This window comes from Nyctibius grandis, chromosome 24 (genome assembly GCF_013368605.1).
Source record: "Nyctibius grandis isolate bNycGra1 chromosome 24, bNycGra1.pri, whole genome shotgun sequence".
Lineage (NCBI taxonomy): Eukaryota > Metazoa > Chordata > Aves > Nyctibiiformes > Nyctibiidae > Nyctibius > Nyctibius grandis.
Window position 1 is genome coordinate 4,663,234 of NC_090681.1, and position 139,135 is coordinate 4,802,368.

The 139,135-nt window shown below is 54.1% G+C and overlaps 3 protein-coding genes across 7 annotated transcripts; 1 reads left to right on the forward strand and 2 right to left on the reverse strand.

Moving 5' to 3' along the window:
- Positions 1-6,241: 6,241 nt before the first annotated feature.
- SRSF4 (serine and arginine rich splicing factor 4) lies at positions 6,242-18,449 on the reverse strand. Of its 2 annotated transcripts, XM_068417774.1 has the most exons (6): positions 18,269-18,449; positions 11,981-12,123; positions 10,992-11,104; positions 8,968-9,182; positions 7,862-7,945; positions 6,242-7,684 (listed from the first exon to the last, which is right to left on the reverse strand). In XM_068417774.1, the coding sequence occupies exons 1-6, from the start codon at positions 18,373-18,375 to the stop codon at positions 6,901-6,903; spliced, it is 1,446 nt and encodes a 481-aa protein (XP_068273875.1). In that variant the 5' UTR covers positions 18,376-18,449; the 3' UTR covers positions 6,242-6,900. The 2 variants fall into 2 exon arrangements, 1 of the variants encoding a protein (XP_068273875.1); XR_011049697.1 differs by lacking the exons at positions 6,242-7,684; positions 7,862-7,945; positions 8,968-9,182; positions 10,992-11,104; positions 11,981-12,123 and adding an exon at positions 17,070-17,597 and having other exon boundaries at positions 18,269-18,358.
- Positions 18,450-24,380: 5,931 nt separating this feature from the next.
- On the reverse strand, positions 24,381-32,537 carry MECR (mitochondrial trans-2-enoyl-CoA reductase). Of its 2 annotated transcripts, none has more exons than XM_068417907.1 (10): positions 32,386-32,537; positions 29,669-29,766; positions 29,403-29,534; positions 27,748-27,891; positions 27,562-27,664; positions 27,168-27,270; positions 26,797-26,870; positions 26,266-26,326; positions 25,757-25,829; positions 24,381-25,448 (listed from the first exon to the last, which is right to left on the reverse strand). In XM_068417907.1, exons 1-10 carry the CDS (start codon positions 32,514-32,516, stop codon positions 25,180-25,182), a joined length of 1,188 nt encoding a protein of 395 aa, XP_068274008.1. In that variant the 5' UTR covers positions 32,517-32,537; the 3' UTR covers positions 24,381-25,179. The 2 variants fall into 2 exon arrangements, with proteins under 2 accessions (XP_068274008.1, XP_068274009.1); XM_068417908.1 differs by having other exon boundaries at positions 25,205-25,453.
- An 11,289-nt stretch (positions 32,538-43,826) lies between these two features.
- Positions 43,827-118,028, forward strand: PTPRU (protein tyrosine phosphatase receptor type U). 3 transcript variants are annotated; one of them, XM_068417661.1, is made up of 31 exons: positions 43,827-43,913; positions 61,439-61,567; positions 69,333-69,604; positions 69,701-69,782; positions 70,406-70,521; positions 70,737-70,911; positions 71,589-71,882; positions 73,388-73,696; positions 77,792-77,901; positions 78,306-78,507; positions 79,084-79,186; positions 79,317-79,590; positions 81,266-81,302; positions 81,821-81,959; positions 85,341-85,498; positions 88,242-88,432; positions 89,649-89,721; positions 90,770-90,846; positions 91,600-91,617; positions 92,425-92,461; positions 92,806-92,903; positions 92,994-93,110; positions 94,792-94,946; positions 96,401-96,536; positions 96,624-96,773; positions 97,883-98,056; positions 99,857-99,997; positions 107,533-107,658; positions 109,981-110,138; positions 111,246-111,381; positions 114,883-118,028. In XM_068417661.1, the coding sequence occupies exons 1-31, from the start codon at positions 43,841-43,843 to the stop codon at positions 114,943-114,945; spliced, it is 4,323 nt and encodes a 1,440-aa protein (XP_068273762.1). In that variant the 5' UTR covers positions 43,827-43,840; the 3' UTR covers positions 114,946-118,028. The 3 variants fall into 3 exon arrangements, with proteins under 3 accessions (XP_068273762.1, XP_068273763.1, XP_068273761.1); XM_068417662.1 differs by lacking the exon at positions 91,600-91,617; XM_068417660.1 differs by lacking the exon at positions 91,600-91,617 and having other exon boundaries at positions 92,806-93,110.
- Positions 118,029-139,135: the final 21,107 nt, after the last annotated feature.

The following is a 139,135-nucleotide window of genomic DNA, read 5'->3' on the forward strand; positions in this document are numbered from 1 at the left end:
GACAGGCAAGTACTGGGATGGCTGGCACTGGGACAAGGCTTGACACCAGGACAGGCAGACACTGGGATGGGGTTGAACTGGGACAGGGCTGGCACTTGCACACGGAGGCAGTGGGACAGGGCTGGCAGTGGGACAGAGAGGCAGTGGGAGGGGGATGAACTGGAATGGAGCTGGCCCTGGGATGGGCAGGCACTGGGATGGGGATGAACTGGGACAGGGCTGGGCACTGGGACTGGACCACTGGCAGGCAGGGGTCCCTGGGGGCACAGTGGCGGTGAAGCCTGGGCACGTCCGCGGGGCATTGAGGGACTTTCAGGGAGATTTGGGAAATGGAGCTGTAAATCGATGGTGACCGCGACGGACCGCTCCATCGCCCTGCCTCCCTTGCTGGTGATTAATAGAAAACATTTCCCCTCTTCTCTGCATTTGTTAAACTTGTTTTTCTTCTCGTCTGAGAATATTCTTTTCCTTTGAATTTTGAAACAATAAAAGAAGCAGTGGTAGGATTTTTTAATGACGCTTTGGGGTTTTTTTTTTTGCTATGGTAAGCGAGGAAGGAGCACAAGCGGGCCCCAAGCTGTGATGACTTAAATGGAAAGGGATTTCAGGAAAATAATAAATGAGATTTGAAATGGCTCATTTAAAATACACATCATCATATTCTTCATCCCTCGAGTGAGGTGCATAAAATACCCGTCTTTAAAATTAGTCAGAAAACAAATACATTTCTCATCTCATCTATGTCAGCTAGTTCCGGCTAAAACCCTCCCTCTGCAGACATTTCCCAACCGTGTTTAAACACTCACTGGGTCCAGGTTTACGGGGACGATGAGGAGCTAAAAGTTTGCAAATAAGTAAACTATCCACGTTTATTTAGACTTGCATTTTGGTAATCTAATTTTTATTGAGAGATACCTATTTCAGGGCTTCTCACCCTTTTGTCTCACCACTTCAATCATTTCAGTACAGAACCTGCTCTGTCTGCCACAAAAATTTCTGCTTTCCCTCCTCACAGCTCGCCTACGATTTGCATTTCCTCCGTGAGATGCATGTCCCAACCCCAAATCAGATTTTAGGACTCTTTTTCAGTGCATCTGGGTAGATATCTCCATCCTAAAGCTGGCTTCTCTCTTGTATTTAATTATTCAAACAGAAATATTGCTTGGAAATATTGCAGAACGATTGCAGACTTTCCACTGATTCTTCCTCTCCGGCCATGCAATATTATTATCTTTATTTTGTATTATTATTACCATTATTGCTCCAGCTTCACGACTGCTGTCAGTTAAATCCCTGCAGTTGCACGAGCCTGTTGTGCAGCACCGTGATTGCAGCAGCTCTGGGCTGGGACAGGCTGACTGCTAGCACTGGTGAGCTGCGTGAGGCAAAGGTTTTGGTGCAAAACTGACACTTTTATGCAAAATTAGCAGGGGAGACTCACTCCTCAGTGGCATTCAGACACCCGTGAGACAGAACCGAATGTTAAATTATGCTGCAGAGACCTGGCTGAGGCATGTGCCCATCAGTGCTGGTGGCAGAGGTGACCTGCACCGCTGCGGAGACCCAGTGCTGCCCTGGTGTGGGGGCCACTTACGATGCTTCAGCCTAATTATTGGCAATAAGATGCTCCAGAATGTTCTTACCCTGGAAATTCCTGCTCTGACACCCCAGGCCACCCATCTGGTGCTAAAAGGTACCTGGGCTGAAAATTGTGGTACCTGCCAGGGAGGATGAGCCTGCTCACGGGGCGGGTGCCCTTCCCTGGGTCTTTCCCTACACCGGGTAGTAAAGCATCGCAGTGCTCCCGCGAAGGGCCGGTGGGGAAGGGATGATGCCCGTCACCCGAGAGCAGACAGACCCGAGTCAATATTTCCATACACATAGGGAAACTGAGGCACGCTCTGTGCAGGCAGCGAGCTGAGACTTCCCACCATCTCTGCCCCTCCGAGGCACCCGGGATTATGCAGCGAAAGGAGGAGGTAACATGGAAATGTCTGTGTTCCTATTTTTTCCTGCCTTCCAGACATGCCTCAAATAGTTTCCCTTTTCTCTTGGACAAAATATTGAGCAAGGGCGGAATTAGGAAAGAAAAAAAGCCGAGCAAGAGAATCCTGATGCGCTCCCTTCCAGCACCATCCTGCCAGATGCCACCTCCCAAAGGTGCCAAATTCAGATAAGAATTTAGTGGAACGCACCCAAAATACTTGGGAAAGCGGCTCCTCTCCCCCGGATCCCAGCGGGCCGTTTCCTCATGTGGAGGCCAGCTCTGCATGACCCGCAGCATCCGCCGAGCTGGGGGTGGTGGGATAAAAGGCTTTGGATCTCCAGTGCTGCTGTTTTGCCTTTTTAAAACGCTGACTGCTGAGGATTTGGGGATGATGAGTGGATGTGCCACCCCCTGGGCTCGAGACCTCGCGGTGCTCGAGGGCTTTGCAGCCCGAAGCAGCTCTGTCGGGGCAGGGTTGGTGACGGAGGGGCAGTGGGTGCGATGCTGCGCTCTCGGGGTGAAATGTGACCTGGAGCATCGCGGGCATTGGAGCATCTCAGCCATCAGCAGCCTGTGGGAATGTTCTAGGGGGTGTCTCAGTCCTGCAAAAGAAGCAGAGATGCTGGGATCGCAGCCAAGATGGGAACATGGGGACCAGGAGAGGTTTGAGGACCCCCAGGCCACAGAGCCCACCAGCACCCTCAGGCAGAGAGGCTGAAGGCAACAACCATCTTCATCTCAGCCTCCAGCTGGGGACACTGGGCTGTGACAGGGGCCGTGGCTGTTCCCTTGGAGGAGCCTGTTCCGAAGTAGCCCCTGGCCAGACCAGGGCACAGGGGACAAGGAGGCTGCAGGGAACCTGTGGGTGGAGTCACCCACTCCACAGAGGCAGAAGGTGAAGGAAATAATGCCTTTTATTTTTTTTTTTTTAATACAAGCTTCTATACCTTCCGCAAACAGTGGTGGCAACCCCTTTCATGTGCTAAATCCTGCTTTAAAGCCTTCCTTGCTGAAGGCTGCCTTCGCTGCCTGCCTTCACGGCAGGAGAAGAAAGCCCCAGCCGAGATGCAGAGGGAGCGGTGTGACAGCGTTGGAGCTTTCCTTGCTCAGCAGCTCAGCACGTTGGGGGACAGCTCTTGCCTCCCTGCCACATCCACCCCAAGGGAGCATCACCAGGTCCCCCCAGAGCACGACGCATGGGGACACAGCCCCCAACGAGCCACTTGCTGGTCCCACTGCCAACACTGGGACCTTCCTGCAGGAAGGCACAGAGGTATTTGATGCCCAAGGAAGGGGCAAAGCCCAGAGCTGGGGCAAGGGTTTAATTTTTCACCTTCCTGATGGTTGTAGCTGATGAAATCTCCTCTTCAGGAAGTCACTCTCCACCCCATTGCTCCTACCACATCCTTTCCGAGCGGGTGCCCAGCACGAGCTGTAGCTGCATCACGTGTGTGTGGCATCACAGCTGGGTTCCTGCCTTTGCTTGTAACTTCACATGACAGCCAGAGATGTGGCAACCCCAAACCAGCCAAAAAAAGGACTCAGCAGGCTGAGAAAGCAGCTTGTCCTGGGGATGGGGTGACGCTGCTGCTGGGGTCACTCCATCACTGCAGCCCCTGCTTGGATCTGGGTGTGTTGGGGGGTAAAAGAAAGCACGGGAGGGTGTAGAACTGAATCGTCGCAAGGGCTTAAGCACAGGCTTCATGGCAAGCATGAGAAGAGTCCCAGGTGCTCACTGGGGTTACTGGTGTTCAGGGCAAATCCAGCTGGATCACAGCCTCAGAGCAGGGTTTGTTGAGGTGGCAGGAGCCTGGGGTGCAGGTGAGCAACCCTGGGCTTTGCAGAAGACCCCGTCTCTGACAGGTGATCAAATTAGTACTGAAATACAGAAATTAAATTTCTTACTGAAATTAAAATTCTTATTGAAATTCCAGTGCTTCCCAATAGGTGCTCTAGGTGCATCTTTAAACACTCAAGTGATTTGGTTAAGAGCTGCCCCCATAAGGATAAGCCAAAGGCTCCTCCTGATACAGCAGCAGAGACTTGGGCAAACAGGCACTGAGCTCCGGCCTCGATAATTTGCTTGCAACAATCAACCACCTGCTTTGAAAATGGGAAGGAACAAAAGCAGGGAACTCACAATTAATTATATCAAAAAACCCTGAAAATTTACACCTCAGCCAACAGTTTTCCCCTGTACCTCCATCTCCAAAGGCCTGTCTTCAGGTATTCAGGGAAGAAATGTTTCTCCCCAAAGGCTCACTAAAACCACGCTCACTTCATTAGGAGCAGCCTTGGCAGCCAGACAGACTTTTTAAAAACTTAGCCTAGACTTTATCATTTGCAGATTTTTTCTTAAAGGTATTTTTTCAGCTAATTATCCCCTATTAGCAAACATCTTGCCTAGCCTGGTTTGTTTCTGTACTAAGATTAGGCAGCAAAAGGGATTCAAAATATTATTATGGGAACCTAAGATGTTAAAGCACTAAATATATATATCCGAAAAAGGCTTTTATTTCTAAAGAAATTAAATATCACTTCTGCAGAGCTTGCTCATGCTGCTGTAGTATTGTGACATTTGATAAAGTCTGAGCCACTTGCCAAGCCCTGACCCCTCTTAAACTCTATGGAAATATTTTGTGTTGAAAGCAACTCTTACGATCTATCGCCCTTTCATCTTTTTAATATGGCAGCACAAGTTTCAAATGATCAAATTATACGGAATTACTTGCACCTATGAAGTTACCATCCAGCTGCGAGAACTGCTGTCAGAAGTATTGTTTGCAGTTGGAAATTTGCTAAAGAAAAGTCTTTGATAAAGCCATAACTAACCTTTTTTTTTCGCCAGATCAAGTAAAAACTCTCAAAATGTTTTGCCTTTTATTTTTCAGAACACGGCTGGCAGGCAGAGCGGGGTGCTGGGGATGTCGGTTCTTCATTCAAAGCCACTCGTGCAACAGAAGAGCTTGTGGAAAGTTCGGTTTGAGCAATTTGCTAATGGCCCAAGTCTAAAATCAAGATATTATTCAGGAACAGCCATAAAACTCCTGCTAGAAGCTCCTTCCTTCCTGCCCACATCCGTGGGGATGCATCAGCAGAGCAGCCCCCATCCCACTCAGCATTTCCAAGCCCAGAGCTCCTCAGAAGCACGTCCTGCACTTTTTTCCTTTTATAAAGGTTCCCCTCCAAGCACAGGTGTTTTATTAGGAGGAAAAACTCCTGAAAAATATGCTGCAAAGAGGCAAGCTGAGGCTCCAGCCTCAACTCCAAATTGTTGTGGGTGTAACTAAAGAAGCCGGACGGGGACAGCAAGTGTTGGGGAGTTTGTGTTCCTTCTGGGCACTGCAAACTCTGAGCAGAGGGGGTTTCTGTCCAGCAGTTCCCTTCCAGGAAAGGGCCATACACAAACTGAACTTCCAATCCATGACTGAAAATCCCCCACCTACAATTCCCCCTTCATTTTGGGGGGACGTTAAGACAAACACCGGCTGCTGCGCAGTGCCCAGAGCTATCAAGTCTGTACCCTCCTCGTCCCGCCTGGGTCACACCAACACCTTCCTGTTTAGAAAGTCACAGTTCATGGCTGAAATCCCAAACTCACAACCAGGGATCACAAAATCAAAGAAGAACCAGGAGTAAACAGCTGGGACGGCTTCGCATCCTCCTGCTGAGCGTGCTGGACTAGAAAAACACCTGTAAAAGCATCCTGCTGCTTTCCCCTTCCTTTCCCAAAGGTACCGTACGACAGGTCAACGGTGTGAAAAGGGAAATGATTGAACTGATCTACAGAATGAAGCAAAGAGCAGAAAAGCTTTCCGTGCCAGCCACGCTCACCTCCAGCATTAGCTGTACGACGCGCAAAATGTTGTGGGACAAACAATGATTTCAGTTGACTTGAGTCGAGCGAGTTAAGTGGGTGAAAGATTTTCTTCCCTGTATTACGGAAGCTGAAGGTCGCTACGTTTCATTTACACAGACAGCAAACCCACGCTTGTCACCTTCGTTATTGCTTCTGGTTCATTTTCTTGTATTCTCCTTATTGCAATGTTAAAGCTCCAAACAATGCAGTGTTTCTAGAGAAACAAGTCATTTAACCGGATTGTATTCGAGTGTCATGTCTACATTTAACATTAAGTGGCTTTCTAAACCAAGAGCCCATTCTCTGTAAGTAACTCTCCTGCAAAGTCCGGCTTACGCCAATTAATAGAAACCACTGATAATCACAACACAACTTCATGGAACCACCACCAAATGTCATCAAGCAAAAATAGTCTTTATTCAAATTTCATGGAAACAGGAATCACTGTACTCCGCAAGACAGGGAAAAATAAAATAAAAAAATTTAATATAAAACAAGGATATTGTCACAATACCAGAATATGGAACTATACTTCTTTTCCCCATGGATTACTGCAAGTACCTATTTTTTTTTCTTTTTCCTTTTGACTGTGCTATTCACAACTTTGTAAGTCCAAAAAATAGGAAACAAAAGTAGTATGAAACTTAAGACTTAGCACTTCCACTAAACGGCATACATCAAAGGGCACCAACTCAAGGGCAGAGACTGTTGAAACCGCCCTACCTACCTATCGCTCATCACTGCAACCTCATAAACCCACCAAGGTGCAGTGCTCCTTCTCTGCGAGGCTCTTCCCGGAAAACAAGGCAATTTTGGTGCTCTAGGCAGAGTTATATTTAAAGAAAACCTTTCTATAGGAGAGAAAATGAGCCGAACAGCCTTGCACCGAGAGCGTTGCAGGGAGGGAGCGCTGCTGTTAACAATGACGGACGTACCATCAGGGTTGTTAAAAATATACAGCATCGACACGTTTTCTACTTCAATCACTTGCGCTACAACTACTAAACATGTACAAAAGACTTTTCCGATCATTCCGAGGGCGGTTGCAGCAAGGTTAGGATCTGGAGCGAGACCTTGACCGTGATCGGGAGTGTGACCTAGAGGCAGACCTAGATCTAGACTTGGAGCGGGACCTAGGCTTTGAAACAGATTTAGACCTGGAACGAGAATCTGATTTGATGTTTGGTTTGGACTTGGAAATCGACCTAGACCTGGAGCGAGACACGTGACGTGCGGCTGCATCCTCACCCTCGCCTTTTGCCTCCTTTTTGTCAGGATCTGATTTTAGATGCTCCTTTTCTTTGGAGGCTGACCTGGACCGCTCGTGGCTGTCCTTCCTCTTCTTCTTGCTACTTGGTTTGCCGTCTCGCTTGCTGCGCCTCTTGCTTTTCTCACTCTTGCTGCGGCTCCTGCTTCTGCTCCTGCTGTCATCCCTGCTTCTCTTCCTACTTTTCCTTTTATCCTTACTGTGGCTCCTGCTCCTACTCTCATCCCTGCTCTTGCTCCTGCTTCTAGCCTTGCTAATGCTCTTCTCCCTGTCTTTGCTTCTGCTCTTCTCCTTGCTCCTACTCCTCATGCTCTCCCTCATCTCTCCCCTGTCCTTACTCCCACTCCTGCTCCGACTCTTTTCCTTGCTGCAGCTCCTGCTCTTTGCTTTCTCATCATTGTTATGGAGAGCGCCTTCAGATTTATCTTTACTTTTGTTTCGGGATTTCTCCGCACTCCTGCTGCGGCTCCTACTTTTATCCTCTTTACTTGGAGTCCTGCTTTTCTCTTTTTGGCCTCTGCTACGGCTCTTGCTTCGACTACGGCTCTTGCTTCTGGAACGGGACACAGACCTGCAAGCGCAAAGGCAACAGTCAGCTCCACTTTAGTGCGGCTTGGATTTGACTAGCGCTTAAACAGTGTGCATAATATGGTAGGGAGAAGAAAAACCAACTGTTCCTACTGCAAATTTAGGATGATGCTTCTCATTTAAGTGGGTAGCCCCCATTTCTTCCACCACAAAGACATACCTGGATCTTGATCTACTCTTGGAGCGACTACTACTGGCACTGCGGCTCCTGCTCTTATGAGAATGCCTGCTTCGAGAGCGAGACCTGGAACAAAACCAGTCGGGTTAACGTTAGCACGGGCCCACAGAGAGCTTGTGATCCCCTTGTCCCCCGTGGGTAAAACCCCGCAGTATTAAAGCACCTTTCAAGCAGCTGAATGGTGAGAACGTTACACAATAAAGTTACAAATGGAGCACCCTTCTGCTCACTGCTCATCTGGCCTGTGCTCATGCTCGTGTCCGGCAGTGAGCAGGGTCCTAATCTGGAAGAAAATATGCAACCTTATCCAAGACAAGGAAGCGAGAATCACTTTCCCAATCAAGTCAGAGTCTGAATACAGTGAGACACTAGGAGAAAGCTTTGACTTCAGGCTTTGATTTCATAAGCAAGCTCTTCTATGAACAGTAGAAGTTTGCCTGAGTTTTCTTGCAACGAGTTCTACCCCGGAATGGAAAGGGGAAAATTTGTGGTGTGTGTTGAAGCAGTTCTCTCGATCATACAATGAAAGCAGCAAATCTCTACACAACAGGGAATGGGTGGGGGTTTCCAAGCTGGGAAAGAACTGTTCATCCTGGTGCTTACAGCAGAACACAGGGTTCAGAGCTGAAGCATTAAAAGCACCTTCTGTTTCATTCTGCGTGCACAGCTCCACCTGCCATGCAGCCTTCTCCTGCTCGGCACCAAGCACTACGGGCTCCGTGGAGTTGAGGAAGAACAGCAGCATGCTGTCAAGGGTTTAGCTAGCAGATACAGAATCACAGAATCACACAGAATCAACCAGGTTGGAAGAGACCTCAGGGATCATCAAGTCCAACCGTTGCCCTGACACCACCATGTCAACTAGACCATGGCACTAAGTGCCATGTCCAGTCTTTTCTTAAACACACGTGTTCACCACGGACGACACCTCTGAACAGAGGCCTCCTTTCCCTTAGTTACTTGCAAGTAACTGATACATTCTCAAAAACCAGATTGACTGAGAACTCTAAACGCTTCCAAGGTGTTTTGGAACCTGTTCATGTAATTGCAACTAGATTCAGCCGGAGCTACGTTACAAAGAGACATACCTCGAATGGCTTCGGCTTCTGGAATAAGAGCGGCGCCGTCTTGATCCAGGTCTGTCTTCCACTAATCTAATCTTTCTGCCATTTACTTCCGTCCCGTCCAGCTTTTCAAGGGCTCTTTTCATGTCAGAATAGGATTTGAACTCAATCACACCTTCATTTTTCCTTCCTTTGTGTGCATCTGCATATGTCACTTCCCCTGCCTGACGCATATAATCCTAGAGGAAGAGGACAGAATAACCATCGCCTGGAATCCAGAGCCAGGCTTCCAGGCTGTCCCTGTTCATTTCTGCAACGATGCTCACTTGGCCTCTCCTACTCACACAGATGTCAGCAAGGGTTTTAACCAAACAGCATTTGCAGTGTTAATGCCACGGTTTCCGAGCAAGCCAAATAACACGCTACGATTTCACAGAGTTTGTGTCATTAGAACTACGGTGGTGTTGATAGTTTTGAGCCAAATGATAATTTAGGGTCGTCCATGTCCAGTCTAATATCAGATACGCTCTGGACTATGCTAAGTTTCAAATTACAAAAGCTATTAAAGAAGTAAAACGCTTTCTCTCTAAATCATGTTGTCAAAGGCAACTTGGGAAAGGTGATAAACTTAAAGGTCGAATAGGAGGAGGCAAGAAGACTACAGGCAAGTGGACTTCCCTTCATCCTCCACCTAGGTAACATGTCTCATTCTGCTGGAAGAAACCCCCACACCAGTAAAAGCTTGATTCATTTTCCCACTTCATGCTTCCTGGCATCTGTTTCAATTACTAAACGCTTCTCTTTATCAGGGAGTGCCCTTCCTGCCCTGCTTCGAGCAAGCAGTCACACAGGGCCAGCTTCCAGCTGCTGCGGACTTTGGCTGCAATGGAAATGGGGCACAGAACTTCGGATCAGTCTGTTTTCAACCCAGCTACTCCCATCTTAAGTAGCCTGAAATGAAAGCTGCTCAAAAAAAAAAAGCAATGCATCCAGTAAAGGATTAATCATGCCATGCTCCACTTACAAGTTTTAATACCAGAAGCAAAGACAAGCTACTGACGGTGTGAAGCATTAACAACAAAAGACATTTGAGGAATCTCAGTACGTACCTGAACTAGCGTTACATATTCAATTACAGACCAGTTTCTACTACGTCAAAGTTTGTTTAGAACAAATTTTTACACAGCCTTAAAAGAGAACCATAAAAGAAAGCGTTCCTGTAAGAACAAGTGTTTTTAACCGTTGCTGCTAAGTTTGATAAGGAAACACTATCTTTTGGCACCTACTATTGCAATGCTGCTCCCTGTCCTGCCCTCCCATCCATGATGGGGATAATCACAAGTCAGCACTTCACCTCCAGCATACTCGGAGGTACTGTGGGCTACACAGTGCTACCCAACGCTTCCACTGCTGAGAATCACCTTCCACTGCTGAGAATCACCTTCCACTGCTGAGAATCACCTTCCACTGCTTTGGACTTTGAGAAAATATTAGCTTTTGGCAGAGGTTTTGTACGATTGCTCATTCTGGAAGCATCCTTTCCCTTAAACTCTCTTTAAAACAGCTTTACACGGGGTGGAAATTCTTAACAGAGACCATGCAAGAATGATGCTATTGTTTCCAAACAGCTCTAGCACCTTACAAACTGATGAGTAAAATCCCAAGTGACAAGGGTGAACTCCTCCATCTCTAGTGAATCCTACCACTGGCATGATTAAAGTCTGTTTTGACAGGGCTTAAAGATAAGATAAAACACAGCTGTGCGTGATGTTGGTTTGTGTTAAGGAAAACAGTTATTTTCTCAGTGACACCAAGGCTGCAGGTGCAACTGCCAACGTCTCATTAATGATTTCATATATGCAAATACATTTCCATATTGACTTAATGTGTGTATTACTTGCAAAATCTACCCGTATGCATACGAGCACACAGACTTATTAAGCTGGAGTCAAGAACACCAGTGTATACCATTTTTCCTTGCTGAAATGGAAGCTTTTTTACCCTTTGTGCTCTTTAATAGAGAGAGGGTAAAGAAAGGGGCCCCATACCTTCAGATCTTGCCAACTGCAGCGGCTTGACAAATTTTCCACAATCAATCTGTATTCTGTACGGGTAGGAGGACCGTACTTATCTCTTCCGCTTCTTCTATAACCATATCCACCTTTAGGAGGTGACAAGCAGACAGCAGTACTTCAGCTAGGGAAACGGAGCGCTCGCTCTACATCCCCCATAAAAACTGTTCTGCCCCATACGTTCCCAAAGACATTAAAAATGGACCCACCCGCTCGTCTAAATTCGATCCCCCTTTGTGTAAAACGTTACAAAGATCCAAACATTAAGCAAATTTTACTACAAGCACATAATTAAAGCAACGCACGTAATTATAATTATGCTACAATTAACATGCAATTAAATTTAAGTTATTTTTAAGACAGTTTGAAAGAAGAAACCGAATTAAGCCAGTTGACTAATGTTACTTACATTGCTTAAAGGTTTTCTGAATATCTGACACGAATAAAGCTTTTCAGGCACCTATTTCAGATTAATCTCATCTGTCTCTAACCCTTGGGGTCCTCACCACCCAGGTCTAATGGGAAAAGGTTGCGGTCGTCACATGGCTTCCTTTTTTTTTTTGGTCAGCCAAGGGCCACAAAGGTCAAAGAGCCACTCATGGAAAGGTAACCCAAGGTCAGCAAATGGAACGGGCAGTCATCTTAGCCTCAAAGGACTCTTTTAATTAAAACATTGAGGTCTTTGTTAAATCTACGTGAAACATCACATTGCAAATAAACCATTCAAATAGTTAAAACGAAATGATAATAATAAAAATGGTACAAGAAATTGTGTTTATTAATTTATCAATTAAAATAGTTTAATACAACAAAGTTAATAAATATTCAGATCAAGTTACATTTACAGTTACACAACACTATTCACAACTTCGTATCATTCTTTTAAAATTACTTTTTTAAAAAAATGAGCAAAAAAATGTTTTATTTAAAATAAGCCACGGATACAAATGCATGTTAGTGCTTACTGCGTCCAGAACCGTAACTGCTGTCGCGACGTGGGCCTCTGGCATGCTCAACGATCACTCTCTCCCCACAAAGATCTTTCCCGTTTAGCTCATAAACGGCATCATCCGCATCTCGCAGATCATCAAACTCAACGAAGCCGTACCTAGAGAGAGAGGGAGAGAAAAAGAATCACTTGGAAAGAACTGAACCCGAGATATCCGTGCTCAAAACCAACTCGCATCCCAGGGTGGGTTTCTGCAGAGCCTGAGGAATGTGTCTCTCCGCACACTGTCCTTGAGATGAACATGGGCTGCAACCTCCTGAAGGCCACCTAGGGGTTCACGGCCACCTAAGGGTCCAAGGTCATGAGCACTACCCCCACAAACCCACTAAGTACAGTGCTCTGCTGCTTTATTCCACACATTTGCTCAACAGCAGCGAGGCTGAAATGGCATTTGACAGATATTGCGGTATGTATGTTCCATGGATTGGGATTTACCCTGATTTTTGAAGATAAAGATGGGTTAATTTCTGGTTTTATTAGGAAGCTGCCTTAATTCCTACACTTCAAATGGAAATATTCATTCATCTCTGTAAACCCAAGCGGTCTGCACACCCTGCATGAAAGGTCCAACAAGAAAGAAAATACAAAGGCAGGTTAGAAAAAGGGATTTTGTTTTAAACTGACTCATTTGACTCTTGCTTGTGGACACTACTGATGGTTGGGTAAGAAAAGCAACGTGCTCACGCAACAGGACAGATCTTCCACCTGCTGAGATACCTGCAGCTTCCCCTGCACTGCTGAGAAAGTGTTTTATGCCCATTATGTTTCCAATATCCCAGCATTTAAGAGAGCACGGCGAGTTCAAACCTTGTTAAGGGACTTAAGAAAATGCAGCAACAGTAACGAGGAACAAGTTGCCTGGGCAAACGAGGAGTCCACCTGCGGCTAAGAGGTCTTGCAAGGGCAGCAGAGGGTGTAAGTCAGTGGATAAACAGGCTCTGATAAACAGCTCCCTGATGCTTCTTCTACTTGCAGTTGAAATCACTTCTCCTTCAGTTACCTGCCCAGAGCAGATCCAGGCTCGAGTCGCCCGGGCAATGGCTGAGGATGCTGCAGCCCCGTGCGCAACTGGGAGCATCTTTTCGGCTGCAAACACATAATCCTGATCTCGGGTCTCAGCAAGCCACAGGGGGAAATTTTTTGTGAGTGCTGGTGTTTTAAATAACCCAGAAGAACAAACCCCTGATATAAAAATGCTGGCCTCCTCTTTCAGGTCACTTCATTTTTCAGCTTTCTCACTACCTCCCCCAACCACGGCGCTACCAGCAGCTACAGCCTTGCTGTGTAACGGGACCTGTATTAACGAAATACTCCAGAATGACCCCAAACACCACAAATCAGGTGGCTGCTTTCGCATGCAAGTGCTGGAGTTTCATGGAAGAAACAAGCGTGATTGATTTATAACAACTGAAACAATCACAGTCATTATAAAACCATTCAAATTGCAACTTTCTTCCCTTCAATTCCAAAAATAGAGCAACTGAGCTCAAATATTTTGGCAAGTTCTCACCCAAAAAGCAATTACAAGGTGAAGTGCCTGGTATGCACCAGCACTTTCAAGATAATAAATGCACAGATGTTTGAAGCTAGAATAACGGAGGAATATCTGAATTCGATCAGGGCACAGTATTGAACTTGTTCTTCCCAGAAGTTGCTTGGGGGGGCCTTGGTCACCCGTATCATGCACCAGACAAAACACAGCCCCTCCGGCAGCACCTCGCTGCCCAGCACCAGTGGGCTGGCACCAGTTCTTCCACTTGGCCTCCCATGGGAACGTGCCCCAAAATGCTCCCGAGAAGGTCCTACATGGAGAGAACGTGGTCTGGCCAAACTGTGAATCAGACATTCAGCCCTAGAATAAGATACTGCTCTGATGGGAAAGGAAAAGCAAAAGTTACAAGACAAGGCTTCTAATTTCTTTTTTTATGACAAACAAGCAAGCTCATACAAACCTTGAGATTACCTAGATTTAAAGAATACTAAAAATCATACCCCACATGACTCATAAATGAAAGTAATACTGACCCACCTGTTAAATGTGTATAATATTGCACCGTATGATATAAAAACATGAATCAAAACCCTTCAGAAGCACACTTTTACACCACAGAAAGCCACAACCGCTGACACAGCCTTAACTACAGCAATCTGAACCTGCTGTGATATGACAGCAGCACAAGTAAATCTTCTTTTGAATGTCTACTATTACTACTTCATATGTGGCATAAAACTACTTACTAAAAGTGCCAACGCAATTTACTTCAGCTGACGTGAAGCTACACCATTTTCTGTTCATATATCACAAAAAGGAAAAAGCTACAGGAGTATGTCCTTATCCCAAGCAATTCCAACAGACTGAACCTCCCAAAAGGTGGTTTTTGGTTTTTAAATCCAAAGTGAAATGAAAAGGCACCAGGGCCAGCACGAAGCTCACCTCTACGGCATTCCCCAGGTGCCAATTTCTTCCCACTACTCACAAACGGCTGGTGCTGGAGCCCAAAAGCACAAGTCCCACGTGCCGAGAAGGACCTCAGAGCTGCTGTCCCTGCCCTTTGCCACCACAGGCTCGAAATCCATGAACTTTAGATGGGTGACAGTCTACCTGAGCTTGACCTGCAGCTGCAGGGTCGATCCAGCAGCTGCTTTGCGGCTTCCCAACAAAGAGAGCCCCACTCAACTCTCGCCCCGCTCTCCTCTCCACAAATCAAGTTGATGCTTTGGCAGGTTTCTGAATTTCATATTACACAACTGCTTCGTAGGGACAGATGTGCTCGAAACGAGCTCAGTGCACCTCATCGCTCCTCCGACGTCTCTGGATGAGCGAGGTCGGGGCAAGCAGGCATCGACACGAGGAGCCACAGAGGAGGAAACACATGAAGAAGTGATTCCTGGCTTCAGCTTTGTTGGAATAAAGAATGCAATGAGTCCAGCCCTAAAAAACACTCACGGAGGTTGGAGCAGGCAATGCCTGCCAGTCGTGCTGGGACGAGGCTACAGCCACGAGTGGGAAGGTCTGGGCATTACCAAGGAAAAGCATCTTCAGGCCGCTACAAAACACTCATTTAAATGAGTCACTGAAGTTACAACCTCAAAAAATACTTGAATTTCAATATGTAAACTACTTAAATATAAGATTTGGTAGTGATTCTTCTAAGCTGCTGCACTAATGACAAACATCGCTGAGAATCTCTGGTCTTCTAACACAACTGAACACCTTAAAGCAAAAAGATATTAAAATCTCACCTTATTCACCCTAATATTAGTAAAGGAAAAAAAACCAGTCCATAAATCCACTGGAATTAAAAACCAATTCATTAGCAGGTCACCCTACTGTCACCTGGGTGTACTGGGTACCATTATGTGGTGACATTGATTTGATTTTTTTAATACCAATCGCTCTAATTGAAGCTAATGGGCATTAAATATTTTGCTGGGGAAAATACAAGGAAATCAAATCACTTCTCTTTCGGCAACAAATACAGTTTTTGAACCTGGCTATATGAAAGAATTGAAGTTTGAAGCTTTTAGTTTTGATTTGTGTTCCTCAGTCTGTTGGAGAAGTTACATCCCTCTGCCTTGCAGATATTTCATGAGGATGAAGCTGTGAATTCTCAAAAGCTGATCAGGGTGATGCGGGGCAGGTGAGTACCCAGGTAGAGCTGGTTTTTAACCTAGCGAGATTGCAGATTGGTTTCCCCACCAATGAAAGCTTGCAGCTCTTAAGAGTTATTACAGGTAGCTTTTAGTGTGGTTTTAGAAGATAAAATGGAGGCTGAAAAGTCCAATTTTCTGGTCACTTAGTACATACACAGGCACAGCTCCGTCTGTCAATGCAGTTCTGAGTAGGAAAAAAGAATATGAAAACTATGAGCGTACAATTAGATTGCAACTCAGAAACCAGATTTTTATTTTCCCATCCTGCTCTCAGGTCAGCATTGCTTTAAGCCTGTGAATTGCAAGCTTAAATTAAGCTTAAATTACAATTAGCAGCAAGCGAGACCCTTTTAGGACTCCACTGTATCACGTTGCAGTGTCATCCTCTTGCTCAAGTGTTTCAGCTTAACTGCTAAAATACTGAACGGCCAATCTGAGCGTCAAAGGTAGACCACAAATTTCCAGAAGAAACTGAAAGAATCTCTTAAGTCAAACACAGCGTGGTGATTTTTAATCGTTTGCTAAGCACTACTAAAAATAAGTCGTGGAGAAAGGATGAGTGGGCAAACAAAGCAAACCTCAACGCAAGTAGAGAGACGCCAAATCGAACAGCTTAAGTCAAAGTTTTGGTCAAATTGGGATTTAACTCCAAACCACCAGCAGCCTGTTGAAAGAATTTCAGAATACACAACTAAAAAAGGCATTAAATTATTGAGTTAATCCCTGAAATACAGCCTGAGCTCTATTTAACCCACAGCTGAAGCAATCCACAAGGTTAATGATGACTCAGTTAAGTTTCCTGCATTCCTTCCGTCATCTGCAACTTTTGAACTCTGTCTCCCCCAAGTGAAGTGACAAAAATGATTTTACCTCTGGAATAAAGCGTATCGCATAGGAGCACCTGAATTTAGACACAGGCAGGCTGTGCCCTCCTCCCCTCTCTACCTGTGACTCTTCATACTTAAGATGCCACAAGTTTGGGCTGCTCAAGTGCAAGTCGACTCCTGCACCTGCACCATCTCCCCACAGACGACTTCTAAATGATGAGCTGGGATCGCAGAGCTGGTCCTTGGTAGATATTTTTCAATAAAGCAAGAAGCCAAGCCTGTTAGCCATGTAACTTGGGAGTTCTACGTCTGCCAAGAAAGTCTGGGGTTTTTTTTCCAACATCTGTCTATGAAACAGAAATATTTAATTTGGAGGCTTTAAACAGCAACAGGAAAACTGAGCCCGCCTAAAAAAACCCACTTTCAAGGATACACAGTGGGACTGGAACACAGAGCACTCAAATATTTCAGGTATGGGCAATCTTCAACATCACCTGAGGCTATGCCGGTGAAAACGCTGACACGTGCACACTTGTTTGGTTTAATAATAGATTTTATTCATCTTATAAACCTGTTTTATGTCCACTTACCCATACAACCAGTGTTTAAACTTAATGAGCCTTTTTTTTTTTTATGCTCAAGGACTAACTTTTACAAGACATTCCTCTTCTCCACTTCTAAAGTGAAATTAATAATTGTCTCTCCTAGCTAATAATAAAAATAATAAAATCCATATTCCACTCAGTTTTCCGAAGCAAGACTTCAAGTTGGGTTTGTTGTAAAAAATAAAGGCGCCAACACTCATGAGGCTTTAAGTGTTGGGGAAAAAAAAAACACCAAAAAAAGAGCAATTTTGGAAAAATCCCCACTTGAATGTCTTGGGCAAGTCCTGGTGGAGCAGGATCCAAACCCTCCGGACGCAGCAGGGGCTCAGCTGCCGGCACAGCACACAGGTACGACACCCACGGGACGTCGGGCCTTCAGCGGGGCTTTGGGGGGGACAGGACCCCCCCGCCGCACGCCTCCACCCTGGGGGGCTCCGAGAACAGACCTCTGGTGTTGCAACGGTGCCTGCAAAGAGCGGGGGGGTCTCTGCCCCCCCCCAAACAGGGTTTTGTGGGTGGGGGGTGTTGCCCTGAGCCACAGCTTGGTTCACCCTTGGGTGCTCACAGGCCTGGGGGCACAGGGGACACTCCCTCCCCACAAAGGGGGTCAAGAACTCAGTGGCCTGCCCCCCCCCACCCCAGCACCCCAATAACCGAAGCAGGGGTCCAGGCATCATGTACCCCCCGTTGCCATGGGAACCCAGGCGTCCTGACCCCCCCGGGACCCAGGCCTAGGACCTCTTGCCATAAAGGCCCAGGCCTCCTCCCTCCCCCCACCCCCGTTGCCTTGGGAACCCAGACGTCCTGACCCACCCCCCCCCACCCCGGGACCCAGGCCCAGGCCCAGGCCTAGGCCCAGGCCCCCTTGCCATAGAGGCCCAGGCCTCCTGCTCCCCACCCCCCCCCGTTGCCACGGGAACCCGGGCGTCCTCCCCCTCCCCGGCCCCCCCCGAGGGCCCAGGCGCCCCCCCATTGCCACAGAGACCCAGGCCTCCTGCCCGCCTCCCCCCCCAAGGGGGCTCAGGTGCCGGGCGGGCCCCACCCGCCCTGCCCGCCCTCCCCCCGGGGCCCCCAGCCGCCCTGTCCGCCCTCACGGCCCCGGGCCGGGCCGCGCTCCGCCGCCGGGCGACAGGATGGGCCGGGCCGGGCCGCGCTCACCCGTTCTTGAGATCCACCTCCAGGATCTTGCCGTAGCCCTTGAAGAACCGCTCCACGTCCCGCTCCCGCGCCTGGTAGCTGAGGCGGCCGATGTAGACCCGCGGCATCGCGCCCGGCGGGGCCGGGAAGGGGCGGGGGGGGCGGCCCGCGGGGGCGGGGCTGCAGCGGAGCGAGGCGGTGGCGCGACGTCACAGCGCCGCGCGGGGCGGGGAGTGGGGGGGATAAGGGAGAGGACGTCACGGCAGGCCACGCCCCCCTCACCGCCTCCCGGCTCTTAAAGGGGCCACGCCGCTGTCTGGCATCCGCTATGGGACAGCGGGCTGGTGGGGCCCACTGCCCCATATAGAGGGCCGCGGTGGGGGTCCTCCTTCCCCATATGGAGAGGACGTACCGGCCCCCCCTTTCCCCATATCCAGGTCACTGATGGGGGTTCCCCATGTGTCAGGGGGCTTGTGGGGTCCCCACTTGCCTGATATGCAGGGCATGGGTGGGGTCCACCCTCCCATGGGTCTGGGGGCTCATGGGGTCCCTCCTCCCCATATACAGGGTGTTGTTGGGGTCTGCCTTCCCATGGGTCAGGGGTCTTGTGGGGGTCTCCCTTCTCCACCTACACGGCAATGATGGGGGTTCCCCTTCCCATGTGCCAGGGTGTTCATGGGGTCCCCTATATGTCAGGGGTTTGCGAGGTCTCCCCCATGGGTCTGGGGGCTTCTGGGATCCCCCCTCCTCATATATAGGGTGTTTTTTGGGTCTGCCTTCCCATGGGTCACAGGTCTTGTGGGGTGCCCCCTTCCCCATGTACATGGCAATGACGGGGGTTCCCCTTCCCATGTGCCAGGGTGTTCATGGGGTCCCATATATGGCAGGGGCTTGTGGGGGTCCCCCTTCCCCATGGGTCTGTGGGTTTATGAGGTCCACCCTCCCATATATGGGGTGTTGTTGGGGTCTGCCTTCCCATGGGTCGGGGGTCTTGTGGGGGTCTCCCTTCCCCATGTACATGGCAATGATGGGGGTTCCCCTTCCCATATACCAGGATGTTTACAGGGTCCGCTATATAGCAGGGGCTTGTGGGGTGCCCCTTTCCCAACATATCGGCTACTGATGGGCTCCTCCTTCCCCAAACGCAGGCAGGGATGGGGATCCCCCATCCCCACACCCTGGGGTGCTCAGGGGTATCCCCATAGCATCCCCCCTCTCTGGGGACACCCCTCATCCTGGCCACACTCAGCCATCCCCCATTCCCACTGACGAGCGACAACATCCCTCTAGATCCCTAAATACCATTTTGGGGGACTTATTTTTATCATTTCAATCGACACATGAGATGCCTCAATCACACCAAACCCCAGCAGAGGCTCTTGGGAACATTTCAGCTTTAGGAGTCAGCACTCCCCTAAAAAAACCCCACCATCAACCCCCCAAAATATTAATACCGTGTATCTGCAAAGCCAGCAGCTGGATTTCCAACCCTGATCCCGCTTGTCTGACAAGTAGAGTTAAATTTAATTATTTATTCCTTCGTGCCCTGGTGTAGGAGTAAGCGCTTGGGAACATTTTGTGAAAGCGAGTTCTTTAAAGCTTGCGAGGTTTTATTGCCGAGTCAAATAAAAAGCTTTGCAATAATTTTTCTGGTTTATGTCATGCTTAATAGTGCTCTTAACGATCTCAAAGTTATTTTCCTGCTTTTTTTTTTCCCCCACTTTATTTGTCAATCAGGAAAGCGCAGGGGCAGGTGATGCTGCTTCGCCTTCGAAGCTGGTGGTTTTGAAAATGCAAAATGCAAAATATTGGGGGGTTTAATAGCGATGGGAGAGCAGAAGGGAGATGCTGGCAAGGAGTTTATCGTGGGTTACATCTAGGGGGCTTCTTGGTTTGCTCTTGCCCAAGGGAGGTCTCAGTGCAAGGGGTTATGGGGGGATAAAATGGCTTTAATAGGGCTCGGCAAATTTAGGTACAAACACGGGCTGTGAGTTTTGATTTCAAAGTGGTTTGCTGAATTTTTGAAGCGTGACACCCCCCCCCCCCGCAGCACTAATTTTACGTATCGGTGTTTCCCATCGCACGACACCCTCCGGGGAGGTGAATGTGCTGCTGGTGGCTCTCCCCTGCCCTCAGCAAAAGGCAGCGGTGGAGCAGAGCGGCCTTCACCGCTCCACCGGCGATACTCAAACAGTCCTTGTGGGAAAGGAAAAAATATGGCACTGCCCAACCCGCACCGGCGGAGCAAACACCGCAGCTGCCGGCGACGGGGCTGGACTAGAAACAGCAGAGTTCTTAGGTAGCACGTAAGCGTCGTAGAGGCAGAAGTATATTAGTACAGGAATAATAGTACTTGGCTTGTTGTTCTCATTAATAAATCTTTTCAAGTTGCCTTGTCGTGTCTCTACAGTCTCACAGTCACTGTCTCCACACCCGGGGCAGGGGGGGACCTTCAGGGACACGAAGGGTCTGGCTCCAGCCCGCGAAAGCCAAAGGCCCCAGGCACTAGTGCTGCATTGATACAAACACTGAACAGAACCAGCCCTAGGGCTGAGCCCTGAGGAACACAACTGGTCCCTTACAATTTCACTGTCCGCAAATGGAAAGTCACTCTTCCCACGGTCGTGGTCCTCCAACTCAGACGACTCGGTTGATAGCTTGGCAGAAGCTTGAGAGAACATCATTGAGCTCCCTGGTTTGGGTTCTAAAGGCTCTAGGGCAAAGAAAAGCAGAGGAAACCAACCCAAGAAAGGGGTGGGAGTGCAGAGCACCAGTTTATTTCAGTTGCAAAACAGATGTAGGTGGTGTTTCACTTCTACTTCATTCTAGGGAGCAGCATGGAGAGCCTGCTGACAGCTGGGAGCATCACCCAGGTACGTGGCCAGCCACGACAGAAGCAGCGCTCCTGAAATCCCACAGCGGGGGATATCCACAGAAGAGGCTACGGCCATTTCTGCACGGGGGGAAGGGGCCCAAGGGAAAAACTCCAGGTCTGGGGCACTTTGATGCCCAGCGCTGCAGCCTTCCCCATCCCTCCCTGGGGACCAGCTCCCAGGGGCAGCGGGACGCAGCGCTGCCCCAGCACCACACGCCAAATGCAAACTCCGTTTGATTCACTTTGGGGCTCAAACCAGCTCTCTCCAGGAAAAGAAAACTGGGCTTTCTAGCAATTTCTTCTGACTGCCACACCCTGTCACCACGAGGTGGGCGCCACGCTGTGATGTCACCGTGATGCAGAGGCGTCACCTTGACGCTGGAGAACTTCCAGGCAGCTGGTGCCACAGCCCTTCATTCTGCTGACCGGCAGCACCAAGCCTGGCTGGTCACAGGAAGGTCCACGGCTGGAAGTTGCAGCCAAGCTGTGAAGGGAGAAGATAAAATGGAGATGCCTTCACCAGAGACATCCTGGGATTCCAGTACGGACGATTCAGACTGGTGGGCAGCTTCAACCTCTCCTGACCGTCAAGGACGTTACACGGGAGCATCTTGGGATGCTGCCAGTGGACTTTTCGCAGACAAAAATGCTCTTCAGGGTTTCCCTGAAGAATCCTGCGCCCCCGCCACACGCTACCATTTCTACGAGGAGATCTATGCCGGCAGCAGCCAGTCCTCAGCCTGCTCCTTCCTCAAGAAGCTCCGGAGGATCGTCGGCAGCCCTCACTTCCAGTCAATCTGGTGGGGCGACGATGGTTACTGCGTCGTGATCGCAAAGAAACGCTTCAGAAAGGAGGTGCTGGCGAGGAGGGGACACCTCAAGATCTTTCAAACCGAGTCCATGAGAGGCTTCATCCAACAACTCAAGCTCCATGGATTCTGCAAAATGGAAGGGGATTCCTCCGTATCCATCTCCATCAAGGAGCTGCAGGCCCTAGCAGCAGCAGGGTCTACTCTGGGCAAGGTACGTTGGTTCCTCTGCACACAAAAGAGCCCTCGGGACATTTGGGGGAAGAGGTTCACGTTCAGAGAAAATAAGGCTTTCCAAGGTGGGAGATGGGGATGGGAGCAAACGGCCTGATTTCGTCTCACGGGTCATTTCCAGGAATTCTCGACACAGGATTTCAGAGGAGCAGAAATGCTGATAAAATAGATTTTGGTTATTTCTGCTTGCTTGGAATCTGTGAAATGCAAACACAGTCCCATCGTATCGTGCTTTTTTTGTGCTTGCTCTGTACCTGGCTGCACCAAAAGTTTACATCTTCTTGTGGCATCTGCTTAATGCTCACAAGATACACGTCAGCACCAGCATTATTCCTGACATGTCCATTCCACGCTGAGGTGCCTGAAAACTAGTGGTGTTTGGGTTTCTCCATCGGTTTTTAGGCTTTTGAAACACCTACACTTCTCTGCTCCCAACTACCAGAAACACAAGGGTGGTGATTATTTCACAAAACTCTGTCCTAACATTTTATTCAGCCTAAACTTGAGGTTTAAAATGCCCCGGAGAGTCCTTTTTAATACCCATGTTTGTCTTTGCTGATGCAGATGCTCAGTGATCAGATCTCTGTCCTTCTCCTTCTTCAAATGACGGCAACTAACTCCTCTCCTTTGCATTTTGTAGCTGCTCTTCTACCACAACCCCTGTTTTAAGAGGGATTGCCCCACCCTCCTCGGGACGTGCCTGCGAAGCGCTGGTGGCAGGATGAACGAAGAGCACCCAAGGAGACGGCGGCGATCTCATGGTCAGGTGGCAGCAGGAGCTGCAGAGGAGGAGACCACCCAGACGTCTGCAACCACCAGCTCCTCCTTGACCCAGCCATGGGATGACACAACCGCCCAGATGGGTGATGATGGTCCATCCCCACCCAAACGGCACCGCAGCCACAGCCCCGGCGGCAACCAGGAGGCGGCTGCTGCTCCATCATCTGCCTCACCACGCCGTCTCACACCAGCCATGGACGCCCCACAGTTCCACCTGGGCAGCCAAATTTAGCTGCTGTGCAGGTCCCCGGGGCTGGCCTGACTCTACTCCGCAAACACCGCAGCTGCCGGCGCCGGGGCTGGACTAGAAACAGCAGAGTTCTTAGGGAGTAAGGGAGCATCGTAGAGGCAGAAATACATTAGTATGGGAATAAGTAATAGTACATTGTTTGTTGTTCTCATTAATCACAGAATGTCAGGGATTGGAAGGGACCTCGAAAGATCATCTAGTCCAATCCCCCTGCCGGAGCAGGATTACCTAGACCATATCACACAGGAACGCGTCCAGGCAGGTTTTGAATGTCTCCAGAGAAGGAGACTCCACAACCTCTCTGGGCAGCCTGTTCCAGTGTTCGGTCACCCTCACTGTAAAGAAGTTTTTCCTCATATTTATGTGGAACCTAATAAATCTTTTCAAGTTGCCTTGTGTCTCTACAGTCTCACAGTCACTGTCTCCACACCCGGGGCAGGGGGGGACCTTCAGGGACACAAAGGGTCTGGCTCCAGCGCGCGAAAGCCAAAGGCCCCAGGCACTAGTGCTGCACTCAGCAAAACCCAGCAAGAGGCCAGCCTGGGGCTAACCCAGGAGCTGCCCCAGCACCCAAGGCCACTCAAACCAAATCAACCCCTCACAGCTCCTGGGGAGACCATGCCCCTTCCTCCCCCAGCTCAGACCAGGGGCGAGGGGCAGCAGGGCCGCAGGGAGCAGACTTGGGCTTCTCCTGCCCACCCTACATCCCAGCTGGGGACAACTACAGCATTGCAGCTGGCAAAGCCACACAGCTGTCCTACGGGAGCCACAACCTGGGCTTACCAGGAGGAAGAACCTCTCTTACCCCAAGGAAGAGCCTCATCCTTCCCATTGCAATCACTGGGTGTCTTTGCCTGCCTCGGGGCACAGATTTGGGTAAGAAATGCTGGTTTTGGTGCCCATCAGGCACTACGGGGGCAGAGCCAGCCCCATCTTCCCTCCAGCAGCTGGCTGCCCAAACCCACATCCGTCCTGCAGCCGCTTTCAGCAGGATGCTAATTGCTTATGTGCAATTGTCATTAAAGCTTCACAGGATGGAAAAGCCCCAGGAGTTAGGATGGGGAAAGGGTCAGGCAGCGAGGGAGCCCGGGGCTTTGGGGCTGCCGCAGCCCCAACTTCGATGCCGCACATCCTCTACCCACCCTGGCGCAACGAACTGAGCACAGAAACATTTACTGGCATAATCTTAAAAAAATATATATATTTTAGACATTGATTTCCAAGAGGTTCTTGTCACAATCAGTAGTGGCAGCGGGAACAGCAGCAAAACTGAATTCAAGTCCAGGTATTGCAAAAAGCCCCCCTTGCCCTGCATGGTGGCTTACAGCTCCCCAGGGTGCAGCAGCACTGGTGAGCACTCAGGAACTTGGCATTTCTCTTTTTTTTTTTGGCTGTTTGAGCTCATTTTTGAGATGAAGTGACGCCAAGGGCTGGAAAAGCCCTTTGTGCCCTCATCCTCCAGCCTGCATGGGTGTCCCCTGCCCCCGTCCTGCCAGCACTGCATGGTCTGGGCAGGGAAAAAAGGAAAAAATATGTTTTTTTTCTGCAATTCAATGTGGGGAGTGCCCCCAGCCCAGGGGCACTTGGCTGCTGAACCTGGGGGGGGACACGGAGGTGGCTCAGAGGCTGCAGCAGCGCAGGGACCGTGGCGGCTGGTAGAAGCGCTGCGACCAGCCCCGTGCTACCCTGCAAAGTCACCCGAAAGCAGCCAAAAACGCCCCGGAGGGGCAGTGCCAACAGCAGGACACCCCTGCCAGCTGCTCAGCCAGGGAGACCTGCGGCTCTTCTGAGCCCCGGAGCCGAGCGAGCCGCCGTCCCCAGGCTCCCTGAGCTCCCTCCTGCACCCAAACCCACCCCGGCTCCAGCCGGATCGCAGCCTCCCTCCAGAAGCAATTCCGCACGCTGCGTCCACGCAAAGCTGCAGAAGCTTTAAAAACTTTAAGTGGGCACCCAAGAATTTAAAAGAGAAAAAAAAAAAAAAAAATCAGTGGATCTGGTGCGTTTTCTTCCTTTTTTGCCCCCTAAGCACCCCTCGCCTGCAGACGAGGCAGCAAGGGAAGGCCTGGCAGCCCGCTGCGGCCCACGAGCTGCAGGTCAGAGGAGGAGGATCTGCTTGGAGGATGTGAAGGGCTTCGTGGCGGCCTCCAGCGCTGCCTCGTAGTCCTGGAGCGGGACCTCGGTGCAGGCCGGCGCGGCGAGCTGGCCCCTCCGGACAAGCTGGCACAAGGCGTCCATCATGCTGGCCACACTCTCCTGGTCTGCAAGGGAAGGAGGGAGCTCTCACCGTCCGGTGCCACGCCAGAGCCACTGGCCATCCCTGGGCAAACACCCGCCTGAAGCAGTGCAGGGTCAGGGGATGTCGGGGTACGATGTGCTCCCAGCTCAGGCACGTGGGATGGGGTGAGAGCCCTCGCCGTGGTGGCACACACACGGCCCCTGCCTGAGCCCCGCTGCCTGAGGACTGTCAGCACTCATGACACAAGTAAGGACAAACTGGGTGGCACCGGCATGGTGGTCTGGCACCCGTTCCCGTGCAGTCCCTCAGCACCCATCCAGCTCACCCTGCGCGTGGTCCTTCCTCCACTGGGTCATCCAGAAGCCGCGGAGACGCACGTCCCGGAAGATGAACGCGCTCTGCGGAGAGAGGGACCCGCGCACCCAGCTGAGACCCACGTGTCCCTCCCCAGCGTGACAGCGGTGGAAGGTAGCAGCAAGGCTCCTCACTCCTTCGTTAGCGCTCTCATTTGCGAGCCGAGGCCCAGCGGGATGCGGAGGTGCAACTCCACGGTGTGGAGTCGAGGCAGGTTTGATGCTCGGCATCTGCGGGGCCATTTCCCCACTGGGATTTCACAGCAGCCCAAATCCTCCATAAATAAAGCCAAGAGACAAAGCATCTCATCCCATAATGGACTCCATCCGTTAAATAAAAAGAAGGTTGGAGGCTCTCAGTTTGCAGGCAGGGGAGAGCCGAGCTCCCGCGGTGTTGAGAGGGAGCCGAGGGGACGGGGACACCACTATGGGGCACAGGGGACATGCCCCGAGGGGAATCAAGAGCATCTCCAGTACTCACCACAGGCACCATCACAGGCTGCTTTGCCATCCCCCCATAGGTGACCATGGTCCCTTTGGGCCTGGAAGAGGAAGGAGGGATTCGGTTATGTGGTCCCCAACGGGTGGCTTTGACCTTGCAACCTGTCCCTCCGCCATACCCAACCCCACTGCTGCACCGATGGGGCTGTTCCTGCACCAAGGGCTCCCCCAGTTACCCCTCAGGCTCCACTGCCCAGAGCTCCCCTCTCGCTCCCGTGCACCATTAGCTGAATTTGCAGCTAAATACACCAGTTACACCTGCCCAGGACCTGGTGGACCCTCATAACCAGACCTCAGCTGCCTCCAGCCACCGGCAGCGTTTGAGACACGCAGTGATGATGGGTTAACTTTAAGTCACTGCTCTTTTCCAAACCCACTTCTTCTCCACTCATCTCCTCTCTCCAAAACTTCAACGATGACCAACATCAGCTAACGTCGTCTCCGGCCACCTCTTGCACTCTGGGGGCTCTGGAGCAGGACCCACGGACCCCAAACCACCACCCAAACTTACTGCAGATGCCGCAGCATCTCTGTAGTGCTTTTGCCTCCGACGCAGTTCAGGGCGAGACGGGGCTTCGGGATGCTCTGCAAGAGTTTATTAAGAAGGTTCCCAAATTTTAAGGCTCCTTTTGAGGATAGGATCGCGTTCTTGAGGGAGCAACTGCCTTAACCTCAGCATTTACCTGGGGGCAGCCAAGAGTCGTAGAGCTAAAATCTACGATCTGGCCCTTGCGGTAGCAGCAAAAGCCCTCAGCTTCTGGGGCTAAAACCTGCTCTAGGGAGAGGTTTGTCCCTCCCACCATCCCTGCACCTTTCCCCACAGTGCTGAACCACAGGGACAGCCCCGGATGGTCTCTCAAAGTGGGATCAGCATTGAGGTACCTTAAATATATCTTTCATCTCTGGCTTTCTCAGCATCTCTTCCGTGACGACGTGGTCTGCGCCCAGGGCCATCAGCCTCTCCACCAGCTTTGGGAGATCAGGTCTGAGGGAGGAAATAAAAAGGGACTTGATGAGGCAGAATGAGCAGAGCGTCACCCTCTCCTCCCTCCTGCTCAGACGTAGCTTGGGGACAACAGGGCAGAGGCTGGAGGACACCTTGGAGGATCAAACAGGAGAAAATCCTGGGTCGGATGGGCAGGGTGACCCGATCCTGGGTTGGATGGGCACGGTGACCCGATCCAGCTCCCAAACTTGACTGACCTTCTGCCAACCTCCCTCTCAGGCCAAGGGCAGCTCCTGCCCCGCAGACCTTCTCCTCTCCCAGGGGACCCACCTGTCCCTCACCACATTGATAGTCTTGAAGCCGAAGGCTTTGGCGATCTGGATGACAGCCTGGCCCACGCCGCTGTTGGCGCCGTTCTGGATGACGGAGTCACCTGGATAGAAATAAATCCAGATTTTCGTTGCAGAAGCGACCGGTAAATCCACACGGATTTCCTTCCACCTGGCCAAGCCGTACCTGGCGCCAGGGCCTCGAAGTCGGCCAGCATGCGGTACGCCGTGCAGGGGTTGACGCTCAGGGTGGCGGCGCACAGCACCGGGATGTCGCTGGGCACCTTCAGCAGCATCTCCTCGGGGAACACCCCCCATGTCCGCCACGTCCCTGGGGTACCGACAGCATCGAGGCAAAGAAAGGGAAACGTTGTAAGACCTCAACTGACACCACGGCCTGAACGCCGGTGGCGGCAGCCTTGCCGCGCCGTGCTCCGGCTAAATCCTGGAGAGTGAATTACTTTGGGTACGGCCAAAATATTGCGAGAGGCAGGGGATGGATCCCCCGCTGCCTGCCCAGATTTATCACCCAGCAAAATCTAATCATTTCCCAGAGGGATAATGGAACTGGGGCTCCCTGGGCATGGGGAGTGTGTGCAGAGCTAATGGAAATACTCCCTGTCCTATAGACGAGCTTGTATATACAAAGCCAATTTAGTTAAGACTTACTCCCTCTATATTTCTATCCCATTTAACCCTCTATCATCCATTTACTTTTTTTTTTTTTACTGTTTAAAAATATCACATTTGGATCTTAACTAGACAGCTTTCCTTCTCCCATTAAGCAAAAAAGCCTTTTAAGAAGAAACAGGCAAAGAACAAGCTGTTAGGCTAAACCAGAACTGACAATTTTTCTGGCCATTGGCATTTTGGAGGAGCACAAGAGACATTTGTTAGAAAATAAAATTCCTGTGCTTTCCCATCAGAGCACTATTAAGGAGAAAACTGTAATGAGATATAACCGTGACCTCGCACAGGTTAAATGCTTTATCCTGGATCTTTAAAGAACCTCTGAGTCGATGTGACAACAATTTCCAGAGATGCTGCAATGCTTTATAACGGCGCAGAAGCCCCATAAAGGGTCTACGCTATAGAAAAGTAGGTTATTTCTAAATTCAAGTTTAGCACAAGCAATGGCATCACTACTATGGGTTTTCACATTGCACGTGTCCCGTGCACAGGAGCCCCTTCCCTGGGGACCCCCATCCTTCCCCCGAGCCCCCCTGCATCTGCAGAGGACCAGCAGCATCACTCCCTGTGGCTGGGGATCAGGTATGTTAAAAATACATTAAAAATCAAAATACAGGACAGAAAGAATAAAACTTATACCAACATATAAACAGGTAAGAAACAAAGACGTCTGTGCAGCTCCAGCCGTTATCCCGATGCTTCTTGTCCGAGATGATCCAGCCCGTTGTATTTACCATTAGGTTAATACAGCACTAAATGGGCTCCAACTGCTGCTTCCCTCGCCAGGAACATTCTCTAGCGGAGTTTTTTTTTCATTTTAAGTCACATTCAATTAGATGTAATCACTGTAAGCAGCAGGAGCACGCGGCTCTCCCCACACCCAGCACAGACGGTGCTTTGGAGAGGAGTGGTTTTGCTCCGGGACCCCCAAAACCCCCACAGCAGCTCCCGAAGCGCTGGTTTGCATGGGAGCACCGCCCTGGGTTTGCTCTCTGTGCAGGCTTGGGCAGCTCCTGGTGGGCTTAAGCACCCCAAAAATCCCCTGGGAAGAGGCTTTGCAAGTGGGGGGACGCAGAGAAGGACCTGGCTGGTGAGCGAGGACCCAGGGGTGCCACGGCTCCCCGCACCGAGGACGCCTGGGTAAGCACTCACCGAGGCCGGCGCCCGCCGGGATGACCCAGTCCCCGGGTTTCAGAGCTGCCACGCGTCGCCCGACCTCCAGCACTTCCCCGACGCCTTCGTTCCCTCCCACGGCCGGCAGCGGGGAGAGGATGGCGTAGGTCCCTGTCGGGAAGCCAGAGGTGAGCTGCAGAGCCCAGACCTCCCCATCCCAGGAGCCAGCTCCAAACCCTCCGAGATCCCACCAGGAGCATCTCAATGAGAATTAATACACAAAAAAAATGCCGTCGGTGCATTACCTTGGATCATGTTGATGTCAGCAGGATTGATGGGGGCTGCCAACATCTTGACGTGGACATCGGAGTCCCCCAGCTCGGCCACCTCGAGGTCCTTTAGTCTGAACAGGGAGACAGGAAGGAAAAGTGCATTAACCCAGGCTTGGCTGATGCCTTCTGCCCCTTGGTTTGAGCTGGGAAATGATGCCTGTATCACCTACATGACACATTAGACTTAAAATAAACAGCACCATGTTCCCAACCTCATCTGTATTGCTGTAGCCTGGTCTCCTCCAGCAAAGAAACCCAACACCCAAATTTGATGACCCCATTGAGGCTACTCTGCCTCCCAAGTATCTTCCCCTCCTAATTAGCAATTAGGATGATGAGACGTGAGGTAGGCTCCCAGGAGGGTCCAAAAACCTCACTTGGAGAATATGGCACAGATGAGGTGCAGGATACGGCCCTGCAGCCGCTGGGTATGACCAAGAGTCCTGACTTTGGTGGATTTTGCTCAAAACCATGCGTTTTTGGCAAGGTTATGAATTATGAAGCCAGGTGTGTGTCTAACACCCAAGCAGGTGGCAGCAGTGGCTGCTGTGCAAACCACCTGCCAGAACGAGCAGGATGAAGCCAGCTCCTCGCAAACCCGCTTCAAACCAAACCGCGAGGCTTCATCAGGAAAACACGGCGACTCCGTCCTGTTTTAAGGTTTAAAAAAATTAAAAATAAAATAAAAATCAGCATTACAAGACGCAGGGACCCGGACGGAGGCACTGCTGCCGACGGGCGCCCACACCTCCCGCTCCCTGGCCCCCAGCAATGCCGTCTCCACGCTGTATTTTTCTGCCTTGTTAGGCAGCAAATTAAATCATTTTGGGTTTTGCCACCCTCTGCGTGTCCGACCGATTGAAATCCCTTCCTTTTTCTTAAATGAGGTTAAATATTGAGGTGAAAATTAATACCACGCAGCACCTCCGCACAGCATCAGCCCTGTGCCAGCATCTTGGGCATGAACCCACCGCTCAGATTTCCATGCCATTAAAAAATAAAATCAGATTTATATTATAAAAATATATTATATATTTATAAATCAGATGATAGATTTTTGATGGGAGGCAGCTAAAGCCAACCACCTGCCAAAATCCCGCGTCACCAAGCAAAGTAACACTCCCTAATCTTAATGGATTCAAGCAGGTTGCGCAAAAAAGCCACCGTTTCATCTGAGGTTTTTTTTACGGCTCGTCCTGCCCCGCTTTAGCGTTACGGGAATTTGGGGTATTTTCTGAAATCTTGAAGAAAAAGAGAAGTCACGAAGCACAAGACTGGCCTTGCGCAAGCAACGGGGCGCCGGCAGCAAATCTCAGCGGTGACAAGCACCGTTGCACAATTAAATGGTCGTAAGGACCATTTTTTGTCCATCCCCAAAAAACCCCCCGGGAATTTTAGTGTCTGGAGAACATATGGGGACCTCTTGCATTTCTAGGGTGACCTGAGGTGGTTCAAGGGGGGCAGCAAGTCCTCGAGGTTAAAAAAAAAAGGCCTAAAAATCCACCAAACTGTGACTTTCCCCTTTGCAAGGCTTTTTGGGCTGTTCTAGAAAGAAAAACCTCACGATGACACCGAGCGCCAGCCACTGTCCCCAAAAGACGCTCGTGACACCAGCTTCGTCCTTCAATTGGGATCTCAAAGAGAAACCCCATCAATGGGATGCAACTGAGGATGAAGCCGGGGCGCAGCAATGCCGGGGGCTCGGACCTCCCCATCGTCCCCCAAATTACGCAAGAATGGGCTTCCTGGGAAAAATACGTGGGTTTAAGGCAAATTGAAGGAGCGGCAACAGGCGGGTGGGGGACGGGGAGGTAACCCCCCCCCAGCATCTGCCTGTGAGACCATGGCACGATGCGGGACATGGGGGCACCCCCAGGGTCCCCCTGTGTGCTCAGGAGCCTCCGAGCACCCTTGGCACTGCCCCGGGGGTCCTGCAGGGAGCTGAACCCCATCCCACCCCCCCGGCCCTGGGGTGGGCAATCCCTGACCCCCCCTGCAATACACCCCCAAGGCAGCCTGCGAGCACCCCCCAGACCCACACACCTCATCTGCACCCCTACCCCACACTGCACCCCTCCGCTAGCCCCCACCCCATACCTAGGCCCCTCACTGCACCCCCACCCTAGCCTTGCCCCTACACCTGCACCCCACTCTCCCTACAATGCACCCCCAGCTTCACCTCCACCCCATTCCTGCACCTCCTACTACAATGCACCCCCATTACAGCCCCCCCAACCCCATACTTGCACCCCCTTGCAGTGCACCCCTACTTCTGCTCCCACCCCATATATCTGTACCCCCCCTATAATGGACCCCAGCGTAACCCCCCCATACCTGCACCCCCTGGCAATGCATCCCCAAGCCCCCCACCCCATTCCTGTACCCCCTACTGCAATGCACCCCAGTATAACCCCTCCACCCCATACTTGCACCCCCTTGCAATGCACCCCCTATTTTTGCCCCCACCCTATACCTGTACCCCCTACTGCAATGAACCCCAGCAGAGCCCATCCATTCCTGCACCCCCTACTGCAATGCACCCCACCATAACCCCCCCACCCCCTACTTGCACCCCCCTTGCAATGCACCCCAGTATAACCCCCACCCTATACCAGCCCCCCCTACTACAACGCACCCCAGTAAAGCCCCCCCCCCCCATACCCGCACCCCCTGCAGTGCCCCCCCCTTACTGCACCACAGCCGGGGGCTCCCCGTGCCGCTCATAGACCAGCCCCCGCGGGGGGGGCCGCGCCGTCACCGAGCGCGCCCGCACTGGGGGGGTCCGCGCACCGCGCAGCGCCCGCGCTGCCGCCCGCTGCATTCCGGCTCCGCTCGGCCCGGTTCGGCTCCGCTCGGCGCTCCTCGGTTGAGCCCCGCGCGGTCACCGGCGGCGTCACGAGGGCAGCCCCGCCCCCGCCAGGTCGGCCCCGCTCCCCGCCCCCTTAAGGCGGCCCGGCCACACGTGCGGTGAGCCGGCGGGGTCTCTGCGCGGGGGGGCGGGTCTCCCGGGATTGCCGGGGCCGGGGCCGGGGCCGGGGCCGGGGCCGGGGCCGGGGTCCTGCTTCGAGGCTGGTTTATCCCAAATCACTCTTGAAAATATTAAACGTGCCGAGCCGTGCCAGCCCATAGGCCGCGGTGATGGGCACAGCAGCGTCCTGTGGACGCAAGGCAGCTTGGGTCTTGGTGCGTGTGATGAGACGTTTTGGGGGAGATCAGCCCTTTTTCTCTGATTTATTAACCGGTGGCTTCCAGCCACCCTGGAGGGGACGTACGTGCTTGCTACCGGCAGGGAGAGCTGCCTGGCAAATGTTTGTCAGCTGATTATTTAAGATAACAGATGCCTGACACGAGTGGTGAGAAAAAAACCCCTCCTAATAGTAATTTAATTCGATGTTTTGTATAATTATCTTGAAGGAAAGGTCTCATTTATTCTCCCAATTAAAACTGATTAGATCGGAGGGATAAAAGGGAAGCGGAGATGCTGCCTTACCGATCGACCTGTCACAGCAGAACAAACAGAGGGGTTTAAAAATCATTTCTTCTTTCATGCAGAGGTTGGAGTTCTGCGACTGGGTGGCAGGAGCAGCTCAATAAATCCTGTTTCGCTCATCGCAGGCTGCTTCCATGTGCAATTAGCAGATTCCTTCGTTAAGGCCATCCCTCCCCTTGCCAGCCCAGGGGGGGTTTGCTGGCCCACCCATGGACCGGAGCATCCATGGGATGCAGTGTGGGTGCGAACCCTGCGGTGGGGCCGGTGGTGCTGCCCCTGGGGCGGGTTGGGACCCCCACGGGGAGCCTGCGGCTGGATCCTGCACCTCCTGCAGACGCTGCGGGTTCGGGGGCTCGGCTTCCTTCCCCGGGTTGGGCCATCGGCGCCACTGGTAAATCCAACCGCGTTCCCTTCCCACTCCCCCAGTCCCGTTCGCACACACCCGGTGTTTTATTCCCATAAAATCGCTTGGCAATCAAACGATATCCCAGTGAGAAGTTACTCAGCTCCCACCCAACAGATCTCCTGCCAGCAGGTTGTCCCTTAGCTGTGCCCTCCCAAGACTGTCCCCATCCCGGTGACACGGCGTGCACAGACCCCAGTGAGCACCCAAAATTAGCACAGGTTCTGCAGGGGGAGGGTCCCTCCAGGCTCATATGACCCACCTCTACAGCCGTGGTGACCCTAAACAAAAGATCATAACCAACTTGTTTGATATTTCACATTATTTTTTGAAGAAAAAGGAAAAGAACATGTTTTTGGGGTGTGAATTCACACGAGTGTAAGGTTTGAGGTGAAGGAAGAGTCCAGTTTTGGAAAAAAATACTCTTCTAAGGTGCTGATGAGGATTTTTGTGCCTCTCTGCTCTTCTGGGGTAGGATTTGCAACTGCTTTTGGGGGGGAGGGTGAGGGCGGGCTCGGCTCATCACGTCTCTGCCGAAGGCTCCTCGAATGGATGAGGGAAGCGGAGAGAAAAACAACTTTTCTCACCAACTTCCTCCATTATGAGACATTTTGGTGTTGCTTGCAACAGGCGGGGGTGTAAAAGCCTTCAGACACCCCTGGGATTTCCACGTTAATCATTGCTGACAGATGCACCCCGCGCTCGCCGAGCCGATGGCACCCGTGTGCCGCAGAGCACCAGCACCGCTCGTGACACTGGTTGCTCTCACCGGGCAGGATGGGGTGACTTGAGCAGCTGGATGGAGGGACAGGGTGGCACCGGGGCGATGGTCACCCCCTGAGAGCTGAACCCACCATGGGAGGAGGTCAGCCAGATCCTGACGTGTGGCATCACATCTCCCCAGGCCACCTCCGTCCTGGGGTGGCAATTAATTCAATATATACATTTTTATTGGATTAAATTCCATCTGGCATTAAAAAAAGAGATAAACAGGAGTGCTGGGGCAAGTGAAGGCAGGATCAACTCCCAGCCCTTGGGTTGCTGGAGCTGATTTTCACCCTACATGGGTGCTGCCGGGATAAAGCCCCACGCTGGACCCGGCCCCCCGTGGTCAGGGTGATCGCAGCCGCCGGACGCAGAGAGGAATTAGATGAGCCTGTGGATTTCAAACCACGTTTCCTTGCTCGAGTTGGCAGCACCCCTTTTTATTCAGTGTGAATCATCGGGGGGAGGCTGGATTTGCTCCCTGCTCTTGCAGCTCCGGGGAGGCCCCATCCATGCAGTGAGTTTGAAAGGGCTCAGAGCAACTCTGTGTGGTGATGGCACCGTCGAGCACTGGCAGAGCCACAAAGGGCAAAAGAGGCTCTTCCAGCATCAGTTTGGTGGGATCCTGAGGACATGTGTGCCCTGGCAGCATCTTTGCTGCTGGAGAGGAACAGTCCTTGGGTGTGCAGCCGTCTCTGGTATGGCTCGCTGCTTTAAATCAGCGTTTTAATCTAATCACAGCAATAAAATAATCGGATTTTAATAGCCTTGAAAACTGCAGCTTTCTGAACATGCCAAAAGTGCTTAAGATTTTTTATGGTGGGGCGGCTGCGGGAGCGGCATCGGGCACGGCGGAGGATGCTCGTGATACCGGCTAGCCCACGCGCTGGGAGACGCGGGTGCTCGAGATCTGCACCGCGTGGAAACGGGTTAATGACTAATTAAGCCAGCAAAATGCGACGCCTTTCCATACCCTTAGAAACATATGCATTCGCGAATCGGTGCTGGCAGACAATTTATGATTATTTTGTTAATGTTTCTTCTGTAACAAGCACAATTTCCTGGTGATTAATGACTACTTCATCTCCTGAAATTGCAATTATTTTTTATTATTTTTAGGGGAGATGCTTGAAAATCCACTTTGCAGTTGAGGGTTTAGGAGTGGGTGGGGAGAGGAGGAAGCGCAGACGGTTCCTGAGCACCCGGCGCTGTGGTGGGTGCTCCACCCGGGGGAAGGAGCAATGCTCCTTCCCCTCTACACCCCTGTTATTATTAATGAGCTCTGATTTATCACAGCCATTGATTAATTGGACTAATTCCTACTTGTTCATGGCTGGAAAGCAAAAGTGCTGCCAATGAGGTGAGTTTATTCTTGCAGATATGGGGATGCCCTGACCCAGAGCCCAGGGGGATGCGGGGATGGGTGGCAGCCAGCACCCATGAGAGCTGGGTGACACCAGGGTGACACCAGGGTGACACCAGGGTGACACTTGCTGTGACTTCATCCCTAAAACCTCAAGACCTATTGGGGACAGAGAATATATCCCCTGGTTTACAGGGATGAGTCGAGCCCAGCGGGTTCGCCCCGACCCCAGGAGGCTCGCGTGCGCTGCGCTGCCTCCAGCTCTCCTAGCACTTAATTGAGTTAATGTGGAATTATTAATTAACTGCTTACGAGATCGACACTCTTTTTAATTAAGGAGAATAAGAACCTATTGCCTTTTCCCTTTTCGGGGGAGAAATTGAAGATATGTCTGCTTCTCTTAGGAATAATTAAGACAGCTGAGGCTTGAGAGCTTGCCTCAAAGCGGGGTTTCTCGGGGGGCTGCTCGGTGTTGCATCTCGGTGCCTTTCCCAGGGCAGCCAGATGTGGCCCAAGCACTGCTGGACCTCCCGGAGACCCAACGCCCTTGCAGATGTTTTGGGTTGGGGATGCTGAGCTGGGATCCCAGGACTGGGATGCACCGACAGGACAAGGATTATAAAACAATTGGCAGAATAATGTCCTTTTTCAGGCCAAGAAAGGGATGCTCAGGGACAGCCCATGGGGGAAGGCGGTCGATGGGCTGTGCTGTCTCCACCAGCCACTTCTCCCTTTTCTCACCCAGTCACTGCAGCCACTGTCCCGTCCTCTTCTTGTGGCCATCGTAGGACTCCTGGGGCCGGACCCATCCCCACCACCTGGTTTTTATAAGGCTTAGGATCAGCTCAGCTGTTATTTTCCCATTTTAAGCCCCATTCACCCCAAATCCAGCAGCGCTGGCGGAGCCCCATCGCTCTGACGTTGATCACCTTTTTATTAGACACGCCTGAATCTTCGAATAAAAACCACATTGTGCTTAAAGACTCACTTTACATAATCCTCAGCTTATCCCTGAATCCCTCATTTAACACCTTGGAAGGTGCTGGACAATCCCATAAACTCTATTGAATCCTTTACCTAAAAACTTGCGCCCGATGCTCCGGGCTTGGGGTAGATGTGACTGGATGCCCAAAGCGGCTTTATTTTTTTGAAGCAGCTGATGGCTGCTTCTTGTGCCTCTGATTTTTTTTTATCCTTGTTTAAATTGTTTTATTGTCAGATAATAAAAAAAACATATAGAAAGAAACGCAACGTTGGGTGGCTAACGGAGAATTGAGGAGTTCTGATCCTCTGCCAAGGAGCTGAACAAGGAGGCTTCATCTCGAGCCGTAAATAAGGAAGGAGAGGGAGATGGTGAGAGGATCCAGCTGTGCTGCTGCCTGCCAGCTCTGACTGGGAGCAGCGTCACCCTGGGACATCGTCCTTGCTTGGTCCTCGCTGGTGCCTGTTCCCGTGCTGGTCATATTTGGGCTGTGCAGCGGAGTCGGTCCATCCCTAAATTCTTAGTGGTGATTAATGCAAAAATCATCACGTTTGGGCAATTTTCCAGCTCAAGGCAGCGCAGGAGCTGGTCCTCTGTCACTGGTGTTTTTTGGGATTCATCGATCGAGGTGTGATGCCCACAGGGGATCACCCCACTGGGAGGAGGAGGATTGCGGTCGGGGGGACCTGCGTTGCCGTGTCGGCACCCAAAGGCATCACCCCTGGGTGAATTTGCACCCCTCTGCCCATCTCATCTGTGTTCCTCTCCCCATAGCCGCTGCGGCATGCCACGTGCTCACATGCTTGGCAGTGGGATCAGCAGGAGGTTTATATGTATATATAAATATATATATATATATATTTATATGGGAAAGACAGTGTCAGAGCAGCCGGGCTTTCGGTACCATCCCTACCTCAGAGGGAGCACCGGGCAGGGGAGATCTCTGAAGTATTTTGAAAAGATGCCCAGGTGAAGAAAGGCACCAAATCAGCATCTTTTATCCTTTTCAAACTGTATTTTAGCTTTTCTTTTTTCCTCCCCCCCAGCTCTAGGTCCCAATACGTTCCCATTCTGCTCCCGTTGGCTGCAGACCTGAAACATTTCCGAGACTGAGCGTGAACCATCTTATTTGGGAAAAAGAATCGATCGATCTCTGGGTTTTGCTGGTTCAAAAGCTGGTTGGTTTTGTTCGTTCCTGTTCAGCTCAAATGCCTGACAAGCTCTTTTTGTTGGAAACTGCCGAGCGCATCCTTTCACCCACGGCGTCTGGAAAACCACCAACGCGGAGCTGCTGATGCTCAGAGGAGGACGAACAGGAGGGAGGAGAACTGACCCTTCCCCTTGTGCGTAAAATCGAATAAAATAAAACCAAACAAGCTGTAAAAACAAATTAAAAATAATAATAAAGAAATGCTGGGTGCAATATTGTTCCCTCCTTTCCTTTCAGTTGGATTTTAAATGATTGGGGAAGGCTGGTTGCACACCCATCTCTTTGCTCAAGCTCCAGCTTGTCAGCACCGAGAGATGGTTACGAGAAATCTGAGCAATATCCAAACCCCACATCTGAAAATAAACAGCTTTTGTGATTTTGGATGTGATCAGACACCCAAAATGCCCCGGCTGATTTACACACACACCCCCCTCAAAAAAAAAAAACCCTCGAGGTGATATCGAAGGAGAGGGAATGGAGAGTTTTGGTGTAGATCTGCTTGGGTTTAATGCCTTTATTATTTTAATTTTTTTTTATCAAGGTCATTTTGCTGCAAGGTTTAGGGATGGGCAGCTGGGATGGCAGCTGGGATGGGTTCAGGGCTGAGTGGACGGACAGACGGACAGTGCATGGTGCTCTGTGGAATATTTTTGGGTTAAAAGTGGTTCGTAAAAATCCCAGGAGCAAATGTGATGCTCCTGGACGGCTCTGGAAGAGGGGAAGGGACCGACTCTGCCCCTTGTGTCCCCAATAATGGGATTTTTAAGTGTTTTGTGTGACAACGCCAACAGATGCTGGGTTTATGACCGCAGGGAAGTGCAGAGCTGTTCCCCAGCTTCACCCCCACCATCACAGAGGTCTTCCCAGGAGTGAATAAAAAGAGACAAAAATGACTCAAAGTGAGATAAATAAGCCTCAAAAAAAGGTGATATGGAGGAGATACTCGGGCTAAGCCTGCCTGGGCGGCTGTGGAGCAGCTGGGGAGCTGCTGCGGCACCATGGATGCAGCCCCAGGAGCATCGCGGTGTGCTCGGAGGTGACACCGATGGTGCTGGTCCCCAGTGAGTCCCCATGGCTGTCACACTCCGTGAAGGATAGTAACGGGAGGTTTGAGTGGGGTGGCAGAGAGGGAACGAGTGTAGCCCTAATAACGGTGTTGGGATTTTACATTTGGAAGCAGAGCTGCTGCCTCGGACTGTTCCCTGCCAGCGCAGGAGGGAGGACCTGGGGGTTTTGCATCACTTTAACAAAATCCCTTTAAAATCCCACTGGGAGAATTTATGGGCACGGGGAGGTCAGTCTGAGCTGGCCAGGGCAGTGCTGCTCTGCGGGGCCAGCCCAGGGGCTACGGGCTGACCCACTGGCTCCAGAGCATCTCCCGCACGGGCTGGAATGCTGCCATGGGCTGTGCAGGCTGTTTCGGCTGCAAATTTGGGGAGATTGCATGTGGCTCATGGGAAATGCAGGGGGAGCTTGAGCAAGCTCCTTCTGAGATGGAGAGCAACATTTCTCCTCGCAAAGAGTGGCTGGGGTGAAAAAAACCAGCAGTTTTCTGAATGCATTTGGTCTTCAAACTCAGCCACGCATCGGGCATCTGTGAGGCTGTGCCACCGAGCGCTCAAAAAATTGCTGTCAGAGCAGCACCTGGGTGAGGATTTAGCTCTGGGTGTTGGGCACTGATCCTTGGGCTGCCCAATTCCCCACGGAGAAACCCCAGCACCCTTTGAACACAAACCAAGAGGCACGTTGGCAAGGGGTTGGGACTTAAATAACATCTTCGAACATCTACTAACATTTTCCTGGCTCTTTCCTCCAGGAACTCTTGTTCATTTGTTGCATTGAACAGGAATAGGAAGGTTTATTTGGAGGAAGACAGAGAAGTTATTTCATCCTTTCAGGCTGTGATAACTCATCTAATAGCCCCATTACGTCCGGCCACGGCACCGCGTCGGGCGTCTGACCGCTCGGGGCTGGAGGGACGGGCAGGAGAGCGGAGGGATGAGATAATGTATTTTGTCTGTTAGGAAAGAAAAAGGATTTTTTTTTGACATTAGTAAAAGGCAGGTGATTTGAGAAAATAGCAGGGACTTATTAGAGCTAAAGAACTGGATGGGGGTGTAATAGGTGGAGAGAGAGAAAATGAAAGAGGGGGATGCGGAGGGAAGAGGGAGAGAGACTGGTGTAAAGGGAAAAGGGGGAAAAAAAGCAGAAGGTAAAAATTTAGGGGGTGAAATTGCTTAAATTTCAGTGCAGGCTGCTGGGGGTCGTGTCCCTGTAGCTCTGCAAGAGCTGTTTGCTGCAGGGAAGGCACCGCTGGCAGTGATGTCCGGGGAGGTGCTGGCCCCACACCCCGTGGGTTTAATGGGGAAAAATGGGGAACTATTGTGCTGGCAGCAAAAAAATAGTATTCTAAAGATCAATTAAAAATTTTTACCCTCAGTGTGGGGAATCCAAGAGATGTGGTAGGGGCTGCGATGGCTGTGTTTGAGGCTGCTGTCACTGAACACCCCGGAGCTGAAAACATTTATCCTTCGCATGGGAGGGACGGTTTCAGTCGAGACCATTTGCAATCGCGGCGAGGCCTGTATTTTTGCTGCAAATGACTATACTTGAAGAGTGATTACTTCATTTTAACTCGATTGCTCCTGCAAGGCGCTCGGGGGCTGATGGCAGCGGGGAGACGGGGCAGGGGAAGGGCTGGGGGCTGCGGGCTCATCCTGTGGGGTGCTGAGCGCTCGCTGCCCCCCAGCCCTTGCTCAGGGTGGAAGGAGATGCTTGGGGAGGGATCGGGGATGGGATTTGCACCCCGGGGGTGGGATGGAGCTTGGAGCTGGTGGGTTATCACTGGCTCCATCCCTGTAGCTGCATGGAGCAGTGCTGTCCGTCCATCTGTCCTTCTTCCCTGCTTCCCTGTGTCCCTCCCTTCCTCCCTCCATGCAGGATTAGTGCCATGCCATGCAGGATGGGTGCTGTGCTGTGGCACCACCAAAACCATCCCTGCACCCCTGGGCCCTGCCCTGGTACTGCTGCGAGGCAGGTCCTCCCCCCGGCTCGGGGAGGCAGTGACAGGCCCTTTGCCGAATTTCCCCCCGTTTCAGACCTGTTACACAAGTGGGGTTTGAGCTGGATGTGCTGGAGGGGGAACGGTCCTCACCCAGTGCCCCGTGAGCAAATTCCTGCTTGTCCCCAGACCTGTGGGCCTTATGAACACCCGTCACGCATGGACAGAGCCCCGCCACGCATCCCCTCCATGCATCCCCGCATCCCCTCCACGCATCCCCTCCATACACCCCCTCCATACACCCCCTCCGTGCATCCCCTCCACGCAGCCAGCAGCACCACCACCCCGGGGGGCTCCTCCAAGCCCCTTCCCCAGGGAAGGAGCCCCCTGGGAGCTGGCAGCCACTGGTGCCACCCTGGGCCAGCGCCAGCCCTTCACAGGGAACAAGGCGCCTTTGTGGAGCCCACGTCTCCCTCCGGCTCCTCTCATGCAAAATTCGGGCCACGTCCCCACGATGGGTGGCGGGTCCAGGGTGCATTAGTGGTCCTCGTTAAGCAGCACGGGTGTATTCCCAAATTAATCCCAGAGCTCACACGGGGAGGCTGTGGTTGGGATTTTTACCTGCCATGGTTTGGGCTGTGGGGTGATGGAACAGGATGGTGACCCACCAGGGAATTGGGGACAGTTTTGTTGGGACACACTGGCTGCAAAAAAAACCCAACCCTTCCCTTTGTGGTTTGCAAAGCAATTGGTTTAGAAACACATTTTTGGGGTTTAATTTAGCTGGTGCCCCCCGGGTTTTCCACATGTGGTAAATGATGCGATTCCCCCCGTCCCGGGCAGTGCCCACATGAGTTCCTCAGCAAAAGCTCTTCAGCTCCCGGGAAAAAATCATCTTCGAAATGAAGTCGCAACGATGCGGCCGGGGCTGGGATTAAAACCCCGGCAGTGACAGCGTCGCTTCGTCAAGGAAAGCACCGTTGGGGTGCTCGGGCCTGCACCCGTACCCCAAGAATTGGCCCTGGGGGTGATTTGTCCTTCCCGTTTTTCCTGGTAAGTGTTTCTCCAGGGCTGGATTTGACCCCAAATCAACGTCAGCCCAACGTGGAGGAGCACCACGGCAGTACCCCAGGGCTGAGCTGAACCCAGACAAAGCTTTTTGGCCCCAATGAGGGGGGTTTGTCCGACTTCCAGGGCTGGGACCTTCCCAGGGGGTTCACAATGCTCAGCGACACCCGGGTACCATCCCCTGTCCCCCCCCTCCTCACCCCGCTGGGTGCTGGCGCTGGGTGCTGCCTGCTCTCACAGGACAGGGCTGCGTCATCACAGGGTGCTGCTAACGCCGGGGCTCCTCCCTGCGTGATTTGGGGTGAAAAGTCCCAATATTTGCACTATCATTCCCTTCGCCTTCAAATTTTTCATCCGCTCAAGCAGTTTCCCAGCCGGGGCTGAGGCACCCAAGCGTGGATCACGCCGGAAAGCTGATGTAAAGCTTCACCCCTGTCCTCACCCCAAACCTTTGGAAAAACATTTTCCTCCAGAAATAGGGCCAGAGAGGATGTCAGTGAACAAGGCGCCTTTCATCCCCGCTGGCACCGCTGGCGGGGACACCCGGGGACTGCCAGCGCTTTGTGCCTCCTCCTGCGCCTGCGCCCCGTGGCCCGGGCCGGGAAAGGGACGGAGATTTTCCTCCTTTTACAACTTTTTTGGTTTTAATCCCTTCTGTTTGCGCTGAGCTACGTCCTGCGCCTCCCTCCATCCATCACCCCCTTCCCACCCCAGGGGACGGTGTCTTTGCTGGGTGTCACTGGGCTCCCATGTGCCACTGTCACCCCATACAGCCTTGTCCACGTTTCCATGTCACCATCCTGTGGGAGAAAGCATCATGTCCCTGTCCCTGGAGGACACCCAGGAGGACATGGCAGCTCGTGGCAGAGGATCACAGGGGGTTTCGGGGTGTGAGGACCCCCTGGGGTGGGCAGCAGCCTCTGTCCCCAAGGAGCCGCAGGGCCTTTGTCCCCAGTGCCCAGCCCGTGGGGACCACGGTCTGCCCTGGCTCTGCACCACGTAGCCCCGGGCACAGCCCCGGGTGCTGGGGGCTGCAGACCCCCCCCAGGGGCTGGAGGACACCCAAGGGGTGGGGGGCACCCCTCACCCTGCCCCGGGGTGGGTGTCACCCCCCTTTGCTCAGCTCTGTGAGGTGCAGCCCCCCCCAGCTGTGACCCCTGGGGACACCCCCTCCGTAGCTGGGGTGCTGTCTGCAGCCAGGCACCCACCTGCAGGCAGGGACCCCCCAAAGCCTGGCACCCCCTTGCAACCGGGGCGTCCTCCCCGCACCCAGGGATCCCCCCACCTCCCTCCCACAACCGGGGTACCCCCTGCAGCCGGGGACCCCCCTGAAACCGGGGACCCCCGTGCAACCGGGGACCCCCCTACAGCAGGGGACCCCTCTGCAGCCAGGCTCCCACTTCCAGCCGTGCTCTCTCCCGCACCGGGGACCCTCCTTGCACTCGCCCCTCCGCCTTGCACCCACCCCCCACCGTTCAACCGGCCCCAACTCCGCAGCCGCGCACCCCCCCGCCGCCAGCGCCCCCGTGCAGCCTCCCCCTCACTCCCCCGGTACCGGGGAAACCCCTCCCGTAACCGTGCACCCCCCCCCCCCCGCAGCCGTCGGGACTCCCCCCTCGCCGCCGCGGGCGGGAGGCGGGGCTCGTGCTGCGCGTGCGCGCGGCGGCCGGCAGGGGGCGCCCTCGGCCTGCCCGCCGTGGCGGCGGCGGCGGGGCCCGCGCGGCGCTGACGTCAGGGCGGAGCGAGCCTCCGCCGCCGCGCGGCCGCCGCTATTTGAGGCGCGGGGCGGGCGGGCGCGCGTGCCCCGCTGCGCCGCCGCGCAGGAACCGCGGGCCCGCGGGCGGCGGCGGACCCGGCCCCACCATGCGAAGCGCCCGGGCGCTGCTGCTCGCCCTCGCCCTGCGGGTCTGCGCGCTGGACACCGAGACGCCCGCCGGTAAGAACGGGGCGCGGGGGGGGGGTTACCGGGGAGGGGTGGGTGCTTGGGCGGGGGGGTTCCGCTTGCTGCTGCGGGGGCTTGCGGGCTCGGGGGCGCTCACCGGCACCCCCGGCGGTGGGGCAGGGGAGGGCTCCGCCGCCCCCGGTGCAAGGCGGCTCCTGCCCGTCCCGCTGCCGGGGCTTTCTCCGGGCGGCCGTCGAGTTCGGGACACCGGTGACCGGAGCTCACGGAGCGCGCCCAGCCCGCTGGCAGGCGGAGGGGCTCGGCCGGAGCTGAGCCCACCCCGCGCCCGGCGGCCCCCGCTCGCTCCCCGGGTACCGGGGCTACCTCCGTCCCTCCGCCGTCCTTCTCTCCCGCTGCATCTCCGCGAAGGCAAACTTCACCCCGGTAGCAGCGGGGGGTTCGTTTACGGGGGGAGCCCTGCCGGGGTTTCGGGGCTTAGGCGAGAAGCGGGCGGGGGTGGCACCGCACAGACCCCCCCGGGGCACCGCACAGACACCCCCACTCCCCCCCCCCGGGGCACCACACGCCGCCGGCGGGAGCCCGGTAGGGGCAGGGGGGGTGCAGCCCCGCTGCAGCCCCGGGCGAGGGGCGACGAGAGCCGGGTTAGTTCTTTGCAAGCACCGCTCGGCCCCGGGGGGGGTCGCGGAGGGTGTCGGGGGGATTTGGGGACCCTTCGGGCGGAACAGGTGGCGGCCGAGGCCGCTCTCCGGTTGCAGCCTGCCCTGGCTGTCGTTGTCACGGGGATATAATTAGAGTTTTACCGAAGCACGATCGGTTATTTAATTTATTTTATTGTTTAATTGATTTTATTTTTTAACTTATTTTCTTTATTTTTAATTTTTTTTCCTCCTTTCCCCTGAGTGCTTTAGCATTGAGACCTGCAGCTCTTCTGCCCTGCTCCCCTCCAGGGGAAGGAGCAGGGCCTGACCCTGCAAGCCGGGGCTGGGCAAGGGATGGTGGCAGAGGCAAATTGTAGGGGGTCAGTTTGCTCCTGACCCCCTCGGGAGGCAGGAGCGGGGTTGGGTGCTGTGGGGTGAGTGAATTTGGGGCTCCCGAGGTGCTACGTGGGGTTGTGAGTGCTTTTGGCAGGGGAAACTGAGGCACGGGGGAGGAGGGAGCTGGTGCCTTGCTCCGAAGAGCCCCTGGTGCTGCAGCCTCCAGCTCTTGGGTGATGCTCTGTGCATTAAGGTGTATTTTTGCCTGGTTCCTTGATTTTTTTTACCTTTAAAATAAAGCAGCTCACCTGCATGCAGTCCCTGTGTTGGTGCATTGATTTTTTTTGGGGGGGTAGTGGCCTTTCTTCAAAACTATAAATAGTAACACCCATCAGCAGAAAGCAAAATCAGGCTGACCCGTGCGGAGGGGGGGGACGATGGACGTGGGAAATATGAAGCAGCCGAAGCTCTCCACAGCTCGTCCAAGGTGGAGGAGATGGGGAGGGAATGGGTTTATGTTCTTGCTGGGGCAGCTGGAGAGGGGAGAGTGGTGTGTTGGGGTGGGGGGAGATGCTGATCTGTGCACGGAGCAGCCCTGTGCTTCAGGGCAGAGCAAGGAGGGTATAGGGAAACTGAGGCACGCAGCTGGCGAGGGACTCTGAGTCCTCTGCCAGAGGAAGGGGCTTCTGCAAACCCCCCGTGGTGTCATGGAGGGGGGTCTTGGGCTGTGCTGCTCCCCAGTCCTGAGGTGTGTGTTGGTCTCTGATGGCCGTCACGGCTGAGCCGCAGCCTGCGAGGGGCTGGAGGGACAGTAGCGGGGACCCGGTGCTGCTGGTGGTGGAGCAGGGCTGGGGGGGGCTTTGTGGGGAGGTTCCCCCTCCTGAGCAAACCCTTTCCCCTCCGTGGGCTTCCTTCCCTGCAAGATGGCATTTGCAAAGGGCAGGATCGAGCCCTTTCCTGGTGTAAATCAGGAGCGTGTTTACTCCAGCGTTTCTCCTGGTAGATGCAGAGCAGGCTCAGCTCCGCGGTGCAGCCGGAGGGGCCGGGTTTGGCTGGAGGCAGGGGGGCTGCTTCCACCTCCCCGGGTCTATCATCCTCACCAACGGCTGCTTTTTACATGAATCCTGGTGTTTGCTCCTGCCGATGCGTCTTGGCCAGCTGTGGGGATGTTGGCTGGCTGTGGGGACACCACCCGGCTTGTCCCTGCGGGGCTTGGGGCTCCATGGCAGGCAGGGCTGGTAACAAATATTTGAGCTGGCTACCTGTGCTCTGGGGTCACCAGAGACGCCGAAGGCAGTCACGGGAGGACCAGATGGTTTGTCTCTCTGGGTATTTGGAAGATGGGTGGTTTTCTTGCTGCCCATTTGCAAAGAAGGGGTGTAGCATGATCCCTTCCACAAGTGGGGAAACTGAGGCACGGCATGCCTGTGACCGGCTGACCTCCGTGAGCAAGTGGCTGAGCTGGGAGAGAAGCTGGGTGCTGCGGTCGCAGCCTCCCCACCGGCTCGGGATGCTCTTTGCTCCCGGAGGGTGCAAAGTTTTGCAGTTCATTAAGATTTCAGAGCTGTCGGTGCGTGTCTGAGTTGTGCTTATCGCAGGGTGGGGGGGCCCAGGGTGGCGTTGAAAGGCGCTTGCTGAACCTCCAAACCTGATCCCTTGCGCTCTCGTGGTATCAACTGGCTGTGACGGGGACCTGCGAGTTGTCACCAGTGTGGGTTACCGGCCCCACCTTTCCTCTGTGGGCTCTTTGCAATAAAACACGGAGCCCCCAGCTGGGAGCAGGGTGGCTCGCAGGGCTCCAGCCTGGGCCACGGGGCAGCGGCGTTCACAGCCTCAGCTCTTCCCTCCTCCTTTTGCCTTCCCCTGCTAGGAAAGGCTGCAGCTCTGCTCCTCTGTATTGCACCCGTGCACCCCAAAACTTCAGCAATAAGTTGCTTTCCAGGCGTACCCCAGCCTGTGTCCCCTCCCTGTGCCCCTGGGCTGTGGGACATGCGTTGGGGACACACGCCTGCGGCTGCCGGTGCTGCGTGGCACTCCTGCTGTAATTATGCGGAAGCTCTTCACATTTGTGTTTGACTGAGTTAACAGCAATTAAACAAATAAAATATTTGGGTTTGGAGCTTCCACTTAGGAGGTTGGTGCCCCCAGGGAGCCCTGAACTGGGGTTGGTGGCATCTCTGGTGGCACTAGGACTGGTTTGGGGGGTGGTTGTTGGTTGAGCCCTTTGCTGGGGGCCAGGCAGGAGGGCTGGGGCCACCTGAGGGTCCTGTCACCCCCCTGGGACAGCCTGCAAGGGTGGCACAGGTGACCCCGACCCCGCGGCGGCTGTATTGTCTCGGCCGAGTGAATGGGAACTGCCGAGCAGACGCTGTCCCCGGGGCTGGGATTGGGGTTGGGGAGCGGAACAAATGGCGTCCCCCCTGCCTCGACCGTTAGCCGCAGCGTCTTCATCAGTGGGGTCACGGGGGGATGCTCGGGGAAGGGGGAGAGAGGGACGCTGCGTGTGTGCATCCGAGCGGGGGCCTGTCCCCGGGTGCTGCAGGGACGCGTGCTGCTGGCAGCCCCTCCGCCAGCCCCGCGCTGCTGGGGATGCAGGCAGTATTTTGTGCTCTCTGGGTGCTCGGGTGCCTGATCCTGCTCTTCCCAGAGCTTTGCCTGGTGTTTATTTCCTTCCACTTGGCTCCTGATGGGCTCTCCCATGCCAGGGCATTTTTTTTTCTCCCCACCCCACCTTCACCAAGCACAGAAAATGTGCAAGAGCATTACATTTTCCTTGTCAGCTTGTTTCAGGCTTGGATTTTTTTCTCCCCCCTGCCTGTTCTGCCGTGCTGGGGAAGTCTCTTTCTCTCGAAAGAGAAGGGAAGTCTCTTTCTCTTGCTCCCACGTGTGTGTTTTTAATGCTCTGGAAGAGCCCCCAGCCAGTGCAGACACCTCCCAGGCTCCTGCGCTGCGATGCTTGGGACAATCCCACTCATGCTGATGTACCCAAGTGTGTCCAGGGTGGAGGTTTCCTGCTCACAAGCCCTTGGCTCTCCTGTATCTCCTCTCCACGCAGTGGATCATGGTGGATCTTCACTATCTGTGGGGGTGAAGCAGGATTTAAGGATGCTCTGAGTGATGCTGATGCTCCTGGATGGACCCATCCCTCTGGCTCCATATCCACAGCTCCACGGAGGAGGGTGGCAATGCCTATTTTCCCCCCCCAACCAAGACTTACTGTTGTATTTGCATCATTTTTGCCCTTTTCTCTTCCCTCCAAAACTCCTGTTTCATGTTTTTCCTCCGGGTGCTTGGACCTGCCCTGGCCTTGGGAACGGGGATCCTGGTGAGTCACCTCCTGGCCTGAGCTCTGCATTTTTCCCTTTGTTTTCCAAACTAAGACAAACCAGCCCCATTCCAGTTTCCCTATGAGCTTTCCCTGGAGCAAAGCCAGCAGGATCAGGCTCCCTTGGGGAGCAAAGATGCCATTTAGAAGACAAAGGCTGATGCTTTTTGGTGGCTTTGACCCCTGCCCTGGCAGCGACAACCTCCCTGTTGCTGTTGGTTTTCCCCCTGACTGCACCCAGGATGGAGTTTTTCCATCACATACAACTCCTACTGTGTCCTCGCTCTGCAGAGAGCCCTGAGCACCCCAAAGCACCCCATAAAAAGCCTCTCCTGGCTGCAGCCACCCCCCAGGGGTTTTGCTGCTTGGTTTGTGGCAGTTGCGCGAGAGTTAAGGACGAGGGGCTGGGGGAGGCAGAGGCAGGTAAATCCCTGCTGCGTGCTCAGAGCTGGGAGGGAGCGAAGGCTCTGGAGAGCCTTATCGACACAGCCCTGCCATCTGCCTGCTTAAACCGCCATAAATAAGCTTTTTAATAATCTATTATTAACATGCACTATAATTGTCTTATTAGACATGTCTGGGAACCTTTAGTTACTGTGTGATTAAATGTCAAGATTCCCAAACCTCTTCCCTGACGGCAGCTTGGGATTTGGTTTGCAGCTTTCCTTGGATCCCCCTTCCAGGCTCGACACCCCCTTGCCCGGCCTTATACTTGGGGGAAACTGAGGCTTTCCCCTCTGGACAAGGAGTATTCCCAGCAATTAGTCCCCTGGAGTTAATTGGCTCCTCGTTGGCAACCTTAAATAAGTCCTGGGGATGGAGCTTTTGCTTTCCGCTGCAGGTGGCCTGGCAGAAGCTGCTGCTGATGGGGTGGGGGAGAGCAGGGTGCCATGGCTGTCCCCAGCTGGAGGGGACATGGGACCTGCTCTTCCTTGCTGGGTGAAGGGCCTCTCTGGGGAGGAAGACATGGGCTTATTCATCGGCTGCCCTTTTGAGCTGGGTTTTTTTAGATCAGGAGGGTTATTCCTGCTTGCTGGGCAGTCACTAGCTGCAGCTCATCTCCTGGCTGCTTTCGTGCTCCTCCGGGTCCTGCCCGGGGTGTCACAGCCCTGGTTTGTAGCACCCACTTGTGCCTGGGCCCTGGTGGAGGGGATGGATGTCCTGGGGTAGCCCATGGGTTTCCTATAGGTTTAAGGGGCTCAGGCTTTGCACCCCAATTTCTCCCACCCGCAGAGCGAATCCAAGCGTGGACCGTGGCAGCTGCCTGCTCTGTGAGCCAGGATGGGGCCGTCCCCATCTTCTGTCCCCACGTACCTCTACCAGACCCCAAATCTGGGTGCTGGTGCTCTGCTTGCTGCAAGAGCAGGACAGCAAAGCTCCCCCCTTGCTGTGGGGCTGCAGCGGGGTTTGGAGGCTGTTCCTGGGGGGGTGGGTGGCCATCGGGGTGCCAGGGCAGCCGCTCATGCCACAGTGGAGGCAGGGCTGCAGGGGGGGGTGTGATGCTCCTGCAGTTTGGGGTTCAGTGTGTGACCCCCCTGTGCCTGGCAGACTCACAGCTGGAAGGAGCCTCCTGTCTTTGGCCATAAACTTGTTTCCTGACCTTCCTGCCCCCCCAAAGTGCTCCAGATGTTGGGGAAATGAGAGCTGGGCGAGGGTGGGTGGGTGCTTGTGCCCCTCCTGCACCCTGCTGTGCCCCGCAGCATCCTGCGCTGGGTCGGGTGGCCCCAGCTCGGCGATGGGGTGACTTTGCTGGGCAGTCCTGTTGCTGATAGGGGCAGCGGGGCCACTGTATCTGCTGTGCCCCAGTGCACCCCACTGCCTGGGGACCCCTCTGTCTGCTCCCCCCAGGGGTGGGCAGGGCCTGGGGAGAGCCCCCCCACCCAATGCAGGGGTGCAGCGGGGAGTGGGGGGATGTAAATGTGTTGCAGCCAAAGCAACACTCTGAATATTTTTTGTCATACCCTATTTTTTGTTGGTTTTTATTTTTTTTTTTTTTTTTGGTTTGGCTTGAAAACTATTGGAAAATCTCCCACAACAGGGTGGTTGTGCTGGTGCAGACCTCCTTGGCTGCGTGGGGCTGGCAGAGGGTCTGTCCCTCCCTGTCCTGGGCTCTGCCCCAGTGCAGCACCCACCGGGTGCTGGGGACCCTCCTGGTCTGGAGAGCCCTACATAAGCCAGTAAACTGCTTTGATTTTCTGGACCCCTCCATGTGGCTCAAACCTTTCTTGACATCGTTAAGTTAATGAGGGTTGTGGCTGGGATGCAGTGGCTGGCTGGCTTGAGATGCCCCGAGCTCTCCCAGGACAGGACGAGGGGACAATGGGGACACTGATGACCTGATGCGTCTTAATGAGGCCACTGTCCCCCAACTGCTCTGGGTGCCTGCAGATGACTGCGTGGAGCCGTGGCAGCCCCTGGGTGTTTGAGCCTGGTGTGCTGCTGCCTGCTGGGCACCTTCAGCCTAATTAAGCCCAATTAGCCCAGCTGAGGAGCAAGCGCTGCTCTGGTCCAGTGTGCTTCACCCTGCAGTCGGACCATTGTGTGCTGATCGGGGCAGCTGGATGTCACCGGGAGGAGGATGTCACCAGGAGGAGAGCAGTGGCTGGTCTGGGAGAGGAGCTGAAGCGCTTGCTGCAGCCCAGCCCTCCCCTGGCGTGGGGGGCTCAGCTTTGGGGTGCTGCCCGGGGGTCTTCTCGCTGTCTGACCAGAGATGGTGGAAATGGCTTTTTCTCCATCCCCCAAAGGGGCTGGAGCATCACGGCCCCTCGCTTGTGCAGGTGAAGGCAGGTGGAGGGATGGATTATGGACAAACCACGCTTCCTTGCTCGGGTGGGTTTGGTGGTGTCTGTGGAGCTGCTGTGGTTTTGGGGGTGCTCTGCAGGGCTCCTTGGGGTGCAGCCCCCTCCCTGTCCCATGCTGGATGGCCCCAGTGCCTCAGTTCCCCCAAATCTTGAGCCATGATGGTGGAGGGCTCAAGAGCAGGGATTTAAAAACCTGTCAGCAAGTCCAGGCGGATCTGCCCAAGGATGGTGTGTCCTCTGAAGCCCTTTCCCTGCCGCTGGCAGCCCACCTGTGTGGACAGGGACCCTTGTGTGCCAGCTCCTGGGTCATGCAATGCTCCTCACCCCGTGGCAGTGCATCTCTGCCTGTCAGCAGAGGTACGTTAATGCCCTGTGTAATTAGCAGAAGAAATGCTCTTCACGTAATCACTGGGTGCTGCAATTTGGCCGATTGGATTAGCGGAGGTGGGTGATTCCTGGTCACATGCCACCAGCACCCTGCAGTCCCTGCTGGGACGTCTGGTCCTGCGTTTTCAGTGGTGATGGGGCACCCGCCTCTGCACCCGAGGGAGGTGGGTGCCGGAGCTTTCCAGTATCTTCTTGGGGAAGGAGGAGCTCAGGGGTGACTTTTGAAGCCCCCCAGTGCCAGGGCAGGCTCTGGCCTCTCCCTGTGGGGACGGGGATGTGGTGGGGGAGTTGACTGATTCCCAGTTGAGTCTTTTCCCAAGGACTCTCCCATTTCTGCTTATTTTTTACTGTCTTTTCAGCTGTCTGCTGAGTGATAATGTCCCATTGATTTTTCCGCAGCCAGCAATCAGCCTGCTTTCCTTTGATTATAACAATATCAAACTAAAGCGGCGCATCTCTGCGTTGGGCCGTTTCTCTTTCTATTAGATTAACTTTTTATTTAGTAGCTCACCTGGGCTCCTGTCTGCAGAGCTGCTGCTCACCGTGCCTGGCTCTGAACAGCATCTCTTGGTGCAAGGGGCCATCTCCTGCCTTTCTTCCCATGGGGCGGCTTGGGCTGGGGCTGGTGGCTGCAGCCCCTCGGGGATGGGAGCTGGGACCTGGCTGGGGAGGGGGTGCAAGGTGCTGCACATTATGGGTGCTGCACATGCTTTTAGCACCGCTGCAGGGTCTCTTCTCTGACAATCCATGCGCTCCACCAAATTTTTTTAGTTAATGCTACTTAATTAGTGCAATCCCAGAGTTTTTTAGTGCAGTGGTTGCACCCCAGTGTGTAGGAGCAAGAAAAAAAAAATAATAGGTGGGGAAAGAAGTACCATGGATGAGCTTTTGGGTGTCTGAGATGGGGGAGCAGAGGAGTGGGGTCATCTGCATTGAGAGCTGTGGTGGTGAGGGAGATTTTGGGGGGGCTAAAGGGGGTGCTGAGGCAAAGCTCCCCTGCCCAGCCTGCAGCATTGCTCGCTGCTGTGCAGCTGCGGAGGGATGTGGTACGTGTGGGTGCTGCATCCCAGGGGCTTGCTGAAAATCCAGCCTTGAGGGGGTATCCAGGCTCACAGGGAGGGCGATGCCTTCCACTACTTGGATTGGGGAGGAACAGACCCCGGCAGGGTGGGGGCAGAGGAGGGCAGGGGGGTTGGGGTGCTGCTGTGGGGCTGGGGAGCGGGTCCCTGTGTGGGACAACTGGAGAGGAGGGAAGGAAGGAGTGGGGATGCATGATGGATGGATGCACTGTCCGTGAATCCATCCTGCACCCCAGCTGTGAATTCATCTTGTGCCACCAAACTCAGGGTTTTGCTTTTGGGAACGTGGGTTCAAACCCGTGGTGTCCCTCCCTGCTCGCCCTCGGAGCTGGAGAGGGGCAGGGGTGGGTGCCTGCCTGTCTCTCAGCGGAGTTTTTTTATATGTAGGGCCCATGAAAATAAAGGGAGCGGGATGGACTTTGAGCAGCTTTCCAGAAAAAAGGGAAATGTGATTATTTTTTTTAACCAATTGCAAAACAAACCTGGCTTCGCAGCCTGTGCTGCCAGTGACAGAGGGGAGGTATTAAAAACAATAAATAAGCTGTTGGGCAAAGGCATCCGCAGGCTCCTGCTACTCTGGATTTACAACGTGCTGCCCCTAAGTGCCAGCTGCTTTTATACCCAATGTCTGCATGGGCACCTGAGGAAATTATCTGCCTGGTTAGACGAGGTTTTAATCTCTGGGAGCACTGGGTGGCACTGGGATGCTGGTGGAGACCCTGAGATGGGTTTGCCAGAGCTGCTGGTTTTTACCCTGGCCTGGGGGATGGATGGGTGCCTGAGCTGGCACCGACCATGGGTGCCTGAGCCCAGCTTGGGGACTGGGAAGGACCTGCCTGCTGATGGGGGTTTTGGGCTTGATTACCCATATCCCCACCTTTGCCTGGCCGACCTTCCTCCCTGCTCCTCTTCCTCCCATTCATATTTTTTCCCGAGTGCTGGGGAGCGGACGCTGGGCACGATGGGGACTGTGCAACCTCGTCACCGGCTGGTTTTGCCGCGCGAGGGCTCTTTGGCAATGCAAGTGGCTCCATTCTCTGCCTTGAAAGGCCATAAATAACCCGTTTGAGCTGCCTCCCGGGGCCTCACTGGCGTTGGCACGCTCTCCATCACAGGAGGATTAGCCCACCGGCGTGCTTCGCTCTGGCATCCATCACTGCCAAGAGGTGGTACCCGGAGGGCAAGAGGCTACGGGGGGGAAAACTGAGGGTTTCCCCCATCTTTATCCTCTGCAAAATGGGGTTGGTTTGGAAAACTTGGTCTTTCCCATGATTTCTGCAGTCGGAGCTGGTGTCTGAGCCCCCCTGGGGCTGCGGTGATGCTGCTGCCATGTCCTGGGGCAGCTGCTCTCCCTGCCTGAGCTCCTGCCAAGGGAGCATCTCCGTGTCCTCAGGCGTTCCCCAAAAGCAGTATTTCACCCTTGGGGTTCACGATCCTGGTCTGTCTGGGTCCATGGGTGTGTGGTGTGGGTGGCCTTCAGCAGGGCCATGGGGACCTGGTGGTGATAAAGGAGCCAGGGGGAGAAACGAGCTTTTTTCCCCCTTTTTTTTCAATTTATTTTAATCTTTTTCCCTTTTTTTACCTTTTTTTTTTTTCTTCCCCTCACAAGGTGCCAGGTAGCTCCATAGCCCAGGAGCTCTAATTGCACAGTAACCAATCGATAACGGCAGGACAAAGGTTTCCAAAGGCCTGCCTTGTTTTTTCTTCCCATGGACTCGAAGAGGCAGCCCTGGCTATGTTAATTACGTGATGGTTAATTATTAAAGCACTTGCACTGCAGGTTAGTGGCCTCCTGGCCAGGGAGCTTGAGGGTATTTCTGTGCTGCAGGACCTTTCCTGACCTGGGTATAAATAACAGCGAAATGATGCTGGTCCTTCCCCTGGAGCAGCGCTGGCTGGATCCAGGCGCTGTGCAGGGACAGTGCTTGGATGGGGTGTTAAATCCATGTGTCTGCCCCGGACATGGGGCTGAAAACTGCAAAATAGCCAAGAAATTGCAACGCTCGGTTTGACCCGCGCTGGGGTGACACAGCACCCTGGTCCAAGCAGTGCTGAGCCCCTCCGGGAGCTGCTTTGGTGGGTGGGAGGGAAGGGGAGCTGGAGTTTGCAGCTGGATGTGCCCCAAAGAAGGACACTGATTAGCAAGATTAATTATTCCCCCTTTGCTTTTAAATGTGTTGTTCTAATAAGGTGATGCACGATGTACCTGGCCCATGCACAAGCTGGCCCCTGGCATTGCAAACCCTTCAGAGTTGTATTTTCCCGGTTGTATTTGCTCTCCCCAGGCTTGGGGATGCCCATAACAAATTTATCTCTCCCAATTCCCCCCCTGTCCACATGCCCAGGGTCCCTCGGAGGCTCCCAGTGCCAGAGCTGGGGCTGGGCACTCGCTGTGGGAGGTTTAACAACTCTGTGGGGACCTGCAGGTAAAAACCATAAAAAGTCTTTAACAGACCAAAAAGAAAAAAAAAAATAAAAAAAGGAGATTTATGTCTTCTCTAGTTGCTGGTAGACGGATATTGTTCTCCTGGTCCTGCGCTTTCCAAACACTGAGGTTATCAGGCATAAGTGACTTATTATGCAAATCCTCTGTCTTAATATCTGGCTGCTCTCTCCCTGGAATTGCATTGGCTAAACCCCATGCGTTATTGGAGCTGCTAATGTTTACACATTAGCTTCTTTGGCTAATATACAAGGCTTCAAGTTGCAAATTGATGTTTCTTACAGCTGAGCAAATTATTTTTCTATTAAATGCAATATTTAAAATGATTTGGAGAAGCAAAACAAACTACTGGTGAGAATTTTAATGGAGCTGCTTTCCATATTCTTCTAATCAGCTTTTATCGGGGGCCAGGAAATCAGTAATTTTTTTTTTTAAACGTTTCTATTTGGCAGAAGTGGGGAACGGGGAGGAGCAAGGAGGGTGTTTATTGTAATGTCTGATGTGTGTAATGCCCAAAAAACATTTGCAGGTGCCTGTTGCGCTTGTGCCCCAGACCCTTTGAGCATGCAAGGGGGGGATTTAGAGTTAGCTCCCCTTTGTCGGGACCAGAAATGGTGATCCCACTGCTGGGACCCAAACCCCGGGGTGTTTGGGGTCGGATGCGGAGCTGACGGGGTGCTCTGTGCGGTGGGGGTCTCTGTCGGCGTGAGATGCGGGGATGCTGCAGCACAGGACCAGCTTTGCATCTTGGTTTGCTCGCTGAGCTGGATTCCTCTGTGCTTCATCCCCCCGAGTCCCAGACCCCTGTATGGCATCATCTCCCAGGGAGTCTGAGCCCCCCACGGATAGAAATGGGGTTTCCCATCCCTTATCTGTTAATAACCTCGACCAGGAGCCTGCGGTATGGTCCATACAAGATAAGGATAATAAATATATCTAATTTTAGATGAATTGCAGTACATTCCCTATCCCCCGCGTCTGCTGGCACCCGGAGGAAAGCGGTTCCTGACGTTTCCTTCCTGGGGCACGTTCCTGTAGGAGCCTGCTGAGGAAATTGCCTTTAAATAGCAGCCAGGAGGTGGGAGGCTGGCTCAGCTCCGTGGAGGAGCCAGGGAAGGGATGACATCTCGCTTTCCACTGTCCCCAAGGGATGATGCTGGTTGCTGGTGTGAGGGGACTTCACCAAACCACCTTCGTGCCTCAGTTTCCCTGCGTGGGGTGTTCACTCAGCGGCCGGGGTGATGCACGGTGTGTCCTGCGGGTACCCGAGTCCCGGTTTTCTGCTGATAATTACGTGGGATGGAGGGCAGGAGCTGTAGAAGAAGGCCAGGGGTGAGAAATGAATCCTGACTCCAAAAGGTCGCCTGCGTTGCCTTTCCCAGCTGGTTCCTGCGTGCGGCACAGGGTGCGTGGGGGCTTGAGCCCTCCAGATGCTGCACCCTAGAGATGACCATGGGGCTAATCCAGTCCTGGCTAAGCCAAGATGGGAGTAAAATGGGCTTTTTCCCATCGATTGGCTTTGCTTTGTCCTAGACTGGGTGTCCTGGGCTCCCATCCCAAATCTCATAGCTCTGGGGAGCCCACACTTGCTAAAGTTTTGATATAAACCCTTTTTTATAAAACATTTCCACTTTTAGGTATGTCATTCATGTAACATCCCAATCTGATGATGCCCTGAAGGGTCTGGGCAGTGTTGTTACCCCCCTCGGGGTACGGGAGTGTGTGATCCCATCACGGATGGTGCTGGGCTGCCCTTTTCAAGGCTGCTCCGTAAAAGAAAACGAGAAGCCCGTGGAGCGTGTCCCACGGTGCAGGAGGTTAAACAGAAAAGGTTTAAGTGTGTAATTAACTTTGAAGTGAGAGGAGCGTAGGCTCAGCGGATGAAAGAGCAGGTGGCCGTGTTCCTTTGTGGCCACGAAGGTTTAATTAGACCTCGTCCATTGTAACTTGGTTGTTTGGTCTTTCTTTTCTCCCTCCAACCCTTTGTTTCTCCTCTCCCCCTCCCCAGCTTTCCTCCTCTCCATCCTGGGTACCCAGGAGGGATGCTGGGTGGCAGCAGTACCTGGGAGGGATGCTGAGTGACAGCGGTACCTGTCTCCCTGGTGAATCCATTAAGCCAACTCTTTTTTTCTTTTTTTTTTTTTGAAAAAAAAGTGTCTTTCTGGTGTTTAACCCCCATATTAGTGCTCACCCCTCTGCCTAGGCATGCCCCAGTGCCACTGTGGTGGCAGCGGTCCCCGGGAGGGATGCTGGGTGGCACCAGCGCCCATCTCCCTGGCAAATCCCTCAAAGCCACGTCTTTTTTTTTTTTTACTTCTTAAAAAGTTCTGGTCCATCTGGTGTTTAACCCCCATGTTAGCACTTGCATGCTCTGGGTTTGAGGGGACTTTATGAGACTTTGGAGTGTTCAGGCATCACCTCGGCTGCATCATGTCCCTGGGGAGCAGGCTGCCATGCCCCCGGCAGTAGTTTTAGCCGCTCTTGGGGTTCAAATCGCACCTTCTGCGCTTGCTGCCTTCATCCCACTGCCCCGAGCTGCTGTTACCCTGGCCTGGAGCCAGTGCAGGGGCTGGGAACTGGGGGCTTCTTGTTTCTGCCTGGTGATTTTTAGGGTGCATTTGGACCCAGAAGAGTCCCTGCAGACCACGTCTCACTGCTGTTAGCCCTTGGGATGGGCATGACCCATAACCTATGGGTGTAAGGTTGATGAAACCTTAATTTTTTGAAAGCTGCCCTCCTTTTACCCCCTTTGACTTTCCACGGCTGCTGGGGGAACCCACAGCCACTCCTTCTGGAGCTGGGATGTTGGCATTTAATTTCTCAGGCATTAGTTTTTATGCCCCTATTAAACTTGTGATGGGGAGGGAGAAGGGGCTGGAGGCTGAGCTTCTCCCCAGCCCTGCCCTTGGATGAGGAGAGATGGTGCCAAAAGCATCCCATAGCTCATGGGAACCAGGGCTCTGCAAAACTCTCCTTATTTTTTCCCCCTGTGTATACAAATCCCAGACAAATTTGTTTGGAGTGGCCGGTCGAGCTGCCTTCATTTCATGCTGTGGATGGGAGGGAAGGATCGTGCTGGGAAAAGCCATAACAATAAACCCGTCCGAGGAAGGAGATGGATCAGCTCGGCCAGCTGTGCCTCTGCCAGCAAAATATCTACTCCATGCCATGGCATTTTAAGCTTCTGGAGCCTGGGCATCGCCTTGTAGGTGGCTGAGGATCCAGCCTTGGGGTGATGGAGCAGTGGGGAAACTGAGGCACGGGACATGGTGGTGCCAGTGGCTGCACTGGGGTTGGCAGCAGGATGCAGATGGAGGAGGGGGTTACATCTCCCCTGATGTCGTTAGCAGCTGGGAATAATTTATCGGGGGTGAGGGAATCGCTTTTTCACTGGGAAATGGGGCTCCAGCAGCCCAAAATGCTGTTGCTTCCGCTCTGGTTTCTCAGACCAAAAAAAAACCAACCCCACCACTAAGAACAAATTTCTTCCTCCCAGAATATCCCATTTCAGCAGATCTTGGAAAGAAACACTTGGGCTTTTTTTATTTTTTATTTAAATCGCTTGGCACTTAGTTTCTGACACTTTGTTTTATTTTGAAAATTTTTTTTTTTTGCTTTCCTTCTTGGAAGATTTTGACAGCTCTGTGTTTTTTTTCTCTCATTAGAAAGCGCAGCCAAGTTTCAGGCTGTTTAAAATCCGGCATGTCTCGTGGCGAGAGCCGAAGGAGCTGGTGACCGGAGTCTGCGGTGCGGGGGCACATCCACGCGTGGGCTGGGCAGACGCTCCGTTTCGGGAAGGATTTTAAGAAAGCTGTGAGGTCTCGGTGCCTCCAGGCATGTGAATAGGAGAGAATTTGCTTTTAGTTTTTTTTTTTTTAAAAAAAATAAGTTTCTTGTGATTCTGGGAAGAAAAATAAAACCAACCTTGATGATGGAGGTGGAGTGTGCCCTGGTGCTTTAAAAAAATGTGTAAAACCGGGGGAAAAGCCCCAAATGTGTTCTTACATGGGAAAGAGTTGGGAATTGTAATTTTCTGGGCATCTTATGGGCTTTTTTCCGCTGTTTGGAGTTGCGTTTGCACAAGCATCAGCAGTCCTGGCTAACCAGGGAGGTCCCAGGGGACTGGAAATTAGTGAATGTGATCTACACATCTACAAGAAGGGTCAGAAGGAGGATCGGGGGGGTTACAGGCTGGTCAGCCTGACCTCGGTGCTGGGGAAGGTTATGGAGCAGATCTTGAGTGTGGTTACACAGCATGTACAGGATAACCAGGCATGAGGCCTGGTCAGCATGGGCTTACGAAAGGCAGGTCCTGCCTGACCAACCTGATCTTCTATGGCAAGATGAACCGCTCGCTGGATGAGGGGAAGGCTGTGGATGGTGTTGGCCTGGACTTTAGTAAAGCCTTTGACACCGTCTCCCACAGCATTCTCCTGGAGAAACTGGCTGCTCATGGCTAAAAATCTGGCTGGATGGCCAGGCCCAAAGGGCTGTGGGGAATGGAGTTAAATCCCGTTGGTGTCCGGTCGCTAGTGGCGTTCCCCAGGCCTCAGTGTTGGGGCCAGTTCTCTTTAATATCTTTATCAATGATCTGGATGAGGGGATCGAGTGCACCCTCAGTGTGTTCGCAGATGACACCAAGTTGGGCAGGAGTGTTGAGCTGCACTTGGGGCACAACAACCCCACGCACTGCTACAGGGTGGGGGAAGAGTGGCTGGAAAGTGCCTGGTGGAAAAGGACCTGGGGGTGTTAGTTGATGGTGGCTGAACATGAGCCAGCAGTGTGCCCAGGTGGCCAAGAAAGCCACCAGCATCCTGGCTTGTATCAGCAATAGTGTGGCCAGCAGGACTAGGACAGGGATCATTCCCCTGTACTCGTCACTGGTGAGGCCGCACCTCGAATCCTGTGTTCAGTTCTGGGCCCCTCACAAGAAGAAAGACCTTGAGGTGCTGGAGAGAGTCCAGAGAAGGGCAACGAAGGTGGTGAAGGGTCTGGAGCACAAGTGTGATGAGGAGCGGCTGAGGGACCTGGGGGTGTTTAGCCTGGAGAAAAGGAGGCTGAGGGGAGACCTTATCGCTGTCTACAACTACCTGAAAGGAAGGTGTAGCAAGGAGGGGTCGGTCTCTTCTCCCAGGTAACAAGTGATAGGACCAGAGGAAACGGCCTCAAGTTGTGCCAGGGGAGGTGTAGATTGGAGATCAGGGACAATTTCTTCATGGAAAGGGTTGTCAAGCACTGGAACAGGCTGCCCAGGGCAGTGGTGGAGTCCCCATCCCTGGAGGGATTTAAAAGCCATGTAGATGTGGTGCTGAAGGACATGGTTTAGTGGTGGCCTTGGCAGTGCTGGGTTAATGGTTGGACTCATTCTTAAAGCTCCTTTCCAACCAAAGCGATTCTGTGATTCTAAGCGACGCATCCGAGTGTCCCTCGACAGAGGGAAGCCCAACCTGCGCCGGCAGCAGTGAGGCCATTAACTGGCAAACCCCCGGGGGGAAGGACTGATGTAATTTGGGGATAAAATAGGAAAAAAAACAGAACAAATAATCCCCTGGCCCTGGCTCTGCTTTCATGCTGACCCATTAGGGGATATTTGCCTTTGTTCGTTCTGCTTGCTCAGGGCTTTCTTAACGTGCCTGCCCTCGTCAGCGCAGGGGCTCGTATTAATTAGCGTTGGTGCCCTGGTCCGTGCGTAATCTGTGGGTTTAATGGAACAATAGGTCAGTGTTAATGAACCAGCCCGGAGCGGCCCCATGGGTAAAACAGCCCTAAAGCTCCTGGGTTGGGCTGGATGTGGGATTGGGGGGGGCTGGATGCAGGACGAGGGGTGGCCAGCATCTCGTTGTGCCATCTCTATGTCACCTCGGTATGTGTGGGGACAAGTGGCCTCTTGGCATTTATTCTGATTCTCTGTGCTCAGGCGAGCACCTTGCAGCCCGTGGAGGGGGTGTGGGGCTTTCGCCTTTGCTCTTTGCAAAGGATAAAAACCAACCCCAACCCCCCAAAACAGAAATAAAAGGGCTCAGAAGTGCCAGCCCGCAGCTGGGGGGGGGTTCAGTGATGCATTTGCAGGGGGGTGATTGCTGCGGGCTGTTGGAGGTCCTGGCTGAGACCTGCTGCTGTCATGTCAGGCAACGGACGGACCCCCCAGGAGTTCAAGGTCAAAGCACACGTGGGCAGGCGAAGGGCTGAGGTCGAAGCAGGATTTTTTGCAGGATTCCCTGGGGTATTGCGAATCCTTGTGCGACTGCTGCAGTCGAGTGCCTGTTCCTCAGGAGAAACCCCCCATTCGGTGACCGGCTCCCGGGAAGCAAAGCTGGGAGCTGCATCCTGCTGGTGTGTCTGAGACCTGCCAGCTCGTTTCACTGATGGGGGAACTGAATGGGAGAGACAGGGGATTAGCAGCAGACAAGACCATGTCCTCGCTCACGGGTGCATGTGGGGAGATGCCTGGGGTCCCCCTGTGTTTTGGGGGGCAGCCCACCATCCCAGCAGGGCTTTTGGGGAGGGACCAGCCACTCTGCGGGGGCTGACGGGTTTCTCTGTCCACAGCCGGCTGCACCTTCGAGGAGGACGGCGACCCGAACCAGTGCGAGTACAGCCAGGGTGAGGACGATGACTTCGGGTGGGAGCTGGTCCGCAGCTATATGATGCCACACCTGACGGCTGACCTGCCTCACGGTGAGTCCTGGTCCGCAGTGGGGCCGTGCTTGTCCCCCTGTGTCCCCAGGGACCCCTGTCCCTCGATCTTGTGCCCCAGAGCTGGACTGCGTGGCTTCCCCTGGTTTAATTCCCACAGCGTTTTAGGCTTGACTTGTCCTCAGTGGCGTGGGCAGGATGCTGCCGTGTCTGCCGGTGAGGTGTAGTGAGCTGTGTCGGTCCTCAACGCGGTGGGGCGGGATGCTGCGTGGCCCTGGGGAGTGTGTTGTTTGGGGACAGGGGACGTGGGATCCTGCTGCTGCTGGAGGGAGGAGGGTTTTTAACAGCACAGCAGGGACGGGGACATTGGGTGGCTCTGGGTACCTCTGAGCCCTGTGTCGCTGCCTCAGCAGGGTGTAACCCTGTGCCACCGCAACCCACCCTGGGGCAGGGGACTTGAGGAGCCTGCAGATGGTCCAGGCATGTATTTTTGGGGTGAAAAGCCAAGATTTCAGCTCTACTCCCTCTGCACGTGTGACTTCTGCCATCACTACGTTGCTGCACACAGCCCAGGTCTCCAGGCTGACTGGGAGCTGTGGGGGGGGGCAGGTGTCCCCTCTGCCATGGCATCTCCCTGCCCGCAGCAGCAGGGTGGCAGCAGCTTGGGTGGCTTTTCCGTGCTTCCTGCGGGTCTCGGCAGCGTCTCAGGCGATGCCAAATTCCCCATCTGGTGCCGAGCGTGGCCGCTGCCAGATCCCGGTGTACAGGGGCACCTTTGGAGCTGCTCTCCCTGCCCGGGATCTGCGGCCACCACCTGCTCTTTCCTAGCTGGCGTGTCGGCTCGTGGTGCTTTTGCAGGTCTGGGGTCTTGTGAGAAATTCCCATCTCTGGGAGATGTGGAAAAAGGAGAAAAAAATGTGTTTCTGGCTCTTGCAAGCGTGGGAAAAGGCTCGTGGCTGTCACTTGGAGGGATCCCCAAAGTCTCGGGAACTGTAAGGAAGAAAATACAAATGGATTTTCTTATTATTTTAAAAAAAATCTCATTGCTTTTAAAGCCTTTTGTTATTTTCTGGGTCCAACTCCTCGCTCTGGCCAGAGGTGGAGGGCAGGTCCCATGCTGAAGTTGGGCAGCAAGAGAGGAAAGCTGGTTTAGACCTTGATAGTAAAAATGACTTTTTTTTTATTAAAACATTAACTGCTTTATAGAAAACTCTTTATTACTCCATCAATTTGCCTCCAGATGCTTATCTCATGCCTTTCTCATGCCAGGGCTTAATTTGGCTTTTCCCCTCTCCTAACCCTCTTCTTCCTTTACTTTCTCCTCTTCCCATCGTTTTTTCCTTTTTTTCCTGTCCCCACTGGCACGTCCTGGGCACCGGGCGAGGGCAGAGCAACCCTTAGCCTGGCTGTAGGACTGCTGACAGATCCCTGCTCTCCCTTGATGATTTTCCAAATAATTGCTTTAAATTGAACTATCCTAATTTGTGTGTGTCCTGGAGGGGGGTTTCCCAGGGAAGCAGAGCTGGGGATTGAGATGGCTCATGATGGAGGGTCTTAAACCTCTAATTAGTTGGGTTTTCTGCTCGGTTTTCAGCTGTAATTTAAAATCAGCAGCAAACTGCTGGAGTTTAAAGCCTGGGGGACTGCAAGGGGCTGAAGGGGTAAGGTGGAATGGATGGGGTTGCTGTCTCTGCTTCACGAAATAACCATGGGTTAGGAAGAGGTGGGGGCTTAAATGAATGCAAAGTTTAAGAAATAAACCCCAGAGCTGATGGGGAAGTGGGTGCAAGCGTCCCAGGTGGGATGCTGTGAGGCTGAGCTGTGAGTGTGGAGCATCGCAGGGTCCGGCCCCGATGGTGACACCCACAGGGATGCTCGTCTGTAGCCACGGGCTCCCCTAATAACCCCCCATCTCTTTGCTAGCAGGCAGTGGGGCTGTAAAGGTGCAGGCAGACACGGTTTGCTCACAGTCTTGGGGCACCCAGCGGGTGCAGGGACCCCGCTTTTGTGTCGTTTTACCCCAGTGCGCATGGGGAGGTGTGTGTGAGGCTCCTGCAGCCTCATCACCCCTCTCGGTCCCCTCAGCAGCTTGGTGGATGAAGAGTATTTCACAGCACCGGGGCCTCTCCGGGGAGCACTTTCCAAAGGAGTCTCGTGGTCTTAGATTAAAATGAGTTTTTATTGGAGATCAGCCAGTTTCAAGGAGCGCAGATTTATTGTAGCGGATGCTGGCTGCTGGCCACCCACCTCTACCTTTGCATCCCTCTTTCTTTTTCCTTTCTTGTTTGGTTTGGGTTCTTTTTTTCCCTTCTCTTCCCATCTTGTTTTCCTCTTTCACCTGCAGATGAAGGATGGGTCTCTTCCACGGGTGGGTCTCTCCCATGGAGATTTTTTTTTTCCCCAGCTCTTTACTGTTATTTTTTTAAGGAGCAGTCGCAGGGACCCAGGTAAGGCAGACATGAGGACGCACCATCGCTGTGTCTGCACCAAAATAACCATCCCTGGATGCTTCGGGGATGCTTTCCTCCTGCTCTCCCCGAAGCGTTGCCTTGGTGTGCCGGGCTGCTCCGCACCTGCCTTCAAGCTCTGCAATAGCTGATGTAGAAACCCCGCTATTTTGAAGCTGGGGAGAGGAGGGACAGCGTGTGCCTTGCTCTGCAGCACCTGGCATTGCTGGGCACCCCCAGGGCTTGCAGGATTCGGCTGGATCCCAAAGCCCTTTGAGGAGTGGGCAGTGGGGTGGTCCAGCAGACACCCATGGGACAGGGGAGTGAAATCAGGCTGATTTCTTCAGCTCCTGGGGTGCAACACAAGTTGAGGTTACATAAAAATAAACCAAGGGGTTTCGGTTAAGCCCTGTATGAATTTGGATGGGGCAGAGCTGAGGTTGGGTCCCTGTCCTCACCCCCATAGAGATGCGGGGTGTCCCTTAGACGACAAGGATGCTCTGCGGAGCTCCAGGGTCTCCCTGGGAGGGGCTTTTGTCGCTGGTTGAATTCGCATGTGGAAATTCAAAGGAGGTGAGTTGAATTGGGAGGAAACTGTGGCAAAAGGCTGCATGCCCTCCTGCCCCTCTGCAGCCCTGTCCCGGGGGCTGGAGCAGCCGGGCTCCTCTGCTCTGCACAGCTGTGCTCAAAAACACTAAAACAACGTGTTTGTGGGTGTTTTTTTTTCCCCTGAATGGCATTTTTTCCCTAGGTTTTCCTTCCAAACTCGGTGACATTAGAAAACCCTCCGTGAATCGGAGTTTCTGTTCCCTGCTTGGCTCTTCCCCCTGTACCCAGAGCTGCTGTTGTGCTCTGCGCAGCCGCATCCCAGTGCCCCGACGTGGCCGTGTCGGGGGGTGACCAAGCCGTTGTCCCCACCCTGATGAGCTCCGATGTCCCTCCATCCCCTCTGAGGAGTCTCTCCTTCAGCTGGTAGCTCCGGCACCACTTCCCAACCAGCTCCTGCTGCATATCCATAAAAACCTTGAAAAATTAAGCTTGATTTTTGGCTCCTGGGGATGTTACGCTGCTTTGTCCAAGGACCCCATGGTGGTGGCAGATCAGCCGTTGGTGATGGGGCTCCCTGGGGAGATGCTCGCCGTGGGGCTCGGTGCAGAAGTGGGCGGTGGGTGCCCAATTCCTGTACCGGCTTTGACGTGTTGAGAAGAAGATCCAGCGTAGGAGGAGGCACCGTCGGGCTTCATCTTCCAAAGCGATTTCTCGGAGGCGGATGCTGCGGTGCTCAGACCTGGTCCCCTGGCACCTCTTGCCTGGCGGTGCTGCCCTCTGCTTGCCATCCTGCTGCCTTTTAATAGCTTTTTGTTTTTTTTTTTTTAAATTTTATTTTTATCTCTTGGTGGTTTAGGGAAGCAGGTTCTTCCCTCCTCTTTTTGCTGGGCTGTTCCAGGTTGTTCCTGGAGGGATGCAGGCAGGATCCTCTGGAAGGAGAGCTGCTCCTTCCCTGCGGGCGAGCAGGGCTTCAGCACGAAGCTGAGGAGCAAATCCTTGGGAGCTCATTGCTCTCACGTTCATGGCCAAGGTTATCAGAGATGCTGAGTTATTCTCGAAGACCTGATTTGAATCCCGAGGAAGAGCTGATGATCCCACAAGTGGGAAAATTCACCTGGAGACCCTGCGTGAGGACTTCGCTGGGGTGGGTCCGAGGCTTTCTGTGCACAGCCCCTCCGGGCTGATTTTGCAGCTCAAACCTCATCGTTGACTTTTGCGTAACAAATTGATGGTTTTTCCTTAGGGAGCATCACTGGAAACTTGTTTCTCTTTTCATTTGTTTGATTGAAATATTATTTAGTGCTTTTTGAATCTTTTCTCTTTCTCCACAGAGCACTTGGGCTCTTTGCTAAAAGCCCACCTGAACACTAAATTAAATTATATTGCTGCAGCCGAGCTGGCGGGGGGGGGCACGGAGGGGCTGACTTGTTATTCATGGTGATAAAGACGGGGTGACAGCTTGCTTGGACCAGCATCTCAATTCAAATTGACCTTAAATTGAGGATCTGAGGAAGGATTTAAGGAGTGAAGCAGGGTATTGACGTGTGCCCGAATCCCGTCCTTTGGTTTGAAGTCTAAACCATGGGATGCCCCGGGGCTGTTTCTGTGGCTCCCATTTCGTGGGAGGTTTGGAAATGATTTGGATCCTGAGTTTTGGAACAGATTTTTTGCTGTGTAATGCCAACGTATGGACAGGGCTCAAAAATAACCCCAGCTGTGCTGATGAGCTGCGATATCTGAGCTTCCAGTACCTGAAGGGGCTACAGGAAAGCGGGAGAGGGGCTTTTTACAAGGGCATGGAGTGACAGGATGAGGGGGAACGGTTTTAAACTGAAAGAGGAGAGACTGAGATGAGATATTAGGAAGAAATTCTTTGCTGTGAGGGTGGTGAGACACTGGCCCAGGTTGCCCAGAGCAGCTGTGGCTGCCCCCTCCCTGGCAGTGTTCAAGGCCAGGTTGGATGGGGCTTGGAGCAACCTGGTCTGGTGGAAGGTGTCCCTGCCCGTGGCAGGGGGCTGGAACTAGATGGTCTTTAAGGTCCCTTCCAACCCAAACCAGTCTGTGATTTTATGATTCTATGATATTGCATCAACCCTCCGGCTGCTGGGGCTGGTCCTGCCTGTGTCCCCACCCCGGCTCTGGGACACAGCAGGGCTGGGACACCCCCTCCTCTCCATCCCCATCTCCGACTTTGCTGGCAGGAATTAAGCTAAGCTTTATGAACTGGAATTTGGCACTTTGCACAGCTCTTGCTTCAGCTCTGCTCTTGCCCCGGCTGGGAAAGCTGCTGGATCCTAGTTGAAGCTGAGCACCCAGTGGGATGGGGGGCTCAGGGGGGACCCTGGTGGTGGATTAACAGGGAACAAGTGGAAAGGGTCTGGGGGACCCCCAAGTCCTCGCTGCATCTCCCCAGGAGAGGCTGTGCAGCCTCCTGCGTGCCTGGGAACATCCCCTGGAGCCATCCGGCAGCATCCCAGCTGGATGGAGAGACCAGGGAGGAGCAGGTTGGTGACCTGTGGTGGGGCTGTGTGTGCAGGCTGTCACCCCCTTGTCACCCCTTTGTCACCAGCTGCCTGTCCTGCTGCCTCCTTGAGCTCCCTGTGCACCGGTGCTGCTGGTGGGAGCACCCAGGTGGGGCTGTGCTGCCATTTTATTGGGGTGCGTTAGAAAAAACAACCAAAAAAACCTTCCTGAAACTCAAAAACGTCCCCTGAAAAAAAAGGTTTATAACCCCCAGGCACCTCTGGGCGAGGAGCTGCTGCCCCAGGACCTTGTCCATGCCGGGGGATGCTCCAGTGCAGGATGCAGCACCCCAACATGGGTACAAATATCTCCGGTTCTCCTGCATTAAAACAAAAACCCCAACCCATACCCTGGCCTTGAAGCTGGGACCAGTCATTTATAGAGGAGGAGGATATAATTAGCCCAAAAGCGAGCGGTCGGAGCCTACTTTTTCTGATACAGCAACACCAGGAAGAAAATTAAGGGGGGAAAATAGCGTGTGGGGGGGGAAACGCTGCCAGCTGGGCGATGCACGGGCAGATTGCCACCCGTTTGTGTCCGTGGTCCCAGCTGACCTTAACGGACATTCTCCGTCTTTTAAAATAACTTGTCAGTGGTTTAATTTTAGTCTCGGTCTTTTTATTTTGCTCCGCTGGCTTTGTGTTGTTAAAGGGAGGACGAAGGGTCTGCGGGCGTTAACGAGAGCAGGGTGGAGGTGGCTTTTGAGGGATGTCCAGGTTGGCGTTTGCTTTCTGCGCCGCCGTCGTCTGGACTAAATGGAGCCGATGTCGTTAGAGCAGAAATAATTTTGCTGGGGGAAATGATGAAAATAATAATAAAAATAAAAAGGAATATGGGCATAGTGCCTTCCCCTCGGTCGGTGAAATGTGGCTGTGCTTGAGTCCCAGAAAATAAATCGTTATTGTTTTATTTCCCCCTGAATATCTGCCCAGAGGGGCCGGGAGCAGCGGGCGGCCGTGTAGATTTGTGACACGGTGAAAATTTTGCTTTTTTGGTGATTTCTTCCTTGCCCCAGCTCCCATCCCTGAAGGATGCGCTGGAGGATGTGCTGCAGTACCCAGCACTGCGTCTCCCTGGCTGATGCTGTGACCCCCCGGGTGTTTCGGGGTCCCCCCAGTCATGTTGGGGTCACCCTAGGCACAGCTCCCAGGTGCTGGGGGAGATGGATGGGTACCCCCCATGATCCCCCCCCCACCTTCATTAGGCTTTTCTCAGTGCCGCTTGCTGGGAGCTGATGGGAGTAAAGCGCTTGAATTCCTTTAAATTAACTGGCGGTGAAAGCTATTAATAATTAAGTGCCTACTGTCAGGAAAACAATGCTAGACTTGAATAAATGGCCCAGCTTTGTTACTTACAGCTTCTGCCGTTATTAAAGTGGAAGGGATATTAATAATCCCCTCGCCTTTGGTGACAGGGGTGATTTGGTGGAGCAGGTTCCCACCCGCCCCTGTGTCCTGGCCCCGTGGCTGTGCCGGACGGCTCCGGGAGCTGGGACTCTGCATCCCCCTCCTGCCTCCAGACCGCCTGGGACGGAGCGTGTGGGGCAGGGGAGGATGCTGCCTTTGGGATCCCCTTTGGGGTTTTCAGCCTGCCTGCCCCGTAAGTTACGGCTTCAGGGTTGCACTGGGGCAAGCGCTGGGACTCCTGGTTTTGTTGCTGGTGGTTTGGGGTGATGGGGTACCAGCGGCTGCGGGTGGTGGGGTGGGTGAGGAGCCGGGGCTGGGGCTGGCATCCCGGAGAGCTGCGGTGCTGCTGCCCGTTAAGCCGATGAGCTCTTTTCCCCCTGCGAGCGCCCGCTGAGCACAGTTTAAACTCGGCGACAACCGCATGGTAAATGATACGAGGCGAAGGGAATGGAAATGAAACGGCTGGAGCCCGGCTGGGGAGGGGAGGATTGACGCAGCTGAAGCTGTGAGCGTTAAAGGAAAGCAGGCGGAGGGTCTCTGGTGGCATCGAGGCCATTCCTGACCCCAGTGTGCTGGGGGGACCAGCTTATCCTGGGGGCAGGGGGTCTGATCCTTCCCTCCTCACCCAGCAGCCAGGTCCCGTTTTGGTATCCTGCTGCTGCCCAAATAGGCGTCTGACACTGACTCCATCCCGGGTGCCTTGCTCCTGCCCTGCATGTCTCCATGGACTGGTACCCAGTGGGACCTGAGCATCGTTGCTGGGTCATGTGCATCTTTGCAGTCCCACATCCTCCACCTTCTCCATCCCTGCTGGCAAAGCTCAGGAGATACGGAGCAGGGGGTTACTCCACGCTCTCCCCACATCTCCCTCTCCCGTCTCAGGCTCCTACCTGATGGTGAACTCCTCGCAGCACGCCCCGGGCCAGAAAGCTCACCTGCTCTTCCAGGCGCTGAGCGAGAATGACACCCACTGCCTCCAGTTCAGCTACTTCATGTACAGCCGGGACGGCCACAGCCCTGGCACCCTCAGCGCCTACGTCCGGGTGACGGGGGGTCCCGTGGGCAGCGCCGTCTGGAACGCCTCCGGCTCCCACGGCCGCCAGTGGCACCAGGCGGAGCTGGCCGTCAGCTTGTTCTGGCCCAGCGAGTACCAGGTGAGCCCCAGCAGACCCCCCCTTGCATGGCACAGATCCCCCCCTTGCATGACCCGGACCCCCCGTCAGCGGGTGACCCTCTGTTTGGTGCCGCAGGTCCTCTTCGAGGCGGTGGTCTCCAGTGAGCGCAGGGGCTATCTGGGCTTGGATGACATTTTGCTGTTGAATTATCCGTGCTGTGAGTGTCAGGGGATGGGACCCGAGGGCGGGTGAGGGGGTGGGTGCTGCTGGGCTGGGCAGTGGGGTTTGGAGCTGGTGCCCCTTGGGTGGTCCTGGGGGGAGAGCTGATGGGCTAATGCCAGTGTGCAGCATGGTGGCACCTGGGCTGGTGGAGCCCCATCTCCGGGGTACCCCTGAGGCTCCTTTTTCCATCTCCATCACTGAGGTTTTTATAAAAACCTTGGAGATGTGCAGGCTGAACACGTGGCCTGAGCATCCTCATTGAGAGGGGCCACAGGGCCGGTGGGAACCTGAAATCCCAGGCTGTCCCAACACGTTGACTGTTGGAGTTCACCCTCAATTTCTTCTAGGCTGGGGTAGGAGACCTGCTCCCCTCTATCAACCCCATAGCCTGCGTCTGTGGGATGCTGGAGGGGAAGGCTGCATCCCTCCCTGGAAACAAATTCCTGACTCCAAGCTGGGCTGTGAGGGTGGGGATCAAGTCTGTGGGCTGTGAGGATGGGGATGGAGCCTGCCCTGGCATCCCAGATGGGTTTTTGGGCAGGATTTTTGCAGCAATGCCACCGTGGGTCCCCGTGGAGCTCGGCTGCTTCATCACCTCTCGCTTACATCCCTTGGCAGCGAAAGCTCCTCATTTCTCCCGCCTGGGTGACGTGGAGGTCAACGCGGGGCAGAATGCCACCTTCCAGTGCGTGGCCGCCGGCAAGGCTGCCGAGGCCGAGCGGTTCCTCATGCAGGTGAGCAACAGCGGTGGAGAAACCAGCACCTCCACCGCCAACTCCGTGCATCGCTGCTTCTTCTCTGTGCCTCCTCTTTGGGAATAGACACTGCTGGGCAGGGGGGAGAAGGGCATTTCCCCGCTCCTTTTAAGCAGACATCATTTGGGGACGGGTTTGGTGGCTCTAGTTGTCACGACATGCTTGGTAACGTCCTGTATCTCCCCGTGGGGCAGAGGCAGAGCGGCGAGATGGTCCCCGCCGCCTCTGTGAAGCACATCAGCCACCGGCGCTTCCTGGCCACCTTCCAGCTGGACGAGGTGTCCAAGGAGGAGCAGGACCTGTACCGCTGTGTCACCCAGTCCAGCCGCGGCTCGGGTGTCTCCAACTTCGCCGAGCTCATTGTCAAAGGTGAGTGATTTGGTGGATTTCTGGGTTGTGGATGGGCTATTTCTGCTCTGCTGTTTGCAGAGGAGGAGGAAGGCGGGATGCTCAGGGTGGTGGTGGGATGCTCAGGGTCATGGGATTGCAGTTTCTTGCTGGGAATAAGTCGTTACACACAGATGGTTCAATGTAAAACCAGGAAACTACCTTTCCTGGTGGCCTTAGATCATTTATTTTTGATTGCAGTAGGTGGGAATTAATTAATTATGGTGAAACTGTGCAGCACCACGCTGGGCAGTGTGTCTTATAAAGATAATTAAGGTTTGATCAGATGAAACCCTATTGCAGCTGTTAAAGCCTTGCTAGAAGGGATGGAGGGCACCTACAAGGGCTGAAATTTAAAGCCTGGATGGTGCCCTCCCATACTTCGGTGTCAATCCCCACGTCTTCTGGGTGAGGGATCCCAGTTTGTCCCATGCCCTACAGTCCAAAGGTGATGGGTTTGTTTGGGAAGAGATGTTGGGAATGTCTTGACTGTAGCTAGTAAAAAAAAAAAATATATATATAGATATATATAGATATAGATATAGATATATAGATATAAAAATAAATAGTGGTACCTGTGGTTGCTCTGGGGCTGGGGATGCTGTGGAGCTGCTTCTGGAGGGGGATGCTCCACTTGCCCCTTCTCCGCTCTCTTCCAGAGCCCCCCACACCCATCGCGCCCCCCCAGCTGCTCCGAGCCGGCTCTACCTACCTCATCATCCAGCTCAACACCAACTCCATCATCGGCGACGGCCCCATCGTGCGCAAGGAGATTGAGTACCGCATGACCTCGGGGCCCTGGTCGGAGGTCCACGCTGTCAACATGCAGACCTACAAGCTCTGGCACCTGGATCCGGACACCGAGTACGAGATCAGCGTCCTGCTCACCCGACCTGGCGAGGGGGGCACCGGCAAACCGGGGCCGCCCCTCATCAGCCGCACCAAGTGTGCAGGTGGGTCCCACACTGCATCCCGGCCACCCTGGGTGGCCTTGGGCAAGGTCATCTGCCACCCTGAGCCATGGGAAGGGAGCGTGGTTGGGGCTGGGTGGGTGCTGAGGGCACCTTCCCATGCATGGCGATGACCTGGGGGTATTTTAGGGCAGCCCCATTCCTGCCAAAAGCCCCTCGGGGTGTCCCCAGAGAAGGTGGGAGCTGGGGTTTCTCTCTGCCAAAATGCCCCAACAGGGCCCACGGTGCTGCTGGTCTGGGGGGTGATGGGGGGAAGGCTTCTCTGGTGCCGTGGGGCTGCAGGGGAGCTTGTTAATCTCAGGGGAGTCTGACCCCGCATCCCTATGGGGGGGTGACCTGGGTTGGGGGTTGTCCTCATCCCCACTGGGGACAGGACTAGGGGCTGGCAGTGGCGTTTCAGATTCCCCACATAGCCAACGTGCTGCTGGCCATTATCGGCCCTGGGTGCCATACTGCTGGCTCCCCCCTCTCCACGGAGCAATTAAATACACTGGAATAAAAAGGAGAGGGGAAGCGTGAAGCTTGGCACCATGCAGCGCTGCCTGGGGAGGTGTGGGGGCTCGAGGCCTCGGGGAGAGGTCCCCGTGCCCTTGCCCACCCCATGGGAACGATGCTGATGGCATCGGGGCTGAGCTTTGGTGGGTTTTGGTAGAGCTGGACATGGCAACGGGTTTAAGGCTGGGGTCCCACAGCATGGGGCTGTGTGCCTGTTGCTGTGCTTGCTCCCCCAAACTAGCTCGGGTTTTGCACGGTCCCGTGAGGGCATCGGGACCTGCAGTAGGATCTGCTGAGGTTGCAAAAGCCTCTTGTGACCCTGAGCTGCCCAAATTCCTCTGTGGTGCAAATCCTGGGGGAATCGCCCGGGGGATCAGCTCTGGGCCAGGGTGGGCACAGACCCTCCTTCCCTCTCCGTGTCCTTCCCACCACCCTGGGGTGTGGAAAGGGGTTTACTGCCATGAAGCCAAACCGCCTGTGTGTGGGTGCTGTTGGCAAAGGAGCTCGGCTCCTCGTTAAATCCAACTTCTTTTCATGCCCATTAGAGCTAATTAAAGCCCTTCCCAGTGATGATGGCGCTCAGTCTCTGTCCTTTCCAGAGCCTGACGTGGACTCGATGAAAACACGAGGGCTCCCATCATACACGTTTATGTGGTCATTTGGGGCTGCTTGCAGCATGGATGCTCCCAGTGCTCGCCGTGCCTCTGCGCCAGCCCGGGACTGGGACCCGGCTTCACCTCCGCAGGGGAAGATGAGCCGATGGGGGCTGCTGTCCCTGCGGTGTTGGTGGCTTTGAGACGCGGTGACGTCCCCAGCCCTGCGCAGGGCAGCAGCAGTCTGTGCTGCTGTGCAGTTTTGGGGTCAGGGTTGCTCTCTGCACCCACCCATCTCCCTCCTGCGCCGTAAAAGGGCTTTCCCTGATAATACCCATAAACCCACGAGCTGTTTTGCTTCATCACTCATCTCTCCCCATCTCTCTCCCCCCCCCGCAGAGCCCATGCGGGCCCCCAAAGGCCTGGCTTTCTCCGAAATCCAGTCCAGGCAGCTGACGTTGCAGTGGGAGCCGCTGGGCTACAACCTGACCCGCTGTCACACCTACACCGTCTCGCTCTGCTACCGTTATTTCGTGGGTACCGGCCACAACCAAACCTTCCGGGAGTGCGTGAAGATGGAACGTAACGCCAACCGCTACACCATCAAAAACCTCCTGCCCTACAAGAACATCCACGTCAAGCTCATCCTCTCCAACCCCGAGGGTCGCAAGGAGGGCAAGGAGGTGATATTCCAGACGGATGAGGATGGTGAGTCTGATAATGGGGAGGTGAAAAGGGCTGGTGCAGCCCCAGGGCTGTGCGAGGGGAGGTGAGAGAAAGGGGCAATGGTGGCAGCTGTGGAAGAGAGATGCTGGGAGTGGTTGGCGAGGATGAGGGGACTGGACAGGGATGTCACTGCAGAAATGCTGCCCTTGACCTTTGGGCAGAGATTTTCAGCCGTGCCCGGGCTGGCGGAGGGTGCAAGAGGTGGCTGATGCCTGACTTACCCCAGCATGAGCCAACCTTGCTCATAGAATCAGGGAATCGTTTGGTTGGAAAGGAGCTTTAAGATCGAGTCCAACCCAGCACTGCCAAGGCCACCACTAACCCATGTCCCTCAGCACCACATCTACACGGCTCTTAAATCCCTCCAGGGACGGGGACTCCACCACTGCCCTGGGCAGCCTGTTTCGATGCTTGACAACCCTTTCCATGAAGAAATTGTCCCTGATCTCCAATCTAAACCTCCCCTGGCACAACTTGAGGCTGTTTCCTCTCGTCCTATCGCTTGTTACCTGGGAGCAGAGACCGACCCCCCTCTCGCTACACCCTCCTTTCAGGCAGTTGTAGAGAGCAAGAAGGTCTCCCATCAGCCTCCTTTTCTCCAGACTAAACACCCCCAGGTCCCTCAGCTGCTCCTCATCACACTTGTGCTCCAGACCCTTCACCAGCTCCGTTGCCCTTCTCTGGACTCGCTCCAGCACCTCAAGGTCTTTCTTGTAGTGAGGGGCCCAAAACAGCACACAACGGTTCCACACATCCCTTAGCGTGGAACCAAAGCCTCGCAGCGATAACAGTAATTAAAACAATTGATGCTTTGCACTTAGGGAACATCTTTCATCTGCTCGGTCTCTGATTAATTCGACCTCGTTATGTTTCTGGGAGGGTGCTGTTAACCCGAGCTCAGCGCAGCTTTGCTCGGCTTCTGCGTAACTCTTCACCGGTTGAGTTTGCTTTCAGGTGGGTTTGGGTTTGTGTGTGTCGATAAGGGGTGTCTGGCCCGTTATTTGCCAGCGATTTTGCTCCTGAACAGCCGAGCTGTGTCTCTTTTTTCCCCGTCCCGGCTGTGCCCTGGGGTTGGGTCCTCGTTGCCGGCACCCGAGCGGGGCTGATGTCCTCGCTGGAGGCTCCAGTGTTGCTCCAGGACTTCTGGGTTTGGCATCTCGTGCTCCTGCCCAGACCTTCCCTGAGGATGTCCTGGAGCTGGGGCCACTGGAGAGGTCCTCCAGGTCTGGCCTTACCCTGCACCGCATTCCCTGGCTGCGGCTCTCCGTCAGCAGAGCGCTCGGGTCATTGTGGGCTCTGGAGATCTGGTGAACGTGGCAGGAGGTACAGGGCAGAGCCAGCTCCATGTCTCTGGTGCCACCCATCAGTGACGGGCCACGTCGAGGGCTGGCAGCTCCCGCTGACGTCTCCTTCTACTCGTCACATCCTCTTTGCATCAGCATCTCCTCCGTGTGCCGTGACACCTCAGCCGCCTTCAAGGACAGCTGGGCAGCCCCCAGAAGCTGTCACTGTCACCGCCGGTCCTGCAGCCGGTGGGGCGAGGAGGTCTCATCCTGGTCCGTGAAGAGCAGCAGCGGTTGGGGCTCATGTGGGGTTCAAGGAGCTGCTGCACCCTGGGGTGGGTGCTGGATGCTGAGTGTGGCTGGAGCATCCCTGGCTCTTGCAGAGTCACTGGTGCTTAAGCAAGAACATAATCTCCAAAGCACTTTTTAGCATCAAGAATTGGCAATTAAGGTGGAAGAATTGATAATTGTAAAGGATGCAGCCGGCTCCAGACCCCCTGGATGACCCCTGAGGAGCAGCCTGCCGTGAAATCCCCCGGCGTGGGACTCGCCTGCAATTGGGACCCCTCGAAACGTGCAGCTTCTGTGTGTGTGCTGCTCATGGCTCCCGGTTCCCAGGCTGGAAAGCGAAGCCTGCAGAGCTGGAGCGGAGCCGGGAGGGTCTCTGGGGCCCGTTTTCATCTCGAAAGCCTGAACTCGGCACCTTTCTCTGTGCATCAGCACTTTCTGTATCGCCAGCCCCAAGCCTGCCCGACCGGGGGCACCCAGCTTCACGCTCCTCGTGGGTTATTTTCCAGCTATAATTGCTTCAGCTGTTCTCACTGTGCTGTGGCTGCTCCAGCTGTTTTCTCATTGAATACAGGAGCTCCAGATGTTTGGGGTTTTTTTTGCTATATTGTAATCACTCCAGCTGCTTTCCTCTGTGCCTCGATGGACCAGGGCTTGGATTGAATTTGGGGCCGCGTGTACGTTGCGTCTTGGGTGAGATCGATTGATGGATATCAGCCTATGGAGATACTTATAATATATAATAATATATAATACATAATATATAATAATATATAATACATAATATATAATAATATATAATACATAATATATAATGCATAATATATCATTTCAAATATTACATTTGGGCTTGGTCCAGCATCTCCCTGCCCGCCTGGGAGGGTGATGAGGATTTGAGGTCCTAGAACTGGGTGATGAGCAGCTGCCTGTTCAATTAAGCCAACATGATGAAGGCTCGTTAATAATAGGAGCCTTGATTGGGATTTATTTTGGCCTGAGGTTGGCTTCGGTTGCAGCATCCGCCGGTGCAGCACTGCGGCTTGTCTCGGAGGGGGTCCTGGTGTGGGCTGTAAAGATGCAAACCCCCATCCTAAAGGGTAAATCTTAGTTTTGGGCTGGAAAACCTATTTCTGGGGGCATTAATAACTGGGCTAACCCAAGGGCATTGTTCACAGCATCCCCCTTGGACCCTGGGGGCTTCTGGGTGGGTGGGCAGGACACCGAGAGAAGAGGGTGACTGATCCATAGGTTGCCCAGCTGGTGTTTAAGTGCCCCGTATAGATCCAGGGGGGCTCGGGGAGGTTGGTAACCCGATGGCTGGAGGTTTTGGACTGTGTCTGCGTGAAACGATGAGACTCAACCCCAGGTACCTGTGGAAATATCATTGCAGCGTGTTGGTGCACGTAGAGAGCCGGTTCTCTCCCTTGCAGGCAGGGTAGCGTGCAGTGCAAGCGAGAATAAATATATATAAATGCATAAATAAATATATACTGGTGGCAGAGGGGGTATGCACACACCTGGGAGCTGTTGCACACCTCTGCCGGTCTCATCCTGCTGCATGCACAAGTGCGCGGTGCCTGTACCTATATATATAAATGTATAGGCTAAATATATATATAAATATATAGGTACACGCATTCCTGCCCTAAAGGTTTCCGTCATTCTCCACGAATTTAATAAGCGCCTTGTGTACACGTGTAGGACACGGCGCCCCTGATTAAATTAACTTGTAAATCAAGTGGAAATGGTGTATTTGCATGGTGGGAAGCGTGCGGAAGGCGATGCCTCTCTCGGCCCCGTAATTAGATCTGAGCAAAAGCTTCAAAAGGAAAAAAAAAATAGAAAAATAGAAGGGGAAGAGCTGCTGTCCCTCTGCGACAAGAGGGTGCGTGTTCTGGGTGGTCCAGCCCGCCGCGGAGGATGCTGCTGGTGAATCGTGGTCTTTGCTTCTCCCGTCTTCCTTGGGTCGAGTGTTGATCCTGGTGCTGTTGGTGGTGGTGGTTATTATTATTGGTGGTGTTAATTGGAGTGGAAGGCTGGGCCACGTCGAGCCTGGCTGCAGATGAGGATGTTATTGCTTACCAGGGGAGCGCCGGCAACGTCTCCTGAGGATGCCGCTGTCTCAGCGGGGGTTTGGGTTGTGTGGGAAATGGGAATATTTTTTGGTTTTCCATTTCCTCGCACTGGTGAGCTCAGGTGAGCTCTGCCTGTGACGGCGCCTCGGGTCTTGCTGCTGTCTGAAAATGGGTGTGATGCCAGAAATGGTACCTGGGGGGTTTGTGCCGTGGCGTGGGGATCTCCTTCCACGTGGTAAAGTGTCACTGGTGGGTCCGAGGAGCCCTGGGGAGCCACCAGCCCCATTGGGTGGCACGTGCCGAAGCTGGGTGACGTGGTGGCTTGATGGTGGGGGAGAGCTGCTGCAGCCACCTGGAGGGGTGTCCTGGAGGGTTTCTTCTCCCAGCCGGGTTTCTTGCCGCTTCTGAGCACGTCCCCTTTCCTTCCCCAGTGCCCGGCGGTATCGCCTCGGAGTCCCTCACCTTCACCCCGCTGGAGGACATGATATTTCTGAAGTGGGAGGAACCGGTGGAGCCCAACGGCCTCATCACGCAGTACGAGGTATGTCCTGGCTGGCTGTGACACCCATGGGGACACGGGAGGGTCTCGTTGGGGGAGTTGCAGTGGGGGAGATCTGGGGCAACCACCGTATTTGGTCATGGGGATTAAGGGTGGCTGCAGCGTTACTGCTGCCCGCGAGCCCTTTGTTTGGAGCATGGATCCAGCCTACTGTCACCCTGCTAGCAGGGCCTGTCCCTGCTGGGGACCTCCTTTTGGGGTCACCAATATCATCCAGCAACCCATGAACCTCTGCTTTTGATTTACCCCAAAAAGCGTCTGCCTTCCAGGCTGCCCCTAGGACCGTCCCTTCCTCTGAATCCATCCCTTTAACCCCTTCTCTGCCCGGATCCAGGCTCTCTCCCCTCTCCCATGGCTGCTGGTGATGCTCTGCCCTGTCCCTGCAGATCAGCTACCAGAGCATCGAGTCCTCCGACCCGGCGGTCAATGTGCCTGGTCCCCGGCGCACCGTCTCCAAACTCCGCAACGAGACCTACCACGTCTTCTCCAACCTCCACCCTGGCACCACATACCTCTTCTCGGTCCGGGCCCGCACCGGCAAGGGTTTTGGCCAGACGGCGCTCACCGAGATCACCACCAACATCTCCGGTAGGTTCCTCTGGGCTCCACGCCTGGTGCTTCTCCTCTGCACAGGCTGAGATGAGCCCTAACGGGGGCACCGAGATTGCAAAGCGCTGTGAGATGGAGCCCAGCGGCTGCTTGTGATGGCTTGGGGACTGTGGGGCTGTGCCGGCCATGAGGGGGATCCCCTGCCTGGGTCTGGGGGTGCTGCTGGGTGGCTTGGGCGTGCTTCTGCACTGGGTGGGATGCTTGTACTGTGCCGGTGGTTCGGAGCGGTGCCATCCCTGGAGCACATCTTCAGGCTGGAGCATTCGGGTCCTGCCGAGGTCCGATCCTTCTCCCGTTTCCTCCCCTCTGCCAGACCGGCATTGATAACCCCCTCTAAGCTCACACCCACGGGTCCTCTCCCAACTGTGATGTTTGCTCAAGACATGGAGGGATCTTCTTTCCTTGCAATAATCCACATCACACCATCGGGTGATGCCTTGCCATGGGCAAGGCTGCTTGTGCCTCAGTTTCCCCCCTGAGCAGGGAGGGCAGCCCCAAGCACATCCCTGGGGACCAGGACTCACTCCTGCCCACTCTCCCCGGTTCCCTTTGCAGCTCCCACCTTCGACTACGGGGACATGCCGTCGCCGCTGAGCGAGTCGGAGAGCACCATCACGGTGCTGCTGCGGCCGGCGCAGGGCAGAGGGGCTCCCATCAGGTAGGTTGGGGCTGCGCGAGGGCCAGACCCCCACAGACGGGGTGGCATGGCACGGGTGGCAGGGTCGAGCACCAAGGGAAGGGCAGGACCATCCTTCCCATGAAGCTAACCTGTGCCTGGCCCTCACCAGCACCTATCAGGTCATCATAGAAGAAGACCGGCCCAAGAAGCTCAAGCGGGAGCTGGGTGGGCAGGAGTGCTTCCCGGTGCCGCTCACCTTCGACGACGCCGTGTCCCGCGGCTCCGTCCACTACTTCGGGGCCGAGCTGCCTGCTAGCAGCCTCACCGAAGCCAAACCCTTCACCGTGGGGGACAACCAGACCTACAGTGGCTACTGGAACCCGCCGCTGGAGCCCAAGAAGGCGTATCTCATCTACTTCCAAGCCATGAGCAACCTCAAAGGGGTGAGTAGCTGTGGGATCCTGCTCCATCCCATGGGGTGGCTGCGGTCCCGGTTGGACCAGGCAGGAGCCCACCTTGGGTCCTGGGGAGGGGGGCAGAAAAAATGGGACTTGTTCTAGGTCCCCCTTGCTTGTGCCCCACCTCTGAGCTCACCCCCAGTGTCCTGCCCAGGGGTAGCTCCAGGGGTTGGGGTCACAGGTCACAGGTGGGTGTCCCCCTTCCTCCTGGCACCCCTGGGCTGTGCCTGTCCCCCTCCTGGTGCCAGTGCCAGGGGTGATGGAGCCCAACCTCTACCACCCACTGCGATACCAGCTGGGACCCCAACCAGCGCCAGTGCAGGGGACACCACCTTCCTGGGGCTCATCCTGGGGTGGAAAAGGACCGTTTGGGCAGCGAGAGCTGTGTGTGCACTGCTGGGACCCGCTGCACAGCGGCTGCTGCAGCGAGCTCCTGGGCTGCCCTCCCCTGCCTGCTGCTGCCTGTTCTCGTGGCGAAGCCCTAACAGCCCCGCTCCAGCAGCAGCCCTGGCATCCCTCAGGCTGGTTTCCTCCGAGTCACTGGGATGATCACCAGGACCCTTCTCACCTTCACCTGCTCCAGCAGCTCCCATCACACCTGCGGGAGGATGAGCTGTGAAAGCGAAGCGGCAGGACCACGGCATCATCCTCATCCTGCATGGCTCTGTCTTGCTGGGAAGATGCTGGTTTTTGAATCCTTTCCTCCACTCCGGGATCGTTCACACCTCACTGGGTTGTAATTAGAGCCGAGGCGAACGGCGAGGATCTCTGCTCTGGCTCGCTCGGGCACTGCTGGATAATAACTGGTGGCTGATGCTGGTTTATAACCTTCCTGCTGGGAGGCAATGGATTTGTCCCAGCTGCCGTCAGACGTTGCGAAAAAGCAGGATCCCAGCTTGGGTTTTTTTTGTGGTTTTTGTGCCAGTTGGAGGAAGAAGCAGGAGAAACAAGAGCTGGTGAGCTTGGGGAGAGCTGGAGCTGGCCCTGCCCCGGGCACGCTGCGTGGGCAGATCTCGGTCCAAGGGCGGATGGAGCGGCGTTGCCAGCGCTGGTGTCCCGAGGGGCTGGAGGATGCTCGGGGAAGAAGGCGGTCCTGCCAAAATGGTGCTTTTTATTTTGCAACAGAAGTTGGATACATGGAAAGATGGAATATTCTAGCTGAACCCATCCCTAAAAATGCAAATGCTTAAACCGTGGGAGAACTGAGCTGGAAGCTCTCGTGGCAACCTTGGCAGCACGCGCGCAGAGCACCAGGGATGGGACTTGTAAACTTTAATTGATGGAAAAAACCCCACGAATCTCCGAGTGGTGACCTGGGAGTGTTTTAGCCGTAGTCGGTGACGTGCTGGTGACCTGCGGGTCTGCTGAGTCCCTCCTTTGATGATCTTGAGCTTTGCTGGGAGCGGTGGCCTCGGCGAAATCTGGGGACACTGGGGACAGATCGTTCAGCAGCATCTCTTGGAGTGCGTGTGTCCCCCCAGGAGCTCCTTTGGCTCAGCAGCAGGTCCTGCAGCACAAATCACCTGCAAACTCCTTCGATTTGGGGGTCAAAGCATCAACGGACCAGCCTGGCGTCCACCCAGCCTTGCTCGAAGCAGGGAGCGGAGCTGCTGGGATGCTCATCCAACACTGACCCCCTCCCTTTTTTTCCCCTCCGTAGGAAACGCGGCTGAACTGTGTCCGGATCGCCCGTAAAGGTGAGCCCTCCCTTTCCTGACCGGTGTGATCCCTCCGGGGCTGTGGGACCTGACCCTGCAGCTGCTCTGGTGGCTGGGGCCGTGCCGGTGGGTGCCGTTCCCGGTGCTGGCAGCGGTTGGGGTACGTGTGGTGGTTTATTACAGCCCCATCCCGCGCTGTTGGTTCCCGCTTGCTTTGGTGTCTGGGTTTTCCCCTTGGATGACTTTTTCCTCTTAACGCCGTTATCGCGGTGGGAGACCGGAGTCGGTGGTGCTGAGTGCTGAACCCAGGGATGGACAAGCTTGTGTTGGGTGTGACAAAAGGTGGCACAAAGGGACCGTCTCACCCCACGGGAACTGAGAGGGGGACAGTCATGGTGTGGCACTGCAGAGCCCCGTAACGCCTCGGTGGAATAAAACACGTTCAATGAGCAGTGTGCATCCCATGGGACAAATCCCAGTGTTTTCCTACCTGATGTTGCCACCCCCACCTCGGAGCTGAGCGTTGACCCCTCCTGCCTGTCCTTGTCCCCTGGCAGCTGCCTGCAAAGAGAGCAAGCGTCCCTTGGAGGTGTCGCAGCACTCGGAGGAGATGGGCTTGATCCTGGGGATCTGTGCCGGAGGGCTCATCGTCCTGATCATCCTCCTGGGAGCCATCATCGTCGTCATTCGGAAAGGGTAAGGAGACCTGGTGTCGCGGCCAGTGCTTCCATCCGTCCCTTCTTCCCAGCTCAGCCCTTCTCCATCACCCCAGCACTAACTGGGAGTTACTGGTGGTGATAATGCCATGCTGGGCAGACTCCAAACCCTCCTCGAGCTGTGGCTCCATGTGCTGGGGTATCCCACTGGGCATGGCAGGAGGCACTGGGAACACTGGGGACCAAGGATGAAGTCCCAGAGATGTCCCTTTGCCATCTGCAGCTTTGTTCACCATCCCTCTCCCCTGTATTTTTCAGTCTTTTGCCTCTTTTTCTGCTCCTCAGCTTTGCTGCTCTGTCAATTCTGCATCGATGGAAATGTTTCTGGCCAGGATTGGGCTTGGAGGGGCACTGGGCCGGCACTGAGCCCGGCTGTCCACGTCCCACCAGCTCTCCCCCTGCTAACAGTAGCCAGGGGACCCCAGGGTGTGCAGCCCTGCACCCCTCCAGCCCAGAATTACAAAAATCAGCTTAATCTGTGCTGAGATACCATCTCTGGGCTTCCCTGCTGCCTTGCCCAACCCAGGGCCAGATCCATCCGCGTGAGCGTTGCTGTCTGGGGTCCGGGTGGACTCTGGCTCCTGTCCTGGGCCCTGGTTCCTTGAGAGCATTGGGAGAAGCAGCATCTCCCCTTCCTCCAGGGCTGGGCAGGGGGCTCGGACCGTCCTGGATCCTCCTGGGCTGGTTTTAAAGGGGAATTACTGAGCTTCCAGCGAAACGTAAGCACTCCCTGGCTGAGAGCCTTCAGCTGGCTCTAAATGGGTCATTAAAATTTGGGTGCACACCGGAGCGGGGGGTTTTCTCAGGGCTGATGGTCCCTGGGGACCCCCAAACTGTTCTCCTACCCCCATGGGGGTCCCCAGGCTCCCCAGCTCGCTGGCATGCGGCTGTGGCCATCGCGGTGGGTGTTCACTCGGGAATCTCAGTGGGGTGGGAGGGAGGAGGGCGAGGGCATTTCGGGACACTCATCCCTGGGGGTGCAGGGGATGCGTCTGCTGCTTTTCACTCGGGTGCAGCGTCCTGGAAAGCGGCTTCTTACCGTGCGGGGCCCGAGGCAGCGCCGGGCCGGGGGGGCTCGCAAAGCAGGGGGAGAAAGAGCAGCGATTAAACGCCTTCCCCGTGCAGGCCTTGGGCTGATGGGAGGAAAGTACGTTAACAGCCGGGGGGGAAAGAAAAATAGCGGGGCACAACCTCAGCCTGTGTAAATCTGCGAGATCTCTTTATGGCTTCATTTGCCCTTAAAGGATTCGTGCTGATTTATGCCAGCTGGAAAAGCAAGGCTGTGGCATCCCCGCACGCTGCAAGGGGTGCAGGACTGGCATGAGGGATGGGGGGCTGGTGGGTAGGAAGCCCTGAGCGTAGCTGCTGCGATCGCATTGCCTGTGCTGTGGGGCGGGAGGAGGAGAAGGAGCAGCTTTGCTTCAGCATCCTGGGGTGAAGCTGTCTAAGGACAAACTGGAGCCACAAATCAAACCCGGGGCTGTTGGGAAGCTGGGATGAGCCCATAAATCTCCTCCGGAGTGTTTTGCTGTTGGAAAAGCACTGCCGTGGTGGGGTGGAAATGCAACCCCAGAACGTGTTCTCCCCTACTAAACAGTGCACTGGAAACGCGGTGTCCCGACCCCATCTCCTCCCATGGGGTTACCTGGCCCCTAACCGACTCCCTGGGGGATGCCCTCCATTTTTGACACATTTACTATTCAATCTCACAAATTGTGGAGTAACACCTCAGACAAGGGTGCTGAGGACACCCCACCACCAGTGCAGGGGCTGTGGTCACCCTGCGAGCTGGTGCTTGGGCTCTGCCATCGTGACGCCGGCTCCTGCCCTTTTCTTTATGGTGCATTTAATTTTCCAGCACCCGAGTTGCCCTGTAACCCCCTTCCCTATGTCGGAGAAAAGCTGCTTATGCAATTTCTGCTGTTCTCTTTGTTTGCACGCTTGCCAGGAGGAACTACTATTCTTATTCCTATTACCCGTAAGTAATCGTCATTCTCTCTCTCTTTCGCCCTTCCTCCCTGCCGCTCCAGCAAGTCCTTTTCTCTGCTGAGTACGTTTTAAGGGCCTCTTTGATTCGGGTACAATAATGCTGCTGAGCTCTTTGGAGACCAAAGGCAGCATAAAAGGGAAGGGTCAGTGACTCCAGGTTGAATTCTGGGTTTTGGCAGCATCTTGCAGCGTCTCAGCCCCACCAAGGTGCTGACGTGGGCTCAGATCTCTTCATCCTTCCCCTGGTTTAATCTGTGCTTTGGCTTCTTGGGAGCCTGATGCTGCCTCTCAAAAACATTCATTTGTGTTTTTTGTTTTCGTTTTTGTTTTTTTTTCCTAAATGTTTTGAATTTGGGGTGTGAGGCTCTGTCCCAGTGAGAGCTCCTGGGCTTTCCCAGCATCTTCGTTAGGTGCCTAACGAGGACCTTGCATGGGGGAAAAAAGCCTCCTGGCATGGTTTAAGAATCACAGAATGGTTTGGGTTGGAAGAGACCTTTAAAAACCATCTAGTCCAACCCCCCTGCCATGAGCAGGGACATCTTCAACTAGATCAGGTTGCTCAGAGCCCCATCCTACCTGACCTTGAATGTTTGCAGGGATGGGGCAACTACTACCTCTCTGGGCAACATGTGCCAGTGTTTCACCACCCTCGGTGTAAAAAATTTCTTCCTTATATCTAGATCTCCTCTCTTAGTTTGAAACAATTACCCCTTGTTTATCCTAACAGGCCCTATTAAAGAGTCTGTTCCCATCTTATAAGACACTTTTAAGTATTGAAAGGCTGCTAGAAGGTCTCCCCGGAGCCTTCTCTTCTCCAGGCTGAACAACCCCAACTCAGCCTCTCCTCACAGCAGAGCTGTTCCATCCCTCTGGCCATTTTTGTGGCCTCCTCTGGCCCTGCTCCGACAGCTCCATGTCTTTCTTCTTACGCTTGTACCATGCAACACAGTGATGCCCGCGGTGTGTTGAATGGTCCAGGTTGCAGCGAGGTGGTGTGGGGCGGTGGGTGGGTAATGGCTGGAGAAAGGGGGCTGGGGGAGAGCTGGGGCTGCCCTGCGCTAGGCCAGCCAGGGAGGGCCTTCGCTTGCACAAGGAGCGCTCCTGGGTGCTCCAGCCACTGGGCGTTATGGGGAGGGGACAGGAGGGGACATTGGGGGATGAGTTGTTGCAGCTGGTGAGGGATGATCCATGTGGGACTGCCACCAGCTCAGGGCACCAGAAAACCAAGTGTGGTGACTGCTGGGGGAAATAATCCATCGTGCTGCCCGAAGTAATCCCAGCCCGGTAGCTTTGGGGGGATCTTACAGCACCGTCGGGTCATCCCTACTTACGTGCACTGCTTCTCCCTCGTCCCCTTTGCATCCCCCCGCAGAAAACCCGTCAACATGACCAAAGCGACCATTAACTACCGCCACGAGAAGATGCACATGATGAGCGCCATCGACAGGAGCTTCACCGACCAGAGCACGCTGCAGGAGGACGAGCGCCTGGGGCTCTCCTTCATGGACACCCACAACTACGGCAACCGGGGTAAGGATGGGGAACTGCAGCATCCCCCCAGCTCCCGTCCAGCCGCAGCAAGAGGCCCCAGTAATCCCTAAATATCCCAGAAACAGCTGAAATATTCATCCAAGGCTCAGTAGCGCGGGTATAGTATCTATTTTAGCCTAATGTGTGTGGCACATTGCAGGCTTTTCCATGCCCTGCAAGGAAACCTCCGAGGGCACCTGTAGTAGCTTTTGTCATCATCCAGATTTTGCTGAAGGAAAAACACAGAATCACAGAATCAATGAGGTTGGAAGAAACCTCTGGGATCATCGAGTCCAACCATTGCCCTGACACCACCATGTCAACTAGACCAGGGCACTAAGTGCCATGTCCAGGCTTTTCTTAAACCCCTCCAGAGATGGTGACTCCACCACCTCCCTGGGCAGCCCCTTCCAAATTCTAATGACCCTTTCTGAGAAGAAATTCTTCCTAATGTCCAACCTGAACTAACCATCTCCTTATGGATTACGGGGGGTTCACACAGCCTCTCTGTGTGAACACTCGTGGGTGGCTTGAGCTGGGTCTCAACCTCTGATCTGAGCTTGTGGCTGGGAGGGTTGAGGCCGTTTGTGGGCTGACTGCAGCCCCCGCCAAAGCTGGGTGAACCCCAACTCTTCGCTTACGCTGAGGTTGTACGCTTTGCACCAGCCTTTGCCCGGCGCGGCCTTGCTCTGCGGGGTTCTGCCCAGCCCTGGCCTTCCAAGGGTTAAAGAGCCACCGCGTTCACATCAGAGGGAGACCGATAATTTAAAACCCACTGGAGTGTGCATCTCCGTGCTGATTTAGTTGTAAAATAACTCGTCGGATGCCCCAGTTTCAACCATATGCTAATAACATCTGTTACAGGGACTTCAAGATGCCGCTTCCCCGCGGCTCTTCTCCACCGGCTGCGGGATTAATACGCTCCCCGGCATTGTCTCGCGGATAATAGAAGCCCAGAGGGCAAACTTTTCCTCCTCTAAATACATCTAGCTGGGTGTATTATTTTTTGGTTACTGGCCACAAGGTGCTCGTAGGCTGGTGGGTCTCTGGGCGGGCTGAGCTGGCGCTGCTGGTCCTTGGTTCCTTTAGGGAAAGGGGCTGTGGGGCCGGATCCTGCTCCCCCCGTGGGCTTGCTCTGCTGCTGGCTGCTCCTCATCCCTCTCCTTGGTGGAGATGTGGGGAGCTTGGGCTGTCTGCTACAGCTGGGGCCAGCCTCTGCTGTGGCCACCTCCTGCCTATAAACATTGTTAATTAATGAAGGTAAATGAATGGGCTGCTCTGTGACTGGCTGGGGGCTGTTTGCTGCCGTGCCTCAGTTTCCCCGCATATGAACAAAGGCATTGATGCTTCTCATGGAAACCTGAACGGAGTCCGGCTGCGCGGAGCCGTCAGCACCTTGCAAACGCCTGCAATTAATTTCTCATTAAACCCAGTGCGCCCATCAGCCGTGCCATGGGGCACAGTGTGGCCCTCCTGCGCCGTCCTGTTGGTTCAGCCATGCATTGGCAGCCTGCAAGGGAGATGTTTCTGGTTGCAGAGGTTGGAGCATCATCTCCTTGGGGGCTGTGATGCCTGATGGAGACCCTGCTCTGTGCATGTGCTGCACCCGTGCTGCACCCACCTTGCAAAGCTGCCTCCCAGCAGCGTGCGGACAGTGTTCCCGGCTGGGTGCAGCAGGATCTGTGCCTGCCCCATTGCTTGACAGCAGCGGGGAGCATCGGGTTTTGTGCAAGCTCAGCTTTCAGGATCCGCTGTGGGACCTTGCCCCAACACACGCAGACGAGGTCTTAGTCTGGCTCTGCTGGTAATTAGATGGTGAAGGGTCTGGAGGGTCTGACCTATGAGGAACGGCTGAGGGAGCTGGGGGTGTTTAGCCTGGAGAAGAGGAGGCTCAGAGGTGACCTTAGTGCAGTCTACAACTACCTGAAGGGAGGTTGTAGCGCAGTGGGAGTCGGCCTCTTCTCCCAGGCAACCAGCGATAGGACAAGAGGACACAGCCTCAAGCTTGGCCAGGGGAGGTTCAGGTTGGACATTAGGAAGCATTTCTTCTCAGCAAGGGTTGTTAGCCATTGGAAGGGGCTGCCCAGGGAGGTGGTGGAGTCACCATCTCTGGAGGTGTTTAAGAAAAGCCTGGACATGGCCCTTAGTGCCCTGGTCTAGTTGCCAGGGTGGTGTCAGGGCAATGGTTGGACTCGATGATCCCAGAGGGCTCTTCCAACCTGGTTGATTCGGTGTTTCTGTGAAGTAAATACTGCATAAAGTCCCCCGTTAAACAGCGGCGAGCTCCATTGGTGTCAGTGCTAGGGATAAGGCGCCGGTATCTAGCAGGGAGGAAAATTAACTGTTGAGCTGGGCTGGAGACTTTGGCAATGTGGTTTTTCAGACCAGGACTTTGTGTGAATATTTGGGCACGTAGCTCTTACTCGTCTGGATGGGAGTTAATTGCTCCAGTTGATGGAAATAAGCTTATTAACCCCCTTAAGGTCTTGCCCACTGATTTCTAAGAGATCTGCTGTGGTCCTGAAAGGCTGTAATGGGTGGTTTTGGCTTTGTGGTGTAGGAGGAGCTGCAGAGAGGATGAGGGGGGTCTGGACCACTTGTCGCCCCCGGAGAGAGATGGGCTGCAGCACCAGCATGTCCTGGGGATGTTTCCAGGTGCCCTCTGTGGGTGCGAGGAGGTCATGGGGATGCGGTCCAAGGCTTTGCTCCCCTGAGGCCCCCGGTTCTCCCTGCCCTTCTGCAGGTGACCAGCGCAGCAGCGTGGTCAACGAGTCCAGCAGCTTGCTGGGGGGCTCCCCCCGCCGCCAGTGTGGCCGCAAAGGGTCCCCGTATCACACCGGGCAGCTCCATCCCGCCGTGCGCGTGGCGGATCTCCTCCAGCATATCAACCAGATGAAGACAGCAGAAGGCTATGGCTTCAAGCAGGAGTACGAGGTGAGAGCATCTTGTGCTGGCGTCTTGGGGAGGGCAGGAGTTAGGATGGACAAGGTGGCACAGGTAGGATCCATGTGCAAGGAGAGAAGATCCTCCTGCAGTGCTCTGGACAGCAGGAACATCTCACAGCTCTCTGGGCAGGTGTTATCAGCACGTGGGGTGTCCTTGGGTCTGGCTCAAATCTCTGGTCCTGGCAGCTCAGGATTTAATCGTCATCTTGAACAGGTCCCTGATGAGGCAGCGCAGCTCTGCCAGCCAGCCTGCACCTCTCCTGTCCGCAGCGCATCATCCCACTGTGTCCGCAGGGGCTGGGGATGCTTCTCCCTTTCTCAGGTCCTCCTGGGCACCACGATGGTGTGTTCTTCTGCTTTCCAACACACTTCTCTTGTGATAACGATGGCCATAGCCTAAGGACAAGCAAATCCTCTACAATCTGGCAGCTCCCAAGACCGTGAAGACTCTAGGGAGAGGGTGATCCCAGGGAGAGGGAGGACTTCCCCCAAGGGTTGTTGGCCACATCGTGCCCATCCCACCTCGTTGGGCTGGAGCACTTGTAACGGAGCGCGCTATTCCCCACACCTCTGCCGCAGCGTGACCAAATCAACCCAGTGGGGTTGATTTCCCGGCTCTGTGGTGTCCCACAGGGCTGGCGATTGAAATTTCCCAGTGAAATTACTGTTTAATGTGTAGTTGTTTCGAGTGCGGGAGCTTTTTCACACCACACCCCCTCTTCCCCCCTTTCATGTTTTGGACAAACCAGGGCTTGCTGTAATCATTAGTGCTCCTTGAAAAGCTGCTGTATGTTCTTGGAACTAGTTATTTGAAAGCACTCAGATATCATGGGAGGGGAGAAAACATGTAATTTCCTTCCACTTTCCTCCTCTTACGCCAATCTATGAATGTGACTGTTATTACACACAAACCTGTTCTGTACTGGGGAGAGAAAGGGCCTGGGGAGGTTTAGAAAAAAAACCCACAACCAACCCTGCAAAAAAACCCAGGCAGTGTGTAATTTGCTGGAAAATGGGACATTCTGTGGATGCAACAGAAGCTTGTAGCTGACAGAGCGTGCTATGGAGATGGAGCGGGGGCTGCAGGACCCAGGTGTTGGGGTAGAGGGACCACCCTGTCTGCCCTGCTCCCCAGGGAGGTTGTGGGGCTGGGGGGGACCCCGCAGTCCTGCCCTCGGGTCGTGATGGCCGTCCTTTCCTTGCAGAGTTTCTTTGAAGGCTGGGATGCTTCGAAGAAGAAAGACAAGACCAAAGGGAGACAGGATCACGTATCGACATGTGAGTGCCTTTGGCAAAGGCTTCGACCCCCTGAGCAGCTTGAAAAACCTTCTAAAGGGCTTTGGGGGCTTTTTTTTTTTTTAGTAGGTGTCTGGTCCATGGCAAGGAATAAACTGGTGGGGTTTGGTTGGTGAAGGGCAGCAGAAAGGTCCTTGCTCAGGGCAGGAGTCCCAGCCTGAGAGCTCCTGTTGGGCATCAGCCACTAGAGCAAATTGGAGGGATGGAGCTGGGCCAGCGTTGACCCCTGGAGCTGGATAACTCTTGAAGACAGAACATCTTGGGGTGCTTTAAAATTGATAACATCACCATGATGTTCTGGGTGGTGCCGGAAAGCCCCAGATAACCTGGAGTGTGTTTTCTTGTATGGACTTACGAGAAACTGCCCCAAGGAGCTTCTGGTGGGGATGTGCCGGATGAGACAAAGGGGTTAAATGATGAGTTTTTTAGGACAGAAGACGGGGGAAAGGCTTGATCCCACTGGAGAGAGGATGCTTCTCGCCAGCTCCCTCCACAGTCGGTGTGGCATGGCCGCCTTGCTCCCTGCTGCATCTCCGCTGACCTTCCTGCAGGGATGGAGACACCAAGCCTGGCCCTCCAGGAGCTCTGGTGCTCTTCACCTCCCGTGTGCTTCACTCTTCAGCTTCATCCCTTCCACTCCAGCACTGTCCAGGGCCCTGGGTGGTCACTGAAGGTTGGGCAGAGCTCTTCGCTCGCCTGTCTGGGCTGTGGCCGTCCTGGTGCCCTGCCGGGGTGGATGGCAAGGTGCTGGCGGGTGGATGCCCCATGTCCTTGGCAGGACTGGGTAGAGCTCAGGGAGATGCCATGCTGCAAGCCACTCACCCATGTCCCTGCTGGTCTAAGCCACCATCTTTGGAAAGAGCTCCACCAGCTTGTATTTATTGCTCCTGAATGCGTCCCACCTGCCTGCGTTGTGCAGATTCCTGGTGCAGAACGATTGCAAAGGGGGCCGTGGGACCCAGCGGGGTGACACGCCGTCCCCATGCTCGTCCCCTGGGTGCTGACAGTCCCTTCTCCTCTTGCTCCTCAGATGACCGTCACCGAGTGAAGCTGCACCCGCTGCTGGGCGATCCCAACTCGGACTACATCAACGCCAACTACATCGATGTAAGTGGGGACGGTGGATGTCTCTGGGGGGGTCTGGGCTGGGACAGGAGCTTCCTGTGGACCCCGTGGACTGTCAGGGTCTGTCTGGCAGCGTTTGGAGGAGCTCAGACAGCCCAGGATGAGCTGATCTGTGCACCCCTGAGACACGCCTTGAAGAACCTGCCTGATTGACTTATGTTCATCAGCAATTTTTTGCTGCGTCTCTCCCGTCTCTGCTCCGCTCTGTCCCTCCTTTCTCATTCCCTCTCTCTTCCCCTTTTCCATCTTCTCCCCGCGCCTGCTCTCGTGGCCATGGTTCTCCCTGGGCAGAGGATGCAAAGGTTGAGGGGACCAAGGGACCAGGTTGGGGCTTGCTCTGGGATACTCTCCCGATCCTGTCGGTGCATGTGAGTCTGTGCAGAGCTCAGCCCTGGTGTCCTCTGGGAGCGATGTCCCCTGTCACCTCCAGTGATGCTGAGACCAGGGGAGGTGCAGGAAGGCTCCTTGGGGCACGGGGCTCGAGCATCTCCTGGAAGCAGCAGCAAGTCCCACGCTTTCCTCCTTTCCAGAGGATGTCATCTGGCAATGGTGGCCTCATGCCACTGTGATGGGTTCCCTGTGCCCGAGCAGCATCCTTACGCCTGTCCCCACGTGTCCTTTCTCCTCTGTGGCTCTCCGTGCTGGTGCTCTAACCTATCTCTTGAGCTGTGCCTCACTAATGCCTCTGTCTCTGATCTTTTTCTCTCAAACCTGTGTCCCAATGGGATCGTTAAGATTCGGATTAACCGAGAGGTAAGTAGACGGTTCCCCTCTCCTTCTCTCTGCTCCCATCTCCTCTCAGGCGTCGTACAGGGCAGCGTGGTGTTAAATACCATCCAGGAGAGGCAGGTTGGGAAAATGGGTGGAGAAACTTGGGTATGGTCCAGGGAAGGAGAAAGCGAGGTCTCCATGGCATGACCTCCCCGGGGCGGTGGGGAGCAGGGACCGTGTGCTCAGAGCAGGGAGCCACGGTGGATGGAGAAGCCACTGTCACCTCCATGTGTGTGATGGGGCTGAACTCTGCTGGACCCATGGCCAAGGGGTGGGACACTGGATCTCTGGTCCCTTTGGCAATGGCCTCACTGGGACGTGCTCCTTGGGCTGGGAATGGCCCCAGTAAGCGTGTGGGATGAAGGAGGGGCCGAGGGGCCATCGCCCAGGATCATGGGGCTGCTGCAGGATGGGGATCATTAATGGGGCTCTTGTAGTGTTGCTGCGCTCGGCAGCGATGCTGGTGGCAGCAGGAGCCGGGGTCAAGCTGGTGGACCCTGGGATGCCCGTGGGGTGCTGCTGGGGAATTTGGTGCAGAACAGGGATGAGGGTTGGGGGTTACACAAGATTTTTGTGGGATGTGGGACGTGCACCCTCCCAGGACAGGGTGCACCAGGTGCAGGGTGGCTCCTGAACCACCTCCTCCTCTTGCAGCGGTGGGCAGCACCATGGTGGTGGCCAGGACCTGGCCTGGTGGACGTGGGGAGTTACCATCAGTTGGGTGTTTTACGGGGCTGTGCCCCAACGTGTCCCCCTGACTGGGGACTGACATCTCTGCTTCCCTTGCAGGGCTACCACAGGTCCAACCACTTCATAGCCACGCAAGGTGAGTCGCCTCCTCTCCCTGCCCTCTTGGCCAGCGGTTCAGCAGCTCCTGATTTAGCAGCTGGGTTTCATCCCCGGTGGGATTTAACCTTGTGTGGGCAGGAGAGGGAGGGATTGGGCCAATTCAGGGCCAAACGGGGTGGTAACAATGTGGAGCAGCTCCCACTCCTCCTGCTGCCACATAGCACCGCGTGTCCCTGGGGGAAAAGGGTGCTTAAAATGCTGGGGCTGGGGGGTTAGTGCTGCAGGGGCAGGAGGGGAACGTGGGGGGATCGCGGTGCTGCTGTGGCCAGGCTCCACCGGCGCTGCCCGTCCATCCCCCGTGGCCTTTCCTCCATCCCACAGGGCCCAAGCAGGAGATGGTGTACGACTTCTGGCGCATGGTGTGGCAGGAGCACTGTTCCAGCATCGTGATGATAACCAAGCTGGTGGAGGTGGGCCGGGTAAGGATCCCATCCCGCTCCCTCTGGTCTCTGGGTCTGCCGGAAGCCTCCTTGGCAAAGCCGAAACCCCATCCCGTCCTCTCCTCGCAGGTGAAATGCTCCAAATACTGGCCAGATGACTCTGAGATGTATGGGGACATCAAGATCACCCTGGTGAAGTCGGAGACGCTGGCTGAGTACGCTGTCCGCACCTTCGCTCTCGAGAGGGTATGTACAGTCCTGCTCCTGCCAGCTGTGACCGGGAGAGAACAAACCGCCTTGGGCATCTCTAACCATGGCTGGATTGGCATTTAGAATCACAGACTGGTTTGGGTTGGAAGGGACCTTAAAGATCATCTCGTTCCAACCCCCCTGCCACGGGCAGGGACACCTTCCACCAGACCAGGTTGCTCCAAGCCCCATCCAGCCTGGCCTTGAACACTGCCAGGGAGGGGGCAGCCACAGCTTCTCTGGGCAACCTGGGCCAGGGTCTCACCACCCTCACAGCAAAGTATTTCTTCCTAAGATCTCATCTCAATCTCCCCTCTTTCAGTTTAAAACCGTTCCCCCTCGTCCTGTCACTTCATGCCCTGTAAAAAGCCCCTCTCAGCTTTCCTGTAGCCCCTTCAGGCACTAGAAGGTGCTAGAAGGTCTCCCTGGAGCCTTCTCTTCTCCAGGCTGAACAGCCCCAACTGTCTCAGCCTGTCTCCATAGCAGAGGTGCTCCAGCCCTCTGAGCATCTTCGTGGCCTCCTCTGGACTCGCTCCAACAGCTCCATGTACTTCTTCTGTTGGGGGCCCCAGAGCTGGATGCAGCACTGCAGGGGGGGTCTCACGAGAGCGGAGCAGAGGGGCAGAATCCCCTCCCTCGCCCTGCTGGCCACGCTGCTGGGGATGCAGCCCAGGACACTGTTGGCTTTCTGGGCTGTGAGTGCACGTTGCCAGCTCATGGTGAGCTTCTCATCACCCATCACCCCAAGTCCTTCTCCTCAGGGCTGCTCTCGATCCATTCTCCGCCCAGCCTGGATTTGTGCTTGGGATTGCCCAGACCCATGTGCAGGACCTTGCACTTGACCTTGTTGAACTTCATGTGGTTCTCACAGGCCCAGTTCTCCAGCCTGTCCAGGTCCCTCTGGATGGCTCAAGGTCCCTCTGGATGACATCCCTTCCCTCCAGCGTGACACCACACCACACAGCTCGGTGTCGTCCCCATACTCGCTGAGGGCACATCAATCCCACTGTCCATGTCGCCGACAAAGATGTTAAACAGCACCGGTCCCCATCCCGACCCCTGAGGAATGCTCTTTACCAATACCCTCTTTATTTACCCCAACGTGGGGCTTTCACCTCTGATTGAGGTGCAGCCTCTGAGCCCTGGGGATGCCGGTAGCTTCTTGCTTTGCCTTTTCCCCAGCTCTGCGCCCTGCGTCAGGGCGAGCGGCTCAGCCCCACTTTGGTTTCCGCAGGGAGTGAGGATTTAATTTCCCCATGAGCACCGTGTAATTGTGACAGGGGTGAAGGATGCTTTTTCCCCTCTGGGCTGGAGCGCAGTTTACGTGGCCGTTACTCTCTGGCGTGGTACCTGGGAACGGAGCTGGTGCAATTTACCCCTTAATCTACAGGAATCTGAAGTTACTGTCTAGTTATAGGGCAGGAAGCAAAGATGCTCTTCAAATGAGACCTGTGCCTGCTGCTGCCTCCTCCTCTTCCTCCTCGACTGGTTTTTAACCCTCTTGCAGGGAGGAGGAGGGAGCTGTGGGGCTGCCCAAGTGGCCGGCCGCTGTGTGGTCCATCTGGCTGGATGCTGAGCAGGCAAAATCACGGATTCCTGAGGAAAATGGGGTGTTTGGGCGGCTTGGGCAGTATTTTGCCCCTGTGCACTCTCACTGCACCTCACCCTTCCCTTGCAGCGGGGCTACTCAGCCCGGCACGAGGTGAAGCAGTTCCACTTCATGTCGTGGCCCGAGCACGGCGTCCCCTACCACGCCACGGGGCTGCTGGCCTTCATCCGCAGGGTGAAGGCGTCCACGCCGCCCGACGCCGGCCCCATCGTCATCCACTGCAGGTACGTGCATGGCCGTGGGGCAGAGCATCCCCCTCCGGGATGGGGTATGGGGGGGGTATGGATGGCCCTGGGTGGGCACACGCTGTGTTTTAGGTGGATGCTCAGCCTCTGGCTCTGAATGATGCTAAAAGCTCTGAATGATGCTAAAATATTTAGCAGGGGAATATAAAAGGTATAAATTTGGCTCATAGCAAGGGGAGGCTGGGGCAGGGAAGGCACTGGGGGTGATGGCGTGAGGTTGGATTTCCCTTTACCGTGGTATCCAACTGTAAAATGTCACCATGGGGCTGGTGGCAGAAGGGATGGGGGGGCTGCGGCTGGTCCAGGGGGGCAAGTGGGGAGCAGCACATTTTTAGGGGCTGCCCCAGCACCCAGTACTGATGACACAGCTCTGTCCCCCTGGGTGAGGGGGGCACAGTGGGGATGGGCAGCTCCACCACTGCTGATGGCCGGGACGTTGGGTCTGGGCAAAGGGAGAGGCGGGAAGGGACAGTGGGACAGCCCCGTTCCCGGGGTTACCTGCAGGGCTGACCCCGTGGGGCTCAGACACCGGAGCTGGGAGGATGCCTGTGGCATGTCTGAGCGGGAGCGCTGGCTTTCTGTCCCCTGAGCAGGCATCCCCATGCGACAGGTTAATGGCTCTTCCTCTGCTGGGCAAACAAGGAGGAGCTGATGAGCGGGAGGAATTTTATTTTTTTTTTTAATTTGATTTCTCTCTGTCAATCGCCTCATCAGTATTCATTCACCGGCACCAGCGAGTATGATTAGTGCCTGTAGCCTGTAATCACTGATAATCACGACGAGTGATTCATCAGCCCCAGAAATTAGTATTTCACTGGAAAAGACTTTGTAGGAAAGGAACAGGGGGAGCAGTTCTGTTCCCGACGTGGCGTGGAGGTCACAGCATCCATAAGTCTTTGGCTGTGAATCCAACCGTGCCAGGATTTGGGATGGCTCTGGGCATCCTGCTGGGCTCAGCCTTAACCTGAGGGTCTCCCCTTGGGGGGAATTCAGACCCCTTCTGTGCCGGGGGTACCTCCCTGCGCTCTCGGGGCTTGGTGCTGAGCATCCTCCTCGGCCCTTTTAGGGTGGGATCCTGGAGGACTGTTGGTGCTCCAATGGTTTAGCTGTGGGTTTTGTTGCAAAACGCGTGCGTTTTGCTGCCTTCAAGTAAAAATGACCCATAGACGTGGGTGCCCACCCACTGCCTGACCATCACACTGCTCCAGTGGTGTGTTTGGGGAAGGTGGGTTAAGGCAAAACTGGGTTATGGGGGTGTGCGAGGTCCTGGCAGCCCTGCCCGGACCCCGCTGCCCCCGCACCTGTGGGCAGGGGCTGTGTGCTGAGCCCTTGCCCATGCAGACCTCGCTCCGTGCCCGCTGGTGTCTCGGGCTGTGTGTGGGTGCTGTGCAGACTGGGAATGTGTTTGCTGTGTTTTCCCCCTCCGTCCGTAGCGCCGGCACGGGGAGAACTGGCTGCTACATCGTCCTGGACGTTATGTTGGACATGGCCGAGTGCGAGGGCGTCGTGGACATCTACAACTGCGTGAAGACCCTCTGCTCACGGAGGATCAACATGATACAGACGGAGGTGAGCGGGCGCTGGGGACGTGTGGGGCTGCTGTCCCCAGCAGCTTGCGCAGGCTCAGCCCTCTCCCCTTTCCCTCCCCCTTGGCAGGAGCAGTATGTCTTCATTCACGACGCCATCCTGGAGGCCTGCCTGTGCGGGGAGACCAGCATCCCCGCCAGCGAGTTCAAGCCCACCTACAAGGAGATGGTGAGGATAGAGCCGCAGAGCAACTCCTCGCAGCTGCGGGAGGAGTTTCAGGTGAGCGGCCCCAAAACCGCATCAAGTTGGTGTCCAGTCATTAGTGATGTCCCCCAGGGCTCAGTACTGGGCCCAGTCCTGTTTAATATCTTTATTGATGATCTGGACGAGGGGATCGAGTGCACCTTCAGTAAATTCGCAGATGACACCAAGTTGGGCAGGAGTGTTGAGCTGTCTGAGGACAGGAAGGCTCTGCAGAGGGATCTGGACAGGTTAGATAGATGGGCCAAGACCAATGGCATGATGTTCAACAAGGCGAAGTGACGGGTCCTGCACTTTGGCCATAATAACCCCATACAGCACTACAGGCTGGGGGAAGAGTGGCTGGAAAGTGCCTGGTGGAAAAGGACCTGGGGGCGTTGGTTGATGGTGGCTGAACATGAGCCAGCAGTGTGCCCAGGTGGCCAAGAAGGCCACCAGCATCCTGGCCTGTATCAGCACTAGTGTGGCCAGCAGGACTAGGACAGGGATCGTCCCCCTGGACTCGGCACTGGTGAGGCTGCACCTCGAATCCTGGGTGCGGTTTTGGGCCCCGCACGACAAGAAAGACCTTGAGGTGCTGGAGCGAGTCCAGAGAAGGGCAACGGAGCTGGTGAAGGGTCTGGAGCACAAGTGTGATGGGGAGCGGCTGAGGGACCTGGGGGTGTTTAGCCTGGAGAAAAGGAGGCTGAGGGGAGACCTTCTCGCTGTCTACAACTGCCTGAAAGGAGGGTGCAGGGAGGTCGGTGTCAGTCTCCCAGGTAACAAGTGATAGGACCAGAGGAAATGGCCTCAAGCTTCACCAGGGGAGGTTCAGGTTAGACATGAGGAAAAATTTCTTCACAGAAAGGGTTATTGGGCATTGGAAGGGGCTGCCCAGGGAGGTGGTGGAGTCACCATCCCTGGAGGTCTTTAAGAACAGGCTGGATGTGGCACCTTAGTGCCATGGTCTAGTTGACGCAGTGGTGTCAGATCAAAGGTGGGGCTTGATGATCCCAGAGGGCTCTTCCAACCTGGTCAATCCTGTGAAAACCCCTGCGTTCCCCCTTGCGACACCCCCTTGCTCCTCACCCTCCTGGTGCCCACCGTGCAGGCAGGAAGGGAGCTAAGGGGAGCCTGTGTACCCGCAGACCCTGAACTCGGTGACTCCGCACCTGGACGTGGAGGAGTGCAGCATCGCCCTCCTGCCCCGCAACCGGGAGAGGAACCGCAGCATGGACGTCCTGCCGCCCGACCGATGCCTTCCCTTCCTCATCTCCGTGGATGGAGACAGCAACAACTACATCAACGCGGCCTTAACCGATGTGAGCGTGCTGCGGGGAGGGAAGGAAGGGGCTGCTTTGGGTTGTCTCGGGCAGCTTTTCATGGACAAAAAACCCCTCGCTCGGTTTGAATTTATGGTCTCATTTTCCACGAAGGCTTGTGGCAGCCCCCGGCTGCGTGGCGGTGGGGAGGAAGGGCTGGGACCGGCGTAGCGGGGTCCTTCACCCTTTCTTTTGCGTAGCAGTGACTTGCTTGTCTTCACAAGAGCTTTTTCCCTGCTCTTGTGAGCCGCACACAAAGGGTCTTCATTTATTTTGTAGTGAAAGTGGAGCACAGGAGGGAGAGGAGGCTCTGGAAAGGGTTGGTAGTATTGAGCCCCCCCTGCACCCCAGGCACCTTCCTGAACCCCCCTGGTCACAGCTGAGTGCTGACACCAGGCTGAGCCCTGCATTTTTTACCCCATGGGTGATTTCTCTTTGTGCAGATCTCGTCTCCCTGTTACCTGCTCTCGCAGCAAAAAGCAGTTTGTAAAGCAGAGGTGGCTGCTGGTGCCTGGAGGGCAGCACCCGTTGGGCTGCGGGCTTTGGCCGTCATGGGATGGGAGCTTTGTTTTCAGCTTGCTTGGTGTTTGCATACCCATTTTATTTTTATACACCACTGAGCCGCCCTTAATCTCTGCTACAGGGTCAGAGAATAACAATTTTTTTAATAGACAGAAAAAAGCCCTTTGGATGAAATTCTTGCTGAAGGGATAAAACCCATTTCCCTCTTTAGGGGAAAAAAAAAAAGCTCATTTTCTTTAAGTGCCACAGAGGTTTGCTCAGCCCACCCGTCTGTCAGATGAGATTGATCTGTGCTGCCCCTCCTCGGTGCTGAGCGCGGTGCCGGGGGCAGGCTGACGATGCCGTCGCTTACCCCGGTGCCAAGGGGTTGTGGGTGCCAAGGCAAGCCTGGCTGACACACGATGACATCCCCCTCGCCCCGCTGCTCTCAGTGCCCTCCTTGAGGGCAGAAAGCAAGGGGCTCGCTGCTGCCCCACGGACAGGTTTGATAGGGTTTGAGAAGGGCATTTCCATGAGCTAAACGAGGAGGGTTTGCAGTGACCAGAGCACTCCCCGTTAGCTGAGAGCTGTGCTAATTTGGGGGCACAGAGCGTTTTCTGCCCTGTTCCTGTACCTGAAGAGGCTTGAGCTAAAGGGTGTTAATTTAAAAGCCTGACTGATGCAGCGCTGAGCCCGGCCGTGGGCTTCCCGTCCCTCAGCAAGCGGCATCTGGGTGACCGAGGGGACAAGTCTCATTCAAAGCACAAACGAGAAGTACGATCATTTTTTGTCCCCCTTCCTTCTTGTAGTCTCTAGGGGTCTGTCACTGGGTTTCTTTTCCTCCCTGAAAAGACCATTGGCCCTGTTTGTCTCTTTGCTGCTCTCGGTGACCGGAGGTGTCGGGGTGCTGTGGGGGTGATGCTTTTGCTCAGGACTGGGGTGCAGAGCTGAGGGCTGGGGCCATCTGGCAGCCACGGCTTGTGCTTGTTCTTGGCTCAAAGGTGACATCTTTTCCTCAGTTATTTGTGTGAAACACCCTTCCCTGCACGAGCTGAGAGCAGAAAGCAGGTGCGTTCATCCCCACCGAGGGCAGGGATCACTTAGACCTGGTGCATCTCGCCGTCAGTGGGGCATGGAGGGACCAAAGGTGTGCCAGGGACGTCAGCTCTGCTCAAGTGTGCAGAAGATGGCTTTGTTGGCACTCATCTTCTGGTTGCACTTGTTCTTTTTGGGGTGTGGCAGCAGCAGCTTCAGCGCTGCGGCCACGTCCTCAATGATACTCGTCTTTCCTCCCCACAGAGCTACACCAAGAGCGCTGCCTTCATCGTCACCCTGCACCCGCTGCAGAACACCACCACCGACTTCTGGCGGTTGGTGTACGACTACGGCTGCACATCCATCGTCATGCTCAACCAGCTCAACCAGTCCAACTCCGCCTGGGTGAGTGCTGCTGCCCCGGGGACCGCGCTGGCTGCGCAGCTCACCTTGTCCTGCTCTGTCCCCACTGCTTTGGCAACGCTGCAGCCCCTGCCTTGCTCGCTCAGCTCCTTCTCCTATGCAAGGGGAGATGGGACTGGCTGCAGCACCCAGGATTTATCCCCTGTAAGCACAGGGCTGGCTGGCTGGAGCCGAAGATGTCTTCAGGAGCAAACCAGCCTGGCTGCGTTGTGTTGGCGTTGCGTTGGTGGTGGTGGTGTGTTGGCGTTGCTTTACTGGACCATCGTCTTTGTGCATGCCCCAGGGAGATACCTGGTTAACAACAAATATAATCTTGTTATAAAGAACTGATTTTTATCCTCCTTTTACAAAGGGGAAACTGAGGCACGGGGAATTTCCTGCGTTTCTTTTCCAAGGGTACTGGTGGCTTGTGAACTCTGCTTTATAAATCAGCAACTGTCTCGTGGGTTTTATGGTGCGATGGGATGTGCAGATCTGCCCAACTGGAGGGGAGGTGTCCCCTGTCACCCGGGGAAAGAGGGGACAGAAGCTGGGGAGTGGGGGGCCATGCTCAGCCTCGCCTCTTTGCTTTCCCCCTGCACCACTCCTCAGGGACATGCCTGCAGTGCTTCTGCCGCCACTGGAGTGGACATAAAAGTCCATTATGGGTCTGTAATGTTAATTCAATGAGGAAATGTACTGGATTCTCGTGTTCCCACTGATGGGAATGAGTGTTCCCACTTTGATCTGCTCCTCAGTGACTTTGTGCAGACCTGGAAAGCTCTCAGATGCTATTGAAGATCTCCAGTTTCTGTAGCCCAAGCCCAGTAGATATTCAGCAATATCTATTTTAAAGTCATCGGGACAAGGCATGAGATGAAATATATTTGTCTGGTGCTTCCCGGTGCCAGCTGAATTGGCTGTTGTCCTCTTCATCTGGCGTAGGGATGCTTACCTTGGGAGGTGGAAACACACGCTCAGCTCTCCTACCTTGGGACCTAATTTGGGGAATCTTTCCGTGATCAGACAGCGCTGTGTAGCGCTGCACGTTTACTGCAAACCTATGAACTCGTGATGTAATTTCTCATGAGCAGTGTGATTTGTTAGCATAAATGGCAGTGAAGTGTGGGGCGTCCTCCACAGACGGTGTTACAGATCTGCTCTCGCCAAACCATGAAATTCCCTGTTGTGTGGAAAGGAAGGGGATCACGGTGTAGCGTCTCATTTACGTGCTCTGGTGAAAGCCTCTTCCCTAAAGGAAGCCTTAGTGAATGCTGATGGGGGAAGTTCTTCCTCCGGTAAGCCCAGGTTGTGGCTCCCGTAGGACAGCTGTGTGGCTTTGCCAGCTGCGATGCTGTAGTTGTCCCCAGCTGGGATGTAGGGTGGGCAGGAGAAGCCCAAGTCTGCTCCCTGCGGCCCTGCTGCCCCTCGCCCCTGGTCTGAGCTGGGGGAGGAAGGGGCATGGTCTCCCCAGGAGCTGTGAGGGGTTGGTTTGGTTTGAGTGGCCTTGGGTGCTGGGGCAGCTCCTGGGTTAGCCCCAGGCTGGCCTCTTGCTGGGTTTTGCTGAGTGCAGCACTAGTGCCTGGGGCCTTTGGCTTTCGCGGGCTGGAGCCAGACCCTTTGTGTCCCTGAAGGTCCCCCCCTGCCCCAGGTGTGGAGACAGTGACTGTGAGACTGTAGAGACACAAGGCAACTTGAAAAGATTTATTAGGTTCCACATAAATATGAGGAAAAACTTCTTTACGGTGAGGGTGACCGAACACTGGCACAGGCTGCCCAGAGAGGTTGTGGAGTCTCCTTCTCTGGAGACATTCAAAACCCGCCTGGACGCGTTCCTGTGTGATATGGTCTAGGCAATCCTGCTCCGGCAGGGGGATTGGACTAGATGATCTTTCGAGGTCCCTTCCAATCCCTGACATTCTGTGATTCTGTGATTAATGAGAACAACAAACAATGTACTATTACTTATTCCTATACTAATGTATTTCTGCCTCTACGATGCTCCCTTACTCCCTAAGAACTCTGCTGTTTCTAGTCCAGCCCCGTCGCCAGCAGCTGCGGTGTTTGCGGAGTAGAGTCAGGCCAGCCCCGGGGACCTGCACAGCAGCTAAATTTGGCTGCCCAGATGGAACTGTGGGGCGTCCATGGCTGCTGTGAGACGGCGTGGTGAGGCAGATGATGGAGCAGCAGCCGCCTCCTGGTTGCCGCCGGGGCTGTGGCTGCGGTGCCGTTTGGGTGGGGATGGACCATCATCACCCATCTGGGCGGTTGTGTCATCCCATGGCTGGGTCAAGGAGGAGCTGGTGTTTGCAGATGTCTGGGTGGTCTCCTCCTCTGCAGCTCCTGCTGCCACCTGACCATGAGATCGCCGCCGTCTCCTTGGGTGCTCTTCGTTCATCCTGCCACCAGCGCTTCGCAGGCACGTCCCGAGGAGGGTGGGGCAATCCCTCTTAAAACAGGGGTTGTGGTAGAAGAGCAGCTACAAAATGCAAAGGAGAGGAGTTAGTTGCCGTCATTTGAAGAAGGAGAAGGACAGAGATCTGATCACTGAGCATCTGCATCAGCAAAGACAAACATGGGTATTAAAAAGGACTCTCCAGGGCATTTTAAACCTCAAGTTTAGGCTGAATAAAATGTTAGGACAGAGTTTTGTGAAGTAATCACCACCCTTGTGTTTCTGGTAGTTGGGAGCAGAGAAGTGTAGGTGTTTCAAAAGCCTAAAAACCGATGGAGAAACCCAAACACCACTAGTTTTCAGGCACCTCAGCGTGGAATGGACATGTCGGGAATAATGCTGGTGCTGACGTGTATCTTGTGAGCATTAAGCAGATGCCACAAGAAGATGTAAACTTTTGGTGCTGCCAGGTACAGAGCAAGCACAAAAAAAGCACGATACGATGGGACTGTGTTTGCATTTCACAGATTCCAAGTAAGCAGAAATAACCAAAATCTATTTTATCAGCATTTCTGCTCCTCTGAAATCCTGTGTCGAGAATTCCTGGAAATGACCCGTGAGACGAAATCAGGCTGTTTGCTCCCATCCCCATCTCCCACCTTGGAAAGCCTTATTTTCTCTGAATGTGAACCTCTCCCCCCGAATGTCCCGAGGGCTCTTTTGTGTGCAGAGGAACCAACGTACCTTGCCCAGAGTAGACCCTGCTGCTGCTAGGGCCTGCAGCTCCTTGATGGAGATGGATATGGAGGAATCCCCTTCCATTTTGCAGAATCCATGGAGCTTGAGTTCTTGGATGAAGCCTCTCATGGACTCGGTTTGAAAGATCTTGAGGTGTCCCCTCCTCGCCAGCACCTCCTTTCTGAAGCGTTTCTTTGCGATCACGACGCAGTAACCATCGTCGCCCCACCAGATTGACTGGAAGTGAGGGCTGCCGACGATCCTCCGGAGCTTCTTGAGGAAGGAGCAGGCTGAGGACTGGCTGCTGCCGGCATAGATCTCCTCGTAGAAATGGTAGCGTGTGGCGGGGGCGCAGGATTCTTCAGGGGAACCCTGAAGAGCATTTTTGTCTGCGAAAAGTCCACTGGCAGCATCCCAAGATACTCCCGTGTAACGTCTTCGATGGTCGGGAGAAGCTGAAGCTGCCCACCAGTCTGAATCGTCCGTACTGGAATCACAGGATGTCTCTGGTGAAGGCATCTCCATTTTATCTTCTCCCTTCACAGCCTGGCTGCAACTTCCAGCCGTGGACCTTTCTGTGACCAGCCAGTCTTGGTGCTGCCGGTCAGCAGAATGAAGGGCTGTGGCACCAGCTGCCTGGAAGTTCTCCAGCGTCAAGGTGACGCCTCTGCATCACGGTGACATCACAGCGTGGCGCCCACCTCGTGGTGACAGGGTGTGGCAGTCAGAAGAAATTGCTAGAAAGCCCAGTTTTCTTTTCCTGGAGAGAGCTGGTTTGAGCCCCAAAGTGAATCAAATGGAGTTTGCATTTGGCGTGTGGTGCTGGGGCAGCGCTGCGTCCCGCTGCCCCTGGGAGCTGGTCCCCAGGGAGGGATGGGGAAGGCTGCAGCGCTGGGCATCAAAGTGCCCCAGACCTGAAGTTTTTCCCTTGGGCCCCTTCCCCCCGTGCAGTAATGGCCGTAGCCTCTTCTGTGGATAACCCCCGCTGTGGGATTTCAGGAGCGCTGCTTCTGTCGTGGCTGGCCACGTACCCGGGTGATGCTCCCAGCTGTCAGCAGGCTCTCCGTGCTGCTCCCTAGAATGAAGTAGAAGTGAAACACCACCTCAATCTGTTTTGCAACTGAAATAAACTGGTGCTCTGCACTCCCACCCCTTTCTTGGGTTGGTTTCCTCTGCTTTTCTTTGCCCTAGAGCCTTTAGAACCCAAACCAGGGAGCTCAATGATGTTCTCTCAAGCTTCTGCCAAGCTGTCAACCCAGTCGTCTGAGTTGGAGGACCACGACCGCGGGAACAGTGACTTTCCATTTGTGGACAGTGAAGTTGTAAGGGACCAGTTATGTCAGCTGAATGTTCCTGAGTGCATGGGGCCTGATGGACTTCATCCCAGAGAACGGACGGAGCTAGTGGATGTTGTGGTAGGCCCCCTCCTGATCTTCTGCCAAAGGTCTTGGGATTCTGGGGAGGTCCCTCCTGACTGGAAGCTGGCCAGTGTTATTCCCATCTACAAGAAGGGTTTGAGGGAAGACCTGTTAGTGTAAAAATGATGGAGAAGATCCTACTGGGTGCTACTGAAAGGCATTTGAAGAACAAAGCCATCATCAGGCACAATCAAGATGGGTTCACAAGGGGAATGTCCTGTTTAATTAATCTGGTATCCTTCTATGATAAGGTCACCTGCATAATGGATGAAGGGAAGGTGGTGGATGTGGTTTTTCTGGATTTCCATAAGGCTTTTGATGGTGTCCCTCACAGCATCCTTCTGGACACGTTGTCCAACTGTGAGATGAGCAGGTACACGATGCGTTGGGTGAAGAACTAGCTGGACAGCAGGGCTCCAAGGGTTGTAGTGAACGGGGCTGCATGTGGCTGGGGACCGGTCACCAGCGGTGTTCCTCAGGGCTCAGCCCTAGGGCTGGTTCTGTTCAGTGTTTGTATCAATGATCTGGGTAGCTCATACAAGAACCGTACCACGTGTGTTGGCTTTACTGAAGTCCATCACACAAACGTGACCGTACAGAACCTGGAGTGAGGACAAAGGCTCTAGCTGTGGTCTGCGGCCCATGAGACAGTGAGCAGCCGTTCATGGACTGCTCAGGAGATGCTCTGAGCAGAGCCACGAAGGGTGTTTTCAACTGAAAATGTGAGAAGCGAGTTCTTGTTGTGGCTGTTGCCTCTCTGCGAGTCCAGATCAGAGGGTGTCGGTGCAGACCCAGCACCCAAGGGTGGCTCTGGCTTGGGTGGGCAGGCTCTCCGGTCCCGGCATGAGGACGGGGCCAGGGCACATTGCTGCATGGAGCCCTGGCTGGCAGTGGTGGCTGCCCCGAGCCCTGCGGGCTTTGCTCCTGATGGGACAGACCTGCCTGGCTCCCTCCGTGTGCAGAGAGGTGTTGAGGCTGGAGTGTGGAAGGGCTTTGCCCGCGAGCGTGGCTGCGGAGGAGAGCAGCTGTGTTGCCCGAGCAGCGGGTGGGTGCAGCTTGGGGAGGGTGACTGATGCTCCCGTGTGCATTTTTCATCTTGATTCACATTTACCCTCACAGAGTCCCAGCCTGGTTGGGGTTGGAAGGGCCCTCTGGAGATCACCCAGTCCAACCCCCTGCAAAGCAGGGTCACCCAGAGCACGTTGCACAGGGTTGTGTCCAGGCAGGTTTGAATATCTCCAGAGAAGGAGACTCCCCACTCTCCCTGGGCAGCCTGTGCCCAGGCTCTGCCACCCTCAAAGTAAAGAAGTTTTTCCTCATATTCAGATGGAACTTCCCATGTTTCAGTTTGTACTCGTTGCCCCTTGTCCTGTCGCTGGGCACCACTGAGAAGAGTCTGGTCCCATCCCCTTGACACCCGCCCCTGAGGTATTTGTAAGCATTGATAAGATCCCCCCTCAGTCTGCTCTTCTCCAGCTGAACAGCCCCAGCCCCCTCAGCCTCTCCTCCTAGGAGAGATGCTCCAGCCCTCTGACCATCTCTGTACCCCTCCGCTGGACTCTTTCCAGTAGTTCCTTGTCTGTCTTGAACTGGGGGGCCCAGAACTGGACACACCTCACGTGTGCTGAGATATCTGCCAGGGATCAAGTGCCCCTTGAGAAACCCAGTCCTGCAGCGGTGCCACCATCTTACTGTCCCCGCAATGTGACCATCCAGCACCTCCCGTCTGCAGCCCAAACATCGGCTCTCAGCTGAACCCAGCTGCAGTGAACCACGGCAGGGAAGGAGGCAGCAAAATCCAGTTTATTTCTCTTTCTCAACCTGTTCTTTCCTTCCATGGTCCAGAAATGCCCTTCAGCCTTGCAGGAGCTGCCCACTCCTGTGCCATCCTCCCCCAGGTCCCCATTCCCCGCAGTGGCCGCTGTCCCCTGGCACCATCCGATGAGGACTTTGCCATTTTTCTTCATTATTGAGCCCTGAACATCTATTCTTTGGGGACGTCTGTGTTACAATATTTAGCTGGATCTTAAATGTTTACCAGTTTAGGACCAACAGGTAATAAATCAACCTTTACAGCAGGCAGCTCTGAGAGGTGACTTGGAGGTTATATCCCTCACTTGAACTACGTCTGCTGAACCAAGTTTTAATATCTAAATTATAGCTCTGAGTCTAGAAGGCTTGGAGATCTTGGAGATTTATAGCCCCTATTAATAACCAATTATTTCTCAAACACGTTCGCCGGGCAGTTGGGCCCAAGCTGTTCGATGGTCTGAAATGCGAAATGCCCTGGTGAAGGCAGTGACAAACATCATACATTTTGTGTTCGTGCTGGTTTCCCAGCTGTCACGGTGTGAAAACATCCACAGCCGTGACCCTTGGACCGAGCCATCCATCAGTGCCATGCTGGACATGGGGGGAGCAGCTCCTGCTCCCCGGCCCTTTCCTGGGCTGCAGACTGGGATTGCTTTGACTTGGAGGGATGTCGTGGCCATGGGGAGAGGACTCTTGTCCCACGTTGCTGTTGCTGCTGATGGCAGAGCTGCTTCTGAAGCCAGTGGGGTTTGACAGCAGATGTGGAGCAGCCAAACCCTGCTCCATCACAGCACAGGACCGGGGCCATGCGTGCCAAGGCAGGGACCATCCTGCATCCTCCTGGACCAGACAAGTCCATCTCGAGGAGCATCAGCTGTGGTGTTTGTGCTGTGGGGAGAGGGCTGCGTGGGTGCTGGGGGGGTGGACTTGACCTTTCAGCTTTGTTTCCTCAACAAGCTGAGGCCACCCAGCAGTGTGCCATGGGTCCTGCATGAGTGATGGCATCATGGGTCCAGCATCCCATCCTGGGGCCACCCCATTGTGCCAGCAGCCCCTCTCGGTGTCCAGCACCAACACTCCATTCCACTCGACATTACCTGTGATGCCTATTGCCCTTTCCCCGTGTCCCACCGCATGTCCCTGGTCACAGGGAGCTGTGCCTCTTCTCTCCACAGCCCTGTTTGCAGTACTGGCCTGAGCCGGGGCTCCAGCAGTACGGCCCGATGGAGGTGGAGTATGTTTCTGGAGCGGCGGATGAGGACATCGTGTCCCGTCTCTTCCGAGTGCAGAACATCACACGGGTGAGGGTCTCTCCTCTGGCTCCATGCCAGCACAGGGTGGTCGGGGGTACTTAATGCGTGTCTGTGTGTGCACCCAGGTGCCCCTCAGGCAGAGGTGTGGGTTGGGTGAGCTCCTGTGGATCGGTTTTATTAGCCAATGCTTTGGGGAAGGGCTGGGGCATCACCAAGAGCTTCCTCATATGAGCAAAGGCCTTCTTTGGAGAGCACAAGGATGAGGCCACGCAGTCCTAGAGCTTGGCATTGCCCAGCCAGGTAATTCTCCAAATAAACTAACTGAATGATGCTGTAGATGCTGGTGTCTTCTTCAGCCTAATCCAGCTTCTCCAGATGATGCATCCCCAGTTCTCATCCTGGCAGAGAGGAGCCTGTAAAGTTGCCATTGGCTCCATCCGGCCTTTCTGGAGTTCATGGCTGCTTGCAAGATTTTTGATAACTCTGTAGGAAGCCTTTTCTCCTCCTGCCTGGAGGTCCATCTCTGCCCTGCCACGCATGTATCACAGGACGGAGACTCCCCACGTGGGCACGGCAGCTCCCCTGGGACCAGCAGAGCCCTTTTCTTGCAGGGTGAGAAGATCCGCACAGGTTTTCACCCGTTGTCCTTGTGGCATTGACGCTTGGCTGGTTCAGCTTGCCTTTAAATGAAGAGAAACGCAGTGAAACGGGGAAGGGACGGGGACTGCAACGAACACCCCGCGTGGGTGCAGAGCTGTACGTGGAAAAAAAAAGCTGATTTAACTACAAAAGCCATCCATGAAGAGGTGGCATCCCTTTAAATCTCCCGAGGGCTGCCAAGAGGCTGAGGCTGATGCCCCAGTGGAGGTCAACGGCAGATGGGAATTAGGGAGCTTGGAAGGGAGCATGCGGCTCAGCTGACAGCCTGGCTGGGAAGGGTGCTTCGGCGTGGAAGCTGGGTCAGGGGAGATAAATCCTCGTTATCTGGACTCAACACAAAGAGGGTTTTGGTTCACGCTACCCATGGGAGCATCTGGCATTCCCTGGGTCTCATCACAAAGTCCTTCACCAAACGTGCTTTGCTCTCAGGTGGCAGAATATACCCCGTGCTAAGTTAAAATGCAGCATGATGGAAATCTCTGGATCTAAGAAGAGGCTTCCCCAGGGAGCAGATCGCTGGAGGAGCGCTGGTAAATGCAAGGAGCTGCTTCTTGCCAAGCCTTGCCAGCTGGAGGGCAGCTGGGCGTTGAGAGGTGTCACAAGTCCTCCAAAGCCACACAGAGCTTTCACTTGAGCTGCAAAACAGATCCCAAAGCTTTCCTTCCTGGGGTGTCAGAGGAGTTTTCTCCTGTTTTAACTCCAGTTATTTGTTTCATCTTCCCCCTCTGTCTTCCTGGCTTCCAGCCAGAAGCAGAAGCTCAAGCCTGGGGAGGTCAGCCCATCCCAGCCACGTCACTGCCCCACATCGGAGCTCCTGAGAAGGTTCAGAAAAGCCCCTGTGTGTTTGAGGTGTGCTGGTTGGAGTGGGCACCGAGTGCCCCCAACACCCAGCCCCAGTCTGGAGGGTCCCTGCAGAGCCACAAGAATACCTGGTCCCACTGGCTGGAGATGGTGCTCACCCTGCTCATCAGGCATCTGAAATCGAGTGGATGGAGCCCTCCAGAGCTGGGGATCCCCCTTCTGCATCTGATCCCCCCCTTTTCCTCTGATGTGTGCTCCCCTCACGTGTGCTGCCGAGCCCCAAGATGCAGCTGGAGCGTGTGACCCGTGGTTTCATCTCATCAGGTGCCTCCTGATGCTCTGAGTATTTCTGAGCAGGAGCCCCACGTCTGCCTGGCTCCAGCCTGGCCTCATTTAGCTTTGTGGGTATAATCTTCGTCCCAGAGCCTGCTAACCAGATTAGGTTTCAAAACTAACCAGATTACCAGGGTATTAAGGTGCTCTTCCACCGCTCCCCGCCTCCGTGGGTGGCAGCTTCTCATCAGCCCCCTGGTTTACAGCCAACACAACGAAACACATCCCCCAGGATCTTCTGCGTGCAAGACAAGGATGTGATGGAGGAGCCTTGGGGAGGGTCAGGGGTCGGGTAATGGGTTTGGGGAGATACACAGACAGCCCGAGATGCTGTGAGTTAGGATAAACCATGTCAGCGGTGCTGCCTCAGGTGGGACGCGGTGGTGGGACCAGTGGGTCAGTGTGAGCTGTGGAGGAGAGAGCTGAACCATCCATCTTAAAGCACCAGGAAAGGGTTTCCTCTCTTCCTCTACTATTAACATGTAGGGGCAAACCCCTCTTGCCCTCCATGAAACCTCCAGTGGAGGCAAGTGAGGGCAGCCCATGGGTTCAAGCTGATGAGGTTTGCTTTTCTAGTTGCAGGAGGGGCACCTGATGGTCCGGCATTTCCAGTACCTGCGGTGGTCGGCGTATCGAGACACCCCAGACTCCAGGAAGTCCTTCCTGCACCTCCTGGCCCAAGTGGAGAGGTGGCAGAAGGAGAGCGGCGATGGCAGGACCGTGGTGCACTGCCTGTGAGTGTCAACTGGAGAAGAGCTGGCTCTGGCGTGGGGGTAGATGCCACCAGCTCATGTGTCCACAGTTCTGTCTGGAAATCCTCTAAAAAGCTCTCACTGGGGTGTCTTTGTGCCCAGCTGGCTCTGTCTCTCCCACAAAATGAGTTTTGGATGAAGGACCTTGTGGTCACCATGTCAAACCTCCTTCATGAGATGGGTGCTCAGCAGGAGTGACACCTGGACGCAGCAACTCTGCTGTTCACGCCGGTCCCCTGCCTTGCAGCGGGGCTCGGCAGAGGTCCCAGCCCTGTCACCACGTCCCCTGCCTGTAACAGGCTCCAAGGGGATGTGGCAGGAGCTGTGCAACTCCCACCACTTGCTTCTCATCAAGGTGGACGTGCTCTCCATCCCCCTCCTCCCGGCTGGGTTTAGCTCACACAAACACCCACACACTCTCCTCAGATGGGACCTGGCACGTTTGTGGATTGGTAGAAACAGCAGGCGAGCCTTTAATCAAAAATTAATTACAACCTCGTCGGTCTTCATTAGCTGAAGGATAATTTGAGAACATGCTTTATAAAACACTGGCGTCATGGGCTCTCTTCATCTCCCTGGTCTCCTTTGCTGCCAGGGATCAGATGTGGTGGTGTAGGATGGTTTCAGCCCAGGATGGGGGCAGGTACCCAGCGAGCTCTGCGCTGGGTGAAACGTGGGATGGTTCTTCTGGCCAGTGCTACCCAGCAGGTCATTGGCCCAGGGTCACTCTGCAGATGGAAAGAGGGTGGCAGAGGGACAGAGTGGCCTCCCCAAGGTCACACGACGAATCAGTCCATGTCAGGGCTGGAAACTGAGCCCAGGTGTCCGAGATGCAGCCCTGATGGTCCAAAAAGGTGTTTTCTTGCTCTGTTGTGGCTCTTGTGAGGGCCAGAGGGCAGGATCACAGCTCCTGCCACCACGTGGGTCTGGTTGAAGTTCCCCAGTTTGGGGGGACTTTGGGGTAAGAGCCCCTGCTCTGGGACATCTCCTGGGATTCAGGGACGGATAGAGAAAGGGGGGAATTAAAGGATGCAGGAAGATGCTCCAGTGCCATCTTCTCACCACCAACACGTGTGTTTCTCTCACCAGGAATGGAGGTGGCCGGAGCGGCACCTTCTGTGCTTCCACCATGATCCTGGAGATGATCAAGTGTCACAACATGGCAGATGTTTTCTATGCTGCAAAGACCCTCCGCAACTACAAGCCAAATATGGTAGAGACCTTGGTAAGCACCAGACAACCACCGGCGTCCGTCCTGGCCGCTGGTCCCCGCGCAGCCCTCCGGCAGGGAGGAGAGGCGCTGGGGGATGCTCACCTCCAAAACACCTCCTTTCCCATCCCAAATCCTGATTAGCATTAGGGGCATGCAGAGTATGTCTTGGTAAGCGTGCCAGCACCGTGCCATGGGCTGGAGGGACAGGGAGGTGAGGCAGGTCTTGAAAGCAGCCACGGACTTGCCTTCATCTCCCCGTGCTGACATGCCCTTGGCGTCGGCGCTGGGCTCGTTGGAAATCCTTCTGGGATTAATAAGGCAGGTTCACATTAATTCAAGGGATGTAATTGCAGTTCTTTGGAGGTTTTGTGGTGCCAGGAGCAGGTCTGAGGTGAAGTCGGACAAATTCCTGTTGGAGATATAAAAGGGAACTGCATTTTGAGTGAAATTAATTGATTGACAAGGTGCTGGGAGCAGCGGTGGAGCCACGTTTCATGACAGGGAGGCTGGAGGTGGCAGCGGGTCAGGGTAAAAAGCCTGTGCCCTATTTCAGACCCTTGATAACAGGACAGGGGATGGAGCAGGCACATGTCCGTGCCTGTGGTGGAGGAATCCAGGTGCCTTAGTGATGTTTTAAAAGCAAGTCAGTGGGAAAGGTTTACCCTGTTTAGATTATAAAATCCCTAAGTTGTGAAATGAAATGGTTTTGAGGCAGGGATGTGATTTGCATTAGGGATTGGAGTGGAGGAGAAGGTGAGGGAGGGGACAGGGAGCAGAGGGAGGGACGCAGATAATGGAAAGATGATGTGACAAGCGTGAAGCCACCAGGCCCATTGGGCTAAATTGCAAAGGTATTAAAGAAAGGCAACATTTCACATCAGGACACAAGCGTCCTCCAGCCTCAAATGAACCTGAACCGTCTATTCTGGGAATCTCAATCTACCGGAGTCACTGGGAGGCCGGATCCTCGCCCGGTGCAAAGAGCTGCAGCCCAGCAGGGAGCAGCCGGCGCGTTGCGGTTTCCCGCTGCCCCGTGCATCTTCCCCCTCTGTTTGCCCGCGGGGTTTATTTTTATATGATGATAAATAGAAACAATCCTTTTCCTTAATCCAAAAAGCATTATGTGCTTTTAATCTGAGCTGTCTCAGCCTCCTTGCTTTGAAGCCCTTCTCCCCCGCTGCCCGCTCCCACCTGGGGTCCCCGAGCAGCCACCCACTCGCGCGGGGGATAACAGGATTTTCATGCCAGTGCTCAAGCTGTCAATGAGGATTTTGGGAGATGAGCTCTCCCCTTTCCCCTCCCTGCTGTTGCACCCACGATGTCCCAGTGCTCACAGCAGCATCAGAAACCTGATTTTGGGGGTTTTTTTCCCCCCACTTTGGCTGGTTTTGCTTGTTGGATGCTTGAAGGAGCAACATCTCATGGGGATGGGCACTTCCAAGGTCTGAGCTCCCCTGTAGTTTTCTGTGCTGGGAGTTGTACGAGGACAGGAGAGCACAAGGACAGGTAACGTAAAGGAGGACAAGGATGGACGAAATCGCCTTTGCGAGCCCAATTTCAGTGATTTTTGCTATAAAACCAGGAGCCACCCATGCTGGGCTTCCCCTTCGTGCAGCTGGTGGGGAGCAAAGAGTGGGAAGATGCTGACACCATCCGTAGCTGTCTCAGGAAAGGGAAAGGATGGGAGAGTGAGCCTGGTCCTGCCACGGGCTCGGAGAGGAGCTTTTCCACTCGCACCCCTTGGCTCCAGCCCGCTGGTGGGTCAGACTTTGACCTGAGCACCAAAATGCTCATTTGTTTGGCATTTCCCTTGGAAAATTGGGATTTTCAGAAGTGAAAGAAAGCTCCTGGGACTTCCCTTTGTGCCTCTCCCCACATGCAAAGCAAACACCCAGACCAAATCCCTGCCAGGGATGGAAAATTACGTTTGGTTTTTTTTTTCAATCTGCAGCAGGAGAATTTGTGATGAGAAACATCCTGGCAGCAGGGCAGGGTGTCTCTGACAACGGACGCAGCGAGGCCATGGCACTCGTTGGACATGCTCCCCATTTGCAGCCTTCGCTGAACTCGGGGAGAAAAACATTCCTCAATTTCATGCCCACGGTTTTATTTTGGCCACCTCTGACCCCAGACCCTGTCATTCCCGTGGTTCTGCCACCATCTGATTGACACGTCAATCACTGCAGTGGTGAGGGGTCAGACATGGGGGAAGCTGATTGCTGGAGCTGGTGCTGCCTGGTTTGTACCCTGGTGTGGTGAATAAACCATATTTTTGGGGTAAGGGGACGTCGCAGCCCTAGTCCCTCCGTCGGGGAAGGCGAAGGTGCCACATGCCCCCGAAATGCAGGAGGTTTGGTGTGTGTGGTGTGTTTGGGTCCGGGGGATGGATCCCCTTCACCGGCAACGGGTGTCGTTTGCTGAAAGCAGAGTTTCTCCTGGTTATTGCTTCAACAGGGCTGTGCTGGGGGACAGGAGAGGGACGCAGCCCCCAGCACGGGGTGACACCTGCGTTCATCCCATAGAGCCCCTTCCAAGCTTTTCCTTAGGGCTGTTGAAACTTATCATAGCATAGGATGTCAGGGGCTGGAAGGGACCTCTGGAGATCAAGTCCAATCCCCTGCCAGAGCAGGACCAATCTAGGGCAGGTCACACAGGAACGCATCCAGACGGGGCTTGAAAGTCTCCAGAGAAGGAGACTCCACCTCTCTGGGGAGCCTGTTCCAGTGCTCTGTAACCCTCACAGTAAAGAAGTTCTTCCTCATGTTGAGGTTGAACTTCCTGTGCTCTAGTTTGCATCCATTGCCCCTTGTCCTATCGCAGGGCACAAGTGAAAAGAGGTTGCCCCTTTCCTCTTGACACCCAGCCCTCATATATTTATACACATTAATCAGATCCCCTCTTAGTGTTCTCCAGACTAAAAAGCCCCAGGTCTCTCCACCTTTCCTCATAAGGCAGATGTTCCAGTCCCTTCATCATCCTCGTAGCCCTCCGTTGGACTCTCTCCAGTAGATCTATGTCTCCCTTGAACTGGGGAGCCCAGAACTGAACGCAATACTCCAGGTGAGGTCTCACCAGAGTAGAGTAAAGTAGAGTAGAGTAGAGTAGAGTAGAGTAGAGTAGAGTAGAGTAGAGTAGAGTAGAGGGGGAGGAGGACCTCCCTCCCTTGATCTGCTGGACACACTCTTCTTAATGCACCCCCGGATACCATTGGCCTTCCTGGCCCCAAGGGCACTCTGCTGTCCCATGGGTAACTTGTTGTCCACCAGGACTCCAAGGTCCTTCTCCACGGAGCTGCTCTCTAGCAGATCGCCTCCTAACCTGTCCTGGTGCATTTTGTTGCTCCTTCCCAGGTGCTGGACTCTGCACTTACTCTTGTTGAACCCCATTAGGTTCCTCTTTGCCCAGCTGCTCTCCAGCCTGTCCAAATCACGCTGAATGGCTGCCTTGAAAAGGGATCGCTTTGGGAAATACTTCACTCAGGATCATAATGTCCTCTCTCCTCTCTCCCAACAGGAGCAGTATCATTTCTGTTACGACATAGCACTGGAATATCTGGAGTCCCTGGAGACCAGATAGCACCTGGCCAGGAGAGCGGCAGCGGCGAGGGCTCACGCAGGGCTCATGCCAACCGCGCGTTCCGCGCTTGGACGTTGCGTTAGTGCTGAAGATGAGGGGGAAAACAGCGAAGAACCTGGCAAGAAAACCCATCAGATCGAAGAAAAACGAGGATGTGGGGACGTGTCGGCCGCTCCCCTCCTTCACCCTTCGCTCTTCATCTTTTCTTCCCGCCCCAACGCGTCCGAGCGTTGGATGCCACAACTCATCCCGTCCTTCGAGTCACGGTTGCGGGTTGGTGTGCGCAGGATGTGGCCCCGTGGTGCTGCCTGGGCATCTGTGAAGCGGCTGGAGAGGAGGCCAGGGAGGGGAGGAGGTGGGCAGAAGGAGCCGAGGCCGTTTCCCAGCAGGGAAGGATGGATATTTGGAGAAGAGTCGTTGCTTTTCTAATTGAGCGTGGAGTTGAAGCTGCTTTTCCGAGGAGCCCAGCCAGCTGCCAGCGGGTTTTGCCCTTGGTGGGGACACGCTCTGAGCCGGAGCAGAGACCCTGAGACGAGCTCTTGAGTTTCTGCCCGTTCGCACCATGAGTTTGATCTTCGCTTTTTTTTTCAGTTCTGTGAGTTGCGACCCTTCGTGTATCCAGCCCTGGACAGAGCGGGGCCGTGGGACGGTGGTGGGACGTGGAGGGCACCGGGGACGCGATGTCCCTCTGCAGGGACCGACCCAGACCTCTCCTGATGCCTTTGCAAAGCTTTTCAAGCGATGGTTCCCCTGTGTCTCCGCACGTTCTCCGTCTGTAGCAATTAATTCCTCCTGGGCTGACCCAAAGGTACCAGCCCATGGGTCCGTTTTTAACCCTCCCCTTGTGAATTGCTGCACATGAGACACCTTCAGTGCCCAGAAACAAAATCCTCAAAATTCGGGTCCATCCCATATGCCTCCTGGGCGCCTTCCTCCCCCAGGCAGTTGCCCATCGATGCTGCTTGGCTTTTGCTGGGGTTGGAGAAGCGGGACGGTCAGTGTTGGTGATGGTATTGGCGTGGGGTGAGCTGTGCTGAGGCCCTGAGCCATGGCAGTGCTTCAGGGCTGGGCATGGGGAGGTCCCCACACCCCCAGTGCCACCTGGGGACAAGTGTATGGAGATGGTGATTGAAGGTGCCTGATACGTTTTGGTGTCTGGTCAGGTGTGAGATGTCACTTTTTCTGTCTGATACTGTGATAATTACAGGGGTTTCTGCTTACGGGGGAGAGCCTGGTTGAAACCAAGCTGTGGTCGGGGTTTTCTCTCCCTGCAAATGGCCTCGAGAAGGTGCAACCAGAGGGATGCAGGGCTGGGGTCTGCCTCGGAGACTCGAGGAACTGAGGGGAGGTTGGTTCTATCTTGAGGGCCAGGCAGAACCCTTCACAGTAAATTTTGTGGGTATGGAGCAGAACAGATGAGAAACTGTCCTCCATATGCTGGAGGCTGCATGTGGGCAACCTCATCCTTCATCTGCTTCCATCCTTCAGCCCCTCCCATCCTTCAGCCCTATCTCCCCAGGGCAGGGGGAGCTTTCTCACCCTATCTGCCCGGAGGCTGGGGATCCCTCTCCCCAGGGAGTTGCTCTCAGATCCATACCCCGACTCAAGGCTTTGGAAGATGCCATTTGGCCAGACCGATCTGAAGGCCACAGAGCCGAAACGCCCGCGCCCTGGATGAGCAAACCGAGGAGACATTTCCATCCACCTTCCAAGGGTGGAGGAGAGCAAGAAGGTGCATCTCTGCCCTCTCTGCACCTCGGAGGATGTCCCACCCGCTGCCTTGCGGGTGGGGATGGGGATCTCAGCAGCGTTGGAGGGTTTTGCCTGGACACTGGGCTTTCCCGTGTGCTCGCCGAACTACTCACACGGCCTGACAATAACTTATTCCAAGGGCTATCCAACGTTACTCCCCTTCGTTCCCATCCCTGCTGTCTAACCCTGCTGTGTACCCACGCTGTCTTGTGACCAAATAGTCTTTTTACCCCACCAGAGCCTTCAAAATGGTCCGGTAACACCAATACAGGGTGACACCAGTACTGGTAACACCAGTACTCGCATCACAAGCCTTGACTTGGAATAAATTAGGGTCCTTTTCCCAATCCCCATCTCTCTGTAGATGTGTCCATGCTGTCCCGGGATGCCGCAGGGAAGGTGCTGTGTGGTGGGTGCAGAAGTTGTTTGGGTTTGTAGGAAAATGGCTGAGCTGAACCTCTGAAATTCCCAGGGACGGGACGTTGGTGGCACCGTCCAGCCCCAGTGTCGGGGGGCTGGAGGGATGATGCTGCTGCATCCCAGACCTGCCCGGAGCCTGGACCACCTGCATCCTCCCTCTGATCCAGGGGGAGGGAGCATTCCCCAGTGCTTTGCAGGTAAAATGTTGTCAGAAAGAAAAGAAAGAAGGAAAATTTAAACCCCATTTAGTCCTAATGAGACAACAGAGACTGGAGGAGCTGTATATATGTTTTAAAAGTGAGATTATTTTTCTTTTTTTTTTTTTTTTGATGTCTCTGGGTTTTTAGGGCATCTCTTCCGAAGGGCAGACTTTGAAATACAAGTGCTATAAAAACCAACCGATCTCCAACTCCTACTGAGATGCTCATATGACGTGAGGCAAGGACATCCTGTACATAGAAATATATATAGAAATATATATAGAAAAATATAAATACTGTTCTTAAGATGGATAATGTTTATTGGTATGGCAGATTGGAGTGGTGCTTTTTTTTTTCTTTTTAATAAAAACAAAACAACCAAAAAAAAAAAGGAAAATAATTAAAACCCCAGAAAAATACCAAATTGAAACGATTTTGTCTTATGTGCAGAAAAAGTGACCCCGAGCGCTGGCAGCATCCAAGAGCTGCTGCCAAAGTGATGGTACCACGAGGCGGCTCCACCGTGGAGGGGGATGGTGTGGTGGGACCGAGGGGAGGGATGGCAAAGGGACACGTCCAGTGTGGATTGTACCACGCACATCCAGCTGTTGTGAACTGTTTTTTTATTATAATAATAATAATTATTATTATTTTTGGCTTTCTTTCCTTTTAAGAAAATCAGTTGCATAAATAAATGTTCCAAATTTGTGATGGCCTCTGGATTTCTTTCGCTGGCTCTGTGACGTAGGAAGCCCTGATGCGGTACAGAATCACAGAACACAGAATCAACCAGTTTGGAAGAGCCCTCTGGGATCATCGAGTCCAACCGTTGCCCTGACACCACCATGGCAACTAGACCAGGGCACTAAGTGCCATGTCCAGGCTTTTCTTAAACCCCTCCAGAGATGGTGACTCCACCACCTCCCTGGGCAGCCCCTTCCAATGGCTAATGACCCTTGCTGAGAAGAAATGCTTCCTAATGTCCAACCAGGACATCCTAATGTCCCCACCAGGTAGCTTGTAGAAAAGACCTCCATCTCACCCGTATCTTGCTTTTCAAGGGTATTTTGGGGGAGCACATTTGCAGGGTCAAATTCCAGGACTGCAAAACCTTCATGGCACAGAGGAGCTGCGTTTGCCTGGCACCACGCCGAGGAGATGGGGTTGCCTTGTGCTTGGAGAGGTTCGCTGTGGGTTTCCTCCTAAGAGCAAGACCTGCCAGCCAACCTGCGGAGGCTGGATGTCCACAACTTCACGCAGCACTTCTCATGGAAGTTTTCTATTGCTGGAAAAGATGTTACGGAGGAAGAAGAAACTTTTGGTGCATTTCTCAGCTGGAAAATGAAATCCTCTTGTAAAGAAAAGCCTTCTGGAGAAGAAAGCTCCTGCATTGTCTTCAGTGATTTATTTATTACAAAGCAGCCTTCAGTTTAATGTGTTGTGATATTAAACACTTCCAGTTACACTTGAGTCTTAATTTAATGGAGACCTAGGAAAAAAAAAATCTAATTGACTTGTCAGGACTGTTTTTCATCTTTAATTAAGGTTTGTGAAGGATGCGGTAATTACATATTACCAATAAATAATAAAAAGGGGGATAATGCAAATTAAAATCAAGAGCTGCGCTTGGGGAGGGCTCTGGGGGTGCAGATCACCTCTGGGCTGCGGGGTCAGCCCTTGGCAGGGGTGTCCCTGGGGGTGAGCTCTTTGTCCCCAAGCCCCGCGGTGCTGTCCTGGAGGGCCGGGTGGCCTCGAGCAGTGGCAGTGCCCTGGGTGACAGGGGCCACGAGCTGGGCTGGCTCCTGCAACCTCCAGTGCCCTGTTCCCTGGTGCAGGGGGTTTGGGGCTGTTTGGGGACTTTAGCCCCTGCTTGGGAGGAGCTCGGTGCTGGAGCAGCTTCCCAGCAAAGCTGTAGCCCCAAAGCCATCAGCGATGTCCTGCTTCTGCCTGTTCCTTTCTTGTCCCACTTGCTATCCGTGTTGGCAAAAAAACCAACCCTGAAACCAAACCAACCTGGAAAACATCTGTTGAATTTGCATCTCTGAAAAATAGAAGTGAGCCTTCTGCAGGGTTATTGCTGTGTGGCTCCGAGCGTCCGGCTCCCCTGCGGCAAACAGCCTGGCCCCAGGGCACGCAGCCGGGCTGGCCACCAGCTTGGTGGCTCCTCCATCCAGAGCCGCTTCTGATTTCTTTGGTGCCTGATCACCCTCCTCCCTGTGGTCTCTTCCCCACCAGAGCTGGAGCCTTGTTCTTCCCAAGCTGTATTTCAGCCACAGCTCGTTGGGCACTCGCTGTCACCGGCTGCTAATGATGAAGAAACCTTTCTCCCTGGTTTTATGAAAGCCATCATTCCATCAGCCGGCTGTAACGGAGAGGGAAACAGCAGCTGCTCCCTGGGGCCCTGCTCCTCACCAGGAACGATTAATTGCCCCTTCTCTGCTACGTCCTGGTAAGGTAAAAAAAGGAGCTGTTTCTGCAGGGACAAGGGTGGTCGTGGTCGGGTTCGGTGGCTCTCTGAGGCCCCAGGAGCTCTGGGAAGTGGGTGGCATTTCTTTCCTTCCTTGATTCATCCCCGCAACACCTCGAGGAGGCATGGACAGCCCAGGAGCACCAACAGGTAACCGGCACCGTTCTGCGGAGCTGGGAAAGAACCAGTAGCCCAGGTCCCTGTCACATGGAGATGACCCTCCTGTCCCAGTTCATCAGCATGTCCTGGTGAGTGACACATTGGGAGTAGCCCTGGGATGGGGACGGCATGGAGCAAAACCCCCCTTTCCCCAGTCTGCAGAGCCAATAGTGCCTTGGCACAGCCACAGGTGCCCAGGTCTTGCTGTCACTCTCTGCCAGGCACGGAGGGATTAGAGGTGCTTAAAAGGAGCGCTTTGCATTTCAATAACTAATCCAAACGTACCGTCCAATGCCCAACTTCTGGCCCTTGGGAATTATTCGCCAACTCAACGCCTCCTTTGTGCTGTTATCTGCAGCACACATGCCCCGGTAGAGCTGGTAATAATTTCCCAAAGCCAATGTCATGGTATTGTTGGAGGTGACCTGGATATTCTTGTTCTGTTCACGGGCTTGTTCCCTAATCCAGGCTGACAGACGGTGCCCAGCTCTGGCCCGTGGCTGGTGTCCAGCAATAGCTGCAGAGGTAGCAGGTCCCCATTGACCCCCGTCCTCCTGTCTGGAGGGGTTGGTGTTCCCAGTGGACGCTCTGGTCTGCCAACCCCACCATGACAATCCTGCCCTGTACGAATGCCCGTTGGTGTCCCCCATGCCTATCCCTATGCCCCTGTTACCCACAGCAGCTACTTCTGTACAAAGACCCAGCTGAGGCGCTTGATGTCCAACACAGCAGTAGGATGGAGAAAGGTGCTGATCTTCCTGGGGCAGGAGCAACCCACGTTCACCTCCTTCCTCCTCTCTGGGGCAGCAAGTAACGGGGCGTGCAGGGAGGTCGTTCCTCGCACCAGCACTCCTGTCCTTGGGCCTGCTCAAGGTGGTGGTACCACTGGTGGTGGAGGCTGCAAGAAAAATGAACTTAAGATCCCACCCAGGACTCTCTGGCTCATGAGGGTCTGCAGGCAGAGCCCCTGGAGAGCCTGCAACCCAAGCACATTTTTAGGACGTGGGAAGTGTTGTCAGGATGGTGTCCGGATCTCATCCACCCATCTCAGTGGGGGCAGCCACCCAGTTATCAAGGGACATGACCAAGGTAGCCAAAGGAATTGTGGGCAGAGCAGGGGCTTCATTTTCCCTCTTCTCCTCCAGTGCTTCAGGCAAAGTGAGTCCCCTCCTGGCGTGGAGTCCTACCTGGGGCTCCCCACCCCTGTCCCTCTCAGCAGCTCATGGCAGTTCACCTTCTCAGGATTTGGCTTGGTCCTTTTTATGTGGCATTTTAAAAGTAGTCTTGAATCGAGGGTGAGGGCAAAAGCAGGGCTGGGGGAAGGGTGTGTTAAAACCCTCCAGATTAACCTTGGCAGATTAATTCATTAAAGCGAAACCCAAATTCAATTAGTTCCAGTGGCCCATTTATCATCTGTGATGTATCTGCAAGGCCAAGCACTGTCCGTGGCTCAGGTTGATCAGACCATCTCCATCCCCTTTCTGATCCCCACCCCCCAGAGACCCTGCCGAGCATCAGCTCTTCCCAAGCCTGTCTGGCGAGGCCAGAATGGGGACAAGCATGTCACACTCCTGTCCCCAGGGGCAGAGCCACGTGCCCGGGACAGCCGTCCATCCTTGCTTTGCGAATGAGCCCAACCACCTGGGTGGGTCCTGAGCGGTTGGTCCCGATGGCACTGAGATGTGGCCGTGGGGCGAGTGGGTGGATGGGGGGTACCCTCTGCATGCCAGGCTCTGGGGTGCTCCTCAGGCTCCGTGTTGGCTCCTGCTGACATCGAGCCCACATGTAAAAAGCTTTAACTCCAGTTTATTTCTTACCTCTGTGCTCCCAGCAGCAGCAGCACCAGAACTCGCCTCCGAAGCTGGGAGCTGGAGCGGTGCAGATGGGCGAGCCGGGATGCCACACTAACCCCCCACCCAACACGGACCATGTTCCAGCTCCGTAACTCCGTCTGCCCCGTGCAGATATCACCGAGTTTCACTTATGTTACAGCCTGGTTATTCTCAGCCCTTGGCCTTGGGGGGTGTGTGGGGTCAGAGAGCTCCCGAGTCCATCCAGAGCATGATCCCCAAATCCAGGAAAGCCCCAAACGAGCCAGTGTTTCACCTGGGGGACTCATGCCATGGGGAACCCCCCAGGAGAAGCAAAAGGAAAGCTCCCTCCTGGTGACATTATTAAAAGAAAAGAGCCCCCCTATCCTGTAATTTCTGTTTAAGCCCAGGGTGGTGCCTAATGTCCCGTGGGAGCGGGGTGCGATGCCGGCAGCAGCCTGGTCGGGGCTGGGGATTTACATTTTGAGCAGTGGCTGCAGGAGCCAGAGCCTGGAGGAGGCGGAGGGTGGGACAGTTTGCCTTGATGTTTCCCCCCACCTGATGTTTTGGTTGTTAACATGGGGCTGCTTCACCCACACAGCAGCGAGCTGGGATTTCCCATGGGAAAAGTGCTCTGCTGGAAATGCTTCTCTCACCTCTGAGAGCAGCCCGGGCCTGAAACACGAGGGCAAAGCAGGAGCGATTTGTGGTCACGACTGGTTTTATCGCACGAACTGCTGATAAGGATCCTGTGAATCCTCCTCCTGCTGAAATTTCCCTACATTTTTGACATGCAGGAGAAAAAAAGAAAACCAGCTTTAAAATTGAGCCATTTCTATAAAAAACAAATCCCTCGGGGAGAAAATATGAGTTAGTACCAATGTGGCTTGGTTCATTTTTTTGGGAAGAAGTACGTGGAGGGTCCCTGGGTGGGATGACCTTGTGGGATGCCCTTGTTCCCACAGACAGCCTGGCTCTGCAGGGATGCCCATGGCACTTCTTCCACGACAGGCACAGGGAGCAGAGGCTGAAACCCTCCATCCAGGGCTGTGACGAGCTCCCCATGCCCATGCCATGAACTTGCAGCACTGACACCACACTTCGCCGGAGACTTCGCATCTCTCCAGTGCTGGAAATGCAGCAGGGTAATTTATTTAAGTAGCCTTAGTGGTACAGTAATCTATATGCTGATAGTGTCACCTCTAAATGTTCCATCCAAAGGCTCAATGGGAAGAATTTGTATTTCGAAATAAATATTTCCTCACGGTGTGCAAAATATCTAATCATGTATTTATCCTTAAGTACTTCCAAAAGTCAACATAATTATTCCAGTCCCATTAAGTTTAATTTGCAGTAAATTATGCATTTAGCTTGAAGTTGAGGTTGCTGGTTAGAGTCAAGATAAAGCTCTTGCTATTTATAAAGCAGTATTTCAGTGCGGATATAAAATACAAATGGTTGGACAAGAAAATCCCGCTCAGGAAGTTTGGGGAGAATTTCAAATAGGGAAGCTAACAAAAAAAAAAAATCTTTAGAGTAAGTGTCTAATCACAGATGTGTCAGCACATTCAGTCAACTAAAATGAACTCCAAAACAGCTTACGGGGCCTCGGGCTGCCAAAAGAATTTTCCTTCAGCTAGAAAATTTGATACTTTTCTCAGGACGCGGTTTTGAAAAACAAATTAATCATTTAACTTTCCTCTTAGTGCCGTGTTTTGAGGTTTACAGGACAGGGAAGGTGTTCCTGCTGGAAGAGGTAGAACAGCTTTTATCCGTGATTTATCTGTGGTCTCGGATGTCCCTGCAGATTAACGGCAGCGGGTAATTGATCCTCCCCTCCCTGAGCAGCCTGAAGCCCTTCGAGTCAATAGGAAATCTCTGATGGCCAGCGATGGGTGCTCAATCTGTCCTTCCACGTTAATGGTTGCTGGAGTCACATCTCCATGTGCTGGACCCCCATCTCCATGAGCTGGATCCACGTCTCCATGTGCCAGACCCTCTGTGCTTGGGGGTCAATGGCCAAGTGACATTCTTCTATCCAGTCCCCGGAGGTGAAGAAGGTCATGGGAGGACTTTCAATCCCAAAGAGACTGTGTTGGTGGTGCCAGTGGATTGAAAAATTGCCCATTTGCTGGTGGGCTGGAGGGTGGTCCCTCGGGTAAGGCAAGAGCGGAGGGGATCTGGGTTGGCTGCTTGGTTTTGCCGGTGGTTCTTTGGGGGACTTTCAGGACAAGATCTCTGAGCGCTTCACCTCTCCCTTCCTAAAACCAGGATGACCTTGTCTGAGCTGGAGTGGGCAGGCTGCTCCTCTGTGTGTGGCATCACTGGGGAAGGGCTCAGGGCAGTCCCTTGTACCAGGCAGAGCATCTGCCATCGCTCACTGTCACCCTGGGGACAACGATCCTGCTGTCCTCCTGCCCTTCCCTGCTCCAACAGAGCTCTTGGCCAAGGACACTACAGTGCTTAGCAAAGCAGGATTTGCTCAGGGCGCCTGAGATGCTGTTGCTGCCCATTAAAAAGGGCTCAGCTGGTTGGTAAAGCTGCCAGATTTCTAAAGAGGAGGCACTCAGCTGTGTCTGAACTTCAGGCCTCTCTTGGGGACAGTCAGGGGTGAATGCACCCAAAATTACCAAGGACTTTGGAAAATGAGGGTGTGAAGCAGCCCTGCAGGGATGCACAGGGGCTGCAGCCAGGTCAGCAGTGGGGTTAAACCATCCCTGGGACCCAGGAAAGTGGTCTGCTGGGAGCCTGGAGGTCGTTGCTGAAAAATCGATGCAGCCCAAAGGAGCGGTGCCCGTGGGAATTGCACCCTTGGGTGACTTTCAGGAGGGTTTGCCTGCAGCAGAGGGGTTTTGGCCGAGCACCGAGGGGCTCAGGCATGTTTGTCCCCCGCGGTGGGGTGGGAGGTGCAGGAAAACACCTCGTCCATCAGCCACCTGAGCCCACGTCCCCACTGCTGTCCCCCTGCCACTCAGCTGCCGTTCGCACTGATTTTTCTATTCCTTTCGCTGAACCCTGAAACTTTTTCGCTGCCGTTGGAGTGGAAGGTTCCTGCCGCTCCCCTGGCGTGCCCCCGCTGGTTTGTTTTCTTATTTGGGACATGAAAAGACGCGCCATCTCCCTGGCACCCGATGTATTTTGCTGTGTAGACCTTGAACCGAGTCCTCCCCCAGCACGAGCCGTGCCGGCGCAGCAGCGGGTGGGTTTGGGGAGTTGACTTTGAACTTGGCTGCTCGTCCCCCGCCGGTCGCGGCGTGGGCTCGCGGCGGGCAGGCTGTCGGCAGAGCAATCATCCTCTAATGAAACAGCACGCGAGCACCTCGGGCAGCCCGCGCCGGCGCTGCCTATTGATCAAGCTTTCACCATCCTTAAATTGATGGTGTTTTAAAAAGCAAAAAAAAAAAGGGAATATGGAGCAGCTCGTCCCTCCCTGCTCTGTGGGACACTTAATGCGGTTTGCAGAGGGATCGGCTGACTCGGTGGCTCCAGGATTTTTGTTTTTATAAAATCAAAATTCATTACAAATGTCTGGCTGGGATCTAGGTCTCATTGCTTGTTTTTTTGTGCCAGGATTAGCTTTATGGTGAGAAGTGTCTAGATCATGGCAGGGAGGCTGGAGTGGCTGCGGGAAGGGCTGGGAAGGGGCTGGGAAGGGGATGGCTGTCCCCAAGCTCGGCCCCGAGGATGCTGGTGGCTCTGCAGGTCCCTGGGAATCCACTGGGGTCCTGGGGAGCGCGTGGATGCGGGGCTGTTAAGGTGGGATTCAGAAAGTTGTTGCTCCAAGGAAGGATTAGAAAGTCGCTAGATGTTTTTCTCTACGTAAACCTGTGCCGTCATCCCCCCGTGCGTCAGTCCCGGCTCCCCTCGGTCGCCCTTTCTACCTGTTTTTCATGCAATTGCACCCGGCTGTGAGCGCGGCTGGCACAGGGAGGAGGGAGAGCCGGCCGCCAGCACCGCTGGCCGGTGCAAACAAGATTGGAAATGACTCGAGAAACGTCGCTTCATATGCAAACAAAGTTTCCTCGGGTGAAAATCGCGGAGGGGAGGGAGAGGCGAGGTGGCGTAGCAGGAGTGGGCAGCACCACGCCACGCACTGCTCTCCTCTCTGATCGCTTTCCCCCAGCCTACAGCAAAGGTGTTTTCGAGCTACTGTGCCACATTCAGGCTTGATATCAGTCTGCCAATCTCAACGCCGAGACACCGGCCGCCAGCCTGGTTGGGCCTGCGGAGCCCAGTCCCCACCGCGGGCCAGGGCTACGGCTGCAGCACGGTACGGCGACGTGATGCCCGTGCAATGTCAGCGCCGATGAGATTTTTTTTTCCTTGTAGGACACGCACTACTGCAAATCCTTCTGCACCTGAACAGCACCAGCTATCAAACTCATTTTGTTGGATTTGTGCTCCCAGCTCCCGGCCCCATCCTCTGGGCAGGGCTGGCTGCCTGCAGCAGGGTGGGCACCGCCGCAGCCGGGCTGATAGGCTGCGGGGAGGTGGGCAGGAGGGGATGGATCCTGCCGGAGGGAGAGCAGGGTCTTACAGCCATAACTTGCATCAGGTGTCTGCAGCAGCACCCACATACACTGTGCTGGGGGCAGTTGCTTTGCTAGTTCATAGGGACCTGGGGCAGCTCACCCCGAGGAGGTGGAGGAACATCAGGGGGTCAGGCAGGAGCTTCCTCTGAAACTGGGACTTAAGCACTGAAATGGAGAAACTTTTCGAGGGAAGTAATCATTTCAGAGCAATTTTCACACTTACATGTTGTTTTGTTTGTTTGTTTGTTTTTAATTTTTCCTTTTTTTTGGAAGGACAACATATTTCACCATGTCAAAAAATTTCTGCTGAATAGACACTAGAGACCAACCCCCCTCTGGCTATTTCTCCATCCACTCTTTCGGAGCTAACCCGGCAGTCCTGTGCTCTATAGGTGTCACAGTGATCTTCCACCCAACTCCCAGAGATGCTGCCTGATGCCCAGATATCCAGGTGCTGCCCCTGTCAAAGCAAATGGGAAACCGCTCCATTTTGGGGGAAGAACATGTGCTTATGCATGAGAGCAATGCCCTCAGCTCCCTGCAGCCCTGTTTGTGGGGTGCAGACCATCCTCAGCCCCAAGAGGCTGCAGAGGACAGAGACAGGTGAAGGGTTGGGCGAAGCAGAGATGAGATTATCAAGCATTGGAACAGGCTGCCCAGGGCAGTGGTGGAGTCCCCATCCCTGGAGGGATTTAAAAGACGAGTAGATGTGGTGCTGAGGGATATTGTTTAGTGGTGGGCTTGGTAGTGTTGGGTTAATGGTTGGACTCGATGATCTTAGAGGTCCTTTCCAACCAAACCAATTCTATTCTATGATCCAAGGTCATGAAGCCGGTCAACGAAACAGCCAAGAGTTACACACTGAGCCCGCGTGTTTTAGGTGATCTTCAGACTGGGTCATGCTGTTGTGCAATGCCAACGTACGCGCTTACTATCAAATCATATCCCCCTTTTTGCTTTCTCTTTCCCCAGAGTTTTCAGAGACCATTAAGAGGAAGAAGAGGTGTTTGCAAGGTTAAGAGACTCAGTGTCTAAACTTACCATAAAGGTTTGCAGTAATTTACAGCTGTAGGCAGCGAGCGCTCTTCATGGGTGGAAGGGAAATGCAATTTAAGAGAACACAAATAAATAAGAAGCCGCAGCAGCTAACACTCTCTGATTTAATCCCCGGCCCACGAGAAAGATTTATTCCGTTATCTGACAGTTTGATCACTCCGGGAATCCCATAGGTCAACGCATATCTGCTGTTGTTATCTCTGGGCTCTTTCCACCGAGATGCACAGGGAAGATTTGTTAAAGAAATGAACCAAAGAGGGGTGCTGATTGATAGGGACGTAATAGATGGGACCCCCAGAGACCTTTGTCACGGAGATAACCCAAACGATGCTTCTACACAGCAGCCTGTGTGGGTTGCTCTGTGCTGTGGATGGAGGGAAACCTCACGGGGTGCGAGGAAAGCTTGAACCTAAAAGTCTGCTTGGAAATAGAGAGGAAGAAGAGCTGGTGTGTGGGGGGGTTCTGTGCAGATGGAGCAACCCCTGCCCAGCACCCCCACCGTGCCACGGGCTGGTCTCCATGCAAGGGGGCCAGACTGATGGGTCAGAGCTGGGGAGGCCCACCATGGGGCTGACAATGTGGGTCTGGCTGGGGGAAGACACTGGGAGCCAACATTGCTCAGTGTCTGCAAACTGCTCTGGGGGCTTATTTCCACCTGCACCCCATGGTCCTCCAAGGGCAGCTTCCTCACTTGCTGTTCCCTGTTACCCTAATGGCATTATAAAGAATTTGGAAGGTAGAAGTCTGGCCACTGAGCACCTTCTGGGATCAGAAGGGCCAAACCCCTTTGTGAAAGGGGAATCTGCTCTCTGCTATGGGGCTGAGCCTCCACATGGAGGGTGTCAGTGGTTCCTACCACCTTTGGTGGGGGTGAGCAGGCAGGTGGGAGGGCACACTTTGCACACCCACATGCAAAGAGGCAGCTGGGAAAAAGAAATTCAGCCACGAGAGGTGGACAAGCCCAGAGTACAGGGTGCAGGGATCATATGAGACTGACATTAGGGGCCCAAGTCCATTGGATCAGTGAAGAGCTGCCCAGCCTGTCAGCACAGGGAGAGCGAAGCTCCTAAGGAGGCTGAAGGGTGGATGAATCATTAAGTCATTAACCTTCATTAGCGAGGGCAGGCACATCTCAGGTGTTTCACAGGTGATAGCAATAAAAGAGGGCAGGACCTCAGGGCCAGGGAACGTTTATATACAGTCCCCTGGGAAGTAAGGAGCTTTTGGGTTGGTGGAGTGTGGTGGCTGTCATCCCAAGGTGCTTGAGCAACTGCCTGGTGAGATGCCTGCAGGGTGGTGGTGCTGTATCTGTTGCTAGACTGGGAGAAAGTGGCTCCTGAAGTGCAGATGCACCAAGGATTTGTCTCCTGGGGCCATCACAGTTCAGTGTAGGATGTGTCCTCATCTTGTTTCAGCGTCCAAACTGCAGAGCTGGCTATTCAAGTTGGTTATCTTGAAGGCTGCTGTGTTCGGAGTCCCTGTGGGAGGAATCAGAGGACCCTTCCATTGGGAAGAGCCCTGTGCTCTGGTGTGGCACACCAGTAGCATGGGCATGGCACTCCCCTGAGCCATGCAGGTGCTGGCAGATGGTTTGCTGCTCCGGATGCTTCTTGGTTTAGATGCCACAAAAGGGTAAGTGGGAAACATCCCTTAAAAACCCGATGGAATGAGATGCAGGTTGAAAGCCATCCAGTGGGGCACCTGCAACAGGTTTCCCTTCCCATGGTTCTCCCTTTCACCCTGCTTGGCAACGGGTCCCTCTTGATGCTTGGGAGGGGATGCTGGGGTTGCACATGTCTGCCCTGTGTGTCTGAGAGGAGCCATGGAAGAGACCCTCCAGGGTACTTGTTTCCTTGCTTGCCTTTTCTCTGCAAATTAACCATTTCTCAGTGCTTTCTCTTTTCTTCCTCCTGTTGTCTAATAATTTCCCATTGCAGAGTGTGCCTTTTGCTGTCGGAGCCGCCTGGGAATGGCACCAAAAAAGCCAGGGGGAAGCTCTCCTACGCAGTCAGGCACATAGCCACAGAGACATATGTGGAGGGAAACGCAGCCCGTACCAACACACAGCCAGAACTCAGACACACAAACAGACACAAACAAACAGGCTCACACCCCCTAGTAAGCCTGAAGCACATCCACGTGGGCAGACCCTTTAGCAAGCCTACATGGAGATGCTCAGATACACAAAGATGCATGTGCACGAGGAGGTTTTCCCTTTCCATGCTGCTACAGAATGAGCAAATGCAAAGATGGGGCACAAATGCCTTAAACACCCATGGATGTGCTGCCCTAGAGATAGTCCATTTGGCAAAGGCCTCACTGGTTTGAGTTTCTCTGGCTGAAATGAAATATATTGCCAAGATTCAGGAGCTGATGTTGTTTGCAAGCCTGCCCTTGCCCAATCTCATGGCTTTCATGGGCTTTTTCATATAGTGAAAGGCTGGTTAATGACTGCTTAAGGAGGGCAGAAATCTGCTGGCCAAGGAAAGGGTGTGAGATGGGTAGATGGAAGCCTAATTACCAGTGTTGCCTTAATTGACCAGAGGAAGGTGTTGGGGGCTGCATTTTTCTGTGGGAAAATGTTGGTTTTATCCTGATCCAAGGTTTTTCCAGCATTAACTAAATAACTATCGACAGCCTGGCTGGCCTCTGCGCACCACGCCAAGAGGGGAAGGTGTTTGGCTTGGCTCTGGGAGGAAGGATTTTGCATGAAAAAGCCTGCCAGGGTCTTCTACTTGGGATGATACCCTGGAGTGGGAGCTGAGCAGGTTTGGGCACTGCCCTGATACTCGGGAGCTGGGCTCTGCTTAAGCTGTGAGTGATGTGGCAGGAAACTTGAGACCCCAAAAAGTGACTCTGTTTCACAGGGAAAAGAGAGCAAAACATGAGCAAAGTCCCTGGGAAGGAAGAGGCAAAGCTATGAAAAGAGAAGGCTGCTGCTTTTTTTTATTATTATTTTATTCTGTAATTTGAAACGCTCCCCTTTGAGGAGCTCACAGAACTTCATGTTGACATTGGCTCTTCGGGCCAGAGTGAGGTTTGTGTCAGACCACAAAATATTTTACAATCAAAATAAAAAGTAGCATCAAAAGGGGAATAACACAACACTGAGTGAGTGTTGAAACCTGATATTTTCTAGTGCTTTTCCTCTGGCCTTCCTCCACCCCAAAAACCCCCTCAAAAACCCAAACAGATGTTACAAAGCTTGGAGTGCATTTCCAAATGAGTTGCAAAGACAGATTTCTGTGGGGCTGGTTTCTGCGTTGCCCGTATCCAATCGCCCTGTACATGTGCCTCCTTATTGAGTCTCTTCTCTCCTTTCTTTTGGCTGTGCACGAGCCCCCGTTCTTGGGACACGCAGGAGCCTCGCTGGAGCGGAGCAAACCTCAGCACAAGCAAATGCCGTGGGGATTTGCCTAGCAGGTTTTGTAAGCGGTGCTGCTCGCACATGACCCTGCTTCAACACCTACTTGTCCCCCAGCTGCTTGTTTTCACCCTAACTTGATGCCTGTGCAATGCATTCTGCTGTAGTTGCTCTGAAGATGGAGGGGGTGGGTATGCTGCTGACCATTTATGAGTAACGAGCAGTGGTGGGAGGCCAGGAATAGGCCAGAACTGAATTGTAGCTCTTTATCTGCTGGTTTCATCATCTGCTAATTGCAAGCGATGGAAGTGGCCAGCTATGGAGCCTCTACAAAGTCCAGGCATGAGGTGACGTGTGAGTCGGTCTCTTCTCCCAAGTAACAAGCGATAGGATGAGAGGAAACAGCCTCAAGTTGTACCAGGGGAGGTTTAGATTGGAGGAACAATTTCTTCACCCAAAGGGTTGTCAAGCACTGGAACAGGCTGCCCAGGGCAGTGGTGGAGTCCCCATCCCTGGAGGGATCTAAAAACCATGTAGATGTGGTGCTGAGGGACATGGTTTAGTGGTGGCCTTGGCAGTGCTGGGTTAACGGTCAGACTTGATGATCTTAAAGGTCCTTTCCAACCAAAACGATTCTATGATACTTGCAGGGGTGCCCCACCAGGCAGGAAAGTGCTCACCCGATCCAGCCAATGAAATGAAAACCAGGCAGTCCTCTGAGAGGAGGAGGACTGGAGTGCTTGTGTGTAGGACAGCAGGACGGCTGGTTTTCTTCATGCCTGGGGACTTGGGGTGAGTTGCTCCATCTTGTTTCCCCTCTTGATGTCTGCCTCCTCACCTCTCTGGCTCTCTGTGGGGCATCTCGCTGCCTATAAACTGCACTTAACACATTCATGAGCACAGCAAAAGGAAAAGAAAAGGACTAATTGTTCAAAATGCTGAATAAATATCGACAGAGTGCTCCCGCTATCCCATTCCCTGGTGTGGTGCTGCCTGGGCTCCTCTGTGCTCCCTCTGCACAGCAAGAGCCCCATGGCATGACCCAGCTCACTGCTCTCGGGCTGGACATGCCAAGGGGATGCTATTCCCCCGGCACAAATTCTGGGGTCTTCTGCTCTTGTTCAGGTGCACCCAGGTCCTCATGCCGGAGGATGGGTACACAGCTCGGGGGGGAAAGCTGTTTGCAGAGTGTGGGGCTGTGCAGGGTGGCACTTTCCGCAGCGCCGTGTCCCAACACCTGAGGCACCGCTTGGTGAACAGACAGTTTGGGGCTGTGCATTAGCAGTGAAGCAGCTGGGCACTCACCCAGCGCTAGGACTTGCTGCCGAGCGTTTAATTAGAGTCCAAGGAAATTAACTTATTTTTAAAAATTGTGTTCCAGGCGTGGGCTGTTCCCATTTGACAGCCCTCTGCCGATGCCAAGGAACAGCTTGGTGGGGATGTACTTGCCTGCCCTGCGTGCATCCCTGCCTGCTTTGCCCGGGGATGTGTGCGGGGCGCGGGGGCAGCTCAGCTCTGGTTCAGACTCTGTCCCGCTGCCACTCGATGCTGCACTGACCAGGAAACGCCTGTGGCGTGTGGGAGCTGAGTCCATCATCTCAGGTCTCCAACAAGCGCAGAAAAGCAAGTCAAGAGGAGGGAACAAAGGCAAGGTAAGCACGAAACGTCCTCCACGGGGAGAGGCTTGCTGAGCCCACTGTGTCCCAGTTAGCTGTCTACCCATCCCCATGGACCCACCTGCATCCACCCTCAGGGACTGGCCTCATCCCTGTGGAGACCCTTTCTTTCTACCACCGGTCTCTGATGCATTATGGTGAGATGTCTAACACGTCCGTCACCTCTCTTAACTTCTCTCCCCGTTGCTCTCCTGTTTAGGGTCAATGAGTTTCCCAGCCGTTTGCTACAAGCTCGGTCCTTCATCAGCCTCCAGCAGCTGTGCCTTCTGCTGTACCTGTCCCACTCTGAGATGCATTGCACCTTGGAGATAACTATTTCTCTGCATGTATTTTGGAGTCTTGGCTTGGGTTTAAACATGGCTCTACACATCTACAGCTTCAGGGGAAGCTGCCCTGCTGCCTGAGACTCCCAAAGAGCTTTGAAAACCCTATCCTGTGTCCTTTTACAGAGGCAGCTGTGTCTGGGGGATGACCCAGAAAGAGGAAAAGTCCAGTCCCTCAGGTTTCCTGGGCCCTTTCACACCACCTGTGCCAAATGTGCTGACATCCACATCCCCACCAGCTGGAGCAGCGGCTACATGCGATGGCATCTCAGCCTCGGTGCGAGGGCGGGGGGACACGACAGAAGGGCTTAATGAGGGCTTGAAAGAAACATCTTGCAAACTTTGGAGCAAAGAAACTGCAGTTTGATTTGAACATGTTTGCTTGGCAGGGGCTGCCCGGGCCCCTGCTGCTGCTGTTTTTTCCTGGGGTTAAATATGCAGATTTCCATCCTGCCAGTCACAGGCACTTCTCCTGGAGGTGGCTCCACCAGTGAGCCCCAGTAGGGCCAGCATCCCACTTTGAGTGGTGGAAGGGGTCAGTGTGTCCCCTCACCAGTCCTGGCTGGAGGTGGCTCATGTCCTGGGGGCAGCCCAGGCATCAGCTGAACCTCCTGGGTTGGTGACATGGCCCAAGGCCAGCACGGGGGCCCATGTGTCCTGTCTTAGTGCAAAGCACTGACGATGCTGATGGAGGGTATTCCCAAACCCCTGGGACCCCTCAATGGCCCCTGTGACTGGGCAGACACCAGCACCTGGCTCTGCACAGAGCACCCAGGTTAGTGCGGAGCACCCCGGGGTTTCAGCAATGATGTGGCAGCCCGGAGCACTTAAAAACCTTTACAAGATCGGGGACTGATCCTGCTCCTGCTGGAGTTGTCCTGCGTGCACTTTCCCTTCCATTGCAACCATCTGCTGCTTTTGAAGCTTGATAAATATTTCCTTTCCCCCACTGTCTCTCCCCTTCGCTCCTCCTCCTGGGCAATATCCTGCAATAACACCTTGTCCTACCCCAAAAGCACTTTCTGTTTTGTTTTTTGTTTTTATTTCCTGGCACAGCTTCACTTCTGCGGTGGCTGTTTGGAGACAAGCAGGGGCAGCGAAGGAAGCCTGTCCTGACCTGCCCGTGCCACATCTGTGCCAAAGCTCTTGCAGCTGTTTTCCTGGTGTCTCCTGTGCACAGGAGATCGACTTGCTCTGGTCACCGGGGTAATCCATCTCCTTTGTTTAATGTTTGCTGGGAGACAGGTCCCTCTTAATCTATTACAGCATCATTAAAAGGGAAAATGTTTGCTCTGTAGGGCCTCAAATGGCCTTTATAAACTACAGTAAAAATGTAATTACCGGCTCACTTAGGAATTTAACCCTTTCTCGATGCTGACATGCACAGCTCTGTTTCCATGAAAGTGGCAGCAGGTCTACAGAGATGGGTCCGACTCAGAAGCTGTGTAGGAATAGCCCAAATCTGGCTGCTCGGTAAGTCCTCTAATGTCTCTATGACTGTCAGGGATGTGCTGCTGCTGTGATGGAGCAGATAAGTGGTTTAGAAGGTGCTTTGAGATCTGCAGGTGAAAATGTTGGTGTTTAAGACAAAAATCATCTTGTCCAAAGTTTAGAAATTTCTTGGGTTCCTGAATTTGGATTCCACCCCCTCTGAGATGCTCAGGCTTTCAAGGCTTCATCCGGGCTGGAAATATCTCCCCCTGCCCTGTGCCAGCCCTGTGTGGAGGAACTCAGCCCATGTCAGCAGATGGGTTTGGAGACAGGCTCCATTCAAGCAGCCCTTATACCTCGTGGGTGCCAGCAGCCTCTGCCATATGGGGCTTCCCAGAGCTATATGGATGCACAGAGACAGGCCTGAGGCTGCATCAGTCTTACCCAGCCCAGGGATCCCTGGGGCACTGTCGTCGTTGCCATTGTGTCTCCATTTGTCACCACGGTACAGTGTGGGTAACAGCAGGGCCAGCTCACGGGGGTGTTTATTCCCGTGGGTATGTCAAACATGCTCCAGAAACAGAGGCAACATAAGGATGTCATCCCAGTAACTCTCTGTTTTCCCATCAGCTAATGGTCCTAAGGCGGATTGCTCTGCTCTGGTTGTTTTCTTGTTTGTTTAGGCTGGTTTAGTGGTGGCCTTGGCAGTGTTGGGTTAATGGTTGGACTCAATGATCTTAAAGGTCTTTTCCAACCAAAATGATTCTGTGATTCTATGATTCTATGAACTCTGCAGAGCTCCTCTGTGTGCATCCCACTGGTGCTGCAAAGGGTGCGCCACATCCACGGGGTCCTGCCACGGAAAGGACGGCCCCAGCTTCAGCGTTCAGCAGACTCAGCTCGCCACGGCAATGCTGCTGAAAAGGGGAGAAGAAACACCCTCAACTGGTAAAAGCCAATTTTTTATTAGGGAAAAAAAACCCCACAACCCTTTATTCATTCTGTGCGTGTGCTTTTTTAAATCGTAGCAGCCACACCGCTGAGTGGAACTTAATTATCTTACCGGGAAGCTGGGATTACTTAGTGCGTCTCACAAAGAGAGGCACTTCACACCGTGCGCTGAATACGGCCGAGGTGAATGGATTTCCATTAAAACCAGCACGACCCCCAGCTGCCTGCTGCTGCCCGCAGCTGTCCTGGGGAGCAGCCCGGCCAACCAGGGCAAATTCACACCTGCTTCAATAGTGGCTCTGCAGCCTGGAGAAAGGTTTCTGCCTTCGATGGTTATAAAGGAGTTTAATGTTCCCTGTCAATGAGTTTTTCACCCTTTGTTAAGATAAAACCCTTGAATGAGAGAAGATGCTCAAAGGTCCTGGTGGCCCAGCCCTGTGGAGGACCAGAGAGGTTGCCTTGCTTGCTTGTAGATGAAGCATCTTGTTGATGCCACAGCCCTGGTGAGGAGCTTAAACCTTTGTGTAATTTTACATTTCAGGAATTTCCTTTAAGATTATTCCCATGGGAGAAGTTACCAAGAGGAAACATTTGGCCTCTGGACCCAAATCCTCAATAGTGGGTGCAGATGCCTCCATCCTGCTTGTGACTTTGGGCTTGCTGGGCACCTCAGAGGAGCATGAGCAGAGAAAACTTGAACTCTAGGTCCTAGCTGGGACCTTGGCAAATGTCCCCAGCTCAAGATATGGGGACTTGGAATGGAGAGCTTCAGGCATGCTTGTTCTGGCTGAAGGACACTCTTGTCCCCCTCAAGTTATCACCCTGCTGCTCTGCTTTCAGAGTAGATGAGAAACCACTTTTAAAACCACCAGCTCCTGCAAAGAGCTCTTGCCATAAAGTGGGTAGTTCTGTATCTTGACAGAACGACTCCATTATCAGTCACAGAATCACAGAATCAACCAGGTTGGAAGAGACCTCTGGGATCATCGAGTCCAACCGTTGCCCTGACATCACCCTGTCAACTAGACCATGGCACTAAGTGTGGCCACAGCGGGGTGGAACGAGATGATCTTTAAGGTCCCTTCCAACCCAAACCAGTCTGTGATTCTAAGATAATCAGGCACAAAACTTGTACTAAGAGCCGTGACTTCGTTGTGCTGTGTTAATGTGGAAGTCCTTCCCAAAGCAAAAGTCATTCCCACGCAAAGTATTTTGGGGGTTAGGCTCTGTCCACCACGAGCTGTGAAGGATGGCTGTGCTCAGGCTGGTCTTGAAGACAGCCAGTGTGGGGCATGTCCCACGCAGGCATAACTCTGGCCGCAGATCTAGCTTGAGCACATCGCTTTGCTCTCGTTCTTGTGAGCTTTCAGTAGTTCTAGCTCCACCTATTGTCACACAGTCGGATGCAGTTGAAATTCATACAAAACTGTAAGCAGATAGTTATGAAACTTCTTTCATGTCTACCTAGGAACACTGCATAAATCCATAATTATTAGCCTTTCCCTAACCCAGGGAAGATGAATGCTGCTGGAGCATGACTGATGACTTTTTGGGAAAGCTTTTGCTCTTCAGGCTGAACTCCCTTTTGCAGCCAGTTGCTTACCAGTCACTGTATTCCCCTTCTAGATCCCGTTTGTGTCTGCTGAGCTGTTGGAGGTGGCATGGTCTCATCCCGTTGCATTTTGGGGACAGTGCTCTTAGTCAAGATACAAGCTCCTCCCCAGACCGTAGCTCTCCCCCTGATCCAGCCCAGTTCTTGCTAAGCTCCTTCAGAAACCTCTCCCTGCCTTTTACAGTGGGAAAGATGTCCCATATGAGCAAAGAAAAGACCTGAGCCTGTCTGGTCTCGATCGTTGGCTCCCGTATGGTTTGTGGGAGCCCCAATCCCCAGTGCAGACTTGGGGGTGCGTTTCCCATACCCCATCCTGATCTCTCTTGTAACCTTCCTGGAGGGCAGACGTGCCACGCAGGCAGGCAGCTCTCTGCCTGTCAGCTATATGGCATCCCACAAGAATGTCCTCCCCACTGAGAGCATTTAATTACCTTTAATTACCCCGACTTGTTTTTAATTGTTCCCCAACAACACATCCTGTTTAGGGAAGGAGGGGACCGTGTTCTGTTACAGCTGCAATGCCCTGAACTTTTCTCCCTCGAGTTCAGAAGAGATCAATTTTTCATGCAAAATTACACGGGTTTGTGTCTATCCTACCCAGATGGCAGTTGCTGGGAACACCTCTGGAATAACTGGTTGTTATTCCAGTTCATGGGCAAAACAGACTGGGGAGAAGACAGAGATGGACTATCTGATGTGCCACACCAGGCTGGGAACAGTACTGGGACTATAAAAGGATCTGTCACTCCTTAGCCCCATCCTGCCCAGACCCCTCTGGGTCCTTACTCTCCGTCCTTCTGCCCTCTCACGCACTCTTCTCTACAGTTGTGGTTTTTCTCATTTCTTTCCATACCTTGACATAATGGGATGAAATGAAACTGCATCAAATTTCAGCTGTCAGGAAGGAAAAAAAAATTACAAAATCTGTTAGACCATGGAATAATCTTCCAGAGGAAATGGTGGGAACTTTATTACTTCAGTCATTTACATCTGGGCTGGACAGAAATACTAGGAAAAAGAAATACCTGGAGAAATGCTGTAAATACGAGAGAACCTGGGGGATAAGGGGGCTCTTGCACTGGAAGATGTCTGACCTTGACTTGCTGCTTTTATATCCTGAGATGAAAGGGCACACTTACAAGTGGGAGATCCACTTCTAACGAGGGTCTGTTCTGTAACGAGGAAGTAGAGTTCTTAGATGCTCGTGTACCACAATGTTTAAAGAAAACCAAGCTGATGGGGTCTGTCAGCTTGCCTGCAAGTTAACTAGGCTTGATAGGATTCAGCCTTTATTTTTATTGAAAATCAACGGTTAGAAATTGAAGCCTGGTTTTAGTTGCTGACATTTATTGCTGATATAATGTATAGTCGCTCTCAGCCTCTCTTCTCTTTGAGCTGTGCAAACACAGCTTTTGCATTGCTCCCTACGGAGCCTGTCCTTTGGATGGCAGAGGTGGGTTTAGCAGAGGCTGGAGAAGTGTTAGGAGGTACAGGGTGCATCCTACCCACCTCCTGCATTTTCCCTGGGGTGCTTTTTCCTGTGTGTCCCTGCCCACAATGTGACCAGTAAGACCAACCCAAGGACACAGCTCCTCTGTGGGGGGGAAGGCCGAGTGTCGTGTGTCAGCCTGGGGTCCGCAGTCTGACCCCCAGGAACTAAGCCTGGAGCCACTCCAGCGAGCTCAGCGTTACTGCCTTTGCTCTCACAGGTTGCCTTCTCTTTGAAGGCACGTGGTGGTATGTGGATGAATGCCTCTTGCCCAGCTCACACTGCTGGCTCTCTGCAGTCACTGAGTTTTGTATCTCCTGGGAAGGAAACTCTTGGGGTGTCCCTCTGCAGCATGCTGGCATGCTCCCATCTCCTGATGCATCATGGCAGGAGTCTCAGAGCTGGGTCTGCAGGAGGTGTCAGGAGCATTGCAACCAGGCTAGTGAGATGTTCTGCAGACTCTAGGTAGCTACATCTCCTCAGGACACTGCTCTCCACAGTGTAGATATGTTCAGAAAGACCTAGACTTGTAGCTGTGTGTATGTGGACACCATGTTCTACTCTTACACCAGGTATTACTCTTCTACTGTATTTTTTTTTTCTTCATGAAAATTTGGTGGCTCTGAGTCCATTTCTAGCAAGAGAGAAATGGCTTCCCAAGCTTTGGACTAGCTGTGTCCCAGCCATGCTGGACACATTTCTGGGCTGGGTGCTTGACCCTGTGGTGTATGCCTGTGAGCCAAAGGCGGAGGCTCCCATCTGGTGCAGCACCTTGTAGATAAGGATTTTCATGTGAAAAGGGCCAGAAGCAGGCCACCTGCGGGCTCACATCTTTTCTTGGAGGAACATTTTGCCTGTAAAGGAGTGTCTGTCTTTGCTGTGAGATGGCCACTAGCAAGAAAGTGGGTGCTGTGCAGGGAGAGGGTTTCCTCCTCACTGAGACCAGG

What these genes read in the sequence shown, in the direction of transcription:
- SRSF4 (XM_068417774.1), bottom strand. Translation starts at nt 18,375, where the DNA reads ATGCCGCGGGTCTACATCGGCCGCCTCAGCTACCAGGCGCGGGAGCGG. An exon ending in CAGTTACGGTTCTGGACGCA is followed by an intron (nt 11,105 to 11,980) that starts GTAAGCACTAAC and finishes CACCTCCTAAAG; the next exon opens with GTGGATATGGTTATAGAAGA. An exon ending in GCAGTTGGCAAGATCTGAAG is followed by an intron (nt 9,183 to 10,991) that starts GTATGGGGCCCC and finishes CTCTTCCTCTAG; the next exon opens with GATTATATGCGTCAGGCAGG.
- MECR (XM_068417907.1), bottom strand. Translation starts at nt 32,516, where the DNA reads ATGCAGCGGGCGGCAGCGCGGGCGCTGCGCGGTGCGCGGACCCCCCCA. An exon ending in CTTCGAGGCCCTGGCGCCAG is followed by an intron (nt 27,665 to 27,747) that starts GTACGGCTTGGC and finishes ATTTCTATCCAG; the next exon opens with GTGACTCCGTCATCCAGAAC. An exon ending in GAGATGCTGCGGCATCTGCA is followed by an intron (nt 26,327 to 26,796) that starts GTAAGTTTGGGT and finishes TTCCTCTTCCAG; the next exon opens with GCCCAAAGGGACCATGGTCA.
- PTPRU (XM_068417660.1), top strand. Translation starts at nt 43,841, where the DNA reads ATGCGAAGCGCCCGGGCGCTGCTGCTCGCCCTCGCCCTGCGGGTCTGC. An exon ending in GACGGCTGACCTGCCTCACG is followed by an intron (nt 61,568 to 69,332) that starts GTGAGTCCTGGT and finishes CTCCCGTCTCAG; the next exon opens with GCTCCTACCTGATGGTGAAC. An exon ending in GGCAGAGGGGCTCCCATCAG is followed by an intron (nt 79,187 to 79,316) that starts GTAGGTTGGGGC and finishes GGCCCTCACCAG; the next exon opens with CACCTATCAGGTCATCATAG.